Source organism: Rhinolophus sinicus, linkage group LG07 (assembly GCF_036562045.2).
Source record: "Rhinolophus sinicus isolate RSC01 linkage group LG07, ASM3656204v1, whole genome shotgun sequence".
NCBI classification, from domain to species: domain Eukaryota; kingdom Metazoa; phylum Chordata; class Mammalia; order Chiroptera; family Rhinolophidae; genus Rhinolophus; species Rhinolophus sinicus.
In genome coordinates this window covers 55,440,360-55,564,849 of record NC_133757.1, presented here as the reverse complement: position 1 = coordinate 55,564,849, position 124,490 = coordinate 55,440,360, and the positions used below count along the sequence as shown (strand labels likewise).

The 124,490-nt window shown below is 48.8% G+C and overlaps 1 protein-coding gene and 1 pseudogene across 3 annotated transcripts; one reads left to right on the top strand and one right to left on the bottom strand.

The window, feature by feature from the left end:
• Window positions 1–12,175: 12,175 nt before the first annotated feature.
• Window positions 12,176–12,418, bottom strand: LOC109456936 (dynein light chain 1, cytoplasmic; annotated as a pseudogene).
• Window positions 12,419–57,886: 45,468 nt separating this feature from the next.
• ZCCHC24 (zinc finger CCHC-type containing 24) lies at window positions 57,887–119,701 on the top strand. Of its 3 annotated transcripts, XM_074339680.1 has the most exons (5): window positions 57,895–58,357; window positions 70,180–70,380; window positions 74,831–74,914; window positions 107,467–107,631; window positions 115,518–119,701. In XM_074339680.1, the coding sequence occupies exons 1-5, from the start codon at window positions 58,112–58,114 to the stop codon at window positions 115,629–115,631; spliced, it is 810 nt and encodes a 269-aa protein (XP_074195781.1). In that variant the 5' UTR covers window positions 57,895–58,111; the 3' UTR covers window positions 115,632–119,701. The 3 variants fall into 3 exon arrangements, with proteins under 3 accessions (XP_074195782.1, XP_074195781.1, XP_019605054.1); XM_019749495.2 differs by lacking the exon at window positions 74,831–74,914 and having other exon boundaries at window positions 57,906–58,357; XM_074339681.1 differs by lacking the exons at window positions 74,831–74,914; window positions 107,467–107,631; window positions 115,518–119,701 and adding an exon at window positions 70,747–70,962 and having other exon boundaries at window positions 57,887–58,357.
• The last annotated feature ends 4,789 nt before the right edge of the window (window positions 119,702–124,490 follow it).

Sequence of the window (124,490 nt, the reverse complement as noted above, 5' to 3'; positions counted from 1 at the left end):
CCATTTTCAATCTTTAGTGCAGGGGGCGCAGCCCACCATCCCATGTGGGAATTGAACCAGCAACCTTCGTGCTCTAACCAACTGAGCCATCTGGCTGCCCCTCTGGAAGCTCAGTGGCAGCTCATTGTTTTCAATCTAGTTGTGGAGGGCACAGCTCACTGGCCCATATGGGAATCGAACCAGCAACCCTTCTGTTCAGAGCTCGTGCTCTAACCAACTGAGCATTCTGGCCGCCCCTGAAAATTATATTTATAATTTAAAAGTCCTGACTCAGTGGATGAGCTCAGTAGCAGAATGTCTGCAGTGGAAAAGCTAATGAGCTACAAGACTGGACCAAGCAATTTTCCTGAAAATAACAGAAAGGGATAAATCAGTGGAAAGTAGAAAAGATAATAGACATGGAAGATAGTTCCAGAAGTGCCAACATCCATCCATCAGGAGTTACAAAAAAGAGAGACTAGAGTAATGGATGTCTAGTTAAACACACTTGATTATTTCCCCTGTGTCCCCAAACCCCAATAAAATGACCATAGAGGAATAGCATAGGTAAAAACTTGCAAGGGCAAAAGGAACAAGAGGAAAGGAAAAGTGGATAAGAATTTCCAACACACTTTCTGAAGATAGAAAGCATATTGAACACGGCACCTTGAGCTGAGCTGCCGCTGAGCCCCCGCTGAGCTCCCGGATGGCTCAGTTGGTTGGAGCACATCCTCTCAACCACAAGGTTGCTGGTTCGACTCCCGCAAGGGATGGTGGGCTGCGCCCCCTGCAACTAGCAATGGCAACTGGACCTGGAGCTGAGATGCGCCCTCCACAACTAAGATTCAAAGGACAACAACTTGACTTGGAAAAAAGTCCTGGAAGTGCACACTGTTCCCCAATAAAGTCCCCTTCCCCAATAAAACCTTTAAAAAAAAAGCATATGGAGGAGGGGTAACTGACTTGGCGAATAGAGGATGTTTTAACTTGCATTCCGCCCTGGGGGAGTAAACAAAGAGAAGCCAGCTGATTTTCCCCATGGCACTCCCAGAGTATCAGAAAGGTTTAGCCTTTAAAGATGTAAGGTTCTGGGTGAGGCTGAAAGCAGACAAACGGACATAGGTGGAAACCCTAGGTCACTTTCCCTATCCCCTTCAGCAGAGGTCTCCTCCACCCATGGGAGAAAAGAGTCTTAATCTGTCATATAAATTGAACTGTGGGGACTGCAGAATGGGAGATGTGAGGCAATGAATTTAGGAGGAGGAGGTAAGAATAACCACATGGATTAAGCAATACTTTGCATATTGAATGATGGGATCCAATCCCCAAGGCATGAGCAACCTGATTTACAATCCACAAGCAGGACCCTGGAGGGTTGGTCAGTGGGAAAAATGAACATCCCTGGTCCCCTAATGACTGACATTTGCTGGTCTCCTCGGTGCAAAAGCTGGTGGATCCTCCAACACCCTGCAGTGAACTCCATTAGTCCACAAGCCCCACCCCTCCACAGAGATTTCAGTGTTCTTTGCCTTCTCCCTAAATGCATGTGTCCATCCTGGGATTACCAACCTGTGAGGAAGGCCTCCAAGTACGGTCACCAGCCATCCTGGTTTGCCAGGGACTGAGGTGTTTCCCAGGACGTGGGACATTCCACACTGAAACTGGAAAAGTCTCTGGCAAACCAGCACAAGTTGGTCACTCTACTCCAGGAGCAAGATCCAGAAGCTTGGCTTTTGCTTAACAATTTGCAAGCCTGATGTTCTATGTGCACAGCTTACAAGCTGAGAGCCATCAACTGCTCTATCTTACAGGATCTTGTGGCCAAACCTGCCAAATCTGTATGAACTGTTTGTGACTTTTGCTGATCCTCTTCCAGCCTTTGATGTAATATGTGGGGGAAAATATGGACGACACTTCGTACTTTCCAGTTGGGGAAAACAAGAATGTGTCCTGGCTCCTTTTATTTTTAACTTGATCTTTCATCACTTGAAACCAGTTTTGGATGGGGCTGCAGGCATGCTTTCCTGCTGGACTCAGGGCTGCCCACCAGCCAGTGTCAGTTCTGAAGGGTCTGCTCCATGCAGGTCGTTAAAGGTGATATCACTGTGCCGTCCTGCCCTGCACTAGAGAACAGAGACCTAAGTATTGTCTTGGATGCAAGTTACCTGACTTTGCCAATTCTGGCTCAGAAATAATCATTTTAATAGATATACTCTAACTTTAGAGAGATTTATAGAAAATAATTATAAACAGTTTCCCCGAAAATAAGACCTAGCCGGACAATCAGCTCTAATGCGTCTTTTGGAGCAAAAATTAATATAAGACCCAGTCTTATTATAAGACCAGGTATAATATAATATAATATAATATAATATAATATAATATAATATAATATAATATAATATAATATAATATAATATAATATAATATAATATAATATATAATATAATATAGTATAATATAAGACGGGGTCTTATGTTAATTTTTGCTCCAAAAGATGTGTTAGAGATGATTGTCCAGCTAGGTCTTATTTTTGGGGAAACATGATAGCAGGGCCTAGTGTGTAACATGAGACATGCTGCAGATTTTACATGGGTGGCCAAATAGGGTATATGGTTACACACCTGTTTTCCAGTTTTTCCAGGCTAACTTTTACTGCAAAGGCACATTCTGATGTGGAGTGGTGGGGCCTCAATTACCCATTTGCTGTATTGTTAGAGAACTCTCAGAGTTCTTCCCAAAGCAAATCTTGGCTCTGCCAGCAGGACTCCCCTGAAGCACTTTAGAGGGGATGTGGGTTGGCCTTCTCTTGAGGACCATGTTCTTGCTGGAGCCTGACTTTTCAGAAGAGAATCTAATGGAAGTCCCAGGTCAGTTTATAATTAAGGCATGTGGCTAATTTCTTAATTGGCAGTGGAAGGTACCAACACTCCAAATAGAATCTCAACCTCATAGCCACGATGTACTTTTGAAAAACTTGGCTAAGGGAAACGTTGTTTGTGGCCGAGTGCCTGAAAAACTGTGGATTCAATTCACTTTCCAGATGCGTATTTTTAAATGTTACCAATTTAGCCAGAGCAGCAGAGTTTTGTGCTTGACTGCCTCCCAAGGCTTCTTGAAGAATTACTTTTAATGCTTTGTGCTTTGGTTGGTGGCTCTCAGCCTATACCCAGGGGGCATTGCACAAAATATGTTTTGGAACATGGATCCCCTATCTGCTGGAGGATGTTGTTCAGAATATTACTTATTATGTTCATAGCGGACTGTCTATGAGGCCACTCATAGAAGCAAATATGCTCTTTGGTCCACTATTTGGAATACAGTGGTACCTCGGTTTTCGAACTCTCCGTTGACACACATTTCGGTTTACGAACAATGTAAATTTTATGGCTCTATGGTACAATTAGATAGTAAAATTCATGTTAAATTTGCAGTTTTAGGGGTTGATTTTTAAAGGTCTGGAACAGATTAATCCATTTTGCATTACTTTCTATGGGGGAAACCGTGCTTCAATTATCGAACGTTTCAGAACTCGAACGATCTTCTGGAATGGATTACATTCGAAAACCAAGGTACCACTGTAGTTGCTTTTTCTTAGCAACCCGCAAATATGCCGGATCTTAAAATGGGTCATATTTCCCTCTCCCCGTCAGCTGCTAGGGTCTTAGAGCTAAGTTGGTGAATAACCATCAGACCATATAAAAAAGACTAATCACTCAGGTTGGCACCATTTGTGAGTATGGAATCAGAGCATAGGACATTGGCGAGATGCTCTAGGGACCTGTCATGTTGGGTGTCAGGGAATCCCCTACCTGGATGAGGGTTGAGATGAACACAGGTCCCTGCAAACCAGACTTATTGAGGTGCCTGGAGGTGATCCCTCTCCCTAGAGTTAGGGTTAGGGTCAGGTATAGTAGGGCGGTGACATGGGGAAAGAGGCGTGTCTGGTGCTACACCCTTCTCCTTCACTGCTCTCTTTTAACACACATGGCATCGTTGGGAACCAGTGGGCACCATATGTGAAGTCAAGCGCCATGGGCTCTCCACTGTTTCACCCTTCATGGTCCCCAGGTCTAGGTACAGTCTTCCCCAAAGTCTATCATGTGAGCCAGGGATGAGGTACACTATACGTTAAAAGTGGGGGCTCTGGGATCACAGGGCCAATTTCAAATCCTGCCTCCACACTCACTGGCTGGGTGGCCGTGGGTAAGACGTTTAATTTCTTCATCTGTAAAACAGGAACAAAAACACTGCTTAGCAAACAGTTGTTACAGGAGACACTTGATGTAATTGCTGTGAACCATCTAACACAGCAATAGCGGTTCGCTATGAAGAAACACATCCGGTGCTTAAGAGTTTGGGCCTTGGCAACAAGTATGTATAGTGCCAGGTGGGTACTGGACTCTGGGCAGGGGGAGCACTGCATAAATTATATAAACGTCTAACCACTATGCTGTGCACCTGACACTGATGTAAAATAGTATTGAATGTCACGTGTAACTGAAAAAAAATTTCTTAAAAAAGAATTTGGGCCTTGGAATTGAATGTACCTGAGTTCAAATTCCAGCACTTCCCTTGCCACCAGTGAAATTTTGGGCATGTTTCTAACTTCTGTAGTGCTCAGCTATTTTCATCCGCAAAATGGGTTCATAATACATCTAAAACTTTTGGCACACTGCTTGCTATGAAGTGTGTGCTCCATAAGTGATAACTCTGATTGCTTGTTATTTACTGTTCAAGCTACACGGGCAAGAGGCACTGCCTGAGAGAGGCTCCTGAGACCTGCCGAACCTCAGTGGTAACGGGAAATGGATCTCTATCTCCAACATACAGTAGTAATACAGCCGCTTAGATTTACTGTTTTCTCCGTCCTAGGCAATGAGCTGAGGACTTTTATATTTTTGTTTTATCTGGAACTAGGTATGGTGGATCTTAATATTTCAGGGGCCACAAGTACTGTATCAATCTGGGTCCAATTAGGAGACAGAAACCACCTAAAGGTTCAAGTAATCGAAGTTTAATATAAAGGATTATTAGGCTATGATAAAAAGTAACTATAGGGTATCAGGAGAAAACCATAGGGCAGATTTTCTCCCTATAGCTGAGGAAGGGTACCCAAGGAAGGACAGCCTGGGAAGGGAACCCCCCTCCCCAGGCTGGGGATCAAACCTTGGTGGAGAAGGTGTTATGGCAGCCCCCTGGATGGCAAAGAAATTTGATGGTACCCAGACCAGAGCTAAATTGCAGTTGTTGGAAAAGCAGGAGGCAAATCTTTGGGGCACAGGTGAGCCACAACCTGGTGGGTGGGCGTGAGGGCAGGTGGAGGGAGTTAGCAGCACAGAGGTTCACGGGAAGGTGGTTACCAGGCCAGGCAGGACTGCAAGGTCTCCGAGGGACCTTCTGGGCATGTACCTGGGGCAGAGCTCTACCAGCTGTCCTACACCTGCCTAAACCAACATGAGAAGCCCTTTCGTCTTGCATGTCCTCCCAGAATCCTCTACTGAGAAAGCACAGCATTATGCTCACCATAAAGAAAAGAGGCTTGTGGGAATTCTGCCCATTATCACAGAGCAATTATTGGTGGGTGAACTTGGAGCTGAGGAATATAAATTGATACCTAGTACAGACAGCTTGGAAGTATTTGAAGAAAGTTGGGCATACATACGAGGACTGACAATTAAATTTGTGAACTCATCCTAGAAAAAGTGCTACATACCTCGTTGCTGAATATCACAATGGTCACCTTCGAAGGACTCCCCTTCAAAGCCATTTTGGAACTCTTTATCTGGAATGGCCATCAGAGCTATTGTCCTATTACCCTTGGTGTCCTGAATGTCATCAAAATGTCTTCCTTTCAATATTTCCTTTATCTTCAGGTAAAGAAAGAAGTCATTGGGGGCCAGATCAGGTGAGTAGGAAGGGTATTCCAATACAGTTATTTGTTTACTGGCTAAAAACTGCCTCACAGACAGTGCCGTGTGAGCTGGTGCATTATCGTGATTCAAGAGCCATGAATTGTTGGCGAAAAGTTCAGGTTCTCTAACTTTTTCACACAGCCTTTTCAGCACTTCCAAATGGTAAACTTAGTTAACTGTTTGTCCAATTGGTACAAACTCATAATGAATAATCCCTCTGGTATCAACAAAAGTTAGCAACATCATTGAAAACAAGTTCTCAAACTTAATTGTCAGACCTTGTATGCTGTTCCTTTTTAGTCACAACATAACATTCTGGATTATTTTAAAACTTTCAGGCCTCCTGTCTGTACATATAGGCTGAAAATACCTTCTGGTTTTTGCCTTTGAGACTTAACATGGTGCCGCAGAAGGTGTACTGGGTTAGGAGTCAGAATATCTTACCTTGCTGTGTGAACTTGAGCACATTACCTTGCCTCCTTGAGTCTCAATTTCCTAAGTGAAAATGGGAACCTTAAGATACCTTCCCTGCCCACTGTGCCCCAGAGCTGCCATGGAAATCAGCACTTCTTGAGGCTCCGTAGAGAGTAGAAGGGTTCATTTTCTTGTGGCATATCCCTGTGCTGTCCTCCTGCCACCGTGTCTAAACTGGAGCTGCTGCAGATGTTCAGTACATTTTCTCAGCAAAGGTGCAGGAGGATGAGTGCTTCTAATGGGAGCAATGGGCATTCTGGAGGCACTGACGGCGGAGTTTGGAGAACGGAAAAGAAAAACCAACCTTTCTCTCCCTAGACCTGAAATTGAGAAGAGTTAGGAGCTGGCAAAGCTAAATGCTGCCACCTGCTGGTTAGTTTTTTGTGTAGCAGCATCAAAATTTTATTAATAGTTTCACAAAACTCTTAATTAAACTTAACTAAGGGAGGAGGATCAGGGGATAAACTAGCATGATCTCCAAAAATCCAGAGGGAGGGTCTTAAAAGATGAAGAGGATGTTACAGGTGTGTACTGAGAAGAAAAGTAGAAAGGCACCCTAGGCTAAGAGGTGGGTTTCACGAGACGTCCTGGGAAATCCTGACGTGTGTAGCCTTGCTTGTGAAGCTGAGGGTTGGGCTCCAGATCTCTAAGTACATGTCCTCTTCTGACATCTGCTCAAAGTAAGGGACAGAGGTGTTGAAAGACTTTCTGAAGGAAGGATGAAAGAAACACCTGTATAGTCTCCACCAACTTGAAGAAATAGAACCACATCGTTACCTTTAAAGCATCCTATTATATGAATATATTATTACTTATTTACACATTCTGCTGTGAGTGGACATTTTAATTGTTCCCCACTGTTTCCAGTGCTTTGCTGCCTTGAGCATCCATGAGCATGCACTTCTGTCAAGTATGTATCCAGGGGGGAATTGTTAGGTTGTAGACAGTGTGCATTTGCAACTTTATAGATAAGTATAATTTATTAACCCAAATAAGACTCACATCAGAAGTGTGTGTGTGAGTCAGTATAACTTCAAATTCACTACAAGCACTTATTGTCAAATTTTTTAAAGTTTTGCTAATGTGGTGGGATGAAATGGGTTTCCCTTTACTTTTCCTCAATAATGAGCGTGTTTTCATATTTGTTGATATTTTGAGTTCCTTCTGTAAAGTATCTGTTTATTTCTTTTATTTTTCTATTGTTTTGTCTTTTTAAATAATATGTAAGAGTTAAAAAATATATTCTAGATACAACTCTTTTATCATTTATATATATTGTAAAATTTTTATCCCATTCTGTAGCTTACCTGTCCACTTTCTTGTGTCTCCTGAAAAACAGAAGTCATTAATTATAATGTAGATGGTGTAGACAGAATTCTAAGATAACCCCTGTGACCCTCACCCCCATAATATCCTCCCCCCACTGGAGTGTGGCCAAAACCCGTGAATATGACAGGTGTCATTCATAACCATGGGATATTAATAGCAGATAAAACTAGGATTACTCATCATTCGAATATGAGTTAATCAAAAGGGAGATTATCCAGATGGACCTGACCAAGTTACATGATCCCTTCAAACGTGGGTCTAGAGACAGGAACAGAAAAAGTCAGAGAGATTCAAAGCATGAGAGATTCAACATGAGCCTGCTGACTTTGAAGATGGAGGGAGCTCTGTGGCAATGCAGCTTGTCTCTAGGAACTGAGAACACATCCTGACTGACAGCCGACAGACCCGGGGATCTCAGTCCTACACCCTAAACGAGCTGAATCTGCCACCACCCCACAAGCTGGGAAGAGGACCCAGAGATACAGAGGAGACCACAGCCTGACCAACACCTTGGTTTCAGCCTGTGAGACCCTGAGCTGAGAAACCAGCCATGCCATACTTTGGCTTTTGGCGTACTCACCTGTGAGTAAACCAGTGGGGGCTGTTTAAGCTGATAAATTTTTTATGCTATTCACACGAGAGACCTTTCCAATATGTCTCTTGTCTCTCATTCGCTTTTTTATATTTTCCATCCTTTTGTTTTTAAATCTCTGAGCTTCAATTCCAGTTTTTCTACTGGCCTAACTTCTACTTCCTTAATCTCTGCTGTTTTGTCTTGCAGTTAAACCCATCTATTGGATTCTTTTTTTTTTTTTCCTTTTTTTTCCACTGGGGAATATTGGGGAACAGTGTGTTTCTCCAGGGCCCATCAGCTCCAAGTCGTTGTCCTTCAGTCTAGTTGTGGAGGGCACAGCTCACTGGCCCATGTGGGAGTCGAACCAGCAACTCTGTTGTTCAGAGGTCATGCTCTAACCTACTAAGCCATCCAGCCACCCCTGGATTCTTAATCTCCGTTACTCTTTTCAATCCTATAATTTCTATTTAATTCTATTTATTTATTTATTTGCAGTTACTATAGGTTTCCCTGTATTCCCTTTCCCTTTTTAAAAAATTGAGATATAATCGACATATAACATTGTGTAAATTTAAGGTGTGCAACATATTGATTTGATTCATTTATATATTGTGATATGATTATCACTGTAGAGTTAACACCTCTATCGTGTCACATAATTATCATTTCATTTTTGTGGTGAGAACATTTAAGATCTAGTCTCCTAGCAACTTGGAAGTATGTACTACAGTATTGTTGGCTATAATTACTATCCTGTGCATTAAATCTCCGGACTTGTTCATCTTCTAGTGGCAAGTTTTATTTAATTCCTCTAAAAAATAAATTCCAGATATTTGGTGAAATTCTCCATGTTCTCATCTGTTCTTTATGCCTATTAATCATGGTTATGTTTATATTTTTGTCTCATAACTCCAAAACCTGGATCATTTGTGGGTCTCTTGCTATTTTTTATCTCTTGGTTTTTCTATTGTTCGGCCCTATCTCCTGGCACACCTGGTTATTTTTAATGGAATGGAAGACCTGGTGTTTGACTAATTGTAGACTATGCATGGTGTTATCTTCTATAAGAGAGGATATAATTTTCTTCTGTCATGCAGTGAGAGTATGGGCAAATTACTTTGTTCCAATCAGTGATTGAGATGGTTCAAGGCTGGGTTTGGGCTTTGTGAGGGTGATCTATGTTCATTACGTTCTTACACAACGCAGCCCTTTCAATCTGTTGTGTTCCAGAAGCTTTCAACTAGATCTTTCAATATTTCCTTTGGTTCTTTTAATTCTTATTATGTGTTTGGGGTATATTTTCCCTATATTGGATGTTCTTCATCTGTCTTCCATGTCTATAATTTTCTCTCTAATTGTTAAATTGTTCACTCCAAGCATATGCCAGTTGATTTGGGATAAAATAAAGAAATATTCCATCTCATTTTGTGTTTTCCAGTGTCTTGTCTTTTGCTGGAATGTATCTTCTCTGGAATATTTCTTTTCTCTTCCATTCTTTTAAAGACCTCTGCTAGCTGCTATCTCATCTCTTCTGTTGTCTTGTCTGATCTTCCCTGAGTTCTAAAGTACCTGTTTAGAATTTTTGCATAATAGAAGGATTTGTTTTATGACATTTATAAAATTCATGCTGATGCATTTGAACACAATTTTCAACTGCCATGTAGTGATATTTTTCTACCATTCTGGCATTCTTCTGACAAATATTCTGTCATTTTAAAAATTTTTATGGAGTATCTTTTTATAAATGCTGTGTTTCTCTTTGACTATCTGGAAATGAGATGAGTTCTTCCTCGACTAGGTATTTGTAAGACACTCACGGGGTAGGAGAGCAGACCTGTGTGGAAGGACAGCCAGAATCCTCCCCAGGACACAGGGCTGTGTGTCTGAGTTATATTAGCATCTACCTTTTCCACGTTAACAGACTCACAGTAAACAATCTTTCTCCTCCATCCTGCCTCATTGACAGAGGACTTTATGCAAATATGTCTTGTATATATGGTTTCTCCTTTAGCTCCACCAACTGTGCTTCTCCTTAGCATAAAAGGTTCTTCTCCATCTGCATTTATATCCTCTTTTTCATGATTTTAAAAGGAAGGTGTCTGCAATCAACAATCCAAAAATGAACTTTAAAAAAAATTCCATTTACAATAGCATTGAAAAGAATAAAATATAATACTTAGGACTAAATATAATAAAATAAGCACAAACTTATACTTCAAAGATGATAAGACATTGTTGAAAGAAATTAAAGACCTAAATAAATAAAAAGATATCCTGCATTCATGACTTGGAAGACCGAATATATTTAAGATGGCAATATTCCTTAAAGTGATTTACAGATTCAATGCAATCACCATCAAAATACCAATATTGCTAGTGTGAATGTAAAATAGTACAGCTGCTGTGCAAAATGGGCGATTCCTCAAAATGTTAAACATAGTTATCATTTGACTCAGCAATTCCATTTGTAGGTATAGACGCAAGAGAAATGAGGACATATGTCCACACAAAAACTTGTACACAAATGTTCATAACAGCATTATTCATAATAGCACCAAAGTGCAAACAACACAATGTCATCAACCAGTAAATATGATGTGGTGTATCCATACAATAGAGTATTATGCAGCAATAAAAAGAAATGAAGTATGGATAAATGCTGCAGCATGAATGAATAAAAACCATGTTAACTGGAAAGAAGACATTCATAAAGGACCATATATTATATTCCTTTTATATGAAATGTCCAGAATAGGAAAATCTATAGAGATAGAAAGTAAATTAGTGATTACATAGGGTTGAGGAAGGATTGGAGAGAAATGGGGAGTGACTGCTAATGGATACAGGATTTCTTTGGGGGATGATGAAATGTTCTAATATTAATTGTGGAGATGGTTGCCCAACTCTGACTACAATAAAAGACATTTAATTGTACACTTTAAATGGTACGTGAATTATGTCTCAATAAATGTGTTTTTTTAAAAGGAAGGGTACTCTTTCTGTTTTCCTCTTCATAACTGCTGGATGCAGATGTGATGGCAGGAGTTAATGCAGCCATATTGAACTATTGAGATGGAAAACACACATGAGCAAAAACACAGAAAGAACCTGAGTTCCTGACATTGTCAAGCCACCCTATTAGCCCTGGACTACCTTCCCATATTTCATATGACAGAGAAATAAATCCTGTGTTGCTTTAACCTCTGTAATTTGGGCACCTTTGTTGTAACAACCTAACCTGTATCTTATCTAACAGTTTGCTGGTTGAATGAATGAATACAGATATCTATCTGTTGATGGGGTATTGGACATATGGGAGGTACACTCTCTCCCCAAATCTTAAGACTTTTTTTTGTATGAATGTTTGTTCTGTTTATGGTTATCCCCAGGAGGATTGAGATACTACCTCACCCTAAAATATTCCAGGAAACTAATTTTTTAGTCTATTTTTCAAAACTCTAGAAGGAGGGACTACATAATGCTGATTATACTGTCTTATCATTTGCTTGCTTATATTTTATTTTAAGCTCCTTGTTGGCAGGGAGCATGTATTTTAAATTTTTTTCTCTTTTTTTTTGGTGAAATCTTAATATAGTTTAAATTTTTTTATCTTCCAGAACTAATATATGCTGGAAGTATGTTATTTTTTTTTTTAATTAATGAGTAACATGATGGTATTGAGAACATTGTGTAGGGTTAAAGGGAACTAACATTTCTGTTTTGTTTTGCTAATTGTTTTATAACCACAACAAACTAGTACAGAGAATGCATCCTAGAAAACAACACAGTAAAGGGTCAAACAAAGCTTCAGGCAAAGCTGAAGCTTTCAGTTTCTGGCATTTTGAATTTAGGCTGCAATTCTTGTTTTGGATGGATCACTGGGCAAGTGGCACAGTCCATACTTTTAACCAGATTTGAACAGAAGAACGGCCACTTGGCCCAGGTAGACATAGATGAAGGGTTTGGTCTCACGTGTCACGTAATTACTGAAGTCCCACCCAACAATGCAGTGCCAGGTGGGGTTGGAGCTCTTGTCAAGCTCCTTACTAGGAGCTTAGGACCTGTCCTTCTCCATGTCACATTTCTCCAATGCCTGAGGGACACACACCAGTGAGTCTTGCTGCATCTCCTCTGACATATCAGCATTTTTTATGGCAGCGTGTCAGCTGCACATGGTTACTGTGGGGCAGGGGTGGGATGACTGCCATGGTCTCCTGGGGAGAGGCCGGTGAGGCTCAGACTGGGAGGGAACTCGAGAACTGTATTTCCTGAGTACTACTAAGTGTCCAAGATTATGGGAGAGCGTCTTGCAATTTGGTTGACTTTGAAGATAAAGCAGTGACAGAAATGATCAGAGTTGGCTTTCAAAGGAGGGGAAATTGCTGCATTTTGCTGGCTGTGTGCTGAGCCTGGGAGTAATGGGGGAAGGTACACCCTCATTGGTCTGCTGTGGGGCTAATGAACAAAAACCTTGGGACTTGTGCACATAATCAAGATTCAAAAAGACCTGGATAAGCTGGATGGGAGGCCAAAATGAACAAGGAGCAATTTGCTACAGGTTCCTGTTAACATTCTCTCCTTCAAGTAATTAATTCAGGGGTGGCTGGATGGCTCAGTTGGTTAGAGCGTGAGCTCTTAAGAACAGGGTTGCCAGTTCGATTCCCACATGGGCCAGTGAGCTGCACCCTCCACAACTAGATTGGAGCTGATTGATGGGCCCTGGAAAAACACACTGTTCCCCAATATTCCCCAATTAAAAAAATTTTTTTCATAAATTCAGGATAGGGAAAGATTTGACTCAGAAAGAGTCCTTGGGGAAAAGTCTAGTGGTTTGGGCTGGGTCCGAGACTAAAAAACAAAACAAAACATAACAAAATATTGCCATCTTTAGCAAGATTAATAAAGACACAAAAACAAGAACAAGGGAGGTGACAGTCCTGCTCTACATTGGTCAATGTATTTGTGTATTTGGTGTTGAGGATTGTCATGCAGGGTGTCATGTGGGGTCTCAGCTCCCGCTCCCCACATAAGAACGCAGGATATGGTGAGGCCAAAAAGGAACATCCATGGAGCCATAGATAGGGGAGTCATACCATTATATTCTCGCTGGCAGGTGGGTTGGAGACACAGGAAGGAGGAGCCACACTCTCCGCAACCTGCCGTCTGCTTCTCTCTCTCTGCCAACCAACCTCACTTGCTAACTGCAATCCGCCACTCTTGCCAGCTCAGCCACCATCTTCTTGCTAGCCCCCATTTTCTGCTAGTGTAGCCACAACAGTTATATTAGTGACCAATGGCTCACTGGTTACAGCTGACGGCCAACTAGCCACAGCTGATGACCATCCCATCACGGTTGATGGCCATTTACTACCCGAGTGAGCACCTTTCCACATGAGGGTGAGAGTCTGGAAACTGCACTCCTGGCTTTGTCCCCACACGGATATAAAATGTTTGAAGCTTATGGTCAAGGATAGAAAAGCAAAGCAATTATGCTGAGAGAACCATGTAATGAGTACTTTTGTGGGGGTGCAGATAGTGCTAACGCAAGGTTAACTAATGGTGCAGAACTAGAATGGTAAGGGAGGGCAGTCAGGAAGGCTCCCTGGAGACCTCTGTCACCTGATATCTGAAAAATAATTACATTTTAATCCAGATGGCCCACAGTGGACACTGGTACAAGGGCAATCCTGAGAAGGAACAGCATGTGCGAAACCACAGAGTCAGAGGAACAGGGCAGCTTGGGAAAGGAGCCAGACCTCAGCTGGTGATGGAGAAGAGGGCACAGCCTCGTACACTCAGCTGTGGGCCTGGAGGCCACTGAGGAATTCTGAGTAGGAGGCTGACAGGGTCACTCTGGAAGAGGGGGAGGAGGGGAAAGATGATGTACTTAGTGACAGGATCAGTGGACTTTGGAGGAGAAATCAAAAGTGTGTAAAGGGAAATGTTATTAAGTTTCTGCTGTGTGAGGTGAGATGTGATTCTCCTTCCATCTCCCTGGAAAATATTCTGAAAACGATTCATATCAAGGTAAGAAGGGAGGGAGGGAAAGAGGGAGGTCACCTGGAAACCGCATGGTCTGGGGCAGATGTGAAATGAGAAGAGAAAAGAAGACTCTGGGGAACCCAATTACTGACGTTTTCGAAGGGTTGTTGTGTGGAAGAACAAACAGGTTTGTATGAAGGTTGTAACTGTCCTGCGGGTAGAAATAAAGGGAGATAGAGTGATTCTAACTTACATTACAGCAAGCCATTTAGAAACAGAATCACCTAATTCAAGAGGTACTGAGCTCCCCACCGCTGGAAGTACACAAGCAGAAATTGGACAGCCACCTGCCGGGAGGCTGCTCAGGCGATTCCTGCATGAGGTGAGGTGATGATTGGTGACTCTGGTGGGGTCCCTAAAATTTTGACTGAGGCTGAGAAAGGCAGGCTCATCCCCTTGAGTCCTCCAGTCTCAGCCAATTCATTCAGGCACTGAGACAGTCATTTTTCAGTTAATGGAAGATGTTAAACTCATACCATGGCTTAGGTGACACGTGGCGCATCTAGAAAGAAATGTAGCAAGAGAAGGCCGAATCTTCAAGGAGAGGGGATGGAGAAAGGTTGTCGATAATGATCCAGAGTTTAAACTCCCAGGAGTCAAGAATATTCCATCTGGGCCAGGTGTTTATACATCATTTTCCCTTGAGGGCTGTATCCATTAGTCTCTCTGCAGGAAACAAAATCACCTCAGATGGCTCCCAGGAAGATGCTGTAATAAAGAGACTACCGCCAAAGGTGTAGGCAGGTTAGGGGAGCAGACACGGAAGGGAGAGGAGCCCTTAGCAACAGTGGAAAGCCTTTACCACCTCGAGGCTGAAGGGATTAGGAGAGGAAATCGTGTTTCTATCCCTTGAGAGCCTGAGAGCCTGAGCCATGAAGGAGAGGTCTCCTGAGGGAACTGTGATCGTGGAGATCACACCAGCAGATGGAGACATGCTGGTGAAGAGAGTGGGGAGAGGGGAGAAATACCCCCAGCATTCTCTCTCCTGCCCTCCAGAATCCACTGTACCTCCCACTGGATAACCCAACCAGAAACCAGAGACAAAGGGCCAGAAGGATTCGGTCTGCAGAGTGAGTGTCCCTGAGCACAGAGCAGAGAGACAGGTGAAGAAAGAAGGAGGAAGCAGGGATATAGCTCCTTTGCTTGCCCTTGTGACAGAGGCTGCAGGCTGCCCCCCAATATCCTGCTGCCTGGAATGCAGCGTAAGTGGGCCATTTGCGACCATGAAGATGAGGGCAAAACCCCCACAGGGCAGAGGAATTACAGTGAGCCTTGTCCCCAAAGCCACAGGGCGACGGCCCCAGCTCCAGATGGCTGCTATTAGATTTGTTCCTTTAGAGAGACCCAAAGTTCAGTGGCTCAGAGCTGCCAAAGTGTACTCACTCACTCCACAGCCTCTTGTAGATTTGGAGAAGGATGGTGTCCCCATCGCTCAGGACGCTTTAAGATTTACTGCATGTTTTTACAGTGATCCAGAGTCTAGTCCCCTTCCTGTCAGTCGCCCCACGCCCCAGCCCTGCCATTGCTCAGAGTAGCTGTCACCTTGCTCAGAGAACCTCTCTTCCAGTAGAGGTGTCCTTCTAGTGCTCTCTGCAAAAGGCTGGCGTCAGCCCCGAGCAGGCCAGGCAGGCTGGGGCTGGATGATGGAGGCTGCTGCTCGCTGCGTCTCTGTCCTACACTGGTGGTCTCATCATGGCTGAGACTTCTCTGTTCTGGGACAGCCCACGGGAGGGCAGTTGCTGGCAAGAATTACTTCCTGCTGGGTCCTGAGATGAGAAGAGATGGCCCGTTGTGCAGCACCGTCTCACTCCCGTGTGACTCCACTGAGTCTCCCCCCGGAAGCAGCAGGGGTCCCTGCGCAGACCCCGTGGAATGCAGGCTGTCCAGGACCTGACAGCGGGTAGAGGAGGCGGGACGAGGGAGGAGCAACAAGGCATATGCAATTGGTGCGAATTACTGATAACCCAGTTTTGTATTGGCATTTCTTCAGGCTGCAGTGCAATTTCACAGTGTTGCACTCCATCTGAGTCGTTTGGAAAAAGCAGTTTTCGTTCCCATTTTTCAGATGAAAAAACTGAGGCGTAGAGAGGGTAAGTAACTTACCCAGTGACATGTAACCAGTCAGGGTAGGAGTAAAGCCTGTTTTCTGATATTTATGCCAGAGGGTCTTCCCCTTGTCCCAGAGAGCTCCACGTGGTGAAAGAAAAACTCCCCTTCCTTATCGAGCATTTTTATGAAATGAGCTTAGAAAATTCTGACCTACTCTGCCCTCCCTGCCCTGGAACAGAGATAAAATAGTTGTCAGGTGGGTACCTCATAGGGACTAGGTCAGGAAGTTGGAACCCACCCAACTTTATAAGTAACAGACAGTTTCAGAGACCTTGTCTGGATGCTCCAGGCTTGTGTGGGGTGTGTATGGCACAAGCGTGTATGTGATGGGGGTGAATTTATGACATGTGCTGTGTATGTCTGTGTGGACTAGTGTGTTCACTTGAGGGTATGTGAGGGTGGGTGTATGTGTGTGACATGTGATGGATGGTGTGTGTATGTGTGCTGTGTGCCCATGCTGTGTGATGGTTCATATGTGCGAATGTGCACGGTGCGTCTGAGTCTGGTGATGTGTGTGTGTGTGTGTGTGTGTGTGTGTGTGTGTGTGTTGGGTATATTCTTGTGTGTGTAGACGAATGCGTGAGCCTGTGCGTATAGTGTGTGTGACTGAGCGTGAGCGTGTGTATGTGGGGAGGGCAGGTCTGGCACTGAGGGTGCCAGAACAGGCCACCAATGCCTCTGGCAGTGCATGTGTCATGGCTCACGGCCCCCGGGCACCCACGTCACTGCCTCGCTAGGTCAGCATGTCCAGCCGAGGCCTGTTTCCATGTGTCAACTGTGTGCTCTTTTGTTTTAAACAAGGCCAAATGCTTGGCCCAGACCGGGATTTCATGCTGGCCCCATCCCCACTACAGACACCGTCTGGGCTACACCAGCTGCCCCGAGCTCCAGTGGGGACCTCCACCCAAAGAAGAGCCCTCTCCCAGCCCAGGACAGGGAGAAGCCAGCCCCAGACTGGCCTTTGTCCTCCCCACCCCAGAAAAAAGTCAAAACGAGTGCCTGACGCCAGCATTCTAAACACTTAAATCCTTTGGTTGGGGGAGGTCTGGTGGTCTCCTCAGCTGTCATCCTTTCAGGGAGGCCTGTCCAGACCTCCCCTTTCAGATGGCAGTGCCACCTCTCCCCCCGATTCCCTTGTACTCCTGATCTCCTCTTGATGGTCCTTTTTTTCTGTTTTTAAAAATAGTACTAATCACCATCTAACATTCTGTATAATTTACTTCACTTATTTACTATTTGTCCCCGCCTCACTAGAATGTAAGCTCCTTGAGGGCAGGGATCTGTGTTTTGTTTTCTCATGTGCCTGGAGGAGTAAGTGCTGGACATTTAGAAGGCACTCAGAAATATGAGTGAAAGAAAGAGAGGGAGGGAGAGAGGGACTTAACCCCAACATTCCACCTGGGCTTAGGCCTGTGGTGAGGGACATGGGGGGAGTGTCCCCTTCCCACTGGCATTCTCCCTCTCAACACCTGGGGACCGCCAGAGGCCAGAGGGCAGCCTCTGGGGCTGGGGATGGGAGGCCTGTCAACTTTGCAGTCACCTGGCCTGATGGGAGCGCACAGCTGTGGGTGGGAGCGGAGTAGGAGAAACAATGTGGTCCTTTCCTGGGGATGGGACTCCTAGTCAGGGATGGACTTAATTTAGCTGGAGTCTGGTGAGACAGGCAGATTAGTGCATATCGGTGCAGTTTTTCCCCCGGGGCTGGGGGCTGTGGTCGGCAGCCAGGGTTTCCTTCATGTGTGTTACTGGCCAAAGGGGCCTAAAGCCAGGTCCCGAGTGGGGTGAGGTCCATACATCCCTCAGACAGTCCTTTCTCCAAGAGGACAGGATGGCTGGGTCTCACCTGTCCGGGGCCACAATGAGCCAAAAGAGTAGGTTTAGGGCTCTACAGCATGCAAACCCCTTTTGCAGGTATGGTCTCATTTGGGCCTCACAACCACCTGCCAGGGAACTAAAGTTTCCACTTTACAGGCGAGAAGAAGTGCGAGGGTGCGAGAGGCCTATAGGAGAAGCTGGTGGTGGCTGGAACCCTGCTCCAGGGCTCCAGGGTCAGTACTCGCTTTTCTGTTGCCAGCCCATGTGATGGAAGGAGGCTGACACACTCATCTGCCTCCCGGGCTATGCAATGAGTCCCACTGGGAGGCAGAGCAGTCCCTCCAAGCCTACACCCAGGCCCCGTGCTGACATCAGGAAGGCTGGGAATCAGAATATCCAGGTTTGATTCCCAGTTTGACTGTAGATTAGTCAAGCTACTGCTGCTCCCTGGGACTCAGTTTCCACTCTGAGTTGGTGGTGCCCCGGTGGGCTTCCGTGACACTCAGACACCTTTAGGCTTTGTACTCCATGGACTCCTCTCACTGACCAGGGGCTTCCAGAAGACCTCATTCTCACGCTTTCTCTTTCCTCCCACCTTCCCATTCTCTTCCCATCCCATCCTGCCCTGGGCTGTGGGATCTGAATACAGGTCAGAGCAACTCAGAACTGCTCTTCAGGGCCCAGCATCCACTCCACTGGGGCTGTCCCAGCATCTGTCTGGGCTGGAAGGTACCTGATGTGGTCACTCCTACTGGTGCACAACCCATGAAAGGACCGACACTTCATGGGGGGGATCTAGTGGGAGCTCTACTCACCCCAAGGTTTGAGTGATGATGACATGGTCCCAGGCTTTCAATGACTTTCACTTCAAAATGGAGCCAATGGTGGAAACAACCCAAACGTCCACCAATGAATGAACGGATAAACAAGACGCGGTGTATCCATCCAATGGCATGTTATTTAGCCATAAAAAGGGAATGGAATACTGATTCATTCAACAACATGGGTGAGCCTTGGAAACATTATATGCTAAGTGAAAGAAGCCAGTCGCAAAAAGTCACATGTTGTGTGAATCTATGTACCTGAAACATCTAGGATAAGTACATCTAAAAGACAGAAAACAGAGATAGTGGGGGCCAGAGGCCCTTTGGGGAAGGCCTGGCCTTCCTGGGACATGGGCCTAAGACCAGGGCTTGATTCTTCCTTCTAGTATGTGATCTCCAGGACTTCAGAGATGGCCAGCTGCTCCCAGCTTCGACAGGAAGACCCACTGGGTGTGATAACTTTGATACAATAAGGTTATGGGGAGAGATCTGCCATTGCTTTGCTGAGTACCTTTGCACTGTCATCTCACTCCAGCTTCACAAAGTTCCCAGAAGTACAGTGTGACATGGTAACACAACAGGCAGCCTCTGCAACTGGAATTCCTGGGTTTAGTCCCAGTTCCACCACTTACTTGCTATGCGACCTTAGGCAAGTTACTTCACCTAGCGGAACCTCAAGTTCCTTACCTGAGAGACAACTGCTCTCATTTCGCTGGCTTGTTGTGACGACATGGTTTTCAGCCTGTTTCGTGGGAAGCTCCCAACACAAGGTTGCTTCCTGAATTACTGTTATGATTGCAGTTCCTGTTTCACAAATGTCAAAGCTAAGGCTCAGAGAGTGGAAGAAACCTGTCCAAGGTCACCCAGCTGGCACTAAAAGGCAATTAGGCCCATGACTATGTTAAACCAAAACACAGACTTATTTTATTTATGTATTTATTTTATGGAGGGCGCAGCTCACAGTGGCCCATGCGGGGATCAAACCGGCAACCTTAGTGCTACCAGCAACACGCTCTAACCAACTGAGCTAACTGGCCACCCCAAAACATAGACTTTTAAAGCAGAGGAAAAGGACAGGAGGCAGTCCTTCAGGGAATGGGGACACCTAGTTAGTTTGGGGGGAGGCCTGTGAGGACCTGAACCTGAGGTTCAGCAGAAGAGCAGGCCTGGATAGGACGGTGCCAGAACAGGGAGGCTTGTAGCTAAGGGAGCAGAGAGTGGAATTGTTGGGAAGGCCAGGGGAAAGCTTTACAGGCCCCCAGCAACAAAGGTGCTTTTCTCACCTAGAAGATTAGGCGATGACACGGTCCCTGGAAGCAGATCTGGTACCAGTCCTGAACCGAAAACAACCACCTGTGGTGGGCAGAGGCTTCAAGGGGCCCTAGGCAAGATATAGCTTGTACTGGAGTGAACGCTGCTCCCTGGGCCAGGGTCCCAGTTTGATCCCGCCTTACACTGAGTAGAAGGTGACTTGGGAAGTCTAGACAGCCAGGGAGCAAAGTGGTGGACAAGCGTCCAAACATCAAAGCTGGGCCCGAGGTTTTGGCCAAATGAAGAGCAGCAGGAAATGTGTCGCTGAGTTGAAAGGCCCAGGAAACCCTATGTTTTTGAGTTCCTTGAGGCTTCAGAGACCTGGACTGAGTGGCTGCAAGCCTTCTGGATTCTGTCCAGACCCCTGACTAGCCCTGCTCGACTATCTATTTGACTCATGTTGGGAAAAGAGAGGAGAAGACGGAGGCAGGGGAGGGGAAGGCATGCAGCTGTTCCTGAGCTGGGGGCCTTGGAAATTCAAGCTAAGCCACAGGCTGCCACAGGCAGGAGAGGACCTCTTGGAAGCAGACTTCTGACGCGCTGGCCCAGCCTTGCCAGCAGCCCTGGGATTAGCTCAGCAGCCTTCTCTGAGCTCTGAACATCTGCAGCCTAGAGTCTACTTCCCTCTCCCAGCCCCAGAGGGGAGCCTCCTGTAATGGGGGAAGGGGGAATAGACAGCTGCCACCTGGAGGGGGGGTAAGGAGTCCCCCGTACACACACTGGCCTAAAACTCAGGGATTAGGACACAGCAATGGTACAGGAGCAACCTGGGGCCTCATTCCAGAAATGCCTTCCCCTTCCCCCATTTTGTGAACACGAAGGAGGTGGGGGCAAGAAGGAAAGGAAGGGAAATAGCATCTGTAAGGGATGACTGGATACCAGGGCGGTGCTGGCCACTTCACCTGATATGTGTATCTATCTCAAGGTTGGTCTTATTATTTCCAGCCTTCATTTGAGAAGACAGGCTCAGAGAGGTTGAGTAACTCTCCCGCAGTGATCCAGTGAGTTAGTAGTAGAGCCAATCTAATTCTAAATCTTGAGCCCTCTCTTCCTCTGGGCCTCAAAGAATTAGAACTAGGCAAGTCAGAATGGAAGCCAGGGGCGGGGCTAGCCTCGTTTGCCTGCCCTCGGCTCAGGGCGTCATTGGCTGCCTCCCTGAGGAGAGCACTGAGAAGGAAGAGGCAACAGGCTTTGCAAATTGCTCTCAGACTATCACCTCCAGTTCTTACATCGCAATCTGTCTGGAAGAAAATAATCAGGTGAGATGTCAACTTATCAAGTCATAGGAGGCTCAGCTGAAAAAAACGGATCTCTCTAGTTTAAAGAAGACTTAGGGCTCAGTCCAGGTCTCTGAAACCACAGGGAGTTCAGAAACATGGGGTTTCCTGGGCCTTTCAACTCAGAGACACATTTCCTGCTGCTCTTCGTTTGGCTGGAACCTCGGGTCCAGCTTTGATGTTTGGATTCTCGTCCATCCCTTTGCTCCCTGCAAACACCATGCATTTTCCCATTTCTATACCACACCCTAACTCTCCCCTAGACCTGCAGGCCTGAACTAACTCCTCCACCCCCAAGAAGGCTTCCCCGAGGAGGTCGGGTTGTTCTGAGCCCTGAGCTGACTTGTTCTGTGGGGCAGATTCAGCCAAGATAGGCTAGGTTTTGCTGCCACATTGAACAATCCCCAAATCTGAGTGGCCTACACAACCAAGGCTTATTTCTTGCTCACATCACAGATTCAGCATGAGTCAGGAGGGTCTCTACTTGCCTTAGTCACTCAAGGATCCAAGCCAAGTGGGGTTTCCTCCAGACACGAGCTCCCCCAAACGCTGATGCATAGGAAGAGGGTCACTGTGCACTGCCTTTTAAAACTTCACATTTTACTGGCTGAAAGAAGTCACATGGAAATACCTAACTTCAGTGCCCAGGAAATACAATCTCTCCCAGTGCCCAGGAGCAGATGGGATTGTTCGATGGCACCACTAAGGACTATCTCAAGGCCCAAAAGCGTGACTGGAGCTATGGGTGAATGCGTAAGAAGTTGACTCTAAGACCACGTAAACATGAGCTTCCCAGGGAAATAGTGAGTACATGCCAACACAGGTGTGTAAGCCAAAGCAGGATGGGTACACTGAGGAAGGGAGTCCACCATCACTGGGGTGACGGGAGACGGCCTGCGTGGCTGTAAGGGCAGTGGTGGTTAAGGACAAGGGCTCTGGAGCCAGAGGTGCCTATGCTGAAGTCCTGCTCTCTTACTAGCTGTTACTTTGTGCAGATTACCTAACATCTCTGGGCTTTAGTCTCCTCCTCTGTTATGTGGGGGCAATAATACTCCACAGGATTCTTGTGAGGATTAAATGAGATGGTCTATGGAAAGCCTATAGGTAGCACACAATGCTGGCACACGGAAGCTCTAATCAAGTCAGTTGCTTTTGTTGTTCTCATTCCTACCCGAGATCCTGGGACCCACCTCTCTGGAATCCTTGGCCTCCTCCCTTCCTGGGCCTCTCGCATCCCTAAGACGTTAGTCAGCAGCCAGGGCAGAGCTGGGAGAGTTCTGTGCACTGGCCAAGCGGCTGCTTTCCCCACCACTGTTGCATGGCCTACAGAGGCAGATGCTTTCTGGTACTTTCTCTAACTCACCCCTTCTCCCTAATATATTTCCCTTTCCTCCTGTCTCCTGACTACAAAGCAATTATCTTCTTCAGCTCATTCCCAAATCTTCTCTGACAACAACTGATGTCATTACTTTCTCCATGATTTTGCCTTTTTCACAGTGTCAAATAAATGGAGACTTAGGGTATGTAGACATTCTGCTATCTCTTGATTCATCCACCTCATTGCAGTTCGGCCATATTAGATGGTGGGTGACTCTCTCTCTCCTCCCCCTTTCTCCCTGTCCAGTTTATCACTGGTATTTGTTCCTTGGTTGCTATCTATCTCTGTAACTCTAATTAATATGTGTGACCTTCAGCTGTAGACGTTATCCCTAAGGCTTTGCACTCTCTGAGATAAAGCTCTCATTGTCACCATAAGCTTTAAAACAATCGCTTTAGAGACACCAGGAGATGTTGGAAAGGAGGTGGTATGTTTCAAAAATGAGTGCTGCAGGAGCATAGAGACGAGGAGGAAGTTGAAAGAGGCTTTCTGGAAGAGGCGAGGTTTGAACTGAGCCTTATCCACTTCCTTTTCCCAGGCCTTCTGCTGGTCAGCCAGCTCGCTGCGGCTGTAAGCCTGGACCTGCAGTACGTCGTTCAGACACCAGGGGGGAGACAAGCGGCTTTGCAGGGACCCCCTCTGCTCAGATGGAAAAAAGGCAGCTCAGTTCTCCCCACCTTCATACCTTTGAGCAGGAGCAAGAGATGCAGAGTGGGTTCTCAGCTCTCAGCCCTCTACCCCCACAGAGGCTTGAATCCATGTTTGCCGTCTAAACTATAGTCTCCAGGCCTTTTGCTCACTGATGCTGTCTCAGCAGCTCTCCAGGTTCTCAAAGGGTGGTCCCTAGAGCCCTTACACGGGAATCAGTTTGTAGATGGCAGATTCCCGGGCCCTGTGCCAGACCTTCTGTCAGGAGGTGGAGCCCAGGAATCTGCATGTTTAATTCCTGGCCCACATTCTTCTTATACACAGGAGAGACAGAATCTCAGGTTCAAGGTTTCCGTGATCTTAGCCCATCAAACCTCTTCACCTTTTTCTCCCCTATTTTCCAGGTAATGGACTTTTGTATTTCAAGGGCCTGTAAGCAACCCTCTTCCTCCTCCCCCAATTTGGAGGGACAAATAAGGTTCTCGACGTATGATTTTGCCAAGAATCCCATTAAAATATTATCTGATCTACACTTTGTTTTTCTCAAAATGTAGTTCCTAGAGCCTTTGGGAATCAGTCATCATTTTACAAAATAATTATAATACAAATTTTAATATCAATACTTTTATTTTAATATCAAAACAAGGAAAAGGAACAGTTTGAATAAAGTCCTCTAAGTTAATAAATTTAACTTTATGGAATTTCATTATACTGTCCTCAATTTTTCTATTTTTCTATTTTGCACAAACAAGTGAGAAACTCACTGCAAACCAGCTTGTGTCTTTGGGCCAGGGTTTGGGGAAGAAGCCAACGTGAGCACCTGGTTTGAGCACAGTTCTCGCTCTGTTGTGAGTGTAATACTAAGGGGTACCAGTACTGGACTTTCAGTATATATTTCATGAAATATCAAGACCTGACATTCTAAATGAAAGGGAGATATTATCACCATTGTTCTCTATATTTGGTCCTCAGGCTGTTCCAAGGATTGAGATTTTTAAAAAATGATACCATCTGCACATCTACCGTATTTCCCTGAAAATAAGACATAACCAGAAAATAAACCCTAGCATGATTTTTCAGGATGCTCGTAATATAAGCCTTATCCCAAAAATAAGCCCCAGTTAAGATCGTCAGCCAGATGGACACATTTAGTTATGTCTGTTGGAACACACAACGGATGTATTGAATTATAAAATAATAATATTAATATATAATTAAATATAAATAAATAATATTATTGACACTAATACTAAAATAAATGATAACATAAATTATAATGAAGTATTTGTAAATACCCAAGCGGGCATCTTTGGATGAGAGGTAAACAGCTATGTAAACAGATGGACTCGAGACTTATTGCCGAGTGACCAATCGGAGTACAGACACAACGCACGAATAATGTGCGCACTAGATAACAAATGGACGTGGCTGAGTCTAATATGACTCTTCATAATTCAGTACGTCATGTGCTGTAATGGACACACTTAATGCACTCGTGTGAAATAAAGAAATGTTTTCTGAATTTCGGTGCCTGCAACTTTTCGTCGCTTTTGTGTGGACCATCATTCTTAACTGTCACCATTTTTATTGCCACTCCTGTCTCGAAGTCTTCAATTAACACTTGATTTAATGGTAGATTTAAAGGGAATAATATTTTGATCCCCAGACAAGATGAGTGCAGAAAGAAAGAGCTATTCCGTTGAGTACAAGAAAGGAATCATGGAGGACTCCTGGGGCAAGAATCTTACGGCTTTCTGCAAAGAGAAGAAGTTGGATCTCCAAATGGTCCGAAAATGGCGAGCAGAGTACAATAACCTCAGTCAACAGGTGGACAAGGGAAATGCTAAGAAGCGCAGGAGTGGATCAGGTCGCAACCACTATTTCCTGAGCTGGAAGACATCGTCTGTGAATGGATTGCTAACAGGAGAGCAAAGGCTTTGGTTGTGCGCAGGGCTGATATTCAAGCATTTGCCCTTGCAGTGGCACCACAATTACAAATATCCCCAGAAGAATTCAAAGCATCACAACACTGGCTGGATGGCTTCCTTCAGCCTCATGAACTGCCTCTAAGATCGACAACACTGGTTCAAGCTGGAAGATACTGAAGTTATTAAACGTGCACTTGCTTTCAAGTCCTTTGTTGATGACATCGACTTTTCTAAAAACCAACTCTCCAACATGATTGCTATGGATGAAACTGCAGTGTTTATGGGCCAAGGATCTCAAACGACAATTGATCAGAGGGGGGCCTTGTCAATCTCCATTCCCTCCACTGGTTACGAAAGTACACATGTTACCTATATTTTGGCAATTTGTCTGGATGGAAAGAAAGCCCCACCTCTAATCATCACTAAGGGCAAGAAAGATAAGGTTGAAAGTGTCTCAGGCATTTATGTTCTTGAAACCGAAAAAGCCTGGTGCATACAAGCAGTTATAAGGAAATGGGTCGATTGAATGCTGCCACTTATTTTGCGAGGTGGCCAAAGAGACCTGCTAGTCTGGGATTTAGCCAGCACTCACTGTGCTAAAGACGTGAAGAACTTCCTTGCAGAGAGAAGAATAGATCAAATAATGATTCATGCAGGAATGACTGCCTATCTCCAGACTCTTGATATTGCAATAAACAAGTCATTCAAGGACCATTTGCGTGTGGAAATCAATGACTACATTGAAAATAGAATGGAGAGAAATCAGTGTGGAAACTTTGTGAAGCCTAGCCTGCAAGAGGTCGTGACTTGGGTGAAGAATTCATGGGATAAAATCACTGACAACTGTGTTGATTTATGGCACACTTTAAAATACACCTTCTCTCAACCGTAGCTCACACCTGACTGACTTCAATGAACATTTTGAAACTTGTCACACACTGTTACTAAAGTTTGACTCGCTGCTTCCTGTATTAAAGATTCCTACCTTTCTGGATGGCACTTAGCAGCAGTAATCACATATTATTTGATCACACTTCGTACATAGTAAACATTATGTCGTCATAAAACTATAAACAGTTTTTGATTTTTAGAAACAACTTATCCACAAAACGTCGAAACTTAATGATGATTAAAGACAGAACGTAAATGTTAATAATCTTGACAATGTAAAAATAAATGTATAAGCAATGGAATACTTATGTTAGAGAGGAAAAAACGAAATAAAAGGTGGAGGAGTTAATAGCATAATCCTCATACAAGGTTGTTGAGATACTGAATAGAGTTGATGAAACAAAAAAATAGAAGTCTACATACATTGTTTAAATGTTCAAGTTTAACCAATAGAAGATATAGATAGATGATAGATGGTAGATAGATGAGATAGATAGATAGATAGATAGACAGATAGATGATAGATAGATCAGAGATGAGGAGAAAAAGGGAGGAGTTTATGTGAACCAAATTCTCATTTTTCATCCTATGGAGTCAATAGATTACCTAAAGTCGGTAAATAAAGAAATAGATCCAAAGCATTTTGTTTGGAGTTACAGAGGATAACAACCTAATAGACAAATGGTTGATAAAAATACAATTGGTTGAAGGGGGTTACCTTGGGGAAGTGAGTCAAATTAGGGAGGATTAGACCAAAAAGCTTGTTTTACATCACACAAATGTATATAACATTTCTTGCTTTTTTAAAAAAATACAATGTAATTTATTTTTTTCATGTTGTTTTTAAATTTAAAATGTATCTTCCCCATTAAACAGGTGGAGAAACTGGGGCTCAGAGAGGTGAAGAGACTTTCCTTAGGTCACAATGCTAGGAAGAGGAGGAACCAGGAGTGGGGCCATATCTCATGACACCAGCATCTCCGAGCCGTAGGGGCGGCTCCAAATAACCCTGAGTTTATTCCCAGAGAATTTCTTCTCACCTTGCTTCTCTGATTCACCATCCACTCAAGGTGCGATGCCCTTTGCACCTACTCTTTTCTCTGCCTGAGTGTCTATCGGGACTTCTTTCCGTAGCAGGTGACTCTTCATTTTTCACCACCCAGCCCAATGTCAGTTCCTTCATAACCGTGACTCTCTTGTGTCCTTCCCATGTACTCTATCCCTGCCTCTACTGTAATGTTTATTTAAATATTTGGTTATCCATTACTCTGTCCATGTTACTGTCTCATTTGCTAGATTGTGAACCTCTGAAGGCAGAGGTTTGTGTCTGATTCAACACTGTACCCCAGTTCCCACCCCAATGCCCGCCTCTGGACATTCAAAAGTATTTGGGGAATTTGTGAATGGGTGGGGTGCATGTGTCTCTGTCTCTAAGATTCTGGGATGGTGGCCCAAGGCCCCAAACCCTGGCCCCAGGCCTGACAGCTATGGAGGAGGCTGCTCTATTAGGTTCAGACTCATCCCTAAACAACTCCTCTATCCTCAGCGTTCATATTCTGTCACCCTCTTGTTTTGTTGTTCCACCGCATCCCAGGGCTTATCTGCAAATCTCAGCACTCCCAAAGGCATGCTTTGAGAGCCAAGTGGAGCCTTCCATCTGGATTGAATTAAATCACTGGCAGAGTTATGTCCCCGAGTCAGCAGGGGCTGGAGGAAGGCTTTGGGGAAGGGCCCAGACCTTTTCTCCTTAGAGAAACTAAATCAGAAGAAAAATAATGTGCCCGGTAAGAGCTGTCCAAAGGGCTGGTAGCAGAGGAGGTAGATGGATTTACCAGCTCTCTCTCGAAGGGTGTTCCTAGGCAGGCTCTCAGTGTTTCTGAGTCTCCATGTTCTCACCTGATAACAGGAGGGGCGACCCATGCTTCATAGTGGTGGGGATTAAATGAGACAAAGCATGAGGGGGTGTCTGGAACAGTGCTGGCTCAGAGTGGGCTGATCAGTCTTCCGTTCTCTCTAGTTCTTTTTTCTTTTTCTGTATTTTTGTTTTTTGTTTTTTTAATTTCTATCAGTTAGAAACAATAAACGAATACAGTAAAGTTGCCGGCTACAAAATCAACATACAGAAATTCATTGCATTCCTATATACTAACAATGAAATCTCAGAAAAAGAAATAAATAAAAAAACCCAACAATTCCTTTTGCAATTGCAAGAAAAAGAATAAAATACCTAGGAATAAACTTAACCAAGGATGTGAAAGAACTATACACTGAAAAATATAAGTATAAGACATTTTTAAGAGAAAACGAAGAAGACACAAAGAAAAGGAAAGACCTTCCGTGTTTGTGTATTGGAAGTTTCAACATAGCTAGAATGGCCATATTACCTAAAGCAATATACAGATTTAATGCAATCCCCATCAAAATCCCAATGGCATTTTTAAAAGAAATAAAACAAAAAAATCATCAGATTTCTATGGAACCACAAAAGACCCCGAATAGCCAAAGCAATCTTAAGAAAAAAGTATAATGCTGGAGGTATCACACTCCCTGACTTTAGCTTGTACCACAGGGCAACAATAATCAAAACAGCATGGTATTGGCAGAAAAACATGCACAGAGACCAATGGAATAGTTGAAAACCCAGAAATAAAGCCACATAAATGGACAGATAATTTTCGACAAAGGAGCCAAAAACATACAACGGAAAAAAGACAGCCGCTTCAATAAATGGTGGTAGGAGAACTGGAAAACCACGTGCAAAAGAATGAAACTAGGCTGCTATCTGTCACCATGTACCAAAATTAACTCAAAATGAATCAAAGACCTAAACATAAGAACTGGAACAATAAACTGCATAGAAGAAAACACAGGTACTAAACTTATGGATCTTGGGTTCAAAGAGGATTTTATAAATTTGACCTCAAGGCAAGGGAAGTAAAAGCTAAAATAAATGAATGGGACTATATCAAACTAAAAATCTTCTGCACAGCAAAAGAAACCATTGACAAAATAAAGAGGCAACCAACCAAATGGGAGAAGATATTTGCAAACAATGCCTCCGATAAGGGGCTAATATCCAAAATATATAAGAAATTCATACAACTCAACAACAACAACAAAAACAAGCAATCTAATTTAAAAATGGGCAGAAGACCTGAATAGACAGATGGCCAATAGACGTATGAAAAGATGCTCAACATCACTAATCATCAGAGAAATGCAAATAAAAACCACAATGAGGTATCACCTCACCCCAGTCAGGATGGTTGTCACCATCAAGACAAATAATACATAGCAAGTGTTGGAGAGGCTGTGGAGTAAAAGGAACCCTCATACACCGTTGGTGGGAATGCAGACTGGTGCAGCCGCTATGGAAGGCAGTGTGGAGGTTCCTCAAAAAATTAAGAATAGAATTACCATGAGACCCAGCAATCCCTTTCCTGGGTATCTACCTTAAAAATCTGAAAACATCTTTAAAGATACATATATTCCAATGTTCATTGCAGCTTTATTTATGGTGGCCAAGACATGGAAACAACCAAAGTGTCCTTCGATAGATGATTAGATCAAGAAAATGTGGTGTATATATACAATGGAATACTATTCTGCCATAAGAAAAGATGAAATAGTGCCATTTGCGAGAACTGGATGGATCTTGAGATTATTATGCTAAGCAAAATAAGTCAGACAGAAAAAGTCAAGAACCATATGAAGGTCTGACAATGAAGTTTGCGAACTCATCCTAGAAAAAGTGCTACATACTTCATTGCTGAATGTCACTATGGTCACCTTCTAAGTACTCCCCCTGGGAAGCTATGCATTGACACCAGTGCCTAGTCCACCCTTCAGAGCAATTTTGAAACTCTTTTTCTGGAATGGCCATCAGAGCTGTCATCGTATTACCCTTGATGTCCTGAATGTCATCAAAATGTCTTCCTTTCAATATTTCCTTTATCTTCGAGTAAAGAAAGAAGTCATTGGGGGCCAGATCAGGTGAGTAGGGAGGGTGTTTCAATACAGATATTTGTTTACTGGCTAAAAACTCCCTCACAGGCAGTGCCATGTGAGCTGGTACGTTGTCGTGATGCAAGAGCCATGAATTGTTGGTGGAAAGTTCAGGTCGTCTAACTTTTTCACGCAACGTTTTCTGCACTTCCAAATAGTTAACTTGGTTAACTGTCCAGTTGGTACAAATTCATACTGAATAAGCCCTCTGATATCAAAACAGTTAGCAACATCACTGCAACAAGTTTGAGAACTTAATTGTCAGATCTCGTATGATTTCACTGATATATAGGATATAAAACTGAAAACAACAAAGGAACAAGACAAACAAATAAAGAAACAAAAACTCACAGACAGAGACAATAATTTAGTGGTTACCAGAGGGTAAGGGAGAGGGGGTGGTAGATGAGGGTAAAAGGGATCAAATATATTGGTGATGTAAGGAGAACTGACTCTGGGTGGTGAACACACAACATGATATATTTATGATGTACTACAGAATTGTACACTTGAAACCTATGTAACTTTACTAAGCATTGTCACCCCAATAAACTTTAATTAAAAAATAGCTAACTTGCTTGCATTGATACTTTTTAAATTCACCTATTGGAGGACATCTAGATTCCTTATAGCTTTGGGTGGTTATGAATAAAGTTGCCATAAACATTTGTGTGCAGGTTTTTGTGTGGACATGTTTTCAGCTCATTTGGGTGAACACCAAAGAGCAGGATTTCTGGATCATATAATAGGCCTATGTTTAGCTTTGTAAGAAACCTCCAGTCTTCAAAGTGGTTGAACCATTTTGCATTCCCACCAGCAATGAATGAGAGTTCCTGTTGCTCCACATCCTCACCAGCACGTGGTGTTGTCAGTGTTTTTGGATTTTAGCCAATCTAATGGGTGTGTGGTGGTGGTTTGTTGTTTCACTCTGCAATTCCTAATGACATATGCTGTTGAGCTTCTTTTCCATCCGTATATCTTCTCTGAGGAGGTATCTGTTCCGATCTTTTCCCTACTTTTAGTTGGGTTGTTTGTTTTCTTATTGGTCAGTTTTAAGAGTTTTCTATGTTTTAGACACAAGCCTTTATCAGATGTATGTTTTGCAAATATTTTCTCCCACTCTTCAGCATGTCTTGTTTATTCTCGTAATCTACTGAACTTGTATTCTTATTGTGTGATTAATTTCTAAGAGCTCATTTTTTGTGATCTGGATGTCCTTTTGTTTCATGGGTGCAGTTAATTCTTCTCATCTCTCTGAAGATACGCATGGCTGTTTTTTCCTGAAGTTTTCTTCTCTCTGCAGAGCCTCTGTTTCTTCCAAGTTGCTTTTATTTCTTAGTAGAGGCTTTCTCCAAACAACAGGTTATTCTCGGTTGTCTTCTTGTCTAAGGAAGACACCAGAAATCTGACTGGATGCTCTGTGTGTGTATATTTTTTTTGGGGTGGGGGGGAGGATGCTTGGTGACTGAGGGCTCCTCTCTAGAATAATCGGCTGAGCATTTTCTTAGGTAGCCTGCCTACACAGTCCTTGCATGGACCTGATAAGCCTGGCTCCTAGTGGTTTAGGATTTGAGTGGGGGAAGAAGACTGGAGCTTTCAATATCTAGTACTGTTTAATCCCTACTTTTAATATTCCACACTCATCTGTGCCTGGTGTCTTCCTGTCTGGAGAGCCTCATTTTATCCTCTCCAGATAATGAAGCTTCAGGCTTCTGCTGAGATGGACAATAGACAGCCCCCACTCCTGAGTAGTGAGGGAGTGGATCTGAGGGTTAAGCTTCTTCGTAGGGTTTTTTTTTTTTTGGCATAATATACTGAGTTTGTTCCAAAGGGGAAATTTCATTTTCCCTCTGTGGTTTAGTATTCTATGAGAATAGCATCTAAAGTCTTTTCATGTTATTTGTAGACTTGCATTTTAAAATCAGAAATGGTGATACGATACTTATATATATTTTACACTAATTTCCAATAGACTCTTTTAATAAAAATATGATGAAGTTAGTTTTCTGTCATTCTAAGATGTGATTTTGCTAAAATGTATACGTTTCTGTCATTTGTTCATCTAAACATCCAGCTTTAATATCCTCAATCTGTACTTGTAATGAAGGAACTTGGACAAAACATTCCTATCAGGAAATATTTCTATGTATTTTAGTTCAGTAGATTCTTCAAGGCATTCTGGGTTTTAGCTAGGGTTATCTACTTATTGCATATATATATATATATATATATATATATATATATATATATATATATATATATGTGTGTGTGTGTATGTGTGTGTGTGTGTGTGTGTGTGTGTGTGTGTATATATATATATATTTTTAAATAAACTTTCTGTTTAGCAGTCGTGTCTCCTTCAGCTCCTGTTGGCTATGAATTTCTCGGACTTTCCTTGTCTTTGATTATCTTGACAGTTTTGAGGACTATTGGTCAGGCACTTTGCAGAATGGTCTTCAGTTGTGATTTGTCCGACGTTTCTCTTGTGGTTAGACTGGGGCTGCGTGTTCCTGAGGGACAGACCACAGCGGTACAGTGCCATTCTCATCTCATTGTCAATAGTACATAATATCAACATGGCTTATCACTGACGATGTTAACACTGATCGCCTGGCTGAGGTAGTTTGTCAGGTTTTCCTGCTGTAAAGTGACTCTCTGTCCCTCTAATCCATTCTGTACTCTTTTTGGCAGGAAGTCACTCTGTGAAGCCCATATTTAAAGATTGGGGAGTTATGTTCCATCTCTTTGAGGGCAGAGTATCTCCATAAATGATTTGGAATTCTGCACAGGAGAGTTAACTAGTCTCCTCTGTTTATTTATTTAGTCATTATTTATATCAGTATGGACTCATGGATATTTATTTTCTTCTTTGAGTTATAATCCAATGCTATTTATTTAGCTGCTCAAATTGTTCCAGCTTTGGCTATTAGGAGATCTTTCAGCTGGTTCTTGTGTCCTTTGACATGTCCCCATCATTTTGTGTGTGTGTGTGAGTGTGTGTGTGTGTGTGTGTGAGTGTGTGTGCCTGCATACTTCCTTACTTCTGGTACTACAAGATGCTCCAGGCTCATTTGTATATTTTTCTGCCCCCAGTTTTATTCAGCTAGACTTCAGGCAAGTCTCAATGGTGGCTGTGTAGTTTAGTTGTAATTTTTTTTAAAAAAATTTTTATTGGGGAATATTAGGGAACTGTGTTTCTCCAGGGCCCATCAGTTCCAAGTTGTTGTCCTTCAATCTAGTTGTGGAAGGCGCAGCTCAGCTCCAAGTCCAGTTGCCTGTTTTCAGTCTTAGTTGTAGGGGGCGCAACTGAGCAGGAATTGAACCGGCAACCATGTTGAGAGCTCGGGCTCTAACCAACTGAGCCATCCGGCCGCCCCAGTTTAGTTGTAATTTTGATGTGGTCATGGGAGTACAGTGTTTACCTATTCCACCATCTTGACCTGGAAGTGGTTTTCTGCCCCAGTTCTAGATCAGCCGTTTCTCCAAGGAGTTCTGGTTCCTTTTATTGGACTGTGGTATCAGAAACCAAGAGCTGAGTGCTGGCTCGTTGATTTGGGATGGTGTTGCTTCTAGGCTTGCTCACTGACAGAGCAAAAAAAATAATATATATATATATATATATATATATATATATATATATATATATATATACACACACACACTAAACCACGTATGAGTATATATACATGTCTATAAATATTTGCATATGTAACTGTCTATATGATATCTATATCAAGCTAAGTAGGAGTGCATGCTGTTGTCTCCCACTCCAATCCATTAACAAATAAATCATTCTTGCTTCTCCTTACTTATTTGTAACCTCCCACTCCAACAGTGAGAAACCAGGCTCCATGCATTTACCTAATTTTTCAAGTCCACAATACCTATATAGCAGTATCAGAATTATTAACCTGTTCTCCCATGGGAAATAATTGGAATACAGCTTGAGCACAGTGATTATGTAGTTTCTTTCATCTTTAGTTTTACAGATTCCATTCATTTCTAAAGTTACTTAGGTCAACACCTTTCCCCCATCCCTGTCAGTTGGTTTTGTTCATACATTTATAATGCAGTTAGATTATTTTGTCACATTCTGCATTCCATCCTGAGATCTGATGACCTCCTAGATGATTTTTTTTAATGTTTTATATGTTAAGGTTTATTCTTTGTGCTATAAAGTTCTATGGATTTTGACAAATGCACCATTACACTATCGTACAAAATAGTTTTATTACCCTACAAAAATCCCTCATGCTTTACCTACTCAACCCTCCCCCACTCACTGGCAATCACTGATTATTTTTACTTTCTCTATAGTTTTGCCTTTTCCAGAATGTCATATATTTGAAATCATACAGCATGTAACCTTTTCCAACCGGCTTCTTTCGCTGAGCAATATGCATTTAAGATTCACCCATGTCTTTTCATAGCGTCATAGCTCATTTCTTCTTCTTATTTTCTTCTTATTATTGAATATCATTCAGCTGTATGGGTATACAATTTTGTTTATCTGTTTATCCATTCACCTATTGAAGGGTATCTTGGTTACTTCTGGTTTGGGGCAATTCTGAATAAAGCTGCTAAAAACATTTGCATGCAGGCTTTTGTGTGGGCAAGATTTCAAATCAGTTGGGTAATTATACAGACTTGTGGCTAATCATTCATTTTGGCTCCACCTTCACACCCATTTCCAGAGGAGAGGGCTGTCACCTGCTCCCACACCTTTTGGGGTTCTGCACTGTAAATCAGCTTTCTTCCTGTGCATTTTTGATTCCGCTTTCTCTGTTCTGCTCAGTCAACTTACACTCTTCCACCAGCTTTCCAGTCTGGAAAATTATGTTACATAATTCCCTCTCCTAATCCCTTTATTTTTGTGGGTTTATACCTTTTTTTTGACTTTTTTATTATCATTTTAGTGGGATAGAATGAAAGCCGATGTCAGTGCTCAATCCCCCAAGTTCAACCAGAAGTATCTCCTCTTCCTTCTTCAGAGGCTGAGATTTGATCCCCCTGGGGATGGAGAAGGGAGAGCCAGTGTTTACAAAGTCATGACTGCTATGACTCCAGTCATGTGAGAAGACCCTCTGCTCCAGTTCTCTCTCCCAGGACCTGTCCTAGTCCTGGCCTCAGTCCCACCCCTGCCCTTAATGATCCCTCCCTTGGGGCTTTGAAGGCCGCAACCTGTTGAGAAGGGAGGGACATTGGCTCAATATTCTGAGCTGGAGGCCTCGGAGCAAGGTCATGTCTGCATATGGCTCAGCCCGGGAAAATGTCACAAATGGTGGGGCAGGGTTAGGGGTAAAGAGAGCAAGAACAGCACAAACAAACGTCTCTGTTGGGTGCATCCATCCTCATTTCCCTGACAGTGTCTTGCAGCAAACTGTTGTGGGGAATGATAGAGGTGGTGAAGTTCAGAGTCAAGAAATTGAATGGTCATTGTGTAGAATCACCTCCCTCTAATATCTTTGCCCTCATCTCTTTTCACCCCACTCAGAGTGCTTTCTCCGTGGGTGATTCCATCCACTCGGTGCTCTCACTTGCAGCCTGGATCCTAAGGACTCCCCAAGTTCTATCTCCAGCCACAGTCCCCTTCCTCACCTCTAGCTGAGCAGAGATGCTTTGCCCTGGACGTATTCTGCATCATGCTTTCCTCTTCAGATTCTAGCCCAACCTCTCTGTTTTGAGTTTCTTAAGAATTTGCCACATTTCTGGTATATATATCTTCTCCTTGTTTCTGGGAACTGTTATGTATTTATTTGGTAACTTTTCAATATCTTTGTTATAATATTTTAGGTCTCTGGGTGTGGGGTAAGACTGCTGTTTGACTTGAAACTTGAAAGAACACATATCTCCTGGGGTTCATTTTTGAAGGGCCTCTTTCAACCCTAAACCATCTCAGGATGAATAAAATCCGCCTCCTTGGAGAATGATGTTTCCCAGCCTCTTATGAGAACACAGTTTAGGGTCTCACACGCACTCGGCAGTTTTTCAAGTTTATTTTAACCATCATTCTTTCTCCTTCATCGTTAACTCATCTCTCACTGGGGTAAGAAGAACTTCCCAGTTCTCTGGTTTCCCTTTTGGAAAATACACGGGAGGGTTTGTTCCCATGGGATGGATGGGATGAAAATCTGGTTCCTAGGATGACTCCATATCTATTTAACCAATTACCAGGGGTTTATGCAATGTTCCCACTGTCCCCAGGCCTGTACCAGTAAACATTTACTGCTCATGGGATAGAGCCCAAATGCTTCATCCTGTATTAAAGCCACTCAACATCTGCAGCTTTACTCTTATCTCGGGGCTGCAAAGAGTCAGTAGAATGAGGTTAAGAGTGTAGGCTCTGCAGCCAGACCACCGGGGTTCCAATCTGACTCTGCCACGTCCTGGCTGTGAGTTACTTAAACTCTCGGTGCCTCAGTTTCCTTCTCTGTAAAGTGGTGAGTGATGGTAATAATAGCATGTGTCTCACAGAGTTTTTGCGAAGATTAGATGAATTAATGAATGCAAAGTGCTCAGAACAGTGTCTGGTACCTAGAAAGTGCTCCTTAGCTGTCAGCTGCTACCATTGCTCTCTGAGCCCAAGAGCCCCCCACTCCAGTCAGGCTCCACTCTCTGTTCCCCTCCCCAGCTCTGAACTTCTGCGCAACAGTCTTTAAAGGCGCAGATTAAGTCGTCCTCTTCCTTCTCCTTTCTCTTTTCCTCCTTCTTCTCCTTCCTCTATTATCAATGACAACTACCATTTATTGAACATTTGCTACATGTTAGCTACTTTTCAAGTGTTATTTTTTCAAAACTCACAATAACCCTGGAAGCTGGGAATATTACTCCTATGTTATAGGTAAGGAAACTAAGCCTTAGAGAGGAAATGTCAGTGGCTCTGCTAAACGGCAGGGCTGAGAATTTAACTGCGTCCCTCTGACTCTGTCTTCCATGGCAGGCTGTCTCTCCCCATCTTATTATCAAGCATTGGCTGTCCGCCACCCGGATCTGCCAGATCAAGCTTGGGGTTATCCATGTTGTGAATTACATCACTCACGATGATTTGGGTTGCAAGTACGACTAGAAAGCCCAACTCAAGCTGGCTTAAACCGGAAAGGGAGTTTGTTGTTCACAAAAATCAAGTGTCTAGAAAAAAGGTAGACTTCAAGCAAGAGTGGATCAAACAACTCATCAATGTCCTCAAGGGCCCACTTCTGTTGTTCTCCTGCCCTGCATTCTTCCACGATCCTGGTCTCATCCTACTGCTGGCTTCCATATGGCTGTCAGCAGCAACCAGGTACCTTAGATTAGACTCCCCTAGACCCTGAGGAGATGGGAATATAAGAATAAGTAGTTTATTTGGGAAGCAATCCTAGCAAATACTACTAGGAAAACGAGAAACTGAGATAGGTAAGGGAAATAACCCATAAAGGGTGATTTAGAAAATTACCTTTCGAAAACTAGAATACAATCCCACTGAGGAATTTGGGGGAACAATGTAGAACCATGTATCAGAGTTATCCTGACAACCCTGGGAACAGGCAGAGTGGGCTCCTGCAGCTGGAAAAAGCCTCAGGCTAAAAATAAACAAGAGCTGGCAATTGGAAATGGGACAGGGGATATGAGGAGGGCACCGATGCATACGTTACACCAGTGTGAGCTTCCTTAGTCACGCCCACCGGGAGAGGGACAATTCCTCCCATGCCCATCACACAATAGTCCAGCACTGTACTCTGGTTTGTCCTGCTGAATCCTATGCACACACCTGAACCAAAACCTATGTTCAGGCGGATACTCTGCCTGGTTGCCTTAGTCTTCAGTTACTGCCCACCCAGCAACCCATCACTGTGGCAAGAGATAGAGTCATGTTAATTGGCTGAGGCAAACCAGGGCCGCCCTCCAGGGCTGGGTGTGGGCTGGTCCCACCAGAACTGTGTGGCAGCTGTCCTGGAATGTTGGGAGAGTGGGAAGGATGTCGGGAAGCAAACGGCAATGTTCATCACATAACTATTCCCTAGAACAAAAGGAATGAAATGGAAATAAATCTTGGAAGAGGAGGAGTACAGAAACCTGAAAGCGCAAGGCTGGGTTGTTGAAGGTCACATAGCCTGACCCACCGATGCTGCTGCAATTCCATCCTCATCTGTCCTCCAAGGTGACGTTCAGTCTCAGCTCATACACCTCCAATGACAAAGAGCCCACTAACTCACAGAGTCTGCCTTTGTCCTAGAGACATCTCTAACCACTAGAAGCCTCTCGTCATATTGGGTTGGAACCTTTCTTTTGATGTCTTCTCCGGGATTTTCAGGACACATCTGCTTCATCGCCCTAAATCAGTCCTACAGGACAGGTAAACAGTGATTGCATTTCCCCTACGACTTCTCTGGAACAAACTAACCCCTTCCAGGCCTGTCTCCTCAGAGGTGGTGGCCGCAGAAGAACCCCAACATCTGCACTGGGGTCTGGAGGAGGCCCTCAGGGCAGGCACTTGGGAGCTAGTGGAGCATTGGATGAGTTTTTTCCCGGAAGCATCAGCCAGTCCCCAGGTCAGCCAGTTTACTGCTTGGAAACAAATAGATTCTGTCACAGGGAGGAACCTGGTTCCCTCATGGATGTGTTTATTTGGAGGATGTGACCTCCCAGACACACAAACACTGCTTGCCTCCCACCCCAGCTGCTCCCACAGGACCTCTGAAATGTCTGGCGATGGCCACGTGCCTTGAGGTCTAAGTTGCTCCCATCTGGCCACACACATCTAGACCCCACACATCTAGCCCTGGCCCTGACCCCCCCACCACCTCAGAGGTCTGTAGAGCATGAGGTGCACACTTCAAATGAAGGAGTCCCAGCTGGAGTCAGAAGTCGTCCAATGAGTCCTGCTCCACTGCTTCACAGAGCCTCAGTTTCCCTTATTTGAAAAACAGGAAGGGAACTCATTAGCAGAGGTGTTCTAGGAATATGAAAGTACCGAGCGTACACTGAGTTCTTAACAGGTGTGTGTGTTATGGTGCTTTACTGGTGACAGCATTCCTTGATGCTCCCTGCTTGTCATCATCTGTTGAATCTTTTGCTCTATAACCCTGCAACTTTGAAGGCACCAGATGTCGTGTTTCCCCGAAAATAAGACCTAGCTGGACAACCAGTCTAATGCATTCTTTTGGAGCAAAAACTAACATAAGACCCAGTCTTATTTTACTATAATATAAGATCTGGTCTTTATAATATAATAAATATAATATAATGTAATATAATATAATACAATACTGGGTCTTATATTAATTTTTGCTCCAAAAGATGCATTAGAGTTGGTTGTCCACTAGGTCTTATTTTTGGGGAAATAAGGTGGTAACTCTTCTGTCATGGAACCACTCCTGAACTCCTGCCTTCCTCCAAGACACTCTCACAAATTGATCAGATAGGGTAGTGGTCCTACTTTCTCCCCAACCTCCAACTTTTGTAGACCCTGTAGAAGACATCTGTAGTTCTGTCTTCCCTCCTTGTTCTTGGAAACTGTCCCTACCCAATTCACATGTCTACAGAGAGAATACCTTTTTGGATCATTACGCGTCCCCTGGGTCTTCATTGACCTCACGACTTTCTCCATGACCTAAGTTGGGCTAAACAGAGTTCTTCTCTGAGATTCTTCATGTTGGAAGTGGAAGAATCCTTCCTTCCCCACGTGTCGATCTGTAGCTGCTGGCAGCCACGTGGAGAACACCAGCTTGCAGTGAGGGAAGAAAGCTAACACACAGACACAAAAGACAGAGCATGTCTATGTCCCTGGGTCAGGCCTCCTTCCGCCCTGTCTGTCCCACCACTCAGTGGCGCAAACCATCCTTAGAATACAAAAGGCACAGCCCATTTTTCCCAGCCTCTCCTGAGGTCCAGCTGATTAGACAGACTGTGGGTGGACATTTGACCCAGGGGGAATCTATCCAGAAGCAGGATTGTTCTGATCAGATGGTATCTCCTACGTAGCACTGGAACATAGAGTGTCAAGGTCAGATATTAGCCAGTGCTGAGCTCTTGAGGTAAATAAACAGAGCCTTTGGGGGTAGTCATGTGGATTCTTACATAAGTGGAGACAGAGCTCAGAGCAGAGACAGGAGGGAGGTTGGAAGAGGGCCTGCCTTGGTTCCTGACAACTTCCCCTTCCTGTTTTCACTCCCCCAGTACTGCAGTGCCTGCCCTCAGGCATCATAAACTATTTCTGCATCTATCTGGTAAATCTTCCCTTTTGCTCAAGCTACTTTGAGAGGGCTCCTTTTCCATGCAACCCCCTTCCTGTTTCTTCAACACAGCCCAAGATGGAGGCAATAAACAAGTGTCTGTGTTCACTCATAGAAGGCTCTGGAAAATGGGTGGGTCTCTATACGATCTGGGAATTCACACTCAACTTTTTTTTCCCCTCCCTTCTTCCACCTCCCCCCAACCCCCAACTCCGGTTCAAGCCGTTGCTTCTCAGTCTAGTTGTGTAGGACACAGCTCCCTGGCCCATGCTGGTATTATGAGCCTTGCGCTTCCCCCAGTTGAGGCAGTCGGTTGCCGGTTGTCACCAGCTGCCGGCCACTCGCGATGGCTGCTGGCCACTCACACTGGCTGCTGGTCGCTCATGGCAGCACACGGCAACTCACAGCAGCCCAGCTCCAAGGAGAGCCATTGTTCACAATCTTAGCTATAAGGGCACAGCTCACTGGATCATGTGGGAATCGAACCGGCGACCTTGGCGTTAGAAGCATGGAGCTCCAACCACCTGTGCCACTGAGCTGGCACAACTTTTTTTTTTTTTAATTGAGATATACAGTAGTCACCCTTTATCCACAGTTTTGGTTTCTGTAGTTTCTGTTACGCACAGTCAAACAAGGTCTGAAAATATTAAATGGAAAATTCCAGAAATAAATAATTTATGAGTTTTAAATTGCGCACTCTCAGAGTAGCATGATGAAATCTCACGCTGTTCTGCTCTGTCCTGTCAGAGACGTGAATCATCCTTTTGTTGAGTGTTTCCAGGCTGTATATGTTACCTGCCCGTTAGACACTTAGTAGCCATCTAGGTTTAACAGATGGACTGTTGTGGTATCACAGTACTTGTGTTCAAGTAACCCTTATTTTACTTAATAATGTCTCCAAAGTGCAAGAATAGTGATGCTGGCAATTCAGTTATGCCAAGGAGAAGCCGTAAAGTGCTTCCTTTAAATGAAAAGGTATGTATGAATAGGAAAAAGAAAAACATAGTATACGTAGGGGCCGGTACTATCCATGGTTTCAGACATCCACTGGGGGACTTGGAATGTATCCCCCATGGATAAGGGAGGTCTACCGTAATTCTCATGCATAAAGTCATCCTCTTAAAGTGTACAGTTTAGTGTTTTTTAGTGAATTCACAGAGTTGTGCAATCATCACCACTAATTCCGGAGCATTTTCATCATCGCAAAAAGAAATCCCACACCCATTAGCAATCATTCCCCATTTTTCCTCCTGCTCTCCCCAGCCCCTGCGAACCCCTAAACTGCATTCTCTCTATATATAATTTTGCTTATTCTGGGCATTTCGTATAAATGGAATCATACAAAATGAGGCCTTTTGTGTATGACTTTTTTCACTTAGTGGAATGTTTTCAAGGTTTCGGTTGTAACACGGATCTTTACTTCATTCCTTGTTCTGGTTGAATGACATTCACATTATGCTTAATCATTCATCAGCTGATGGACGTTTGGGTTTGCACCTTTTGGCTTTTGTGAACAGTGCTGCTATGAACATGTGTATACAAGTATTTGTTTGAGTACCTGTTTTCAATTCTTTTGGGTACATATCTAGGAGTGGAATTGCTGGGTCATATGGTAATTCTATGTGTAACTCTTTGAGGAACCCCCAAAGGGGTGCATTTTACATTTTCACCATAAATTTCTCCACGTTCTCCACCAATGCTTGTTATTTTTCTTTTCTTTTTTTTAAATGGCCACCTTAATGGCTGAGAAGTAGTACCTCAGTGCGCTTTTGATTTGCATTTCCCTGATGATAATGATAATGAGGTGTGTACCCGCTCACGTGCTTATTGGTCATTTGTGTGTCTTTTTTGGAGAAATATCTAGTCAGATCCTTTGTATATTTTAAAAACTGGGTTATTTGTCTCTTTATTAATGAACTGTAATAGTTCTACATATGTTGAATACAAATGCCTTATCAGATATAAGATTTGCAAATATTTTCTCCCATTCTGCTGGTTTCCCTTTTGCTTTTTTGATAGTGTCCTTTAAAACAAAAAATTTTAAATTTTGACGAAGTCCAATTTACCTTTTTGCTTTTTTTTTTTTTGTTTATGCATTTGGTGGTGTATCTAAGATACACACACTCAGGGTCTTTCACCTTAAGTTCAAATTCCTGCCATCTGTGGGGTTCTGGATTTTGCTTGATGTTTGCAAATAGAAAATGTCTTTTCTATTACTCGCATCTTGAGTAAGTCTGTCTCAGATTATAAATTCTGAGACAGAGATCCCAGGGGCAGTGATCAACTCTGAAAAACAAGTCCACACTGTGTAATTAATTAAAGATTTAGTGATGGTTGCAATAATGACCCAGAGATCAGTAAGTCCTCCCTTGGGTCTCACCTCCTATTACAGAACAAATCCATTTCTCCTGCACAGGTTCTGAGGGGGTCTTTGATGTGAAGGCCCCAGAAAAAGGGAGACCTCTTGGACGCCATGGAGGGGGTCAGGAGTGTTTGACCTGCTTGGATTTTGCTCACCAGCAGCAAGAATTTCCACTGAGCCTGGCTTTCTACCAAGCCAAAGGCAGCAGTTTGTGCTGGACAATGGTGGGGGCTGGGAGTTGGCACTGCCTCTCCTGTTAGCACATTCTGATCCGGCATCATGTAGTGAGTTCCTACTGTGTGCCTATACCCCCATAGAGCCCTTATCCAGGGCCTCGTTGCCGGGCCTGGCACACTGTGGGGGTTTGGGCTGGTCTTTATGTGTTTCATGTCTCTCCTAACGCTCAGGCTGCATCCTCTCAGTCTCCCTTGCGGGATTAGCCTTATCTCGGTAACATCTAAATGTTGGTGTTCTCCGGAGCTCATTCCTTAAGTCTTATTTTCTATCTATACTTACTCCACTGGTGATCTCATCCTGTCCCGTGGATTTCAATATCATCTCTATGTTGATGATTCCTAGCTCTAGTCCAGACCTCTCTCTTGAATTTGTATCTCTAATTGCCTACTTGATAGCTCCATTAGAATGCCAAACAGACATCTCAAATGAACCATACTCAAAAGTGAGCTCCTAATCTTTCCCACAAACCTGCTTTCCTGCAGTCTGTCCTCCCCATCTCAGTGAATGCCAACTCTACTTTTCCAGTTGCTTTCGTAAAAAACACTTAGTATTATCTCTCACATGCCACAGGAAATCCGTCAGGAAGCTCTGTCAGCTCTACTTTCAGAATATGTCCAGAATTCAACCACTTCCCACCACCTTGCCAGCTAACAAGCTGGTCCCAGCCACCATTTCTTGCCTGAATTGCCACAGTGGCTTCCAACCAGTGTCCATGCTTCCTCCCAAGCCTGTTTCTAAGTGTAAGGTGAGCACGTCAGTCCACTAAGAACCCTCCATATCACACCCAATAAAAGCCACACTCCATACAATGACCCACAAGGCTCTGCGTGGGACACTGTTTCCTCTCTAAACCTGATTGCTTTCTAATTTCCCTCTTGCTCTCTTGGGTCCTACTCCACGTCCCTTGAGCATGGCCAACGTAGTCCCACCTCAAAGCCTTGAACTTGCTGTTTCTTCTCCCTGGAATGCTTTCCCTCTTGATATCCCCAAGGTTGTACTGCCTCATTCTATTCAGGTCCTCCTCACTTGTCACCTCCTCAGAGACACCTACCCTGACTGCGACATCTAAAACATCAACTGCTGGCTTTTCTTATCCTCCTTTCCTGCTTTATTTTTTTCTCCTTAGCACTTATACTTTCTAACATGTTATTTATTTTACTTATTCACTTATTATGATGGTTGATTTGGGGTGTCAATTTGACTGGGAGCTCAGGTCCTTGGGTGTGTCATATTCTGGGCTTATCTGGAGGGTGTTTCTGGATGAGATGAATATTTAAATCAGCAGATGGGCTAAAGCAGATTGCCCTCCATTATGCGGATGGGCCTTATCCAATCCGTTGAAGGCTGAGTAGGAAATAACTCTCTCTCTCTACCTGACTGTCTTTGAGTTGGGACATTGGTCTTCCCTGCCTTCAGACTCAGACTTGGACTGGATATAGATGTATTTATAGATATAAATATAGATATAGACATATAGACATATAGATAGAGCCTATTGGTTTTACTTCTCTGGAGAACCTAGACTAATACACTTGACTACTATGTAAATTCCTCCGCTAAAATGTTAAGCTTGCTGACAGCGAAGAGCTCTGTATCTTTTGGGGAGTGTTTTATCTCCAGTACCCAGAACAGTGCCTATACTTGGTAAAGTTCTGGTGAATGAATAACTCCTGCCTGGTCTCTGCTGGCGAGGCCCTCGTCTCAGTCCTTGCTCCACATTGTAGCCAAGGTGTCCTGTCAGAGCACATAGTCAATCATGCCGTTTCCTCCACCAAGAATTTAGTGGCCTCAGACTGTGTGATTGTATGAGGTTGTCCAGAATCCCGCCAGTCCGGGCCAGTCCAGAGAAGGCTGATGATGGAGGCATGTACCCTGGAAATTTTCTGGGCAGGTGAGATGTCAGGCCAGTGCGACCAGTGGAATGCTGACAAGAATGATTGACAAGATATGTATAGCAAGACAGGTAAGGTGTATGAGGAAAGAAGAAAAAATAGGAGTAAGAGAAGGTGGGTGATGGAGTTAGAGGAAGAGAAGTGATGGCCAAAGAGAGATGTTTGCATTTTCAACATCAAAACAGGTGTGGTTCTGAGTGACATGGCCAGAATGTGGCCAGGGGAAGTGTGAGGACTGGACTGCAGTGGAAATGACGGTCCCTGGGGATGAGGCAGTCAAGGAACTGGGAGGGCAGGGTGGTGATGGGCCATCGGATTATTTCTTGCCCATTTTTGGAAGTGAAAGGAGGCATTATTAATTTACAATCCACACAGGAATAGCAGCATGAGACCCGACTGCCCTGAGCCAACTGAGACACGTGGTCATCCTAATGCTTGGCCATTCTGGCTGATGGCAGGCCTCAGGTGGAGAAGAAGACAGCGCCCTAGTGCGATGCCGTCACACCAGGGCGTGCAGGCAGTTGAGCACAGAGTGGGGACAGGTGGTGTGGCCAGGAAGCTCACCAAGCGGGAGACGCCCAGGAGGGAAGCTTTGCTAGGGAGGGTGGAAGACACAGACCACAACTCCAGACCTGGGGCGGGTTGTTAAGCCCAACAATGAGATTCGCTCAACCTCATACATGAGTCACACTTTTTTGGACTTTCCCAAGCATGTTTTTTCAGCCTCATAACTTTCTTGAGAGTTATCTATTGTGCTTCCCGTTTTCAGAAAATGAAACCAAGGCTGAGTGTGATTTAGGTGATTGACCCAAGGCAGTGAGGAAACTCCTGAAATAGGGGCCCAGTTAAATCTGAATTTCAGATAAATGATGACTAGTTTTTCAGTTTAACTATGTCCCAAATATTTCATGGAACATACTAATGCAAAAAAAATAATAATAATAATAAACAAAAGAAATTCACCTTTATCTGAAATTCAAATTTATCTGGGCAACCTTGTTTTTGTTTGTTTGCTGTTTTGTTTGGCTAAATCTGGCAATCCAGAAGGAAGGAGAGTAGGCCAGCATGGCTGTGTGAATCAGAGACCCTTATTAGTGGCCCAGGAGGCTGGGAGGGCAGGGCTAGATCTGAGTATGGCTGAGAGAAGAATGTCAGCCATGGGAAGGTGGTCAGCGTGGGGAAGAGACTCCAAACCAGCAGGTCAGCCTGTGGACAGCAGGTCCAATGGGGTGAGTACAAATGGCTCTTTGCACACTCGCTGGAGCCCACAAGGGTGCTCGCATCTGTTATTTTAATTGGATCCTCCAGCTCTGGGATGTAGACACAGCACAGGTCCACATGCCCAGAGCACTGACGAGGTTCCTGAGGTTCAGGGAGGTTTGTTGAGGTTCTGGAGTTGGACTTACAAGGGAAGGGGTCAGCCCACACAGGAGCCATGGCAAACCCTGAAACAGTCCCTGGGGAGCATGGTACCTTTCTCCCACTAAGCGGGCAGGTAGGGTACAGGGGGAGGGGAATCAGCCTGAGAGAGCCAGCATGGGGACAGAGGGAGACGCAGGGAGGAGAAAAATAACCAAAGCTCAGGATCCACTAGTAAATCATTAGCCTTCGCCGGAATACAGAAGCTGTGGGCTGTTATTATTAGCTTATAAACTAACAAAAGGAGATAAAATACACCAAAAATAAAATACAACAAAGCAAAATAAAATGACAACACTAAAGGTGCCAGAGCCTCTGATAAAGGTTCAGGAGAGCCTGAACTCCCGTGGGGCCTGAGGTCGGCTCAGGGACAAAGCCTTTCACTACAGACTGGGGAGCCCAGGGTTAGCAGGGGACGGTGGCGTCAGGCAGCCAGGCCTGCACTCCTCACGCTGCTCACTCCCTCAGTGACCTTATGGCATCTCTTATCTCTTTGGGCCTCACTTTCCTCTGCCATAAAGTGCAGGGGTGAGCTGAAAGGTTCACAGCAGTGGGTTTTTCAGAAGAGCTGGGGGAGACCTTACAGCAAGTTTCTGTTGTTAGGAGACAATCAGTGCTGCCCTAAGTGCTGGGATCAGTGCGTTAATTCGCCAGCGTACACTGATGCCCACTGTGTGCCAGGCCACGTGCTGGGCAACGCCTCTGCCTTCATGGGACCTACATTCCAGGGGGTGTTTGGGTGGAATGGAGCAAGACAGACAATAAATAAGTAAACATATAAATGAGCAGGGAGGCAACGTTTGAGTTGAAGCCTGAATGACCTGTGCAGCAAGGCAAATATTTGAGGCTGAGTGGTCCAGGCAGTGGAGACAGCCAGTACAAAGACCCTTACGGACAAACAAGCTGAGGGTGTTAGAAGGACAGAAAGAAGGCCCATGACTAGAAAGAAAGTAGGGGAAACGAGAGGGACTGGCAGGTTCTGCGCAGCCCATGTTCAGGGTAAAGACTCTGGGCTTTTTTCGAATGTGGTGGAAGCCATTGGCGTGCTTTGAGCCGCAGCATAAGAGCATCTGATAGATGTTTTAAAACGGTGGCTTAAGAAATATACGTTGAGGACATTGTGCTAAGTGAAATAAGCCAGGCTCAGAAGGACAAATACTACGTGATATCACTTATATGAGGAATCTAATGCAGTCAAACTCAGAGAAGCAGAGAATGGGATGGTTGCCAGGATTGGGAGGAGGGGGCATGGGGAGGTATTAGTTAAAGGGTACAAAGTTTCCGATATACAAGATGACTGAGTTCTAGAGATCTACTGTACAGCAAACTGCCTAGAGTTAACACTATTGTATTATATACGTAAAAATTTGCTGAGTGTAGATCTTACGTTAACTGTTCGTATCACAAAAAAAAAAAAGAGAAAAGGACATACATGTTATGTCATGACCAGGTACACCAGGTATGGATATAAGTGTCTTTTATAAATGAAACAAAAGTTTCACAAAACAATAGATGTGTTGTGCAATGTATTCTAATAATCTCAATTCTTCTATTATAATAAAATAAAAATCAGGTCATGACCCATTAAATTGATTTCACAAGCCACTCGCTGATTGTAACCTATAGTTTGCACTGCTTTTGGAATATCACTCTGGCCCTTTGGTGTAAAATATACTGTGGGAGAGTGGAGGGAGGCAAGAGAAGCAGCAAGAAGAGCAGTGAGGAGGGTGTTGCACAAATCCAGAGACAAAGGGAGAGAGGATTGGACTGGGATGTTGGATGTGAGGACAGAAGCAGGCGGGCAGACACAGGCTATGTCTTAGAAGCAGCATGGACAGGACTTATAAACGAAGTAGATATAAAGGGAGAGAGAGGGAGGAGATAGCAACAACTTCCCGTTTGGATTGGGTTGCTGGGGAATAGCAGTGCTGATCGCAGACATGAGTTAACCCTGGAGAAGGAACAGATTGCAGGTAACCAAGAGTTCAGTTTGAACCGTGTCAATTTCAGTGAGATTTCACTCCTCTTAATAGTTTCTGCTCTAGGCTTAGAGTCAGCTCCAGAGAAAGTACACAACAGGTAGTAAGCAACACCATAATGAAATGTTAAGGCAAAACAAAAACCTTAGTTGATATCTACTCAGGGCTTACTCTGCACCAGGCAGTGTTAAGAGCATTACACATATCCATTTAATTCTCAGGATAATGGTATGAGATAGGTGCCATTATTATCTTCATTTTACAGAAGAGGCACAGAGAAGTTACTTCACAGTCCTTAGTCACACAGCAAATATGTGCCAGAGCTGAGATTTAAACCACTTTAGCCTGATTGCAAAATATAGCTCTGTCAAGGAAAGAAGTACTCAATCTCTGGAGAAGAATGAATCTTGACTTGGAAAGATGTCCACATTATATTGTGGAGTTGAAAAACAAAAGCAGGATTCATATCATAAACAATGCATGCAATTTTTGATCTGCTTTTGTGGTAAAAATAATGTATTCATATATGCACAGACAAAAGACTAGAATGATGCATATTACAGCTAGTATTGGTTCTCACTGGCTGGTGGGATTGCAGGTAGTTTGAATTTTTGACAATGATAGGATACAGCCATTGTAAAAGACTTTCTTTTAAAATTAAGGAAAGAATTTGAGACAGTGTTCTGTGCATCTAGAGTGTTATGTGCTACAGACACATGGCATAAGTGAGGTGTGTGTTGTGGTGGAGTCCTCAGAAGACCTGGACTCTCATCTCGGTCTACCTGTGACTCACTGTGTGGCCTTGGACAAACCTCAAGCCCTCTCTGGATCACAGGCTCCTCAGAGGAGGATCTCAGGGAAAGTACCTAGGAGCAGTGGTGTCCTGGTTGATGTTTAACAACCAGTTCTCCAAAAAAAAATAAAGGAAACAAAACCCCCAAAACACATTATTTGTAGCGTTCACTGATATCCATGGTGTAAATACTCTCCCCAGTTTATATTTATGTGACAAACGCAGATTGGGAAGGGATGCATGGCAGCACACCATTTGTAGCCTTTCCACCATGAAAAGACAATACATAAATCACATCAGGAGCATGGATAACAGTAAAAGATAAATAATTAGGACGTGAAGAGTTTGGAGTATAAAAACCTTTGTTTTTAATATAATTTATTTAATCGCAATCTTATGTAATTTAATTTTTAATAATGACTATGTTTAACAATGGGTTGACAAAATTCCTAAAAATTTAGCAGTTGACTCTTCTGAGTCCAGCACACCACGGCCTAGGAGCCTTTGGGCTCTGGCAGGCTGAAAGTCCAAGGTTAGAAGGAGCTATGAGCTCACTGAGGCCACTGAAGGTAGGAACAGAGCCCCCCCTCCCAGCTCCTCAGCCCCACAAGGCATCTCGGCCTGAATCACAGTCTCCGGAAGGAGAGAGAGGAAGGGCAGAGGAGAGGACTCCAACCAGGAAGGCAAGCAGCAGGAAGGGCTGGCGGCATCAGTGTAATCATGCAAGCTGTTTTCCTCTGGCTTATCAATGGCAGAGACCAGGGAAAACAATACCCCTGACTTAATATCACTTCATGAGCCAACAGGAAAACCCCCCAACTGTGGGTCTGTGATGAGTTGAGCGATTTGGGTGGGCCTGGAATCCTTTCCCAGCCCTAAGCTCTCATGTTCTGCCGGCCCCTACTTTCCATTTCTAGCATGTTGGTTCCACAGCTCTGAGTCTCAGCTTCTCCTTCGCTAAAATGGCCTAATGTGCCAGGTCCTCGAGACTTTGGAGGGAGTAGCTGCCTGTCTCTCACTGTGACGACCACAGCAGCAACAAGGCCAACCTTCTGGCTCCTTGGCTTCAGGAGTCCTGCATGGACGCCACCCATTCTCCATGTCGTCTTCACTTCAGGAGCTGTGTAGGTCATGAGCGTATCACCTCCCTTTAGCAGATTTGGAAACTGAGGTCCAGGGAGGCCAGGGGGCCTGCGCACATTAGGCAAAATACAAAAGTGAGAAATCAAGTGTGGGGGAAGGTGTAGACGCACAGGACCTCTGATGCTGGAAAACCTTTAGGTGTATCTTGTAAAGGTGAACAATTACGTGTCCTACACTGCAGCAAATCCACATGCTCAAGGGATACTCTTGCAAAAGTATGTGAGTCCTAGCTCTACTGTTGCAGAACCCATCAAAAAGAGAGTGATTGAATAAACTGTGCTCTAGTCACACAATGGAATAGAATACAGCTATCGAAATGAATGAATTAGAGCGGCATACTTCAATATGATTAAATTTTACCAGTGCTCTATTAAGTGAAATAAGCAAGTAACAAAGATGTCAAACAGCATGACGCTCTTTTAATAAAGTTAAACAACAAATCGAAGATATATGTTTTTAGAATACATATATATATAAGACAAAACTATATAAATAGGAAAGCAAGGGGTGATTCCATACGGCGACCATCTCTGGTTGGAGGTTTCTGGGGATTGGCTAGGGGTAGACCTCATACGGTAGGAAGATATGTTATTGTCAGCGTCGGAGGCTTTATGTTGGCTGGTTTGTTCACAGAGACTTATTACATTAATAAACAAACAATTAAATAAATAATAATGTTATGAAGCAGGGATTATGGCTAATGGCCTTCTGTGAGCCTGGGCTGAGGGAGAGAGAGAAGGTTGGCACTGGAAATCAGAAGACTTGGGTGCTGTCACCAAGTAGTTTTCAGAAAGACAACTCAAAATCCAGAATCCATGTAATTTTCCTCTTCTGGGCATCAGTTTTCATACAGGTAAAATGAGGTTTTTGGACCAGATTAGCTTTGAGTCCCTCTATTAACTGAGCTAGCGCAGGGTCTGCTGCTATGACAAATAAGCCCCAATCTCAGTGGTTGACCACCAGAAGGCTTGTTTCTAGCTCACCCTGCAATCTGAAAGGTCCTCATTCAGCTCTCCTGAAATGCTGACTTCGGAGTCTGGCCTCTGCTGTCTTGGAGTCTTTTACTCCTCTCCCCTGTCCAAGCAGAATGAAGGACAGAAAATGTGAAGAACCCACACCTACTCTTGCAGCCTCACTAGAGACACATTGCTTCTATGCACCTTTCTGGTGTCAAAAACAAGTCCCATGTCCCCAGCTGCAAGGGAGGCTGGGAAATGGAGGGGGCATATGAATGTTTAGCGAGCAGTGGCTCTCACTGCCACAGCCCCCTGCATTTCTGCAGCCCTCTGAGTCCTTGAGTTATTCCAGACCAGATTTGACAGTCTCTTTTCTCTAAGACTATAAACCACAAAGGCTTTCCGATTTTACTTCCTTTATTCATTCATTAAGTCAGAAGAGGGCCTGCTGTGATTCAGTCCTGGGCCAGGTACAGGAGCTCACAGTCCAGTGGTGGAGCTGGGTGGGAAGTGGGTGAGAAGGGAGGACTGATGGTTTTACAAATACTGTAATACCGTATGAACACCCTGTAGTGGAGGGTAAAAGAGAGACTATCTCATGAGTGTGTGTGAGAGTGGATGTGGGTGTTGTGATGACAAAAGACTTCTTTGAAAAAGTAATTTTTAGCTAGGTCTTGAATGGTGAGAGGAGACTGCCAGGAAAACCAAAAAAGGAGACATCCTGGCAGGGAACAGCATGTGCAAAGGCATGGAGGCAAGGAAGGCCTTATTTGAGTGGGGAAAGGTCAGTTGTTTTGTTTTGTTAGAGGGCAGGGTACCCATGTGGTGTAGGAGTTGGAGTCAGAGGTCAAAAGGGCCTTGAATGTTATGCCCAGTAGGTGAACTTGACTCAGTAGGCAGTCGTGGAAAGATTCTAAGTAGGCAAGGAAGGCCAAAGTGTAACTTGAGGGGCCGTTTCAACCCCTCCCAAAGTTTCCATTAGCCAGCTTCTCTTCCATTCTTTGATGTGGACAAGACCTTTCCCAACACAATGTAGGGAGTGCAGCACACTCAACTTTAGGGTGAATGTCTTAACCTCCATCTTCCAAACAGTTGCCCCATAAGCTTAAATATATACTTATGAGGTGTGAGCAAAACATACAGTAGATGTTTAAATTAAAAAAAAACAAAAAACTATTACAGTAAAAGACACATTGCTATTAATCCCCTTCAAAATACTCCCCCTTGCTTCGAACACACTTATCTCATCATTCTTGCCACTTTCTGAAGCAGTTCTGGAAGTCCTCTTTTGTGAGTGTCTTTAGTTGCACTGTCATGGCTGCCTCGATGTCTTGAATCATTTTGACTTTGGGGAAGAGCCAAAAGTTGCTCGGTGCCAGATCTGGTGAATAAGGTGGATGAGGACACACCGTGATGTTTTTATTTGACAGAAATTGCTGTACTAGAAGTGATGTGTGACATGGAACCTTTCCGTTGTGATCACAAAATATGGTGAACGCTGCTGCCGAGTGCCATCCAACAGAAAGGCAGGGATCTTCAATATGGGAAGCGGCACATGGAACCTTAGTAACAGTATGTGACAAGTTTTGACTTGTTCGGTGCACTTAGTTGGGTGTCAGCTACGGTTGAGAGAAGGTATGTTTTAAAGTGTGCCATAAATCATCCTCCAACATGACACCGCTCCATGTCACACATCGCTTCTGGTATTAAGCCCCAGAGGTCCAGGGGTTTCTGTCAGCTTGCACCAGACCACACACAAAGAGCTGGGCAGAGAACCGTAGGCTTCTGATATCCAGGCTGCTGTACTTTATGCCACCTCCCAGTGCCCAGTCTTGAAACCAAGCTAGTACCCTGCGAAGGCCTTCCAGAAGCCAGGGCCATCCGAGTGTCCAGTGCGTCTTGTGTCCTGGAATTCAAGCAACAGTGGCAAGATTTTATACATGAGGAAACCATCCAGCAGAGGATACTCAACTTGCTAACGTCACACAGCCGGAAGGGGACAGTCTCCAAAGGCCCAGGCACTTTCTGCAGCTCAGAACTTGCATGGAGTAGATGGCTGAGTTTAAAGTTCATGGATCTCCCCACCTTTTGTGGTTCTCGTATGGTCAGGAGTCTGTGGGGGGAGCCTGGAGCGGTCAGGCGGGTCCTATGATTTTACCATCGGAGCACTGCACAAAGATATCTGGGGTGAAATCTAGCATCCACCAAATCATATGCCCTGGCAACAAAGGGGCTGCATCCATGGGAAGAGGAGGTACCTTTTGTGTGCATGTGTGAGTGTGCACACACACACACGTACTCGTGCAAAGGTGCCTTCTACACAAGATCTAAGCCCACTGGGGTTGAGGGTAGCCTCTTTTAATTCTGCACGAAGTTACCATATAGGTTAAAGAGTGCCCTGGGAGGGTGCATCAGTCAGGGATGGCAAATCATTTTCATCTTCTGGGTAAATTCCACAGTTAGTGGCGGCGTAGAGTGCTGTGTTAAGAAGGAATCTGAAGTCATGTCTGGAAAGGAGCTCTGCACTCAGTCCTGGGTGGGGGATGGGCAATGGTACATTCAGGGAGAGTATTTGCCATTTTGCTATCAGTGTTGCAAACTGACACCTTCTGTGTCAACACACTGCACAGAGGAACCCAACGGCCAGTCACGGCCCAGAGGAGAGGGGAAACTCAGCCTCCCATGTGTCCTTTGCTGTTTATTCCTGAGGCACAAAGACAGCCAAGTTCAAAAGGGTTAGGGATTCTTCTGCATTGTAAGTCAACACAAGATGTTTTTTACAGAAACCAGCTGAATTGATTTGCATAGGACTGTGAATCCCCCTCTTTTCCTCTCCTCATCTCTGCTTGCCTTTCAAGCCCAAACTGAAGGCTGGTTCCCCCATGAAGACCCCTCCTTGCTCTTCTTTCCAAAGTTTCTACTGCTTCTCTGTGCTCAAAGCTCTTGGCTTGACAGTCCACTAAATTCTTATCAGACCTGTTGCCTGGGCAACTTCAGGGGCAGATATTTCCCTACATGTACCCTCCTCCTCCCAAACACTACTCCACATAAATTGAATATTGCTCTTATTGAAATTATTAATACCACACTTCCATGTCATATGACTGCTTATTCACAGCTAGAAACACACCTTCCTGTTCACATCCTCACCTGACCCTATCAGTCGCTACTTGAGAAAACTGAGGTTTACAGAGAGGGCAGAGACTTGCCCAAAGCCATTTGGCCAGATTTATTTTCTTCAAATCCTGTGTTCTCTCCATTGTCCCTTTCTGGAGACCATGCAGTGGATGGAGTCACCAGAAAGGGAAGGGGAGAGGGACCCAAATCTCACCTGGCAGTTCCCTCTTACCTACCATTCTGAGGACAGTGTATGGGGCCAGAGTTGTCACACCAGGAGACTGTCAGACTAGGACCAGTGAAGGGTGTGGAGTGGATCAGGAGCAAGCAGCTTCACCATCAGGCTTCCTGCGTGACAGTGACCCCGGGCAAGTCCCTTTCCTTCTCTAGCCATGGTGCCTCTCCTCTGTAAAGTGAAGGCTCTGCCTAGGACCTCTAACACTTTAAATGCAAGACTTCTTAATGTGTACATGATGGGGAGTGGGGAGGTACAGAGTTTAGGCCTGGCCCAGTCTTCTGAGCCTGGTACCCAGGCCTCTGATGCCCATCAGGTCACCCTCAACCATCACCACCATGCCCCATCCCACGGGAGGTGCTGTCTCAGGGAGTCCTGACAGACCAGCTAAGGAGCTGATCTCAGGTCAGTTAGCTGCTATTCTGGCAAACTGACTATTAGTTGCTCAAATTTATTGATCACCCACTGGGTACAGAGCCCAAATGTTGAGCAGGTGTGGTGTGGGCAAGGGGAGGGAGAAAGTACAAAACCAAAGGAGCCATTCAAGCTTCAATGGAGAGCATAATCTGCTCATCCCTCCATCCCTCCATCTAACCATCAACCTAGCAAACAGTTTTGGGTCACGTACTCTCTATGTATGCACCAGGCCCTGTGTCGCGGATGTGGCAGGTGGGGGTTGTGAAAGGGGCAGAGGCCATCAGTGTGGTCACGAGGTATGACAAGTACCCTGACAGCAGCAAATCACTGAAGGCCAGGGCACTTCGACCACGTGTCTCTCGAAGCAGGTGGCAGACTCATAGTCTCAGGCTGAGAACCGTGACTGAAGGGCTTTGTGTAGCTAGCACTCTGTTTCTCCTCAGGCTCCATCACAACTGTTTATTGCCTTATACCTGATGGTACCTGCCTGACCCCCTAAGCAATTTGAATTCTGCAACCCATACTTGGGGAAAATGTGAGCACTTCAACCTAACAGGACTACCCTCCCCCAGAAGAAGAGTGGGGGACAGAGACAGAGAGCTCTGGGCTGGCGGTGGGTGCCTCAGGGTCTCCTCTAGGCTCCCCAACTGCTTGCTTGAGCAATTGGGAGATATCCCTTCTTTGAACAGCAGCTTTCTCTATAAAATCCAGGGAAAATCTAGATCAGTGATTCCAGATCCTACGCACCACTATGCCACCCCCCACCTTGGAACCTCAAAGATAGTAGCAGAATTCCAGAGATGACCCCAAATACTTTCAAGAGTAAAATGGTTATCACATTTATTCCTAACAAACGTGTAATTTCTTTTAAACCAATACTGTGTTTCCCCGAAAATAAGACCTAACGTAAAATAAGCCCTAGCATGGTTTTTCAGGATGACATCCCCTGAACATAAGCCCTAATGCGTCTTTTGGAGCAAAAATTAATATTACGACCTGGTCTTATTTTTTGGGAAACACGGTAGGTTTGACACTGTTTTAAAATATAAAGGGTACTGTATACATGTGTTTCTGATTAATAAAAATATTAAGATCTGATTGGTATATGTGCTATTGTTTGTTTTAATAATCACAAATTGTTTGATAGGCAAAATCTTTGAAAAACATGGTCAAATGAGACAGAACAAAATCAAAGGGGTTCTTGGTTGGTGATACGGTGGGAAAGGGCATCATTGGTCATCACTGAGATCCTTTCAGGTCCAAGCATCCACATGTGTGCTTAGATGCAGTTCATAGCAGAAATCCTGGTGGAGGGGGGTGACGGAGAGCTGACCTTTATGGAATATCTCCTATTACCAAGATCAAACTGGTAAACTCACAAACATCCCCAGAGGTAGAATGGTGACTGTAGGCATCTCACAGGTTCACTCTGAGAGGTTAGGCGCCACGCCGAGGTAGCAGAGCTGGCCCTTCAACGCGGGCGGAATGGCTCCAGAGCCAGGTTTGAGGTGGGAGAGGTGATTTGGGTCCCTTCCAAGGAGCCTTTCCGCTAGGTCCCTGGCGCTGGCGCAGAGCAAGCACCGGATGACTACCCCCGAGTGAGAGAGCCCGGGGGCTTCGGGGTGAGTCGGGCGGGGGCGGGGGCTCACTCCAGGCATAGTAGGACTATTTGGGTCGCCCTGGGTGTGTGCGCGGAGGGTGGTGGCAGTGGTCTTCCCGAGCTCCCTCGGATCCATCCGGGGTCTTGGCGACTCGCAGAGGCGCCGAGGGTCCAGGAGGAGGAGAGGGGCGAGAAGCGAGGATGGCCCAGAGCAGAAACAGGAGAGGGAGAGGGGGGTGTGGAAAGCGAGGGAAGGGGGCGGGGAGTCCTTCCTGGGGCAGGAACCCGGGCCCCACTTGGCAGAGCCGGCCCGCAAAGCGATTCTGCAGATGGAAGGAATTAAGTGGGAGGGGGAGGGTCCTACGGTGATAGCGAGAGGAGGGAGAGATGTGTGTGTGTGTGTGTGTGTGTGTGTGTGTGTGTGTGTGTGTTTATCTGGGATGAGGGGGAGAGACAGAGACACATCAGACTCGACGGAAATAGAAAACACGAAACACAGACACACAATCAAACACACACGCACAGCCGCGGAGAAAGACGGAGAGAAGAAGGACACAGGAGACACTCTGAGAAAGAAGACAGAGTATGAGAAAGGTAGGAGAATAGAAAAGGAAAAACGAGTGAAAATGAAATAATTGGAGAGGATTTGGAAAGAACGAGAGATAGAAGAGAGCCGAGAGCAGAGCAAGACGAGCCTGGTCAGGCTGGGGCTGCACTGAGCTTCCGCAGGCTCCCAAAGCAGGGCTGGCGGCGCGGGGGGCGGGGTGGGGTCTGGAGGGGGGCCGCCCAGGGGCGGGCCAGCTCAGAACTACATATGTAGATGAGCCCCATTCCCCGCTCGCCCCGCTCCCGCTACTTCATATTCAATAAACCAGCCAATGGAGGGCGATGGGGGTGCCAGAAGGGGCGCGGACTCGGTGGGCCCCACCCCGGGAGCGGCCGCCGAAGGGGTCAGCACTGAGGCAGATAGCGGATCGCGGGGCGGGGCGGGCGGCGCGAAGAGGGCGGGCCCAAAAGTTTCCTGCCCAACTTTCGCTGCCTCGTTCCTCCGCCCGCGCGCGCTGCGGCTGCAGTCTGGGGGAGGCGGCGGCGGCGGCGGCTGCGGGCAGTGCGCGGAGCGCAGGGCGCGGGGCGATTGCCGTCCGGGCACGGGCGGCAGGCAGTGGGCGCAGGCTCCCCGGTGCCCGCCCCTCCGCTGGAGGGGGGGGTGCGAGCGGGCTGCCGGGGAGGGGCCGGCACTGCCGCTGCAAAATGAGCCTGCTGTCGGCCATCGACACGAGCGCCGCCTCGGTGTACCAGCCAGCCCAGCTGCTCAACTGGGTCTACCTGTCGCTGCAGGACACGCACCAGGCGAGCGCTTTCGATGCCTTCCGGCCAGAGCCGCCCGCCGGCGCCGCGCCTCCAGAGCTGGCCTTCGGCAAGGGCCGCCCGGAGCAGCTGGGCTCGCCCCTGCACTCCAGCTATCTCAACAGCTTCTTCCAGCTGCAGCGCGGAGAGGTGGGTGCCCCCACGCGCCCCCGCCCTCCGTCGACCGCGCTGGGCCTTTTCCTATCTGCCCCGCTCTTCCTGGCCTGGCCCGGCTCGGTATTACCCGGCCCTGCTTGGCTTGGCTTGGCTCAACTCTGCCAAACTCGCCGCCCGAAGTCCCCGGGGCGCCCGGAGCACGTCACCTCCCGGCTGATTCCAGCCGGGAGCAGCTCAGGCGCGGGCGGGGCCCTCCTGCCCCCTCTCCCAGCCCCGGGCTCCCTGCTCGAAGGGGCCTGGGGGGCCCGGCTGGGCTGGGGGCTGCGGATTCTCTCTAGACAGCGGGGGCGCGGCCAGGGCGGGGAGCCCCTTCCAAGTGTCCTTCCCACGCCCAATCCCATCCCCCTCTTGGCACCCCGTTGGCTGGGACGGACAGTGCAGACTCTGCTCCGAGCTCCTCTGGAGGAGCCTAAAATCTTTTCTTCTCCGACCTCGGTGGTTTCCGACCCGAAGGGCACCCTGGAGAGCAGTGACTCGCCCAGAGGGTTTTTCTGCTGTTCGCACACTGGGACCCCCAGATACATCCTCCAGCTGCTCTCCCTCCCCCAGCCACATAGGAAGTGGTTTTTGAGGGCTTGACCCCATAGACTGCGCTGTCCCCCGCCCTCCCAGCCTGGAAGGAAATGAAAGGGAAATCCTCTGGAGCTCTTGGGAGGGGGGCTAGTCGGGGGAGAGGTTCCAGCTGCCCAGTGCCTTCTCCTGAAACCTGCGCCGGCTTCTTGCAAAGTCTACTGTTGGGTGGATTCAGTTACAAAGTCGAAGGGGCAGTGCATCTTCTACAGCTAGATAAACACACAGATTGCCAGGACCTACCAGCCCCTTTTGAGGGGTCTTCAGAGCCTTCCTGGATGTCATTCCTCTCTCCCTTCAGCTGGACTCCTCTTCCTCCCCCACTCCCACTTACTCCTGCCTCGTTTGTGAACTGCAGACAGCCTTCTGTGGCCTTCCTTCACTCACTTTCCTTTTGGCAGTACTCTGCAAAAGTTCAGGGGGAAAGAGTGGGGGAGAGGACACATATGAGGGTCATTTTCCTGCCAGACTTGGGCATACCCGTTAGTTTTAGGCGAGTTAGAGGCCTGAATGATTTGGGGGAGAAGGCCTGTGTAGGCACCAGTGTGCTGGGGATGAAGCGGGAGACAGAGGGTCACCCTTTCTGGCCCCATCATGTGTTCAACTCTGCCTTTACTGATGAGGAGGGATATGGACATGTGAGATGCTGGCCTCAGGGCGAGCGGTGGGCGAACACCAGGCGAGCTGAGAGAAGGACTGGCCGACTTGTGTTGGGCTGGTTGGGCACAGTGGAAGGAGAGGAGTGTGGGGAGGCAGCCTTTGGTGCCAGGTGAAAGAATTTGTATGCCAGAGCTCTTTGTAAACTGTAAAGCACTCTCTCCAAACGAGGAATTGTTCTTGGCTGGGAATCTTTCTTGTAAGAGACTTTGCCGCCTCTTCAGGGAACTGGCTTTGGGGACCAGTGACTTTGGGGCACAGTTTGTGGGGTGTTTCTTCAGTGCATGGGTCTTTTCATTTGTTTGTTCTCTTACATTTGTTGAGCTCTGTATGGGCCCCTGGGGATTCAGTCACAGGCTCATGGGGCCCACATTAGAAGACCGACAGGGCCATACAGTGGGTGATTTCTTGGGGGTCCTGCGGAAACCCTAAGTAAAGAGGGTGACCATGACCCACAGGTCAAGTGGGGGTCCCTAATCAGCCCCTACTCACCTCCCTTGGCCCCCACCCTGTGGTGGCCTTGTTTCCCACATGTGGGTCTCTGCTGAGAGGGCCTGGGAGTTTTGGGCCATTAAGAGTCCCCTGTGGAAGGAGGATGTTGTGCCTCTTCTTGGAAATTTCTGGCATCCAGGATCTCAGCTGCATCTCAGTGAGACCTGCTTCCTGTCACTTCACTGCTGCTTACCTTAGTTTCTCCATGAAGAGTCACATTCCTTCACTGGGGCCAGTGTAGAAGGAGCTGGTGAAGGTTCTCTACAGCAGTGGTGGAAAAAAAGTCTCTCATGACCTGACTTAGGGGGAACACCCCTGTCTCTGGGCCGCAGTTTACCCATCTGTTAAATGTAGTCTCTGCTGTCCCCCTAGGTGGTGTGTATGGGATTTGAGAGCTGTACAAACAGGAGAGGATGTGCCTACAGACAGCCTGGGGTAGTGGAGGTAACAGGGACTTCTGTGCTCACAGGCCAGTGGCTTCCTTGGAGGGGTTGGAGGGCTGTGCTTGCAGACTTCCAGAAGGCTCTCTTTGGCTTCAGGCTCACTCACTCTCACCCCCCACCCGCTTCACCTCCTAAGCCCTCTTAGAGCCTCAGCTGTGCTCCTGGGGACAGGCCTTTCCTGCATCTAGGACTTAGCCAGTGACCTAATGTGGCTCCAAAATAGCAACTGGCTGAGAAGGCAAGAAAAAATGCCCCCTACCTGAATGCCATCAAGGGGCTAGTTGGAGAGGAAGCAAGTTGGTGTGGGCCGGAGGGGACTCTACGAAGGGACCCAGGGACCCAGGAGCATCGCCCTTCTGTGTGAGGCCTGGCAGGCCCTGTGGCACTGCCTGCGGATGTGATTTGCATGCTGACCGCTGACCACGGTCTGTCTGCGCCAGTCCCTGTGCCAAGAGCCCACCCCCTCCTGCACCGCCCCCAGGCTGCTCCCACCACAATAGCAAAACACCATGAATGCAGCTGGGATTTGGGCGGTGGGGGGCGGGGGTTGTTGAGGACATGGGGGTAATAGAAGCCCATTGTGCCCCTGGAACCTCAGCTCTGGATGCTGAAGATAAGCCAAGGGTTCTGAGTGGAACACGCCCTGGAAGCAGAGAGAGAGATGGCAGAGTTCATGTACAAGTGCAGGAGGTGACGTGGATGCTTGTGGGGGCTTGTGGGGGCTCCTCGGCTTCTCAGCTTGTGGTAAGGGTGCCAGGCCAAAGTGGCACAGACATTTTGTGTAGTTTTTGTAAAGGCCTCTGGGTCTAGAAACCGGGCCCTGTGAACCCTGTTTAAATCCCTGATCTGTGGCAACAACTGTATGTCTTTGGAGAGAGATTCCTGAGGCCCTTGGCTGAGCACCATCTCTCTCTCTAGGTACCTAAGGAAGGCCGCTCTTAGAGGGAGTGGGGGCTGGGATGCATGGAGTCTTCCCTGCCAAGAATTTAAATACACAGAAGTATGTGTACTATGGGACTCCTCTTCCATAAAAGTAGTTAACACCTTGTTGAGCATTAGCTCTTGTGCCCCACAGAGGGCTGCCCAGAGCCCCTCTGGAGTAGTCCCTGTGCCCCCTCAAGGGGAGATATGGCTGTCCCACTTCAGGTCAGATGCTTAGGGCAGCCATTTTCTTTCCCTCTTCCTCCAGGGACCGATATGACTGGAAGATGTGGCCTTACAGTCAAATGATGCCTTATGGAGGTTGGGGGAAGGGCTTTGGGGTCAAGTGCATTTGGAAAACATAGACTACTGTCCTTCCCTTGGAGACACACAGGAGTTCTAGCACAGCAAACGCTCTGGGAACAAAACCTGTTAACCGTTCTTTAACCCGACACTTTCCATACCTATTTGACCAGAGCACATTTTTGGCACAGAACACCTGCCAGTGTTCTTCTGAACATCCCCAAGCCCAGAAAACACTCCATTGAGGCAGACCTCTCTCTTGTTGGGTAGTTCCAACCCTTAGGAGGCTCTTCCTGGATCTGTGAAGCCAGGTACCCTCCCCAGGTCCCGGCACTGTCTGCTGCAGCACTGAAGATCCCTTCCTCTTTACTGCTCTGGCCTTTACTACCTTGGGAGATTTGAGAACTGCAACAAAGGTGTCACAAGCTTAATAGAGAGGCTTCACAATTCTGTACAGACGGGGCTCTTAGAGGAATGACTATGGTGTCCTACTTTAAAAGGGCCCCAAGTCTTGACCATCTTCTGAAGGTTTTGATGTGTCACCTGTGCCCTCCACAGATATAGGTGAGCCAAGGGTCCACCTGAGCAGTGTGGATGTGTAGAATAAAGCCTCTTACCTATGTGAAGATGGGAGTTTGCCTCACTGGAGCGAAGAGGGGGCTTCAGGAGCCGAAGGTTGTTCCCATCAGCCTTTGTGGTTTGTGTGGGGTGGTGGATGGCAGCCCCAGGTCCTGGGAGGAATGGCTGTTCCAGCCTAGCCAGGAACTTGGGAGGATGCTCAAATCCATTTCGCCACCCCTGGGAAGCTGAGCTGTGACTCACGCAAAGAGGACCATCATTCGAGGGCCTGACCCTCCCTCCATCATCTTCAGTTAACTGAGTAGGCCCAGCCTCAGAGGGGAGACAACACCTCAGGGACTTTCTGAGTCAAGTGGGAGGGAGGAAAGCAGCAGCATTAATAATTGCTAATTAGCTGCAGCAGAGGGCCAGGTGTCGTCAGCACCCAGAGGAGGGCCCTGCGGAGAAGATCCTTTACTCTTAGTGGTGCTTTAATCTTGGCATCTCTTTCTTCATAGCTTCCATTTTACAGAGGAGAAAACAGAGGCCCGACAAGTCACCCAGAGATCCAGTGGCACAGCTAGATCTAGTACTCTTCTGTATTCCAACTGCAGTTGTCTCTGTGGTTCGTCCTGCTGGTCTCCAGCTTGGCTCTCACCTGGGTCATGCTGGCCGAAACCAGGGGCATTCTGTCACGCCTCAGTGCCCCTGAGGTTTTGTCCCTGATCCCAGCCTTTTGAGGAGTGGTAGTGTTGCTTATGAGTGTTGGGTTTCCTGTCATGCTCCTGCTCCACTCCCCAGAAACCCAGCTTGGGGCTCCATGGGACGTGAGTCCAAGGAAGGCCTGGCTTGGGAGAGGCAGAGGAGATGGATGCTGAGCACGTCCTAGTACTTCCGTCTCATAGCCTGTGTGCAGCATCCCCACTGTCTGCGTGGGGAAACTCAGGCTCTTCAAGAGGAGGATGAAATAGGGAATCAGTGGCAGAACCAGGGCTCCCGCCTAGGTCTCAGGATGCTTCATCTGTTGTGCGTGTGTGTGCGCGCGCGCATGTGTGTTTGGTGGTGGTGTATAATTTTCTGTGCTCTGGCCGTACTGGTTTATTTGAGGTTTCTGAAAACACTAGGTGGTTCTAATCCGCAAAGCTTTTGCACTTGCTATTGCTTCTACCTAAAATGTTCTTCCCTGCCCTTGTACAACTGACAGACTCCAGATTTCTTCTTTATGGCACAGGTGGATGCCCCTTCTCTGAGAGACTTTACATGGCTGCTATAGGGAGCATACCTCCCTCCAGCTACTTTGTCTCTCCAGCTTCTGTACATGACGGAAGAGTTGCACATGCCCCTGGTCAAGCATGTCTTCACAATTGGTCTTGCCATGAACTATGCACTATATGTGTCTGTCTTCATAGCACTGTTGTCAGCACTCTGAGAGTAGGAATTTTGTCGTTTCCCACTTTACAGTCTTGGCATCCAATGCTTAGTCAGTGCAGGGACATACTAGGTGCTCAGTTAACATTTACTAGGTGGGTAGAAGGTGGACTAGAATTGAACACCCTCCTCTCTTCCTCCTCTAGACATATGACTACGTGAATGTTCTCCTCAGTCTCTGAGCCTCTTGTTTTATCTCAGAAAGAATGTTTACGGATTGCTTGATTACTTGGAAACAGGTGACTTGGGAGATAGTGAGACCTTGTCCCTCGTGGTGTCCCAATAGAATCTTAGGTGTGCTACTGGTTCTTGACCTTCTTTGGTTATGGACCTCTTTGAGAATCTGAAGATAGCTAGAGTTCCTCACCTCACTGCAATGCGCAGAGCACAACATACGTGCATATGCAGACACATATTTACATATGATTTTAAGGGGATCATGGCGCCCTCGTGTCAACAATGGATCCCATACCAAGGCCCGCTGGTATAGAGGCTGCAAACCTCAGTGGTACCCCAGACTAAGTAAATACTCAGGTCCCTTGTAGTCCTCAGATTCTGATTCATGCTTTCTGCTTTAATTCAATGAACACATTCTAGAAGTGAGAGGCAGCCTGGTCCTCAGTGCTTATGCTGTAGCTGGGCAGAGGGCATATGTGGCTGTGAAACATGAGGTAAGTGGTGACCTGGGCAGGAGCAGGAGGAGCTAAGTGCGGAGGGTCTCCCCTGTGTCTTCTCTGCCTTGTCCTGCTGTCACTACTCCTCTACCTCCTGGTCCTTTCCCTGTTCCTCTCTCCCTGTTCCCCCCACCAAAAAGAATGTGGACTGCTTGTGTAAATTGGAATCTCTTACTGAGCCCTCCCTGTGTTTGGGGAATTGTGTTTTGCACATCCTGGCTGCATGGGCCTCCAGGGGGCAATGGTGCCCTTGAGGGTCCTGGGTCAAGGTGCCAGCCCTGCCCCCTTCCTGACGGATCAGCTTTGGATCATGGAAACAGGAGCACGGCTGGGGTCTGACTGTGGCGAGGGAAACCCTTCTCCCAGTGGCTTCATCTTCCCATTGGCCATCTCCTTTCCTTGACAGCCTCCTCTCCCAAGCCCAGCCCACATCCACCTCTGCTTGTGTATATAGGGTGCTTGTGTATGTTTGACTCTGAGGCTGGAGCCCCAGTAGACCCTAGCAGGAGAAGTACAGATCCTCTCGAAGAAAGGGGGAAGTCATTTGTGAGATGAAGGTTTCTTGTCCCAAAGAGAGGAGCGTGGGTGTGTGTGTATGCATGTGTCTGTGCGTAGAGGGGTACAAGTGTGGCTTTTGTGGATAAGAAAGCAGCTTTCCAGCTAATGAAGGAACCCCCACAGAGCTGGGGACTAGGACCAGAGAGTTCTCCCTCCAGGCCCATCTCAGCCTGCGGGGCAGGACTCAGCATTTGCTTCTCCCAGGTCTGCTCGGAAGGTGTCCTCCTCATCGCCTCACCCACTCCCATGTCCTTCCCTGCGGTGCTGCTCGCGTGTCTGCCTGCGTCCCTGCCTCTCTGCTCTGCCCTGGTCTCCTCTCCCTCTAGGCTTCTCAGAAGCTTCTGCCCACCTGCCCTAATTCTGGCCCGCCTCCCTCCCGTTGTGTCCTCTTATTGTCCTGGTGGGAAAGAAGAGGAGCACAGCTTGGCAGGTTCAGTCAGCCTTGGAAATCTCTGCCTCTGTACCTCAAATCCCTTAGCAGAATGATCAACCCCAGGGCCTGAACCCCTCATGTAGCCCAGAGAAGCTGGTGCCTCATCTTGCCCACACTGAGGGGCTTGGCAATATTATGTCACAAGGCCTCTGTGCCAAAAAGAGTGGTTCACACCTGGTGTTTTCCTCTAGCTCCCCTTCCTAGTGGGGAAGCCAAGCCTTGGAGGCAATGTGGTGGCTGAAATATAACAGGCCAATAGATGTAGGTGAGTATGAATCTCCTCTCAGCCACATGCTGGCTGTGTGACCTTGAGCAAGTTACTCAGCCTCTCTGAGCCTCAGTTTCCAGTTCTATGAAATAGGGTCAATAATGCCAATCCAAATAGTATTCTTGCCAGGTATAAGAGGACTAAGAAGGAGAAAGGATCCCTTCAAGTATATGGCACAGTAGGATCATAATAAACATTAGTGTCTTCCCATCTAACTTTTCCCTAACTGCGAAGCCAGAACCTTGGAGAAGTTCCAGCAATGGATAGAAATCTGACACTCTGTCCCCCAGATGTGGCTTGAGGATCCCATACTTCCTGCTAGCTGTTTGGGTCACAGACCCAAGGAGGAAGGAAAGGTGGTCTCTTCCCCCAGGCTAGTGAGTTGAGCCTTTGACCCACCATGTAAGTGGGCTGCCCTCAACCAGTGTCCAGAGCAGCTTAATCTGGGGTGAGAGCACCCTCCGACTTAGTCCACAGGACCTTGGAGACCACAACCTAAATCCTTCAAAGTGTTAGGGCATCCGTTCCCGTTTCTGTCAAGTGGGGCTCCCAGGCCCCCCCACCTGTGATTACCTGCGCTCAGGACAGTCGCAGGTCTAAGGAGCTGCAGAACAGTCTGGGCTGCGGGGTGACAAGGGCTGCAGAACCTTTGCCTTTGGGGATATCCAGTCTTGTGGAGACATGAAAAACGTTAGAGAGAGGCTTCAGAGCTCCTTCAGGCAAGGGCAGGGGAGTCACAGGATGACCCCCACCCCCACCTAAAGCACTGAGGGACAAGGCTATGGCAGGAAGGTCCAGGAGGCCCCTGGCGGAGGCTGGGGCTCTGGCCAGTGGGGCCTCAGGAGCACCTGAATCTGTACTTTTCACACTTTCCTGTGGAGCCTGAGGCCTGAGTAAGAGGAAGGGGTGGGTTCAAGCCTCCAGCACTAGTGTTAGAATTAGATCAGGAGCCAGGTCTTGGAGGTTTGGATAGACACAGACAGGGCCTCCCGGGGTGGACAGCAAGTGCAGAACTGGTGGGAGAAAAGCAGTTGTTCTGTGGGACGCCGAGAGGAGCAGCTCGGCGGTGCAGAGTTAGGGGCTGGCTGATGAAGGGAGCTCCTGCCTGGCCTTGCCCTCCAGCTGCAGATGGCAGGACCTGGAACAGATGGTACCTTCTGCATGCTGGGCTCTGGGCGTGTCGTTCAATGCCTGGGTGCTGGACCTTAAGAAAGTAGGACCGCAGAGATCATCAAGCTTGCCCTTTCTCCTTGCTCCATTTTATATTTTACATGTGCTAAACCCAAGAGATGAGGCCCCAGCTCAGTAGCCAGAGGGGAGGAAGCTCGGTGTGTCCTGGCCTCGGCTCTGTGCAGTCCCCACAGGCTGTGGAAATAGCTGAGAGGCCGACTCACCTTTCACCTCCATGGCCTGAGCTCCTCGGACTTCTTTGGAGAGGAAACAGCTTGCTGCCCCACCCACCCTATGCACTCCCGGCAAGCAGGACTCCTGGCCCTTAGGCCTGGCTGTGTGCCCTGGTCTGTGCCCCTGGGCCTCTCTGGGTCTCAGTTTCTCCATCTGTGAGAGTGAGGTTATATCAGCTGACTACTCTCTGTTTTTTCAGCTCTAAGGTAGTGTCATCTTGAATTGGGCCTGGAGCAGCCATGAGGGACAGGTCTGAGGGCCCTGGAGGTGGGAGAGGCAGTGAGGAGGGGAGCTCTGGCCATACCTCTCTGACTGGGAGCTGCCTGAGTGACAGAGGCAAAGCTGTGACCCTCGTGAGGTGTCGAGCTTTGGTTGTCGGAGGCCTCTGGCTACCCAGGGATACCTGCTGGGCTGCCCGTGGGCAGGGGAGAGTGGCCGCAAGACCGGGGGAGAGGTTTTTCAGGGTATAATTAGTGCACTTTCTGGCACCCACCAAACTTCCCCTTCCTCTTGACAATTTGCTGCCAAAACAGTCCTGATTCCTGTGGACTTGCTTAAATCTTATCCAGAAAAGAAAAAGGAAAGAAAAGGGGGGAAAAAGAGGGTTGTTATTTGTGAAATTGCATTTCCCAGCCATGAGGGTGAGTCACACATTTGGAGCTTCAAGTTTCGTGTTTGGATGAACTTTTCTCTAGGAGACTAGGGCCATGCTGTCCTCCCTCAGGCCAGTTGGGGTGGGGAGGGGCCTAGAGTCCAGCTAAGGAGAGACCCTGACTGCTGGAAAGTCCAGGGGCTCCCAAGGCCTGGTGCTGGGCTGGTTGTATCTGAACTGCCTAGGGGAGCTTTAAAAATGCAGATTCTGGCTGGGGGAGGGGGAGTTAGTGTTTAATGGGGACAGAACTTCAGCTTGGGATGACAAAAAGTTCTGGAGATAGGTGGCGGTGATGGTTGCATAGCAATGTGAATGTATTCAACACTATTGAACTGTATACTTAAAAATCGTTAAAATGGTAGATTTTCTATGGTGTATATTTTACCATAATAAAAAGGGCAGATTCCAGGTCCTCAGTGCCAGGTGGCTGCTTTGGTAGGTCTGAGGTGGGGCCTAGGAAACTGTGTTTGTTCAAAAGATTCCCAGGTCACTCAACACAAGTTGGAACATACTTGTCCAATCTGTACAATGGGGACAGTGACTCAGGGTTGTGAGCATCAGCTATCTGAATACGTACAAAGTTTCCAGGGCCTGGGATGTGGTAAATGCTCAGTTATCATCATCTAAACCCATTTCCATTGGAACCTTCCCATACCCCTTAAGGTTGTCTAGTATTGGTTCACACACCTCCAGGGATGGGGGACCCTCTGCCTCTCAGGATGGACAACCCTATCTTGGGCCAACTGAGGGCTAGAGAGTCTCAGTGAGTGTGGGTTTGTGCAGTGTCTTCCACTGGTCCTAGATTTCACAGTAGCAGTGGGCAGAGATGGCCATTATGAACCTTTGAGTGCCTTGCCCAGTTGCTGGAGGCTGACTGTGTGTTGGACCTGGGCTGCCTTGGACATGCTGTCTGTGTCTTTCTGTCAGATCCCAGGCTCCATCCAAACCTACATGACAGGGAACAGGGGTCCAGAGAGGGAAAGGGCTGGCCCAGAGTCACATAGTAGGGTGTCCAGGGAGCCAGGAAGAGTGGGGGCACCCAGATGGTGAGGGCTGTATCCTCTAGAAGGGGAGTTCCAGACCCCCAGAGATGGAACAAGGAGGGAGGCTGAGGTACACATGTATGAGGGGTGGGAATCTGTCCTGGTTGCCCAGGGTGAGGGAGGGGGGTGCTGCCTGATCCCCTGGGGCCAGCTCTTAGCTCACCTCCATTCCCTTCTCACACTGAGGGGATGCAAAAAGGACTGTCACCTTTGACCCCTGCCTGCCCCATCTTTGTAAGGGAGCCTGAGGCAACTTCCTCTCAGGGGCTCTCCTCCCCCATCAGCCTGGGGACTCCCAAGAGCAAGGCCATGTCTCTCCATGAGACACATGGCTCCCGGCTCCCCGAGGCCCTGTAGTTCAGTCCTAGAGTTCTTGGGCACCTGAGCTGGGGCCAGGGGCTTCCCAAGCCCTATGCCCAGGTTTGTCATTGACCCTCCTGAGGAAGCTGCCTCTTTCCAGCCTTGGCCTTGCCCCAGGAAAGGGGGCCCATGGCCTCACCGCAGGCCCCACCTTCACTAAATTCCAGTGTGCCTGGCCGCCTGGAGCCCGTGACTCCTATAAATAGAGGCTGTATACACCAGGAGGGGGCCTGGGCCGCGTCTGCTTTGAAGCTAGGCAGACATCTGGTTCCTGTCAACTGAAGGTGGGAGAGGTGAGAGAGGTGGGAGAGGTGGGCCACTTCCTCCCTGAGCTCCCGGAGAGCTGGCTGGGCTGGGCTGAGGGCTCTCTGGGCACAGTCGGCACAGGCCTCATACCTCAGGAGACCAGGCAAAGAGCTGAATTTCAGTCTGCTCTTCTGTACAATGGAAGCAATGCTGGAATCTGATGTTCCTCTTCCTTACAAGTTGGGGAAACTGAGTCAGCTCAGAGAGAAGTGACTTGTCTAAGGTCACTCCACCAGTAAGCGGCAGAGCCCTACACGCAGCAGGTTGCTTTCTACTGTACCTTCTTACCTCCTGGAGGATGTAAAGAAGAACCAATGATAATAATTGTCATTATCATCATCACTGTCACCATTTACTGAGTAGTTCTTAAGTGCCAAGCAGGTGATAAGTGCTATACATTTGTGACCTCATGTTAGTCTTAGAGAAACCCTAGGAGGCAGTTATTTCTGCTTTCCAGATGGGACCACTGAGGCCCAGAGTGGTTAACTGACTTGCCCATGAACACACAAGTAGAGTTAGAAGTTGAACTCAAGCTCTTGGAGGCAGAGCCCATGGGCAACTGAAGGGTCATTATGAATTCACTGTGTGTATGTGTGTGTGTGTGTGTGTGTGTGTGTGTGTGTGTGTGTGTGTGTCCGTGCACCCATGGAAATTTCCCTGAGGTCATGGCTGCAAATGAGTGTGTCCAGGGCTTCTCGAGCCTTCACAGACTCTGTCCCCCACAGGCGCTGAGCAGCAGCGTGTACAAGAGTGCCTCGCCGTACGGCTCCCTCAACAACATTGCTGATGGCCTCAGCTCCCTCACCGAGCACTTCTCTGACCTGACCCTCACCTCTGAGACCCGGAAGCCCAGCAAGAGGCCCCCACCCAACTACCTGTGCCACCTGTGCTTCAACAAGGGACACTACATCAAGGACTGCCCCCAGGTAAGGCAGCCTGGCCCAGGCGGGGCTTGCAGGGTCTCTACTGACCTGGGAACCGGCTTCTGTGGGTAGAAGCAGCCTCCCCAAGGCCCCTTCCATGAGCCACTGGCCCCGTGGCCCTCTGGTCTCCACTGTTTTGTCCCCTCTGTTATTTCCGAGGCAAGGCTGGCTGATGTGGATGGGACAGAGGCCCAGCTTGGGCCTGCACTAGGTAGGCAGCAATCTGGGTGGGGGACCCCAAAATGAGGTTCTGGGATTCCAAGTCCCCACCAGTCTTGTGGACAGGGTGGGTCCTGTTATGGTGGAGCGGGATGGGAGCCAGCAGCCTCCTCACAGCTCTCCTGAGACCCTGTCTCCTCACACTCACAGGGAAGGAATGCAGGCTCTGCGCCAGGAATCCAGATGTGCGCCCCCTCCTCCAGACCCTACCTCTGCCTCCTCTGCAGCAGGCTTCCTCCTCAGCCTGCTGCCTATGAGGGAGGAGGGGGGCTTGCCCTGACTTTGTGCCCCATGCTGAGTCTGGGTAAAGGTGCTGTGGGGTTGGGGTGGGAAGGGGACCAGGAGATCTAAGGTGTGGGGTGTAGTCCCCAGCTCTCACCCAACACTTTGCCGTGACAGGGCAGGGTTACTGGGGCAGACCCCACTCACAAGATCACCCCTGGCTCTGTGACAGGCATGGCTTTGGAATCCTGGGGAGAGAGCTTAACAGTTGTTTTAAGAATGGTATGAAATTATCAGTGATTTTTTTCCCTATTATGTTTTCATATTTTCCAATGTTTTTATGATGTGGTACTACTTTTATTTTATATATGTAATGGAAATGGAATCCTGGAAACTCAGAAAATCCATGTAGTCTCACCCTCCAGATGTTGGAAGCTGAGGGCATGGCTGGGTGGGGCTGGGTCCCTCCAGGACCAGCCGAGATGTGCTTCTTGCTCACCACTCCCCTCACAAATGGCCATGCCATGCTTTATCCTTGTCACTTAAAGTACAGCCAGGCACAGCCACATCAGCATTCCTGGGAGCTTGTCAGAAATATAGAATCTCAGGTCTTCCCCAGCACCATATTTTAGTATGACACCCCACTCCTGCCCCATGATTCATATACACCAGTGATCTTGGCCACCCACAACCTCTGGACAAGCAAGGCCCACCCTGGACCCTGGCTAGTGGGAGCTGACCGACTGCTGGCTATTCTCCAGTGGCCCTGTCTACCCCTCAATATGCAGTAAGCAGCGGCCCTTGGCATGGGGGGAATCCCAGCAGAAGGTGAGGCCCTACACCCAGGGGCTCTGGATAGGATGAGGGGCAAACAGGCAGCTAAGGATCTGGTTGGTCCTCAGGGACGTGTCCATGGCCCACCAAGTCAGCAGCCCCTGGTGCCCTCCCCGGCTGTGTGTCCAGCACAGGGGCTCTCTGCTCTCGGTCATTCATAGCAGCACCTCAAAAACTCACCCCCTTCTTCTCCTGCCTGCAGCCTGTGAAGTGGGCACAGCAGGGCTTAGCCCCAGTGAAGGAGGAGCTACACGGTGTAAGTGCTCTCCAAGCATTATTTCATTCAGTGCTCACAACTACCCAATGTGTGAAGTGTTCTCCTTAGCCTCATGTTATGTGATGCTTTGTGTGAGTCAAAAACTCACACAAGATCATTGAACTGGTCAGTGGAGGAGGTGGGATTTTAACCCCTGCAGGCAGGTGACACTCAGACACCAACAGGGGCTGTCAGGGCTCCAAGGAGGTGAGGAGGTCTGTTCATCATGGTGGGCTGGCAGCCTGGGAAAGCTTGTAGGAGGGGGGCTTGAGTGGGGCTGGCAGGTTGATGGGAGAAGGGTTGCAGTGCTTCCCTTGCTTGGCATGACTGGTATCCAAAGGCAATGGCTGGTGAGCCAGAGGCAGAGGGATGCGAAGGGGTGTGTGAGTGTGTGTTTGTAAGTGTGTGAGCACTCACTGCCCTCTCTCCAGACAAGGCCAGAGCTTTTCTAATGTGGGAGCGAGGGTCCCTGACCTCAGCGCCTCTTGCTCTCCAGCTTGGGGCTGACCCTCGTTCTTCCTTGAAGTCAGCAGTGTGCTCACCTATTGTTTGCAGGGCTCTTAACTCTCTGACAAAAATGGGAGTAATAGCCCGATTTTACAGAAGAAGAAAGTCTGCGAGGTCTTGGACGCCAGTGCTCTTCGTTTCCCTGAGCATCCATGCCACTCCACGTGAGACCTCCATGGCGTGTGGCACCTCAGTTTCCCCTTTGAACTGGTAGAGGCCCTCTTCTGGCCCCATCTCAAGCCTGACTCTATCTGGGGTTCCAAGGCTCTTCTTCACAGAACAGAAGGTGGGAGGGCAGAGGCTGGCCCCATCAGTTTCGTCATCTGTAAAATGAAGCTAATGAGGCCACTAACTCATGGGATTGTTGTGGGGGTTCTATGAAATGCATGGAAAGTACTTAGCACACAGTACCTGGTACACAGTGGGTGCTCAATAAGTGTTGGCTAGCATTATTTTTTTCTCCCTTGGGTCACAATGGGGAGTGCACCCAGCCAGCAAGGTACTAGACATTTTGGCAGGCTGGCATTTACTTGGGTGCTCCCCACCCCTCACCTGACCATAAGCTCAGGGGCCGTGCTGGGCTAGATTTATCTCTATACCCCTCACTGTCTGACCCCCATGCCAAGAGACCACACATAGCAGGTGCTCAGTGCAAGTCTCATGAATGAAAGAACAGGTGAACAAGGCTTTTATAAGCCATGGAATCCTTTGTTTCAAATGAAATATTATAAAGAGCTCAGCAGATATATTTAAAGCTTGTTTTGGTAACAGCTTTAATGAGCTACAATTCACATACCATATAATTTACCCATTTAAAGTGTACAATTTAATGATTTTTAGTATATTCACAGAGCAAGGTACTAGATATTTTGGTAACTACCACCACAACTAGTTATGGAACATTTTTGTCACCTCAAAAGGAAACCTTATACCCATTAGCTGTCACCACCTGATCCCCCAGTCGCTACCAACCGTGAATCTACTTTCTGTCTCTATAGATTTGCCTATTCTGGATACTTCATATACATAGAATTATATAATATGTGGTCTTTTGTTATTAGATTCTTTTGCTTAGCATATTGTTTTCAAGGTTCATCCATGTAGTAGCAGTTACCAGTTCCATGATTTAGGAAGTGTTCCATCCTGTTCTATTTTCTGGAAGAGTTTGGGCAGAATTAATATTAATTCTTCTTTAGATGTTTGGTAGATCATCTGTGAAGCCATCTGAGCTTGGGCTTTCTTTTGTGGGTAGATTTTTTGTTGTTATTACTAATTGAAACTCTTATTATAGGTCTTTTTAGATTTTCTGTTTCTTCTTGAGTCAGTTTCTGTAGTTTGTGTCTTTCTAGGAATTTGTCCATTTCATCTATGTTGTCTAATTTATTGGTATACAGTTGTTTATAATATTCTATTATAATCCTTTTAATCACTGTAAGGTTGGTATAATTTCCCCCCTTTCATTTCTGATTCTTGTAATTTGAGTCTTCTCTCTTTTTTTTCCCTGGTCAGTCTAGCTAAAGTTTTGTCAATTTTGCTGAACTTTTCAGAAGAGCCAACTTTTGTTTTAGTTAATTTCTTCTATTTCATTACTTTCCACTCTAGTCTTTTTAAAAATTGTGGCAAAGTGTAGGTATACAACATAAAATTTACCATCCTAACTCTTTTTAAGTGTGCAGTTCAGTGGCGTTAAGCACATTCACATTGTACCACCATCACCACCATCCATCTGTAGAACTTTTTTTTGTCTCGCAAAACTGCAACTCTGTACCCATTAAACAATAACTCCCTTTCTTTCCCTCCCTCAGCCCCTGGCAACCGCCATTCTACTTTCTGTCTCTATGAATTTCACTACTCTAGCAACCTCAAATAAGTGGAATCATACAGTATTTGTCCTTTTGTAACTGCCTTATTTCACTTAGCATAATGTCCCCAAGGTTCATTCATGTTGTAGCACGTGACAAGATTTCCTTCCTTTTTAAAAAAAGAGTGAATACTATTCCTGTGTGTGTGCGTGTGTGTGTGTCCACATTTTGTTTACCCATTTATCCATCAATGGACAAAGGGATTGCTTCCACCTTTAGCTATTGTGAATAATGCTGCAATGAACATGGGTGTACAAATATTTCTTTGAGTCCTCGCTTTCAAGTCTTTTCACTCTAATCTTTATTATTTCCTTCCTTCAGCTTGCTTTGAGTTTAGGTTTCTCTTCTTTTTCTAGTTTCTTGAGGTGGAAGGTTAGACTACTGGTTTTACATCTTCCTTTTTAAATGTACAGCACATCCTTAAATAACATCATTTCATCCACATTGCTCATTATAACATTGATGAGATGCCATTGGAACTTAATTCCTGTTTATATCAATTTGCCTATGGTAAAATTGGTTTCATTATATGTTGTTTCACTTAAAATTGTAGAACCTATCAATGACGTTAAGTGAGGACTTATTGCAGATGTTTACAACTATACATTTTCCTCTGAGCTGCATCCCACAAGTTTTGGTATGTATGTTGTATCTTCATTTTCACTTATCATAGGGTATTTTCTGATTTCCCTTATGATTTTTTTTCCTTGACCCACTGGTTATTTAAGAGTGTGCTGTTTAATATCCACATATTTGTGAGTTTCTCACATATCTTTTTGTAATTGTTTCTAATTTTATTTTGTTTTGGTCACAGAACATGCTTTGTATTATTTCAATGCTTCTAACTTTGTTGTAGTTTGCTTTATAGCCTAGCATTTGAGCTATACTGGAGAATGGTTCATATACTGAAGAATGTAATCTGCTGTTGTTGGATAGAATGTTCTATAGATGTCTGTTAGGTCTATAATGTTGTTCATGTCTTCTGTCTCCTTGTTGATGTTCTGCCTAGTTCTTCTATCCATTACTGTAAGTAGAGGTAGTGAAATCTCTATTATTGTTTACTTGACTTCTTTTTCTTCAATTCTGTCAGTTTTTGCTGCATGTATTTTGGTGCTCTGTTATTAGCTACATCTATGTTTATATTTCCCTGATTGATCCTTTTATCATTATAAAATGTCCCTCTTTGTCTCTAGTAACATTTTTGTTTTTTGTTTTACAGTCTATTTTGTCTGATATTAGTGTAGCCAGCTTTTTTATGGTTGCTATTTACATGACAGATCTTTTCCATCCTTTTATTTTCAATCTATTCAACTCTTTGAATCTGTCTCTTGGAGATAGTATACACGTGGATCTTGGTTTACTTTTTATCCATTCTGACAATCCTTGCCTTTTGTTTGGATTGTTTAATCCATTCACATTATTGATAATGCTATTGTTAATTCTATATTGATACATGCTATTATTGATATAGTTGGATTTAGGTCTGTCACTTTATTTTTTGTTTTCTAAATTACTCATGTTTTTTTCTGTTCTTCTATTCCTCCTTTACTGTTTCCTTTTGCATAAATGATAATTTTTAATGTAACGTTTTAATCTCTTTAATGATTTTTTCACTATTTTTTAAAGCTATGTCCTTAATGGTTGCTCTGGGGCTTATTTGATAAAATCTTAGCAGAATCTGCTTCAGATTTATACTAACTGAACTCCAGTGAGATATAGGAATATTACTCCTATATAGCTTTATTCTCTTTTCCTGTTTTTATAGCATTACTAGTATACATAGTACATCTATATATGTTATAAAGTCAGCAATACTTGTTACAGCTATTACTTTATATAATTGTATGTGTTTTAAAGTAGGTGAAAGAAGAAAGGAAAGCAATTATATGTCTATAGCTTTCGTCAGATTAGCCTTATTTCCCATTTATTGTTCTCTTCATTTGTTGCTGTGGATTCAAGTTACCACCTGGAATCATTTCCTTAGCCCAAGACAGATTTGCTCCTACCTGCCTCCTTTGTGCTGTTATTGGCAAAAGCATACTATGTTTCTATATGTTATAAGACAAACAGTATAATTATATGCATACTGTTTTATGCAGTTGCTTTTTAGATAAGCTAAGAGACGAAAGGAAAATAAATATTCATTTATACTGCCTTTACAATAACATAATCACCTTATCAGTGCCCATTGTTTTTTTTGTGTGTATTTGCATTACTTTTTGTGGTTACTTGCTTTCAGCCTGAGGAACTTCCTTTAGTATTTTTGAAAGGTTGGTGTGCTAGCAATGAATTCTTTATTTTTGTTTATCTGGGAATGTCTTTAGCCCACTTTCATTTTTAAAAGATAGCTTTGCTGGGTATAGAATTCTTGGCTGACAGGCTTTTTTTTTTCGTTGAGCACATTGAATATGTGCTTTGGCCTCCATTGTTTCTGATGAGAAGCCAATTGTTAATATTATTGGAATTCCATTGTAATTGATGTGTCATTTTTCTTTTGCTACTCTCAAGATTTTCTCCTTGTTTTAGCTTTCAGCAGTTTTATGATGATGTGTCCATTTGTAAGTATTTTCCTATTTATCCTACTCAGAGTCTCTTGAGCTGCTTGGATGTGTTGATCAAAGTTTTTCATCAGATTTGGGAAATTTTCAGCCACTATTTCTTCAAATATTTTTTCTTCAAATATTATTTCATTATTTCATTATTTCTTCAAATATTTTTTTTGCTCTCTTCTCCTCTCCTGTGGAATGATTTTTTAAATGGTTGAAGTGCTTTTAAAATCTTAAATGGTTTAACTGAGAGTGGAATGTGCAAAACGCTAAGTTAGCCCTGCTTAGCTCCTGAAACTGCCCATGCAGTCCCACAGCTCTGAGGAAGGCAGCAGTGAAAGTGGGGGTAAAACATTCACTGTCAATGCCCAGGTGGTAGGACATAGGAACCAGGGGTGGAAACCTGTTCTTTTCCAACATTAAGGGTAGGATAGAGGTGTCCAGAGCTCAACTCATCAGACTGATGGGGCTTCTCACAGGTCCCTGGGGCAGTGTGAGGGGAATTGGGCTGTGCAGGAAGACTAGGAGATCCTGAAGCAGAGATGAAAGGTGCTGGAGACCAGTTTCCAATTTTGCCAAAGGGCAGTCTCTGTTTGTGGGGTGAGGCTGTGCCTGGACTGAGTCCATCTTCATTAATGTCAGCACTAGCTAGGGAGCCAAGAATGTCTACTATTCAATTTTTGAAAAACCTGCCTCTACTGCTGTCACCACACTGTGTCAGGCCTCTACTTCAAGGGTAGTAGCAATATTAACAACAATAATAATAGTTTCTAAGCATTGAGTTTACTACTAAGCTTAGCATGTGATATTCATTAGCTCATTTAATTCTCTCAAAAACTCTTATCAGTCAATTGCCAGATGATAAAAGTGAGGCCCAGAGAAGTTAAGTGACTTGCCTAAAGTCACAGGGCTAGTGAACATCAAAGTTGGAATTAGAACTTGGATCTTCCTGATTCCAGAGTCCATGTTTTTCAAATTAGGTTCTACTATCTGCCTTAGCATCCAGACTTTGATCTCAGAAAGTCAGGTGTTTTTGTTTTGTTTTGTTTTTGTTTGTTTTCTAAAGATGGGTTGCTGGAAGTAAAGAGGAACAAGCACAATGGGGGCCAAGGCCATACCAGGCCTGGTCTGGCCAAGTCTGTGTATCCAGTAAATTCCACCACTGGTCCAGCCTCAAGGTGTCTGCTGTCCTAGTTGAGTCAAGGAGGCCAGGGGTGGATTGGGGCTGCTAGCTCTGGTAGCTGCAGAAATCCCAGATGGCTGTAGGAGAATCTTGGTTGCTATCTGTTGGGCCTACCTGCAGCATCACGTGGACATCTCATCTTGGCCTCTGTACACCAATGGGGCCAGACCATGAAGACCTGAGCAGCAGCATCTTGCTCTGAGCCAGCTGCACTTGCCTGCATGAGTATGTGTGTTTGTAGGGGCATGGCTCAGTGTCACATCTGTGCTCAGGACACATAGTTTTTCTAGGACAGAGCCAGGCCCAAGACTCACTGCCATTACCCAACCCTTGCTATGCTCCTACTGTGTGCCAGGCCTTTGCTAGATAAGACTCTCCCCCTGTCCTCAGTGGGATAGACAGAAACACTGTGGGCTGCTCAGGGTGATCAGGGCGATATTTGAGGTTTGCAGTGAGGGACCAGCTCTGCCTGGGCTTCATGGGAGGCCTCAGGAAGAGGAGTCTGAGCTTGGGGTGGGGAAGGCTTCCAAGCAAGTGTGGCTGTAATGGGAGTACGCTTTCCGAGAATCGCCGGCCCTTGGCAACAGCTGGCACTCTGGGTGCCTGAGGGGAGGAGTGGGAGGTGTGGCCGCAGCAGGTGGTGAAGGGCCTGTGTGCCAGGCTGTACAAACTTGGACTTTATCTGGAGGGCAGGGAGAAGCCATCCAAAGGTTTTAGGTGACATGCTTGGATTGGCATTTTGAAAGATCACAGTAGTGGCAGATCGGAGGCCGGGCTGGAGGAGGCAAGATTGCAGACAAAACCAGTCCAGGAACGTGGATAGATGATAAGACCAGATACAGGGCAAGGGTGAGCAAAGGTGGGAAGCGAGGGGACAAATTCTGGACACTGTGAGAATGTAGCATCTGTGGGACTGGTGAGCAGGCAGCTAAAGGGGAGAGTGATAAGGTGTCAAGGAGGGCTACCAGCTTTCTGAGGTGGTCACCTGGGCAAGTGGGGTGCCACTAACTGGGATACAAATATGCTTGCCTGAAATGATAGGCTCTTTTTCATTTATTCATTCAGCAAATAGTTACTGAACACCTACTATGTGCCAAGTGCATTGTAGGCATTTGAAGATGCCACAGTGAACAAGCCAGGAAAGGTCCCCACTCTCTTGGGGCTTACCTTCTAGTTGGTGAAGTCAGGCAATAAGCACAAAGCAATAAGAAAATGAGGTATCAGCTAGCAAGAACTGCTCTGCAGAATATGAGTGTTTTGATAGAGAACACCAGGCCAACTTTTCCAGGAGAAACAGCAGGTCTGTGATTCTTTTAGGGGCCCACAAAAATGTTTTCCTTTTTACTTATTTTAAAGCCAGAAGGAAAAAATGAATATAATAATAATGAATAGATAATAATGAACCCAGCCTGGATAATATTTGTCTTTATACCAATGCAGTCATAAAATATCATTTTTAACAACTTTTTATGGAAGAAGGGGCCCACAAGAGGTGTACTGTGACTCTGAAGAGTATCTGCGAGCTGCTTTAGATTGGATGGCCACTGTGGGCCTCTCTGATGATAGGGTGTGAAAACTCCCGATATCATCCTCCCTCTAAAGCTTAGACAGGGTTCAGGGTCCATGTGCGAATACTATGGACCCTAATGTTAGTGAAGGGACAGCTTGTTGAGATCAGAGGGAACAACTTCAAATTTATAACACACAGACCAGAGTTGAAGTTCCAGTTCTAGTGCCTTCCTGCTGTGCACCCTTGGTCAAGTCACTTAACCTTTCTGAGCTACCTTTCCTCATCTCCAACATGTATCTGTGATTTGGGGTCAATGCAGGGCTCCCTGCCTTCATGGCACACTCAGCATCTTTGTTGGATTGGAGACTGGGGTGCGGATGAGGCCAGTACATCCAGGACCTGGCGTCTTGTCCCTAAGCCCTCTGTCCACTCCCATGGTGGTCAGGCCCAACCACACCCAGCCTGGCAGCCACCCATCAGGCACTGAGCTGAGAGCAGAAATTCTATAAGCCCTCAGCCTCCACCACTGCCAAGACATTCTTAATAGGGCTGGTTACTCCTTTGAGGGAGGTCTGAGGGGTGTTGTCACCTGTGCCTCCATGTCCAGCTGAGGACGGGGCTCTGTGAGGGGCTTGGGCTCTGTGAGGGGTCTGGGGAGGGCCTGAGCCCAGGGGAGCTGCCATTCCTGAGTCAGCATGCCCAGGGCTGCTAATGAAATCCAGATGTCAGACAGAAAACAATCATCACCCCCACCCATCTGGCAGCTCAAGTTTCTTGGAGATTGCAAAAGAAGAAGAAAAATAGAGCAGAGAGAGAATCGAATCCTAGAACAGCTGAAACCTTAGAGGCAGGATGTAAATAGTTTCAGGGTCCTGCCGGGGGGAGGAGCAGGAGGCAAGGGGAAAGCAGAGCCTGGACCAGGTCCCCTTCTCTCCAACCCTGCTTACAGCAGTACACTGGACCTCAGTCCTTGCACCTCTCCCTAGGTCAGAGCAGGGGTCCCTGTGGGGTGTCCTAAGACGGCAGGGAAGGCCAAGGCCACCAGCCCATGTCTGACCCCTGCCTGGGGTTTCTAACCCCCTCTTCTGGTGCTGACCTCACTGCAGGCCTGGGTTTCCTCTGGGGCTGGAGTGGCTGGAGCCTGGGCAGGGGATGGGCTGAAGGGGACTGAGGGTACGCAGGATTTCCCCTGCAGAACCTCGGGCCCAGGACTGTTGCTTAGCTCAGACCCATCAATATACCAGTGGGAAAACAGGTTTTCTCATAGCGCAAGGCCAGGCCTACAAGTTATGAAAGAGCAATAAAGGGAGGGAGGGAAGGATGTGGGGGAAGGAGGGAGGGAGGAAGGGGGAAGAGAAGAAGGAAGGAAGGGATGGAGGGAGGGAGGACAAACGTCATGATATGATTCCATTGACGGAGTGTTGGGCCCAGGGTTGAGGGCCTGAACATGTGCATGGCAGGCGTCATTGCAAGGGCTTCCTCGGGAACCTGGGGCAGGCTCACTGGCCGAGGGGCCAGGCTGCGATGTGCCAGTGCTTGTCACAGAACCTGAAATGCCGTGAGTGCTCTGAGAACGTTACCTGAGATGGGTGTCGCTGGGGATGGTGTGGTGACTGCTGATGTTGGGGAATCCCCCAAACCAAGTGTTATGACCTCTTCTGAGGCCCTCTCCTGTGGCATGTGGTTCCAAGCATGGCCCCTGAAGGCAGCCCTCTTGGGTTCAACACCTGGCTTTGCCTCGGACCAGCCGGGACCTTTGGGACAATTCAATGTCTCTAGGCCTCAGTTTCCTCTTCTATAAGTTGAAGGTAATAAAAACCTATCTCATGGGAAGTTGTGAGGATAAGTGAGTTGTTTTATCAGAAGTGCTGAACAGAGCTTGGTACCTCATACACATCCTAAGTGTTAGCTGCTGTAACTGTGTTAACGATTATCGTTATTATTATGATGCCTCAGCTTGGCTGGTTTGAGAAGTTCCAGAGGTCTAAGAAAGTGCTTTCAGGTGGTGCGGGTCATCAGAGGGGGCTCTAGTCCTCCCATCTCACCCTCACCCTATAGGGATGGGCTACTGGGAGGCTGTGTGACAAGGCTGTGCTTTCTCAGGAGCCTTTGGATGGGAACATAGGGAGACTCTGATGACTTTGGGTCACCCAGGTTGGCTTGAGGGGCAAGAAGGCAGGGACTGAGCCAGAGGCTCTGCTCAGCCCAGGATGAGTGCTCCGGGAGGAGCGTGATAGGGCATGGCTAGAAGGTACCCAGTGCCACCTGTGGGCTGTCAGCTCCCCTCTGGCCAGGCAGAGGGATGGATCGCCAAATGCTCACCCTGGCACAGACAAGTGGAAGCAGCTGCAGGGGAATGGAGGGGCGGGGCACAGGGCATGGGGGCTCATGGGGCAGCAACGTGTACATCCTTCCTGCTGTCTCAGGCTGGCAGGAAAGAGTCCCAGAGGGCCAGTTTCACATCCTCAGCTGTCAGTTCTCCTTTTAAATGGACCACAGATGGTGATTTAGGGCCCTCATCTCCCCATATTTACTGGAGCCCCCAGGAATCTCACTGTATCAGTCCTTCTCAATCCTCTGCCCCTGGGCCCTGAGGGACAGGGATGTTGGCAAACCCTGGGAGGCAGGACCCATCCCTGGTCCTTTGAGCACCTGCAGGTTTCCGTGGATGGAGAGCTGAAGTAGAGCAGTTGCATTCTTGGGCTGAATAGCTGCTTGGTGTCACCTCCTCCTGGCAGCCTTCTTTGATTGCACCTGTCCTTCAAGCTCAAAAAGATTGCCCTCCTTTGAATGCTGGAAGGACCCCATTCACTCACTCACTCACTCACTCACTCACTCACTCACTCACTCAACATCCCCTGCCCATGGTCTCCTGTAGGCCACACTCTTGACCTGAACCTCTTATATGGCTTGTTTTGCCTTGGAGTAGCTCAGGGCAGTCTTCGGGCCCCGTGGAAAGTTCTGGCTGGGTCATGTCTTGCTCCCCTCCACCTCAGTGAGGATGTGATAGTGCAGAGCAGCCAAGTCTCACGGAGCTGGACTCAGACCTCACTTCGGTCATGTCCCAGCTGTGGGGCCTGGTGCATGTTGCACAATGTCACCCAGGCATCTGAAATGGGCTCACCCCCTTGTTGGGTGTTTGTGGGAAATGTGTGGGCAAAGCGGCTGATACAGTGCTTGGCATTCCACAGCGTCCAGTAAGTGGCAGCTCTTGGTAGTATATTTGTCAGGTTGTTGGGCCTCCCCAAACCTTAGCTCCCTCATTTGTAAGGTGAGGCTCCGGAGCTTGGCTTTGTGGGCTTGGTATGAGGTAGTGCGATGCACGGGGATTGATGCCTCCTCTTTCCTTTTCCCTGCCCTCCCCCAGCCAGGCTGCTTACCCCCCCACACACAGGTGCACACATGCACCTACATGTACACACACGCACCTGGGGCTCTTCAGCCTCCAAGCCTTTGCTCATGCCATCTCCCAAGCCTTCAGTGCCTTTCCCTAATTGCTTTCCTCCTTAGCTCCCATCAGGGCTCAGCTTGAACCCGTCCCTCCCTCAGGAGACCTTCCTCAGCCATCCCAGGCCCACAGGCTCTCCTCTCTGAACCCTGCTGTTCAGGACCAGCACCCCACCCAAGACCTAGTTCTAAGGCCTTCAACGGCTTCTCACTTCTCCTGCCTCCCCATGCAGTTCCTGGAGGATGAGAGATGCCCCCTCGTTGTGTGGGCTCCACTCTGCATTGCCCCAGTCTTGGAGTGTGGCCCCAGCTGTTTGCCATGTGAGTCCTGCTAAGCCTTGTCATACCCCGGGACTTTGCCATGCTGTGCCCTTGGCCGGTAGTTGACTCTCATTTTCTCCGTTTCCTCCAAGCCCAGCCCAAACGCACCCTCCCCAGAGCAGTGTCCCTTGTGCCCTCTGTGTCCCTGGCCTTGCTCCTACACTGACTTGCGGAGCCCTGCCGAGCCTGGGGCTGGTCCTGGCACAACCCTCTCGCCTACTTCCAAGTGACCTGTCCCAGGTAGGGTCTGTATTCACATAGCTGGCAGAGGGGGCACCGCTTTGAGGTCAGAAGACCCAGGCCTGCTCCTCAGTAGCTGTTCAACCTTGGCAAAGTCCACCCTGCCCTTGAGCCCTCATACCCCTGAATGCATGAAACAGGGTCAGCTGTGAAGCCCATCTGTCAGGGCCTGTGTGAGAGCCAGAGGCTATCGGTAGGCAAATGCACTATAAAAACTAGAAAGCTGTACTGGTGCTCCACTGCCCAGTGAGCAGTGAAGCTCAGGCCTGCATACAGCAGGTGCTCACAAAACGTTTGCTGAAATTGCTAGATGGGAGTGAGTGAGGGTTTTGGGCTTCTGGGTGGGTGAGAGCCAGAGGGCTGCCATGGCCCATGCCCTCGTCTGCAGGGGGCCGGGGCGGGGAGTCTTGCAGACATATTTATGATGGTAGTGGTTTCCCTTTCCATCCGTCTGGGGTGGCCCTCCGGGATGGGAATGCAGCCTCCACTGGGTTCCTCCTGCACCCTGTGGCTTTATCTGGGGTGAGAGGTAGCCTAGCCTCTGGGTTTGAGGACTTGGCACCACCGACCTGGCCTGCCTTTAAGAGTTAGGCTCCCCTCCCCTGCAGGTCCCCCATTCTAAGATTTAGGCTGCAGAGAAATCAGGCCGCAGATGCAGGGAAGGAACACCCATGGAGTGGGGTGGGGAGGCTGGAGAAATGAGACCTTCCTCATGTCTGGCCTCCATCTTATGATCTCATTGGATTGTCACTCTAGCCTGAGCCGAGTCTGCAATCCATCTGCCCACCTTCTCTCCATTCATCTCTCCCTCCCTTCCATCCTACCTTTATTTTGTAACAAAGTAGTACAGAGAGGTTAAGTAACTTGCCGGTAGACACACAGCTGGTTAATTACCCCAGGGCCCAGCTTTTCCCATAGGCCCTCTCTGCCCAGGAGGACAGAGCCATCCATTAGGATATGCTGCACCTGCTGTGCTCAGGCCCGGGCAGAAATTAGGCTGCAGGAGAAAGTGTGCACCCTGGCTTTTCTCCCCATCTTGTATCCTGGAACTTCCCTGGCTTTGGCTGGGGAGGGAGGCTTTGTGCAGGAGCTGAGTGTCTCTCATCCCACAGGTTGGGGTGGTGGTGAGGAGGGGGCTGTCCCCAAGGCAGTAAGTATGATGACAAGGGGTGAAAGTTGACAGAAGCCCAAGCTCTGCCCCCCCCGCCTTGCTGGGGTGCATGAAGCTCAAACAGGGACGTGCATCCCCTCTTTCCACAAGCCTTCTGAGCTCTCAGTCACTCTGTCTTCTGAAAAAACCCTTTACTCAACCAGCTTAGTATTTGGTATTCTCTTTTGACTATGACCTGTGGGGTGGGGCCAGGAAGTCCATGAAATCACTAGCACAGTGCCTGGCACATATTGAGTGCTCAGCAATTGTGAGCTATTGCTGCTGCTTTGCAGCTGTAGCCCTCATGTCTGCCATGGCTCGCACCTGCGGCAGAGCAGGGGCCATCATATGGAGAAGGTATTAACGCTTGGAAGGAGTGTTCGCCATATCGCAGGCACTATAAGCACTTTACATGTATTGACTCATCTAATCCTCACAATTGCCCTCTGTGTACTCTTATTATTCCTATTGCACAGAGGAAACTGAGGCACAGAGAGGGTAAATGACTTGCCCAGGGTCACACAGCTCAGATGCAGTCCCAGGCAGTCTTGCTTCAGAGTCCATGACGTCATAAATACAGAGGGTGCCAAAAAAATGTATACACATTTTAAGAAAAAAAAAACATTAAAATTGTAATACTCAATATATAATGATAACAAAAGACGAATACAAGTCATGTGTATGCATTTGTTTGGCTCCCCTGGTATATGAAGGAGGAAGGAAGAAATGAACAAGACTAAACTGGAGGCCGGCCCGGTGGCTCAGGCGGTTGGAGCTCCATGCTTCTAACTCCGAAGGCTGCCGGTTCGATTCCCACATGGGCCAGTGGGCTTCTCAACCACAAGGTTGCCGGTTCAATTCCTCCAGTCCCACAAGGGATGGTGGGCTGTGCCCCCTGCAACTAGCAACGGCAACTGGACCTGGCTAAGCTGCGCCCTCCACAACTAAGACTGAAAGGACAACAACTTGAAGCTGAACGTCACCCGCCACACTAAGATTGAAAGGACAACAACTTGACTTGGGAAAAAAAAGGCCTGGAAGTACACACTGTTCCCCAATAAAGTCCTGTTCCCTTCCCCCGCCCAAAAAAAAAAAAAGAAAAAAAAAAAAGACGAAACTGGGATGTGGGAAAGGAAAGGGAGGCAGGGACCTGATGTTGGCTGAGTCCTCTCTATGTGCCAGGGACCAAGCTGAGTCCTTGCACATCATTCATGTCCTCAGAGACATCAAGGAATTCCCCTAGGGTCACACAGGAGCCGAGGGCACGGCTAGGATTTGCGCCGAGTGACACTGCCTCCACAGCCTAGCTGATTCCTAACTGTCTGTTCCACCAACTCAGCCCACTGGGAGTCAGACCAGTAGCCAGCAGAGCTCAGCAAGGGTCCCCTGGAGATGCCCAGGAGGCCTCGGGGCAGAGGAACTGACCGCTGCCTCCAGGGAGGCAGGACAGGGAGGCACTGGGTGAGGCCGCTCATTGCCACGGAGCAGGAGTTTAGAGGAGGGAGTGTAGCCAGTGAGTGACTTTGAACAAATGCCTTGCTCTTACTACACCTCAGTTTCCCCTTCTGTGCAGTGGACCCAGTGACATGCATCCCATCTGCCCCTCGGGGCTGCTGTGTGGATCTCATGAGCTAACAGAGCTGGAAAGGACTTGCAACTAAGCTGAACAAAAGTAAGGGGTTCTTAGGAATAAATAGATTGGTATTTATGAGCTTCTAAAGGTGTGGTCTGTGGATCACCAGGCGCTTATCAGAAATGCAGAGCCTTAGGCCACACCCCCGACCTGACAGATCAGGACCAGCACTTTCGTGAGATCCCAGGCGACTCGTGGGCACATAAACATTTGGGAAACACTGGTCTATCTGGGCTCCTACTTCTCCATTCCTGAGGAGGCCGCTTAGGCTTTCTTTCCATAGCTCAAGGGGTTCTTGGCTGGAAATTCCCGTCTCTTTGGAGGAAACACGCTGGCCCAGCAGGGCCCCTGCCCTCCTTAGCTGCGTAGGAGCTGTGAGCACATCAGATTAAAACTGGGGTCAGGCCTTGGCTCTGACAGGCTCCGTTGCTCTGGCAGCTCCTGATGAGGTCCACTCATTTGTTTGGGGTGCAGCTCCTCCCAGAGTCCGCAAGGCCAGCCAGAGCTGCAGCAGGGACAGTGGAGAGGAGCGCCCTCCGCTGGGGTGCGCGAGGTGGGGCTTTCCTGTGCGTAAGTAAAGGGCGCCCCTCTTCATGCAGGAGAGCAAAGGGCTGGAGCTGCAGCTGGACTATTTCAGGTGAGGCATCAGAAGGAACTTCCTAATTGACCGGGAACAAGCCAGCAAAGGATGCTGAGGGCTCCTATGGCCTTAAATGTGTGGCCATGTAGTGTGACATCAAGAGGCAGAGCTGGGAAGGGGTCCCAGAAGTGCTCTGTCCAGCCTCTGCCTTAAGACCATTTAGACCCAGAGAGGCCAAGTGACTTTTCTAAGGCCACACAGCAAGCTAGTGACAGTGAGGACCCCCTGGCTTATGACTCGTCATGCATGGGAACTTTCTTCTTCACGGGCCTCCCTGGAGGCTGGATATTGACCTTGATGACCTTTATAGTGCCCCTCCATCCCCCCTTTGAAACAACCTGCAGGACTTTGAGCATGTGGGTGGCAGGAAGGAAGGGGCTGGCTTTGGGAGCCTAGTAGCCTTCAGATGTCTCACTGTCCTGGCCCACTTGGTCCCCAAGACCATCGGGAACACCCTTGGAGCAGGGGGGCTCAGAGGCAGATGCAGTGAGTTAGGGACAGGCCCCTGGAGCCAAAGGAGTCCAGGCAGAGGAAGCAAGTAGAGAGAGGCCTCAGGGGCCTGACCTTGGTCTAGAGGCTAGGGACCACCACGGTGTGTTCTTGGGCCAGTTGCATGCATTCTGTTTCCCCAACTGTAAAATGGAAGAGAGTGCACTCGATCAGTGATTCTCAACTAGGGCTTCACGCTAGAATCACCAGGGAATTTTTTTTTAAGCTTGGTGTTAGAATTTCTAATTCAGTAGATCCAAGGTAAGCCTGCCCATGGGCATTTTTTCAGCTCTCCAAGTGATTCTGATACACCTTTGCCCAGGTCTGAAGTAGTGTGGAGCTCAGACAGGTGTCGGGGACGGTCTCTACAGCTAAGCAGAGCTGTCATTGTCCGTCTGAGTTCCTGGGAGAACAAGATTAGAGGTTCCATGAGACTCGGAAATGAACGTTCCAGGTGGTCCTGCTTTTGTCACTGTCTGATGTTCAATCCCAGATTTCTTAGATCACATGATTACAAAGTCCTGTTCTGAAGAACTAGACTTCCCACGCTGGACAATTCTGACACTTGGTTGTTCCGAATGTTGTGAGTTCTATAACCTGAGGTTCAGTAATCATTCTCTGTCTAAATTGTATCGTTCTAAACTCTTCCACACTTGTCTGTTTCAGCGTGCAGTTATTCTTTGAAATGAAGATTCTCCACATCTATAATTCTAACATTATTATTCTGGGTTTTAGAGAGTCTAAGAATCTAAGCTATTATGGTACTAACATTTTTTAAAATCCTAAATTCAGCAACTCTGTGATCTGTCATTCCATCTGGGCAGTTGGCTGCCAAGTCCTAGAGCTTGGCCTTTGTCTCCCCCAGACAAGGTGGCAATTGTGTGAGCTTGGATGTGTGCCCCCTCCCCTGCTTGGCCTGGACGGCCTCTCTTGGGGGACAGAGTGGGGGTGGGGAGCAGAGACCCCACAGAGCTCTCTGCTCTGACTTTTGTTCCGTCACTATCAATAGAGGAGTGGAAGGTGGAACAAGGATGAGGGGCATATTTGTGTGCTCATGCAGCAAGAAGGGCAGTGGGTTAGACATGTAGCAGCATCTCTTATTTATTCAGTTCATTGGTCCCTCCTCGTAGTACAGCTGTCAGTTCCCAGAATGTCAGCTTTGGCTAGAATCTGTTGCATCCAAATCATCTCCCCTAAACGCATGCACCCTGATTCCCGATGGGAAAACTGAGGCCCAGAAGGAGGAGGTGACTTGCCTGATAGAGCTGGTGCCCAAACCCAGGATTCTTAACTAAGTAGCCAGCTGCTACACGCTGTCTTCTAGCCAGAACTTCTTAGGCCTTGCTCTTTGCACAGAACCATCTATAGAACCCAGTTGACTTGTGGGTCTCCCTGAGGTGACAGGGACCAGCCCTGTGACTCACAGGATTACAGATTTGCAGCCTGTAGGCTGGTGGAGTTCACCAGGCCTAGGAGCGGCTCTCCCTGCCCCATGTGACCTCTCCTGGCCATTTCCTGCCTACCAGACCACACAATTTTCCATTTCACTCCCCCAGGACTGGTGCCCACATACACCAGTTCATATAAAGATTGCAGACCAGGTGGCACAGGGTGGGCTGGGAACAGTGAGATGCCACTTACTGTGTGATCTTGAGAAAGTCCCTTCTCCTGTCTGGGCTTTTCCATGTTGGGGGCTGGTGGATCGTAACTCCCAGTTACTGTGAGGATTAAATGAGATCCTATGTGGGAAAACCTGACACATTTGGACAGGGCAGAGGCCGGCCTCCTCCACTGCCCCCTCCTCACACTGAGCTTAGTTCTGACCAGCTCTGCTCCTTGTTGAAGGAGACTGAGGGAGCTTATTTATATTTGCTGGGAGAGTGAAATTTTGGATTTCAGAGATTTTCCTGGGTTTTCAGAAGGTTGACAAGATAGGGAAGAAAGAATATGAAGGCCTTAGACATTAGACATTTGAGATTTTAGGTAAGTGTCCATATACTGATCACGGGGGTTGAGGTGTATTATTTACTGAGTTGTAACCATGTGCCGAGCACTTTACGTCACAAGCTCATTAAGTCTTCTCAACTCCCCACCCAGTAGATCATATTTTCCTCACTTGAGCAATGGGGAAACCGAGGCTCAGAGAGGTTCGGAAACTTTCCCAAGCTCTTGCTGCCAGTAACGGCAGAGCCAGGATTCAAACCCACGTCTTGGAACTGCATAGCCACAGCTCTCTTCCCCTTTGCTCTCAGCTGGCTGAGAGGATGCAGGGTCGCGAGATGGATGGCAGCCATCTCCTCATGCAGCCAGGGAATAGAAAGACATTTTCCAGAAGAGATAAGAGTGGTTGCATTTCTCCTTCCTTCAGCACGACTCTCCTAATTTTTCATGCAGTTATTTTTAATCATATTGAGAAATCCAGAGCTGCCTGTGGCTGACCAGCCCAGAACTGACCTCTAACCCACTGAAACTTGTGGTGATGGGCGTAGGACAGGGGGCTCTGAGCAGCCACGCGCATGGTGCAGCTACATGGAGCCCCCACGTGTGCACGCTGGGCGCACACCCCTCACCAGTGTGCTGATGGGCACCCTCACACACAGGCTTAGGATGCTGCACACCGCTGCCAGGGCCCAAGAAGCCTCAAGGGTCCTGGGGCCTTGCGAGCCCACGTGTGTGTGTGTCTGCAGCTACTATGTGCTTGCCCAAGCCCAGTTCAGTGTACGGGCTCAGTGCCCCTTTATGGGCAGAGCAAGGAGGCTTTGTTCCGGGGCTTCCACAGCCCAGATCTCCCAGGTAGTTCCTTCCACTCCTGCTGTTCTGGCCTTCCGGGAGGCTGGGAGGAAGATAAGGATGGAAGAGATGGTCTAGGACCAGTAGGGTTGGTCCAGGAACTGGGGATGTGGGCTTCTGGGGGCTTGCCTTGGGTCCCTGTACCAAGTATTGCCTTGGCATCACCCCTGGGGAGGAAAATGTGCCCCCCTGGTGACGTGGCCAGTGTCAGGTTGAAGAGCCCTCTCCTGTAGCATGGTGGTCCTTTGTGGTTGGGAGACCCTCTCAGGGAGCTTGGCAGGGTCCCCAGGCTCCGCAGGTGGATCCAGAGGTCCAGGGAGAGTTGTCTGGAAGTGAGCCATCCTTCCTTCCTCTCTTCATCTGCTTTAGACTGTCCCTTCACACTGCACTTGAATCCTGAAGATCTTAGGTTTGTCCCACCCTGCACAGGCCATGCGAAACTCGGGCTGAGCAACGCTGGGGGGCCTGCCTCTCGCTCTGGATTCCAGCTTCTTCGCCTTCCTTCTGGGTTTTCTCCCTTTTTAAACTCAACACCTCTTCCATCGATTTCTCCTTTGTGGCTCTAAAAATTGTCCTGGGGCCTAGCAGGCAGCTTGGAGCAGGGGGAAAGCCTTGGGCCGGAGTGCACGTGGCCTGGCTGTTTCTAACTTGGCCCTTCCTGCATTGAGCCTATTTGCTCACCTGCACAGGAGTGTATGTGTGTAATTATAGCACCACTCCGGGGTATCTAGCCCCACCTCCACATTAGCTCCGGGGTGGACCCTGTCTCTAGGGACACCTTCTCCAGGCTCAGGTGACTATTTTATTGGTGACTCCTGAGGACAGGCCTCTGGGAAGGAGCCAGGGCAGATAGTTATCACAAGACTGTCCCATCCATCACTGTCTCCTGCAGCCCAGTGACGGCCAGTCCTCCTTCCATTCATCACTGCCAGCTGCAGGGTACTGCCCTCACCCTCCCCTTGCCCCACCTTGGCCCTTCCCCCAACAGTCTTGCAGAGCCAGGGCTGTCACCAGCCAAAAGGGGGCCCCGGCCCAACACCCACAGCCACACTGTGGGAGGAGGTGGACGGTAGACACCTTGGAGTCATGTTTGACCCCCCGCTTTCCCTGCCCCAGGCTAACCCCAGTCCTGTTGACTGTAGCTCCTGTCTGTCTTTGGAGTCTCTCCACTTTTCTCCTCTCTGCCATCCCTCTGTCGCCTTTTGTCAGCCATGTGGCAGCACCCCCCTCACCGGTGTCCTTACATCTAATCCCTTCAATCCATTCTCCATATACAGAGACCTTTTGGAAATATGAGGCTAACCTCGGCACCCCCAATTTTAAACCCTTCCCTGGCTTCCCTTGACTTCTGAGCTAAAATCCCACCTACAGTGTAGTCCCAGCGCCCAGTGTTGTCTGGCTTCCACGGGCCCTCCGAGCTTCCTGCCAGCCCAGCCCCTTGCACAAGCGGCTGCATCCATGCAGATCCCTTTCTGCTTTATCTTTACTTTGCTCTTCCTGCACGTCCCGTGGCCTCCTCCCCAGCCAACCTGGTCTTTATGTTCCCCAAAACACAAGGCTATGCTCTTAAAGCACATCTCTCTGTGTGTAAATCCATGTTCGAGTGTGTTACTTTATCTGTTCATTCAGCATGTGTTTATTGAGTACCTACTATGTGTCAGGTACTGTTTTAGGCACTGGGGACATACCATAGTTAACATGAAAGTGAAGGGGAGAATGCAGCTCCCGTTCTGTGGGACGACAGACGGTAAAGAAATAGATATAAGCAGATATGCTATGGTGTTAGGTCATGTTCAGGGACAGCCTCTCGGAGGAAGTGACAACTCGAATAGAGACAAAGCAGGGAACAAATGATGTGGAGATCTGGGGGAAGGGTATTTTTGGCCGAGGTAATAGCAAGATCAAAGGCCCTGCGGTGAGGCAAGGATGTGTTTGGCCCATGCAAGGAAGAGCCAGAGAGCCAGAGTGACCCTCCTGACAGTGCTGGCTCATAAGGAGACCTGGTCGGGAGCAGAGGAGCTGAGGCACGGGGAGCACACCGTCAGCCCTGCTGTCCCTTCTCCCGCCTCCTCCCCCAGCTGGGCAGCCCTCCTCTAGGGGACATAGATGGGCGCTTGTTTGGGGAGCCCCCCTCTCCTACCCCTGCCTCTCGGAACACTCGAACACTCGCAGTGGGGACAGGAAGTGTGGGCCCTCGCTTCCCAGCTGCCCTGGTGGGACGCCACCAAGCTGGGCCTGCCTGCCCAAGGAGGGACAGAGGCCCTATTGAGCCCGCTCTCTGGACCAGCAGGGACAATAGCCACACTGAGGCTGAGGAACACTGGCCAGCATGCTTGTACAGGAAGTCGCCAGGCTGCTGCCTGCCCCCTCCCCCGGCCTCCTGACTTTCTCCTCTAGCTACTTATTTCAGGCTAATACTAATGTCCAAAATGGTCACTTTGTCCTTCGCCTCCACCCCAGAGGCTCCCTGCTCCGTGCCAGACCCACTTTGGGCCCTGGGAGCAGAGAGGAGTCCTAGATGGTCTCTGTCCCTGGGGAGGGACCAAACTGAGTGAAGCATCCTATATGCTTCCTGCAGAGATGTACAAAGTGCAGGGGGCCCCGGGGACTAAGGGATGTCAGCTGGCAGGGCTGGTAGGGAAGTCTTCCTGGAGGAGAGGTCAGTGTTTTTGCAACCAGGGTCATATTTTCAAGGCATAACAGCCGTGGAGCACAAGACTAGCATCTGTGACAGGCTCAGAGGGGGAGGAAGCAATGGCCTCTTCCTTCCGGCAATCCAGGGTCCATTCCAGGACTCAAACTCTGTCTGTGTCTCCAGCCTGTATACTATTTACTTGGGGAACATTTGCACTGGAAGGATCTTTAGGAATCACCTAGGTCAGGAATGCTAGCACAGGTCCTGTGTGCCTGTCACCCCCAGCCCACGGCCGTGGTAAGGCAGACATCACCAAAATCATCCCATCCTGGCCTATTGAGCTAGGATACAGCTGCAGAATCCTTCTCAACACAGTGCTCTGATAGCAAGTAATTGGTATGGGCACACAAGATGAAGTATTTGCCTTTCCTGGTTCTGTTCCTCCCCGCACTGACACATGGGGAAACTGAGACCCAGGCAGGGAAGGGCCTTGTCCCAGATCACAGTGCATTAGGGCTAGAGTAGTGGGTTGGGGGCAGGTAAGAAACATCCCCCTAAAAGCAGTTTAAGTTGTGTAACTTCAGAGGCTGGGATAGACCTTGCAGTGTGGCTGCCCTGTCTGAAAAAGAGATCCCCGTTAGTGTCTATTGTGGCACCCCATTCTTTCATAGCCCTCATCACAACTTTAATTAGTTGCATAAGATACCTGTTTTTTTCTTTCCCACCTGACTGTAAGTTCTTGGGGGCCAGGATTCCATCTGTCTTGTTAACCCTGCTCCAGTGCCTCATAGATAGTGGGCCCTGGATTTGAGTGTTGAAGGCATGATGGAGGACCTCAGTGCTTTCCCACTCTGTGGCTGGTTGCTTGACCTCCACTGGCCTGCAGAGGACAATGGGACCCCTGGGGCAACAAGGACCCAGGGACCAAGCTGGTCGGATATATGCCAGTACGTGATAAACAGCCAGCCCAGGCAGTGTGGTACTTCAGCTTCCTGCAGGGAGACTGAGGCCCAGGGAGGCACAGCAGTGAGCATAGAGTCTTGCAGGCTGAGCAGGGAGCTGAGCCGGCTGGGATCTCCTTACTTCTGGCCAGGCTTCCGGGCACCCAACCTGGCCACCAGCCCGCCCTGTAGTTCAGGGGCTGACTTTTCTTGACAGGTGGCCCCTGGGGAACTGTGTATCCAGTGGCGTGACAAAGAGTGGTGGTGCAGGTGGGGGCAGGAGATGCCTGCAGGCCGTGGGTTCCTTTGCTCTCCCGAACAGACAGGATCAGAGCCTGAGCAGCCAGGCCCCCTGCTCCCTTCATTGTTCCCCATGATGGTTTCCAGATGCTGGGGAGTCACAGGTTTGGGGCTGGGCCAGGAGAGCCAGGACAGCCCTCCCCCCGTACCCCACCACCACCTCCACCACCACCAGTCCCGCTTTTAAAGAGATGGCCCTTCTTCCCATTGCAGGCTGTTGCCCACCTGAGCCCAGCACCCTCACTGTCCTGCATCTAGCTCAGCTCCAGGGGTGAGGAGCCCTGGGCTGCATTCCCAGCTCTGACCCTAACTTCCTCTAGGGTTAGTTCCTTGCCTTCTCTGTGCCTGTTCCCTGGGCTGTGGAATGGGAGTATGGGGAGGTGGCAGTGTGGAAAAGACAGTCTCTGACACGCCTACTTTAACAGTATCATCTAGAGCAGTGGTTCCCAAAGTGGGTCCCTGGACCAGCAGAATCAGCATCGCCCAGGAATTTGTTAGAATGCAGATTCTCAGGCCCACCCCAGACCTAGGAATTCCAAAAGCCTAGGGCTGGGCCCAGATGGCTCTGATGCCTGTTCAAGGGTAAGGGACAGCCTGGGCTCTAGAACTAAGAGCTTGGGCATCTGGAGTCAGAAACATGGAATGCAGATTTCACATCTGTGTGGCTTTGGAAATGAGCCTTGGTTTTCTGGTAAGGAAAATGGATTGGTGTTCCTCCCACTGTATGTGGTAGGTTTGCTGTGGTGAGTTAATGAGATAGCACACAGCATGGTCAGCCCAGCTCCCACACCAGAGCTCTTCTGGGACAGATGCTCCGTGAGGGCAGGTCCCACGTCTGTCTGGCTCAGGCCACAGTATCAACAGTTGAAAGAAGCTGGCTCAGAACCCTGGCAGAGGGGCCGTGTGCACTGGTTGCAGGGCAAATGTATACTGCTAGTGTGCAGTGGGCCCTGGGCCTACCTGAGGGGCCTGTGACATAGAGAGTAACAAGATGAACCCCATGGAAAGCTGAGACCAGAGGGGTCCTTCTAGGCAGGAGCAGTCAAGGAAAGCTTTCAGGGGGAAGTGCGGTTTCCACTGGGTTTGTTTAGAAGACAAGGGTCTGCCAGATAGTGGGACTGACATGTGCAGAGGTGGGTGGAGAATGAGTACCGCCAGCGCTCTCCCATGATGGGTATATACTCTGTCTCCTCCTTTCTCAGGGCACAGGCAGGGTTATTGTCAGGAGGGGCTACCCACAGACAAAGAAAAGAACACCCCAGAAATTCAGAGCTGCAGACTACATGGGAGGCATGTACTGCTGTGGGAGCCAGCTAGGCCTGGGTTTGGATCCCAGCTCTGCTACTTCCTGGCTGTGTGACCTCAGCCAAATATCCCAAGCTCTCTGTGCCTTGGACTCCTCCTCTGTAGGCGTTATAGTGAGAATGGAGTGACTGGTGGACAAAGCAGGAGCTGTGAGGGTTTTATAGCTGGGGAACCAAGGGCCCAGGGATGGAAACGGAGCATCTAGGGGCGCCCAGCGTGGCTCCATCACCCTACCTCCTGCAGAGCCATGCTGGGCGCCCTTGCTTTTGGGGACAGTGTAGAAGGGACGGTTTTGCAGACTTTTCCAGACCCTGGGTGAAAAAGGAAGGTCAGCTGCAGCCTGGGCTGTGGGAATGGGAAATGTCAGGTTTGCTTTTTCCCTGTGACCCTCTGGGAAGTCACATCAGAGCAGTTCTTCCTCTGCAGGACCCTCTCCACCCCCTCAAGGGGAAGACCATAGGGAGGTTGTGCTGCCATCGACACCCTGCAGTGACCACAAGAGGCACGCGCACGCACAAGTGCACACGCACAAGCGCACACGCACAAGTGCACATGCACAAATGCAAACGCATGGTCACACACACACACCCGCCTCCCCATGACCCATTCTCTGATTTCCAACACCAGCGACACTGCGCTGGCAGATGCCTGGGCTGGTCCCCCAGGAACCGCTTAACCCCTGCCCCATTACAGTTGCCACAGGTGACCTTGAAACTAGTCCACGGCCTTCTGGACCTTACTTGGCAATGAAGGTGTCAGACAACAGCCAGAAAGCCCAGGGTTCAAGCCCTGCCCCACCTACTTGTTTTGTGACCTTGGACAGGTGACTTAACCTCTCTGGGCCTCTGTTTTCTCATCTGGAAATTGGGTCACATGGAAGCTGCCTACAAGTCCGGTGCATGGCACATGCTGGCACGTAGTGTCGTGTCTGTGGCGGTCACGGTCTCCAACAGTCACCTGCTTAAAGTTCTCTGAGGTGGACAGCTTGCTCCTCTCTCTCCCTCAGTGGCCAGATGAGGAGATTGAGGCCTGAGAGAGGAGGGACTGACGTGAGGACAGAGCCCAGGCTAGAAGTCGAGCCTGCAGCCTCCCAGCCCCAGTCCTGGCTCCTGCCAGAGTGGCCCCAAACTGCTGACTTAAGCGTTTCACCGGCCTGGGCAGATCAGATTTCTTTTCTGGCACTCAGCCACTCTCCACACCCTTCCCCCACCGTTATTTTGAGCTGTGTTTCCCTGTCCTCTCCTCCCAGGGCTGTGGCCCTCACACCCAAAGCCTCACTTCAGGTTGAGGCCTTTCCTCCTTTTAACCCAACACATTCCTACCCCCAGCCCCACCCTCAGGACTTGTGCAGCGCCTCGCTCCAGCCAGATGGGGCTGGGCTGGTCATGGCCATGTCTAGCCAGGTCACGTCTGGCCAGGCCTCACCAGGCCTCAGATACAGAGCCAGGGACCAGCTCGCCTATGAAAACTGCACTGTTGGCCTGAGGTGGCCATCTAGTGGGTCAGCAAAGTCCAGGAAGGGTGTCCTGGAGTGGACAGAGACCATGCCAAGGACCAGTTCCAGTATTGCCACCTCCTGCCTGAGTGACCTTGGCCCTGGCCCACATACATCACCCATCATGGGCACTGCCACACTGGTGTCCCCTTCAGATACTGATGTGCTCTGGGCCCCACCCAGGGTGCTTGCTCTGAGGGAAGCAGGAGATAGGGAGGGCTGTTGTGGCCACAGCACGCTTAGAGACTAGTGGGAAACAAGACAGCAGAAATGGCAATTTGTGAAAGTTGCTTAAATTCGGGGTACATTCCCTGGCGTGCTGGAGACTGGGTCAGGGCAGGACATGACCCACAGCCAAACGAGTGATACCGACCACAAAGTCCCCTGCGAGTTTGGGGAACCAGGGCCTTCTCTGGAGAGGCGGCAGGAGCATTCTCAGCTAGCACGCATGCGAGACTGGGACTTAGAGGATGGAATGAGCAGCCGGTGGAGGGCAGTTAACCCTATCTGCAGTGGGGGAGGCCAGAGGGGTGCCCTTTAAGCTTGGCCTTGAAGGCGACACGGGTAATCACCAGGCACCAGGTGGAGAAAAGTTGGGGGCATAGGGAACAGCAAAAGCAAAGGAGTGGGGGCGGGGGGCACATCATTTGGAGGAAATGATTTTGTTTAAGTATGAGTTTTGTAGGAGGGAGTAGCAGCAACTAAGGTGAAAAGGCCAGCTGGACCAGATGCGGAAGGGGCCCCAAAGCCTTCAGTGTTTGCCTCAGTCCTGTAGGTGGTGGGGGCCCCCAAGCCTGAAGTGGTCACTAAAGTACGTGGGGGAGAGCCTACCTGACTGAACAGGGGTCATGGCTATAGCAGGAGCGGGGGGCACAATCAGAAGAGAGGGGGGCTTCCTGAGAAAATGGGACCCCCAAACAAGGATGCCCAGGAACCTGGAAACCCACTCAGGACAACAAATGGTGTTCAGACTGAGCAGCATCCAGCTGTCTGCCAACCACAGGTGGTTGCAAATCTTACATCCACCCCCTAGGGCGGCAGCAGACAGCAATCTCTGTCTGCAGTCACAGAAGGGGAGGAAAACCCAGGGCTTTTGCAATCGCTATGATTCGGATGTTTTCCACCCCTTTGGACTGGCCCCTCTTCCCCTCCCCACCCCTTAGCTCTGATCTGTGCGGTTTGCTAGTGGAGGAAAGCCAGAAGCAGGAAACAGATAACTTAGGGAGTGGCTGTTCATGTGATTAAAAAGTCTTTGCTTTCCAAAAACTTTTGCCCGAGAGAACTTCAAATTGCCTGATCTTGGGGTAGGGTTTGGAAAGAGGGGTTTCATTGCCTCCTGGGATAGGCTTCCCCAGGGCCATGGACATTGTGCCCAGAGGTAGAGGTGCTGGGGCGTGCACCCCTTTGGGTCCTGGAGGGGCTTTGCCCTCTGTTGTCCCTCCCTATGCCCGTTTCCTCTTTCCCTTTGGTTCTTTTCCCACCTTCTCTCTCCCTTCGCCCTGTCACTCATGTCCAGTGTCTGTCTCTCCCCACGGACCTGTCTTACTCACACCCTCGGCTCTCACCCCACCCCCACCCTTCCTGACCCTTATTCCTGGTGGTCCTCTGCCTTTCTTCTCTGCCTCTGTTCCCCTTGTTTTCTCCTCTTTTTTGGCCCTTTCCCTCCTTTCTACACCCCTACTCCATGCCCCCTCCCCAGGGTTTTCCTGAGACCTTTTCCTGGCACTGTGAAAGCTTCCATTGTTCCCCTGCACTTTGACAAACCCTAGTGTTGTGGAATCAAGATGGCATTTCTGTGGTGGCTTTGGCCTGGGAACCGGGTGGGAGGGGTGATGATGAGACTGGGCCTTCTGGGCCCATGCTGGGCTAAGGCAGGAACTCAGAAAAGGGGAGGGTGTCTGAGGGAGGTGGCGAGGACGCTTGTGCTCAGACAAGGGGGCCCTTGAGGCTCCGGAGGAAGCCGAGGGTGGCCTCTGCCAGCGTCCTGCCTCCCTCCCAGCAGCCTGCAGGCCACAGCACTCAGCTCACCTGTCCATCTGATCGCCTGCTTCCTCTCTGGCCTCAGTGGCCTCTGCAGCTGCCTGGACCAGGCTGCAGAGGCTGAGGCAGCCCTCCTGCCTGCCTCCCAAGGCCATGTCTGTGGACAATTGAGTGTGGGGGTCTTTGGTGGGTCCCTAACGCAGTGTCGTGGAGCACAAGGGAGGAAAAGCATGGGTCTCTGCACTGGACACACTTGAGCTCAGAAGCTGGCCCTACTGCTTGCTAATTATATGACTTCAAACAAGTTGTCCCATCTCAAGCCTCAGTTTCCTCATCTGCCATTAGGTGAAGAGTGCTGCTGTTGTGGGGCTGTTGCACAGATTAGAGATAATTTCATGTATCACCCAGGACTGGGTGAAGAGTAGCTTTTGCCCAAGGATGTGGGTCCAAGAGTGTTCCTGCAGGTGTGAGTCTGACTTGGGCCTGGAAGTGTGTGGCCATGAGTGTTCGTGACTGGTTGGTGAAAGGGTCACAGGGCTGGCCCTTTTGGAAGGCCCCAGACTCTGAGAGCATTCCTCATTTGTGTTGTTTATTTCCATATTCCTGGAATGTTCCACAGAGCCTTGTGCAGAGTGGGTGCTCAATACATGTTAGTTGAGCAAATGAATAATTGAGGAGATGGCCAGGAGTCGGAGACCAGAGGTGGAGTCGTGTTCCTAAGAGCAGACTTGTTCTCTGACTTCTCACAGCCACTTCATGAGAGGCCATATGCGAGGTGGGACGTGTCCCTTTGGAATCAGCAGACAGGGTTCAAGTCCTGGCTCCACAGCTGTGGCGCTGGCACAAGGTACTTGGCCCTTCTGGGCCTCAGTTTGCTCTCCTGTCAAATGGAGGGGCTGTGGAGTGATAGGTTGGGAAGTGGCTGGCACATAGTAGGTGCTCATTAAATGTTTGTGTCCCAGCTCCACCAGAGCAGCCCCCTCACTTGGCAGATGAAGAAATTGAGGCTCTAAGACGAGCGCGGGAGAGCCAGAGCCCAAACCTGGGCCTCTGTCCACACCCCATTTCTCCCCATCGGCCCAGGCTCAAGGAGACACAGCAGGGAGGGTAGAGGGGCACCCATGAGCTGAGAAAGGGGGGCTCGAATGAGGAGGTTCTGGGAGCAGGGCACTACCCCTAGCTTCCCCAGAACCCACTTGGACTTTCCAGGAAGGGCCAACGAAGCTGTACAGAGTCCGGGGCCCATGGACCAGATACCCCCGCCCCATGGCCCCCACATCTCCATCTGTGGGAAGGGCATCACGAACTCCCGAGACCCAGGTCCCTTCCTCTCTTTCCTCGAGGCCAGGACCACCTCAGTGGTCCAGCTTCAGGAGAGCATGCAGACCGCGTGGGACAGCGAGACGGCAAGGAGCCTGTTCCTTATTTCCTCCCCATACACCTCTGGCTCCCGCCATTGCCTCTCAGCGGGACGCACTGTGGGGCTGGCCTACAACTCCATGGTGGAGACAGGGAGCAGAAGTGGGGCTGCCGGGCACGCGCTGACTCTGGGCCTCAGGAGGAAAGTGACCCTGCCTGGTGGTCAGTGCTACCCTCAGTCTGCAGATGGGAAAACTGAGGCCCCGAGAGGGGAAGTGATGCCCTCAAGGCCACCCAGCATTCCAGGACCCATGACAGTAGCAACCCTTAACTGTTTCTCACCATCCTGGCTGGGTGTGTTCCTCATGTGTGTGTGATTCTGGAACTTTGCAGGGAAATTGAGAGAGTGGGCTTGGGTCAGACAGCCTGGGTTCACATCTAGGCTCCCCACCTTGGGCAAGTTACTTAACATCTTCTCTCCTCAGTGTTCTCATCTGAAACCTGGGCCTGATCCTATTCAGCTCATAACGTGGCTCAAAGAAGGCCTGGCCCTGACTAGACACCTCATAAGTGTCTAGTGGCTATTAGTCTGTCCTAGAGCTCAGCCAGGCACAGACTGCCCTCCTGGGCAGGCAGAGGTGGTGTGGCCAGGGCCAGGGGGGCAGCCTGCTCCTGGGGCCCGCAGCTGGAGCGCAGAACCATGAAAGAAGAGGCTGTACGTCCTGGTGCAGATTGACATGGAGTCGTGAGGTGGAGGGCATAGCCACAGGTCCTCAGCACCCCACTGTGCCCCCGCCTCCTGAGCTAGGGTCCCTGGGATGCTCTGCCTCACGCTACCAAAGCTGACAATGTCATTTCCCTACAAACGGGACTAACTCCACGAGGGCCAAGAGGAGAGCATGCTTCACCCTAAAGGCAGACTCATACTTGGCAGGCATTTGGGAAGCAGGGACAGGGAAATTACTGGGCAGAGTGACCAGCCAGGGTTCTTGTGTCCTGTGACAGTTGTGAATACTTCTGACTGTACTCAAAACTGAGGGAGCAGATGGGGTCCAGGAAGTGGGAAGTCTGCTCCATGGCTGGGGGCAGGGCAGCTCTTTGGGCACGAACATGGTCCAACAGAACCAGCAGCCAGAGGTCACCAGTTCCTAGCACCCAGGCCCCAGTCCCCCCCCCCCCCACCGTGGCAAAGGTGGGGAAGAGTATGGACAGAGCCACCATCACTGGTGGGAAGGTACAGGGTGCCCCCTCGTGGGCAGGCAAGGCCTGCAGGCCAGGGAGTGGGTGGATGAACCATCATCACCTTCTCCGTCCAAGTCATACCTACTCACTGAAGACAGCTCATTAATTAGAACAGAGCATCCAGTCTCCCGGAGGCAACTTCTGAGCCCTTCTGGCTGATTTCCTGCCAGCCCTTTTCTTGCGTATTTTTCCTTCTTTATGGTTTTCTCTGGGAGCAAGCTATATTCAATTACTTTTCCTTCTTTCGTTAAAAGCATCTTCCCAAACCCTTAAAAAAAATCCTCATAAATAGTTTAATGGCTCTGTTGTCATTTATCCAATGGGTGTAACATCATTTAAGTTACCAGGGCATCAGTGTTGAATGTTTAGCTTGTTCCAGTTTTTCACTGTTGTAAACAGTGTCGTGATGAACATCCTTGAACAGCCCTTTGGGCCACATCTCCGATCATTTTCAGGACAGTCGCCAGAAATAGACTTGCTGGGGGGGAGGAATGGACTTGCTTTTTAAAGTTTGAAAGCTTTTTGCCAAGTTGTACTATAGAAATACAGTAGGAAATATATCTGTTCAGCCCTCACCCAGCAGCATCTGAGAGTGCCCCCTCCACATCTGCCCGGTTGGCATTTACCAGCAATAAGAGTTGGGAAGACTACAGAATTAGAAGTGCCCTCAGAGTTACCTGGTGCCACTGCCTGACCAGGCCAGAAGTCCTCTCGACAACCTCCCTGGTAATTGTTCATCCAGCTTCTGCTTACATACCCCCAGTAACAGGGAGCTCACCACCTCATGGCCATCCACCAGAAATCTCACGAGTTGATGGAAAGAAAACAGTGAGCTGCTCTGAAGAAGTGCCCAATTAGTGTCAGCATCATCTCCATCTCTGCCCAAGCTGCTGGCTTGCCTGGATGGCTCCTCCCACTCCCCACCCAGCTCTGCCCTCACTGCTCCTTGGCACAGGGCTTTCTTCCCACCCCCACGCCAGCTGCCACATCCCACTTCCCAGGCTTCTCTCCATGGCAATTCTAGCCCTGCTCTGGAAGTCAGAGGACCCAGTCCCTCCTCCCAGCTCCCTTTCCAATTTACTATGTGTTCTTGAGCAAGTCCCTTGCCTCTCTGGTCCCCAGAAGCCTTCCTGTTCTACCAGAAGTGGTTTCTGAGCCCCAGTGAGCTTTCCCCGGGCTCCTGGCAGATGTGATTCCCCAGAGGGGTACGTGGCAGGGGCCTGGGTCAGGAAAGCCTGGCTGGGCCTGGCATCGTTCCCAGCCAGGGTGGGCGGAGGCCCAAGCAGAGCTGTGGGCAGTCACCGTCTGTTCTACGCTGAAGTTTATGAGAAGAGGCCGTGCCTTTCTGGGAGGAGGCTGGGGGAAAGTGTAGGGGGTAGAGAAGCCTTTGTTCCATCAAAAATTCCTGCTCCCTTTAGCCCTGCCCTTGTCTGTCAGCATAAACAATGTTGGGTCTGAGTCCTTCCAGGAAGCGGCTGCTTGCCTCCATGTACTGCCTCTTCACCCCTGCCTTTCAGGCCACGACTCCCCTCCGAACCCACAGGAGAGCAAAGCCACCGGGCTGGGCGGAGCTGGAGGCCCTGGGGTCTGGGGGATTTCTCTTCTGAGCATAGGCCTCAGCCTCATGATGGCGACACACTTGGGGGTGATGGAAAACGTGAGCCAAGTGTAACCTTGTAGAAAAGCCTGCTGGGCTGAGCCTCCTGCTCCTTCCCTGTGCCTCAGTTTCACCGTCTGAGGTAAAACTCAGACGGTAAAAGGGTTGATGATATTCCCTGCCATGCAGGGTTATGAAAAGAGGTGAATGGGACCCTGACAGGACATGGAACCCTGAGCACAAAACCAGCACATAGACAATGCTTCATGAATGTTTGTTCTCTTCGCTCTTCCCTTTGTCCTCTGCCAGCAGCATCTGCAGCTTCCACAGCCTTCCTCTATCTTGGTCCCTTCCCTGAGAATTCCAGAAGGTGAAGGCACCTAGTGCTGTTCTTTTTTGCTTGCCACCTCCCCGACAGTCCAGGGAGAGCAAGCCCACCTCTACCGGGACCTCCCTCCCGTCTTTGGAACGTTCCTCTTAGGGTTTATACCCGTTGGTCTCAGCCCTAGCCTCCACGTCACGTAGAACACATCTGCTCCCTCTCCCTGTAAAGGCCCAGAAGAGAATCGCTGACATCGCTGATGATGACTGAGCACTTGCAATGTCCAACCACCGAGCTAAGACCTTCATGTGCACGAACGCATCCCATCCTTCCAACAGCTCGGGGACACAGGCCCTTCATCATCTCGGTTTTCCATGTGAGGAAGGCGAGGCACAGAGAGGTTGAGTGGCTTGCTGAGGTTTCCCCAGACAGTCACAGGCAGAGGCCGCATGAGATCACGGGCGTCTGGCTCTGAGTCCATGATCTGAGCCACATCCTGTGCCGTGGGTGTCAGAGAGCTGAGGCCTCCCAGTGCTGGCCTGACAGCGGTGTGGGAACCGGGTGCACCCTGCCCAGCAGCTCACAGTCCCTGGCAGATGATTCCAGAAGTGCTGGTTTTCTAGTTACACGGGGTGGTGATGTCTTCTGCCTCATGCCCTCGCTCTCCTCTCCTCTTCCCACTTCTCCCTGTGCTGCACACTCTGAATCTTGTGTATTTGTGGGGTTTCTTTCCTGCTCGTTTCTGAAGCAGAGATGCTTTGGGAAGCAAATTGTCAGTCCTCACCCTTCAATCTGCTCAGTGTCCCTGGGATGCCTTGACCCCTGCCCTTTGCCCCAGCTGCATGAGGCCGGGTGCCAGGTCCTGTCAGTCTCTGGGCTAAGAAGCCTGCAGAGCCAGGTCCCAGAGTGGACCTGGCTGGTGGTGGCCCCTAAATGTCCCCGTTCAATCAAGGAGTCTCAAATCCCACCATTAGTGAGGCACCCCACCTATCCTTCATCCCCCTTTAAAATGTAGATGCCTTTATGAATGGGAACACATTGGAATGAGTTCATTTAGTACTTTCAGGATTACTGGGAAAGGAAGACAGTGGGAGCTGATTGCTTAGCAGATGGGGTACCAGGCCCCAGGTAGAAAAGATGGCACCAGAAGGGGTTACTAATTGCATGCCCACTAGACACCAGCAGAGCTCACAGTGCCTGCAGAGGCATGTGTTGCCTCCTCTACTGCAAATTGACCGGACCCCAGGCCCTCCCTGCACGCTGAGTGGTCCCCTGGGCATAACTAGCCTCTCTCACAGACCTGACCAGTGATAAGAGCCAGCCTGCCTCCGGACTCAGACTGACCCTCGCTGGGATATCACGGCTGCCAGGAAGGCCCGTAAGGATCCAGAAGACATTAGGCAGCCAGCCCAAAAGATCAGGGCAGTGTTACTGTCACTGTCTAAGTTTAGATTTAGAGACTCAGCATCTAGGTCCCTTTTTAGTGTTTTGCCTGCAATTCTAGTAGGTTGTCACCAAGTGGTGGTAATAGTTCCTGGGATGATTACTGAAGGAAGAAATTATTCTTTGATATACCACTATTGTTCTAGATTAGTAAATAATAATAACCAATACTCCCATTTTACTTTTATGCGCCGGGCACTGTTCTCAGTGTTTTACAGGTATTACGTCATTTAATCCTCAGAACAATCTTATATAGTAGTTTGTTTGTTTGTTTTTTATTATCCTTGTAAACTAACTTGCTCAAGATCACAGAACTAGGATTTAGCTCCATCGTCTGTGCTGTTAACTTGATGCACGATTTCATAAATGGACAATTACCCAGGGAAACATTACTATGGAAATAGATCATGTCGTAACCCAGTGCTTCTTAAACTTAATGGGATATGACTCCCCTGGGCCTCTTGGTAAAATGCAGATTCCGAGTTAGTGGATCTAAGGTGGTGTCTGCAACTCTGCGTTTGTAATAAGCCCCTCGGGAACACTGCTAAGGCCAGTCTGGGGACCACTGCTGAATAATCATGGTGTAGAACTTTGTTTAAGCCTGTCTCAAACTCAAAGCCAGCACATACCACGTAGGAGACACAAATGCAGGGAGCAACTGTTTGGAACAGAGGTGACGTGCAGAACGCATATGCAGTCGGTCTGATGGAGCAGCTACTTCACAACCTCAGCTGATAGACGCCAAGAATTCTGGACCATTGTGGTTCTGTTTCTATGTGAAATCTCCCATTTTTAGTTATTGGGGCTAATTCAACTTTATAAAACACTATGCAGCTTGTACATGAATGTTGAAGGCAGTGTTATTCATAAGAGCCAAAAATTAGAAACAACTAAAATGGCTATCATCTGATGAATGAATTTACATACACATGGCATGTCAATACAAACTGGACTGGAATATTTTTCAGCAACAAAAGCGAAGTACTGATACATGCTACAATATGAATGAACCTTAAAAACATTACACTAAGTGAAAGAAGAAAGACACAAAAAGACAATTATTGCATGATTCCACTTACGTGAAATACCTTGAATAGGGAAATCTATAGAGACAGAGAGTAGACTAGTGGTTGCCTAGGCCTGAGTGGGGTGAGGAGGTGGGAGGTAGGATGAGGAATGACTGTTGATGGGTACAGGGTTTCTTTTGGGAGGTGATAAAAATGTTCTAAAATTAGATTGTAGTGATGATGGTTGTATAACTGAATATAATAAAAACCATTGAATTGTATACCTTAACTGGGTGAAATGTAGAATCATATTTCAGTAAATCTATTTTAAAAAACAGCATGTCGGAGAAAGCTAGTTTCTTTAATATATAAAGTAGAGTTATAAATCAACAAGAAAAATATGAAACCCCAGCAGGAAAAAAAAAATCACAAAGGATTTGAACTAACAGTTCATAAAGGAAACACATATGGTTCTTAAATGCGCAGGAAACTTCTTTCTTGCTCATACTAACAGACATATAAGTCAAAGCTACTGTGAGATTTCCACCTCTTAGATTGGCAATGATGAAAACTTGGTGAGACTATGGGTTGTTAAGTTGGTATACCTGCCGTGGTATAGCTAATATCTGTGTCAATATCTTTAATAATTTGTCAATATCTTTAAAACTAAAATTTGTCAATATCTTTAAAAATTAAAAGTGCACGTATCAATTTCATTTCTAGGAATTTGTTCCACAAATGTACTCTCACATGTGCAAACACACACGCGCACGCACACACACACACACGCAGAGTTATTGGAGCATTATTTGTAATAGTGGAAACCACCCAGATCCTCTGTAATAGTGACTGGCAGACACTGGAACTTGCGTGGTTGTGAACACTGTGAGCTATGAAACCTAACAGTAGCTCCTTTTGTACTGATGTGGGAAAAGGATGTGCTATATGTCTTATAATAACAGTACTTGTGTGTCGAAGATACATTGTTAAGTTAAAGAAAGATTCAGAACCAAATGTATAATCTGTTCCCATATGAGTGAGGGAAAAGAAGGAATGCATGTACATAGGTATGTGTTGCATACGTTTGTAAATGCAGCGCCCATCTTAGGGCTGGTGTATGTAAAGGAATTTAAGATTACCTCCAGGCAGGGGAGCGGCTGGCTGGGAGCAGGGGTGAGGGGAGACCTCTTTCACTGCATATGTACCAGGTTGTACAGTACTTGTGTTGCCTTTTCAATAACCATTGAAACCATACCACCACGGGGGCCAAAGAGCACCTGTGTGTAGGTCCATGCGACCACCAGCTGCCTCTTTATAATGTCTGAATTAAAGAAGTAATTCCTAGCCACCATCAAGTAATTTGCTCCCTTAAATCTGAAAAAGGTGAGCACGCCCTCCACCTCCTCTTTCCTCTGTTCCCCGTGTGGGTCTCCCAGCCTGGGATTCCCGTGTGCGCTCTGGGGTGACCCTGGTGTTCTCTGGATTGGGGACGGAGGCACCTGTGCATGGGGACATAGGTTATGCAGGCTGAGGAGGGAGACCGTGGGGCCCCTGTGGGGCCAGTATTTTGGCCTGGTGCACCCTAATGCTCTTTGTTTGCTCCCTGTTCTCTAGGCACGACCCAAAGGAGAGGGTCTGACCCCGTACCAGGGCAAAAAGCGCTGCTTCGGTGAGTACAAGTGTCCCAAGTGCAAGAGAAAATGGATGAGCGGCAACTCCTGGGCCAACATGGGGCAGGAATGCATCAAGTGCCACATCAATGTGTACCCACACAAACAGGTGAGCTGGTGGTCCCGGGCAGGCGGGCAGGGAAGCACTGTGGGGGTGGGTGTTCTTGAGGGCCACAGAGAGTGGCTTTGTCCCATTGGGCCTCAGTTTACTCCTTCTTACGGCAAGGATGAGGCCAGCTTTCCTTGTCTCTTCTGAAATGGGGGTGAGAGAGTGCCCGTTGCCCCAGGATGGGAAGGAGGATAAAGGGGCAGCTGTACCTAGACCCTGAGACTACAGACCCCAGATTAATTTTGAAACTAATGCTCTGGGGTGCTGTTGTGAGACAAACGGATGTGAGGGCAATAGGATGCTGTAGAAAATGTGCATTTCGTTTATTTGTTCATCCAGTTGACTCATGTATAATCGGGGCAGCTACTGTGTGTCAGGCACTGTGCATAGGGCTGGTGGCCAAGGTACCCATGAGCCTGCCCTGGTGGTGCCCCTCATCCCAGGGAGGACCTACTCACTGCAGGCTGCAAGGAGGAGGTGACATTTATTGGGACCTGTAGGAGGGGAGGAAGTCACAAGTGGGGGCAGGCATCCTAGGAAGAGGGTACAAATGCCCTGAGGCTGTAAGGACTTGGGGTGCTCAGTGAAAGAGCAGGAAGGTGGAACGAGAGGAAAGGGTCGGGGAGCTGAGTGGGCACTCACCAGGGCCTTGGGGGCCATGAGGGGAAATCCCTGAACAACAGGCTTTCTTCTGCATCTTGAGACAACGACTCTGGCTGTGTATAGAGATTAGCTTAGGGAGCAGGAAGGGGGCTAGGAGATTGAAAGGGGGAAAACTGTGGCCGTAGTCTGGTGTGAGCTGGAAGAGGTCTGAACTAAGGAGGTGGCTCTGGACCTGGGTGCAACACACAGTGTCACCAGATTGGATGTGGAAGGTGAGGGAGAGGCAGGAATTCAGAACACTTACACTTTGGGCTTGAGCGCCTGAGTAGGTGGAGGTGGTCATTACTGAGGTGGGCAGCCTGGGCTGGGGGCAGGGCAGGCTAGGACGTAGATGCCCAAGGTAAAAGCAAGAGTTTTCTGATACAGGTCATATTTGAGATGTTTCTGAAAATCCAAGTCGAGAGGTCAAGAAGGTCATTGGATGAAGCTCAGATGAGAAGTCACAATGGCTCCTCCATAACTCGGTACCGGTGACCTAAAGGTATTTAGGGACTGGATGAGATTTCCTGCAGAATGTGGGCAGAGCAGATAAGGGATTCCCCAGGCCACGTGTTGTGATCCCAGCTTTTGGGGGTCAGATGGAGGAGAAGGGCCCAGCGGGGAGAAGGAGAACTGGGAGCATGGAGTCCTGGAGGTCAGGAGGAGAGCTGTTCCAGGGCACAGGTGGTGGTCCGTGCTGAGATGTCAGGTATAATGACCAGGACAAAGTGGCCATGAGGAGGTGGTCCTCAAGCTTTATGGGGCATCCCTTTCACCTGAGAATTTGCTGAACTACAGCCAAAGTTTGAACCACTCAAGCCAATGCCATGCAGGCAGAATGGATATGGCAGTTCACAGCAGACCTGTTGGCAGGGTCGTGTGTGCGGAGCCAGGATGTAGGCAGCTTCTCGGGCAAGCGTGCAGAGGGAATCCCTTCTTTGTCCACTCTCTCAGCTGTGGAGAGAAGCAGAGAAATGGGACAGTAGCTGGAGTCGAGAAGGAGCTATTGGGATGGGTGTTATGGACATGGGAGAGCCTGGAACACGCATAGTACAGGCAAATGAGAATGATCCAGAAGAAAACAAAAGGCTGATGATACAAGGACAAGAGGGACACCTTATCAGCTGCACAGGAGGGGGAGAGGTAGGGGTAATTAGGGAGGTTGGTGGGTTTGATGGTGCAGAGAAGAGGAATGTCGCTTTGAAGAAAGCTTGTTTTCTCAGTGAAATGGGACATGAGGTTTTCAGCTAAGAGCGAGGATGAAGGCAGAGTGGCACGCCTGAGGAAGGACGAGGGAGCAAGCCAGCGAGGAAGCGGGCCTACCAGAGGAAACTTGCAACAACCAAGCAGCATCCCCAGGGGAGGTTTGAATCCTAACTGGACCCAAAGCCATCAGTCCAGTTCTGGGATTCGCTCCGTTGGAGTTTACTGGGCAGTTGTGGGCAGGAGACAGTGAATGGGGCTGGGGGCAGAGGTTTGCCGGGAGAGTGTTTCAGAGGGCAGAAGGTGGAAGCATTGGGCATATTTGGAGACGTGTGATAATGCATGATCCTGAGGTGACAGCTTAGATGGCAGAAAGGGAAGCCAGAGGGGCCCTGATGGACAGGTGGGGCCAGCACTGGATGGAGGTCGGGGAGCCAGTGAGCTGGACAGAGAGGAGTTTCTGAAGAGCGCCGAGTCTAGGAGCTGGCCCAGGGGGTGGTAGGAGAGAAGATCACTTGATGAGGTAGTCGGGGCACTGAGGAGTCCCCTGTGTAAGCTGAGTCACCAAGAAGAAGGGCAGCAGCAGGGGCCATAGGAGGCCTGAGGGAAAGGGAGGCAGAGGGGTGGGAGGGAGGCAGTGATGTCAGGCTGAGCCCTGATGGCGCATGGAGGATCATAGACAAAGGGGGCCGGGTGGGAATGGCAGAGAGGAGGGGGGCACTGTTGGTGAGGGAACAGCACATGCAAAGTAGGGGACAGGGTGGGCACAGAGCTTGGGAGGAGCTGAGGGATGAAGCAGAGTGCAGCGTGAGGGGCCAGCTGTATCCATCCAGCTGGCGGTTCGAGGCCTTGGCAGAGAATTTGGTCTCTCTCCTAGAAGTGACTGGGAACACTCCGTGAGGAGAGGACTCATGTGGTTGAAACATTCTCTGATTTTATGACCCTTGTGCCGGCCTCCATTCCCTCTGTTTGCAGGCTCTCTGTCCCCCACACCCCACCACCAAAGGTTTCATGGTTCCCACAACCCTCACTGTCCCCGCAAGCAGACAGACTGAAAACTGGCCACAATGGCCCAATGGATGAAGGTCAGGCCCACACCCGAATGGCACTGAGGGAGAGACCAAGGCCCTGAGTGCCAAGACAGGCCTGGTGACACAACAGGTGGGAGGGCACAGGGCGCATGACAGGGATATCCTGTTCTAGGGGCGTTTCCGGGGGATGGGATCAGAGTTGGCAGTCTAAAGGAGACGCATCCTGGGTCCTGAAGTCTTCCTGGCAATTCCTGAGAAGGTCTGGGACCCCAGCCCAGAAATACCTCCCCACCATGTGTCAGTCAGCACGCTCACCGTTTGGGTTGAACTCTGCTTTCCCAGGGGCCTTTGGACATGGCCAGTGCTGTCCAGAGGGTTCATTCTTCCCCTCACTGGACACACTTTTTTTAGAGGTCTCATCAGGTCTGTGCAGGCACTGAAGGAAGATGAAGGTCAGGGGGCTGCCAAGCATTCCAGGAGCTTCCTCTCTAACTGAAGAAAAGATTCAAGCAGACAGGGTTAGCAACTGGCATTCAGAGAAATCCTGGCTCAAATCGCAGGTGTGGTCACCCTCCAGGTCCATTTGCTGAGCCCCTGCACACCCGTCATGTGTGCTTTGCCCTCCAATTGTATGATCTGTTCATCCCCATTTCACAGGGAGGGAAAGCAGGGTCCTGAGAAGCCACATGGCCTCTCTAGGGTCCCCAAGTGGAAGTGGTGCCCTGGAGTTGAACTTACACCTCTGTGGAGACAGTCTATTGAAGTGTCAGGAGCCTGGCCCTGAGGCAGGCAGGCCTCAGTGTGTGTCCCAGCTTTGCCACTCATGAACTGGATATACTGGGCCAAAGCACCATGCTCCCAGCGCAGGAGAGAGGAGACAGGCCACAGGTGGATCTCAGTGACCAGAGGGCAGGAATGGGGAAATTATGACAGCAGTGAGCAGTGGCTGGGCACTGCTCTGAGTACTTTGTATCTTCGTCCTCTCAGCCACCCCATTAGGTCAGCTCTATTGTTTCCACATTTGATAGAGGAAGAAACTGAGGCAAGGGGTGTAAGTGACTTACCCAAGGTCAGTAGAGAACCTAGGACTCATGAATAGGATCAAATTTGGGGCTGGAGGGAAGGTGGAGCCTGGATGGGGCCAATGAGTGGCCTGGGTGGGAGAATGAAAGCAGGGAGGACAGTCACAGGGCCTGTCTGAGCAGGGGAGTCTGGAATGGACCTGTTCCTGCAGGGGCTCCGATGGATGGGTGCTTGGGTCTGTGCTGGAGGTCTGGGAGGCTCAGGCCTTACAACTGTCACACCCTCTGGGACTTAAGCAGAGAGGCCTGGCCCGTGCACCTGAGGCTGGTGAGACCCAACTTCCTGCAGTGGCTCCAGCCTCCGAGGCCCCTGCCCCTATCTAGCCCGGCACCCCTTCCACGATGCCAGGCCCATTCCTGGCTTGTGCCACCATGGCCGCACCTACTGCCTCATCTTTATTCCGCCAAGCTCTGTCCAAATGCAGCCTCCCTGACCACCCTTCCCCCATCTCCATACTAAGGCTCAGAATCTCCTGGGCCTAATCTGGAAGGCTCTTCCAACAGCATGTGGCTCTGCCTTTTCCTGCTCCTAGTGTTTCAGCCCTTTTTTGCTTAGCACTTACTGTGTACAGTGGGAAACTGAGGCCCAGAGAGGATGTGGAACTTGAGCAAGGTCACTCAGCCAGCCAGTGTCCAGGGGGCCTAGGACCCAGGGGTCCCACCACCCAGCCCCCCAGTTGCCTCTCACAGGGGTCTTCTCCCTCAGGGAGGCTGCAAACTGGGCAGAGGGCTGAGGGGGTGGTGTCAGGAGCTTTTGAAGAGCTGAGAGGAGGGGCTTGGAGTCCCCCCACCCCCCAGGTGGAGAGGGGCTGCTTTATTTCTCCTTCCCCCTAAGCTCTGACCTCTGTGGCAGCCATCTCCTGAGAACCCTCCACTTCCCCTCTCCTCCCTCCCCTGCCACATCTGTTTCCCGTCAGGTTCCAGCTGAGGCCCCCCCCTGCCGGCCCTGCCCCCCCCCAGAAGAAAACACTAATAGGCTTTGCCTCACTGCAGGGGTGGGGATGGCCCTGGGGTGATCAACCCCAGCTGCTGCTTGTTTTCCCTCCACAGAGGGGAAGGGAGGGGAAGGGAAAGGAAAGGAAGGGAGGGGAGGGGAGGGGGGGTGAGTCTTGACAGTTTCCCCCAGCTCCTCCACCCAGTGGTGGGCAGGGCTGAGCCAGGACCCATGGGGGGAAGAGGCACTGATAGGGTCAAGGCCAAGGAGTGGATGGAGAGGGTATTGCAGGAGCATTCCCACAGGGACTTAGCTGGTACCCCTGCTCCCAGCCTGCCCCCAGCCCTACATAATACTAATAGTAATAATATATAGTATTGAAACTTGCCAACACTTGCTCTTTAGGGCCAGGCACTGTCCTAACAACTTTGCATGTAGTGACTTACTTACTCTTCACAACAACCCTATTAAGTAGGTACTCTTATTAGAGAAGAACATTGAAGCACAGAGAGGTTAAGTGACTTTCTAAGGGTCACACAGCAATGATAAATCTTGCAGAGCTTTTTATGGTTTAAGGATCATCTCATTTACTTCTCTATCACACATACAGCAAGTGTTATTAACCTCCTACCCGGGTTACAGAAGGGCAAGTTGAGGTTCTAGAAGAGAAAGGTCTTGCCTACCAGCCCTCAGATGAAGCTGCAGTCCCCTAGGCAAGACCCTTAATGTCTTGGAGCCTCAGGAATATTATGCACACACACACACACACACACACACACACACACACACACACACACATGAAGGGTGTGAGATTAGGTGGTGTGATTTATGTGGCAGCACTTTGCAAAGTGTAAACCATGAGGAGCAAGCGGGTGTCAGGGCTGCTTACTCTGGCCTCTCTGGTCCCATCTGGAAGACCAACTCAGGGTCCCCGACCAGCATGAATAGTTGGGGAGAGGAATGGAAACCAGTCTGGGTTTGGTCAGAGGAGGGCAGACTTCAGAACTACGTACATCAGACCTGTGGGTGCTGAGCTGAGAGTCTCTGTGGCCCCTGTGTGGCAGGACTCACTGGGATGAGGGTACAGGGATCCAGATGTTAGCTCGAGATGGGGAAGCCCTTCTTACAGCCCAGACAACGAGCTGAGCCAGCAAGCTCAGCTGAACTGCAGGGAGCCCCCCCGCCCTGGGGGCTTGCAGGCCCTGCCCACGGAGGTTGTAGGTGTCCATGCAGATGTCTGGGGGAGCAGAGCATGTGACCTTCCGAGGCCTTCCAGCTTGGGATCCTGGCTTCAACCTTTAGTCTCCCTCTACAGTTGGTGTCCCCCTTCCATTAATAATAATAATACTAATAATAATAATAGTAATTAACAGTTTCTGTATGCTATGCTTTTTCTATTCCTGATCTTCATTGAGTTGGAACAGCAATCTCATGAGAAAAGTGTTATCAATATACCCTTTTACAGATGGGGAAATGGAGGGTCAAAGGTCAGGTGGCTTACCCAAGGTTACTTAGTTCATAGGTAGCAGAGGTGGTGTTCCAGCCCAGGTCTGACGTGGAGCCAAGTTGACTGTCTCCTGTGCCCTGGCCAGGAACAGGGGCCATCTGCAAGCCCCCTGAGGCAAGGCCAAGGCTCCTGTCCTTCGTCTAGTCCATCCCTTTGTGCCTTTGTGCCTGGAAGCACAGGGATGGGCTTCATGACCCCTGGCTCAAAACCCTGCCTCCCACAGGCCCTGCGCTCATCTCCTACACCCCCAAAGTTCTCTGAGTGTCACCTTGGGTTCAGGCACCCTGTCATGGGGCAGAAATGTCAGGATGCTACTTTTGAGCACCTTGCAGTCTAGCCAGGGGTGGGCAGTGCTCACCTTCAGCCTTCTTCCAGGATCATCCTGGGTCATGGTCACTGGCACCAAGGCTCCCTACCCCACACCAGCCTGCAGCTCTTGCCCCCTCTCCTCAGCATGTGTCTGCCAGCTGGCCCTGACCAGCTTCCTCTGAGTCCCCCACCCCCAGTCCGTGCAGGGGACCCTTCTGCAGGCAGGATCCTGTGCTGGGGCTGTGCCAAAGAAGTGTGCCTAATAGCATCCATAAATTTTCCAGGGAGACAAGTTTTTGCTGGCTTTTGAGAGCCAGGAAGGGAGGGGGGAAAAAGGGAGCAGGAAAGCTCCCATTGTAACAGAAATGTGCTCGTATGTGCCCAACATTGCTCAGTTTACAAATATCTAGACATCCAAATCCTACCAATGCCCTGCAAACAAGGTGTGATGATGGCCCACTTTACAGATGTGGAAACTGAGGCTCTCTGAGGTCGCACAGTGAGTGAGCAGCATCATGGGTCTGGCAAGTCTCCTTCCTGCTCTGGGCCTCAGTTTCACTGTTAAGAAACAGTGAGGTTCCACTCATGTAGCCTGGCCCTGGGATGAGGGGGAATCAGAACACTGTGTGCCGACCCCTCATGTAACTGACAGCTTGCTTCCCCCAAGCCTGAAGCGCTGTGACCATGTCCAGGGTAAATTCTCCTTGAATCATGAGGCCACATAGCAGGCGTGGGGGTGACAATAGCCATGGAAGAAGCACTGGGTGCTGGGTGTCAGAAGGTGTAGGCTTGTCCTGGGCCTTGGTCTCCTTGTCTGGGTAATATCTGTGCACCGGGCTTTTGTGAGCTTCAGGTGGTGGCTGCTCAGAGAGTACTGGGGAGAGCAGTGGCATCCAGGTCTGGCCTGTGGGTACAGGACCCTGTCCGACAGCCCTGGCCCTAGTCCAAAACCTCAGCTTGTGCCTCCGGGGACAGCGAGAGGCAGGAAGGGCCCTGGTGCCTCGTAAAACAACCTCTGTGACTGCAACGCACTCTCTCCGGGCCCTCCCTGTGTATCCATCTCACTCCTCCTGCCTGTCTCTCTCTGCCTCTCTCTTCCTCCTTCACTCTGTGTTTCTGTCTTTCTCGCTGCCCCTTCCCCTCCCCCACTGGGCCCTCGTCCTCCTTCCTCTCTGCAGAGACCCCTGGAGAAGCCCGATGGCCTGGACGTGTCCGACCAGAGCAAGGAGCACCCCCAGCACCTGTGTGAGAAGTGCAAAGTGCTGGGTTACTACTGCCGCCGAGTGCAATGACCGGACCCCACCGCCCCGCCCACCACCCTCCTGCCAGCCAGAGAAGACGCCCCCTCCCCTGTGTTCCTCCGTGTTGCTGCGTGTCTCCGCGTGTGGGCCTGCGGGTGTGGGCATGGGGGGGTTTTGGTTCTTGTCTCATGTGTTGAAATGGTGTTACTGACGTAGCTGCCCCACAGAAGGCCAGGTGTCTGGGACTCTCTACAGGTGGGCCTGGGGTCTGTGTGGAGGGACGGGGCTGAGCAGAGATCGATGCACAGGATTCCACACAGCCCTTGGGGTCCCCTGCAGGCTCTCCTCCTCTGAGACACCCTTCCAGGTGAGCAGCCTTGTATTGGCCACAAGTGCACTAAATTTACTGTGAATCCCAAAGCCTGCAGGGGACCGTCTCCCCAAGACTAGCCAGGCCACCTTCTCCTACCCTAATCTTCCGTTTGCCCCGTGTGCAAAGCCACTCTCAGAAAGCCCTATTTTTGTCCTTTTTAAGTCAGCAATCATGGTGAGCTGACACCTGTTCTAGCAGCTGCTGGCGAGTGGGCATCTCTGCCCCCTGCCCACTTTGAGCCCCAAACCTGCCTGCCTCTGACATCACTGGCATTGCACCTGGGTGCTGCACCCCCCACCCATAGACCTGAGGTCAGGGATGGAGAAGCAATGAATGTTGGACAGTGTCCCAAGGTGTGAGCTAGGGCACATCAGGCTTCGCCTCCCCCCGCCCCCACCACACACTTTCCCCACTTGCTTGGATTTTGTCAGCCCCATTCCCTTCCCTTCTCCTTCACCTCCCACCCACACTGGGTGTCCAGCCTCAATCGAGGTTGGAGGACTGAGTGTGGAAGCCACTCTGGCAGGAAGGACACAGGTGTGGCTGTCTGAGACCTAGACTCAAATGCTCGCCCTGCTGCTGATGCACTATGGAACTTGGGAAGAACTTCGCACCTCTGGGCCTCAGTTTCCCCACTAGTTGAGTGAGAGAGTGACACTAGAGAGCAGAGAGGCCCATTTTAGTTCTGATGTGCTGGAATTCAGCCTAGCTGCATGCCATCTCCTGGAGCAGAGGGCTGCATGTGAAGAATTTCACCAGGTCCCGTACTTTACACCACCCATCAGTCAGTCACTTAAGACATCAAGCTGAGGGATGGCAGTCCTCCCCTGTCACGCCCTGCAGACCCAGCTCTGCCTGTTGTCCCCCACCCCTGCAAAAATGAAGGAGAAGAATCCCCCTCCACCTCACATGGGGCAACCCAGCAGCAAGCTGCAGAACCTCTCGTCTGTAAACCTGGGACAATGATTTCCTACCTCCCGAGAGAGCAGGGAGGCCTCTTGGCTCATCACGTTGGTCAGGGAGACACTGCCCTGGCATGCAGGAGGGATCACGCTCCTGTCCCTGCTCCCCAGTGAGAAGTCCTATTTTTATTGTCATATCATCCTTCCTTTCTCCCAGGGACAGGGAGAGAACCAATTGTCAGGACTGGGTCACTTGATTTTGCCCCAACATTATGCCTCTGTGGAAAAAAAAAAAAATCAGACCACGAAATGGGCCTGAAATTCAGTGTTTACCACGGCTCAAGGGCACCCAACTGGTGCCTAGTCGCCTTTTGTTTTCAAATGAAAATGATTTGTACAACTGAGGAGTTACAGTAAAGTGTTAACCAGGGGTCCAGGGTGCGAGTTGAGGAGATGGAGTGAGTGTATTTGCAGCCAGGGGCTGCAGATAGATTTTGGGGGGGCTATGCCATCTGACACTTAAAAAGAGGGTATTTGCTCCAACCTGAGCCTGAAAGCTGCCTCCGTCCTGCCCACAGGGGCAATGCCTGGCAAGTGACTGTGAACACCCTCCCCACCCATTGGAAATGCCACTGAGGAGTCCCTGCCCAGCTGTTCCCTGCCTTCTCCAGGGTGTCAAGAGGAGCTGGAGTCGCCCTGGCCCAAGGCTCTCTGTCCCCAAGGAGAAGCTGTCAGTCCTTCTAGTGCACTGCTGATGATAATGTTCACAGTGGTGGGCAGTGTGCTCTCCGCTGCCAGGACCAGGCCCCAACCCGTCCAGGGACCTGGCCCCACAGGGGGATGTTGGCTCCAGAATGCCTGGGGCCTGCCAACTATGCTGCAATGGTGGGGGAAACCCACACCCTAAAAAGAACTTGGACTCCAGACTGCCAGAGGCCAGGGCCTTCCACGGGCCAACAGGGGATGGGCTGTCATCCCAAAGTGACCTTTTCAATGGGCTTATCCAGCTGGCAGCCATTGCCCCTGCCATCTGGCCACCGTGGGGGCTGGGCCCTCTGTCGGAGGCAGCCCCTCTGCATAGTTCTGGCTGAATTTGGGAGCTCTCTGTGGTCAGCAAAAGCCACTACTGTGCAGGCCAGGTGCTGTGAGAATTAAGTGCTCAGAGGGCTTGGGAGCCCAGGGGACAAGAAAGTGTGTGGTTTTAGTACGTTCAAAAGGGACAATCGCTTGCAGTTAGTAGGTCTAGTGATCTAGCTGGGAGATATCAGTGTTTACCCCATATGAAGTATTCAATAGTTCTACTTGTGAAGTTGTATTTATTTTGAGTTATACTTGACACAGGATTCCTTTTTTTTTTTTTTTTAAAGAAAAATGCTATTTGTGTATTTTGAAAAAAAAAATCATAGGTGTTAAAATTTCTGCGTGGTTACCAATTCTCACGACACTGAATTTGTTACCTTCTCCCAAAAAATCTTCACAATGATTTTTGTCTGTATATATTTGAGGGCCTTTTTTTAAGAAAAAGAAAAAGAAAAGAAAAATATAATTGTTTGATTTTTGAGATTGAAAAAACAAACAAAAAAGAGGCATTTTCAAAATTTCAGAGCCTTCAGGAGGACAATAGAATATCAAACGAAGATTTCTGGAAGTATTTTGCAAACCTTCTGTTGAGCTGCAAGAAAATATTTATGGTGAGAACTTTTCTCTTTTGGAGTTAATTTTTTTTTTTTTTTTGGTTTGATCTTTTTTTTTACTATACTTTGGTCTGTAAAAAGTATGCAACTGAACTACATTAAGAAGGAAATATTGTCTACATAGAATATTATATGAAGTTGGTACATAATTCTGATGAGGAAAAAAAACCTTTGCAGTTCTTTAAGCCATATTGTTGTTATTCTGTGTTGTTTCCTTGGATGAAAATATCAGTATTAAGTAGCCAGCATATTATTCAAGTGCTTAGACTTATTAATATGTTTCTGTCCTATATTTATACATATGTGTATTTTGGAAAGTATTGCCTTTTTAAAGGGAAGCTATTACTAGATACATAGTGAAAAAGGGAATGGTGACCCCTTTGAGCCTCTTCAGCTGAGAATAACAAACACAGCATTGTAACCCATTTTCTCGCACCTTCTTATTATTATCTTGTTATTATAGTTACTAATTTTGTAGGGGGGCAGGGAGTGGGCCGAGGGAAAAAGGAGCATGTGACTAACTAGGCCCTCCATGGTCATCCAGCTCCAGGGCTGGCCTCCTTGGCCTGGTGGAGGGTCCCCATCAGCAGGGCCCAGGGAGGGAAGAGAAGCAGCAGGACTTCTCCATGCCCCTCTTGATCTTTGCCATCTGAGCCATGCCTCCAGGGCCCCAAGCTCTTTGAACTTGGCTTTGTCAACCAGAGCCTTCACCTGTCCTCCAACATCTAATAGACTTGAATCTACACTAAGCGAATATTTAACCCAACATCACTACATTGTAGCCCAGTGCAACAACTAACCCCAAAGTGTGGGAGGTGTTCCAGCCTTCAGGGAGATGGCCGAGCTGTCCCCTGGGGACTGGTGGCAGCAGGCTCCTTGCTCTCTGCTGCCAACCTCACTGTTTGACATCCTCCACTCCCGTGGGGTGACCCTTTTCGTGTCTATACCTGTTAATACATGTGTGTCCAGCTAAAAAGACAAACAGAACCCGTGGGCCCACCTCGGAGGGTGCATGAGAAGTCTCCTGACCTCTCCGAAGGGCTGCCCTCGGGATGGCATTCCGTTGTGTGCCTTATTCCTGGGGAATCTGTATACGGCTTGCCTATAGAAATATAGCCTTTTCATGCTGTATTAAAAGGACTTTAAAAGCAAGAGAGGCTTGTGGTTTCCTTGTTTACGCAGAGCATCAGTGGGGCGCTAGATGCTCTCACAGATGCATGGGGCCCAACGGAGAGGGAGGGAGGAAGGGAGGGTCTTGGGGCCACCCTCCTACTCTCCAGTGCCTGTGTCATCGAGTCCTTGCCCTGCCTCCATGCCATTCATGTGCCTTCTCCCAGCCCCTCTGCCCCAAGTGGACACTTTGTCCAGGCCTAGGGCCTTCCCCAAGTTGGGCCCCAGACTGGGCGAGATTGTCAGCACATTAGGTCACACGTTAGCTCAGCGATGGGACTCCCGGGTGACCATATATAGGAGTGAATCTTCCTCGGAGCCGGGAGCCAGCAGCCTTGCCGCCCCTGCTTGCACTTGGCCCTCTTGCTAAGGCAGGGGTTTGGGCCTCAGACGCTGAGCATCAAACAGTGAGCAAAGTGAAGTATCCGAGGCCTCTGGGAAGTCTCCAGGAGAGAGATCAGAGGGTCCCTCTTCTGAGTAAGGCCAGGGTGAGACTGGGCTGTCCTAAGGCGGGGCTCTTGCTGAGGGCCACAGATAGGAAGCCATAGGGAGCCGTGGGGCCCAGGATCAGCAATCTGGTCCTTCTCATCCTTGCTGCTCACCAGAATCACCCAGGGAGCCTGGTCTCACCCCAGAGACGCTTGAGATCTCAGCCTGGGTGTGTCCTCAGGTGCTTAGCCCAGGTCAGTCCATGGGCAAGGTTGAGAAGCACCGGGCTTTGCAATGGTCCCACTGGGGCAATGGTGACATCAGTGAGGAGGACAGTGTGGGGGGCAGGGGCGGGACTCCAGCCCCATGGGAGGGGCATCCCATCCTGGCGCCAGTCAACTGCTGCTCCAGCCAATTGCTGCTGAGACTACCACCTGGGATGGGATGAGGGGTGGAGGAATGGAAATCCAGGTTATGTGAGATTTTCCAATTTTTGAATGTTGGCAAGTAGTTTACTAAATGTTTAAATAGTATACAGGTCAAACCGTATGTCTGTGGGCTAGCTCCAAACTACAGCTTCTAAGACGGAGCAGAGAAAACAAAATGTGTCTTTAGGATCAGGAACCATGGATGGGGGAGGGGGAGGGACAGGCAGTAACAGAGACCCTCAGCTCCAGAAGCAGGACCCCTTGTCTTATTTGGGGTGCACAGGGAATCCTGGAAGTCACCAAGCCCTTTCCTGCTTATTGGTATAAAGGCACCATTTACCTCCAGTGCCTGCCCTCAGGGCCAGAGTCAGCCTGAACTTAAGTGGGTGTCAGCGGGCCAAGCAGGTGAGCATATGTGTGTGTGGGGGGAGGAGACCCAGCCCCAAACACAGTGGGAGGAGAAGAGAATAGTCACCCGTGAGTGCAGACTCTCCACCAGCAGCCCAGGGGACAGGTCTGAGGACACAGAGCCTGGGTCTGTGTCAGAGTGCCCTGTCCCTGAAGTCCTGCTCCCCTGACTGTGTCCGTTGAGCAGTTCCACACCTCTCTGAGCCCCAGCTTCCACAGGGATGCTGTGCAGATAAGATGGCCCAGTAAACATCTCACAGCTTGGCATCCTGGGGACCCAAGGGGTGTGGATCTCTTGCTCCCCCTGTTTGTGGCTTAGTCAGAACCGTTTTGCCAGAGATCTCACGGGAAGGGGGTGGGGGCAGCCTCCAGCGCTAAGTTCATTTGCTCCCCCAGCAGGCGTTCACTGAGCACCCACTGTGTCCTGGGGCTGAGGCCCAGGTTCATGCTCTGTTATCTGCCCTCATGTGTCAGTGTATCTGCCTGTGTGCTTGTTTTGTTTTGTTTTGTTTTCCGTGGAAGGAAAACAAACCCAAGGCAATACAGCCTGCATTTCGACATCTCCCAGGACTGTGGAAACCAGTAATTCCCCTGGACAGGAAGGATTTCCGGTTGGACTTAATGTCCACGTTCAGAGTCTGCCAGCTGCTGAGGGCCGAGAGAGAGCAGAGTCCGTTGCAGAAAGGGGTGTCAGGAGACTCAGAGAGAACGGCCCGGCTCTGGGCCCACCCCTGCTTCCCTTCTAAACTGACACCGACCCCAACCCCTATATTTCTGTCCGGGCTGAAGTTGAGGCCCCCAATGAGGAAGGGCTCTCCTGAGGTCATCCAGCGGGCAGGTGGCAGAGCCGGGATTTGAACCCCAAGTTCTCACTTCCAGTGCAGTATTTCAGCGGCAGATCTAGGCCTGAGCCCTAGACAGCACCTGCACTCAGAGTTGCAAAGGTGAGGCAAGGAGTGAAGGCCCCATGGGCTGAGGTGGTCTCAAGGGACAGGTAGCTCCAAACCACAAGGCCTTGGTAAGGAGCCCCCTCAGTGCCTGCACCAGACACAGGGAAGGGGGACCGGGCCAGTGCCCCAGACCTGGAGGGAGAGAGGGCTCAACCACCTCTCTTCTCCCATCTCAACAGCAGAACCCCTGGAGCCCAGGGCCCCTCCTGTGACCCAGACAAGACTCCTAGCACCACCCACTTCTCGGAATGTGTGATGGGGAGCCTCGTGTCCTTATCTGTAAGCTGGGGGCAAGGAGGACGCACCTGCCAGCTTCAGTGGCCACCAGCAGATTCTCCATGGTGACCGTGCCCCTTCTCACCTACCCTGCTGCAGTTCCTCATACCCCAAGGCTGGGCGCAGGTGACAAGTGGGCTTCTGCGCTGGGTCCCAGGCACAGGCTCAAGACTCTTCTGTGTCCTTGTAGCAGTCCTGGCAGCAGCCAAGACAGGGAACAATAGGCCAATATGGCAGGTGGAGAAATTGAGGCCCGAGAGGGCCCTGATGCCCAAAAGTGATAAACGGGGTCCTCTGCTACACCCTCCAGCCTCCAAACTCTGTGCTGTTTCTGATCCTGACAAGGCTCCAAGTGGATTTTCAGGAGCCTGGTCAGACCTTCAGCAGAATGCTACGGCGTTTCGTCGGGGCCAGCCTAGTGCTCTGTGTCAGGGCTGGGCCCCACAAGGAGCTTGGGAGCCAAGCCCTGTTCTGTCCCCACATGCCCTGACCCCAGCTCCCTCCCCACAGCCTTGGAACCAGGGTAGAGCATCAAACACCACTCTCCAGCTGCTTCCCCAACCAGGGCTGCCTGGGCTGGCCTTCCCCATGGTGTCTGAGGGGGAGAAGGGACAGGAGGAGCTGAGACAACGGGGCATCGGGCTGGGGGAGGGCTCGCTGCCTCTGGAGTCAGGCCAGGAACAACCTGTCCTCAGGACAAAGGCCCCTCTAAACACCCGCTCCCCATTTATTCAGAGATGTTACAGGCCCTGTGCTCACCCCGCCCCCACCACACACAAACACACACACTCACAAACGTAGACACTCAAACATATACACATACCCACAAACATTTGTTGGGAGTCCTTTGGGGTCGGGAACCCTGGGGTGCCCTCTCCAGCTACAACAGTGCAGTACCCACAAGCCTGCACCCCACGGCAGCCCCTCTCCCTAACCTCTCTTAACCAAGGGTCACTGTTAGGGAGGAGGAATCTCTGGTCCAGAGGCTGATGGATTTCATGTAAATTTGTCCCCATCCTTCCCTGCAGGCCATGAGTCTCACCATGAGCTGGGGCCCTGGAGCCCTCCAGTGGTGAAAGAAGCCAAGCCCCACCCCTCGGCTCAACAAGCAGGCAGAGTCTGTCCTCACTGTCTCAGACAGTGGAGAGCACCCCTGTTTTTTCCCTCAGGTGTGATGAGAGCCCTGGGGTCATGTGAAAATGTTTTCATCTATTAAATAGTAGTGTATCTATGGGAGAAGTGAGATTGTGCCTGCACTTTGTTTCCCAATAATCCAGAATAGGCGATGGGAGGTTGTCAAAACGAGACTGGCAAAATGATACCGGCAAAACGATGACAATAGCTGAAGTGGGAGACGGGACCCGGGGACTAGCTGTATCTCTGCTTCTGTATGTGTTCTACTCCCTGGCAGGAGACAGGCCAAGGAGGTACACCAGGCAAAGTTGGGGGCTCCCCAGATATGTCCTCACGTACACCTACCTCACGTGCAGCACTCCACACACAGTCCGCTAGGGGGCTGTGCAACCTTTATCTTTGCATCTCCAGTGCTGCGGTGTCCTGGCACGCGGTCGGGTCACATGTGGAATAAGCAAATAAACAAGATCCAGCTGAACATCCATCGAGCCCTCTATGTGCCAGCCATTGTGCTACGTGATTTACATGTGTCATCCTTTTTGATCCTGGCAACAATCCTGTGAGGTGTGGGCTAGGATGAGTACCATTTTACAGATGGGAAACTGAGGTTCAGACAGGTGGAGTGACTCGTCCAAGACCACATAGCTAGTAAGAGAAGAGTCCCTCCTTGGCTGGGCCCCCTCCCAGAGCCACTTCCAACCCCTCACCTCCAGGGGAAGTCAGGTGCAGGACCTAATCCCTGCCTCCTGCAGCTGCACCACCCTCCAGACCACTAGGGAGCCCTGCTGACCTGCCCTCAGCCCCTCCACTCTGCTTTGGACCCCTCATACCTGCCCAGCCCAGCCTGCCAGCCTTCTGCAGTAGCTCAGAGCCATTAACCAACTAGTACAGTTCCCATGGTGGTTATTGCCGCCCCCCTCCACAGCCCCCAATACTCCTTCCACCTCCATCTGTGAAAACTTCCCGGAGAGGCCCCTTTCCCAGTTGCCTCTTGTGTGAGCCAGGTCAGGCACCAATGCCTTCCATCCTGGATGCCCACTCATCCTTGCCCCCCTGCCTGGCCCACAACCTTCTGAAGCCCTGGACTCAGGCCAGTCACCCTCCCACATCCTCCATCTTGGTCCAGGAAGTGAAGGGGGTCTTTCT

Bases quoted from the DNA above. Each gene is read 5' to 3' on its own strand.
- ZCCHC24 (XM_074339680.1), top strand. From the start codon at position 58,112: ATGAGCCTGCTGTCGGCCATCGACACGAGCGCCGCCTCGGTGTACCAG. The intron at 58,358-70,179 runs GTGGGTGCCCCC...TGTCCCCCACAG, and splicing joins TCCAGCTGCAGCGCGGAGAG to GCGCTGAGCAGCAGCGTGTA. The intron at 107,632-115,517 runs GTGAGCTGGTGG...TCCTCTCTGCAG, and splicing joins ATGTGTACCCACACAAACAG to AGACCCCTGGAGAAGCCCGA.